Source organism: Colletotrichum graminicola, assembly GCF_000149035.1.
Source record: "Colletotrichum graminicola M1.001 genomic scaffold supercont1.2, whole genome shotgun sequence".
Classification (NCBI taxonomy): Eukaryota; Fungi; Ascomycota; class Sordariomycetes; order Glomerellales; family Glomerellaceae; genus Colletotrichum; species Colletotrichum graminicola.
Genome location: NW_007361006.1, coordinates 401,973 through 535,612, shown reverse-complemented (window position 1 = coordinate 535,612; position 133,640 = coordinate 401,973). Strand labels below are relative to the sequence as shown.

Genomic DNA, 133,640 nt, shown 5'->3' with positions numbered 1-133,640 from the left:
TGTAACCCGTCTCGATAGGGAAGAGGGCGAGGGATGGACATGTCTGAGGTGCGGGGAGCTCGTCAAAGAATGCAAGCCATGGAGCGGCGACGTTCTAGAGCCACCCAAGAAATCACCCACTGCAAAGGTAGTTGCATTTTCTGACGACGCCAAGGACGTTGAAGGTAATACTGGGACGGAGGCCGAGGCTGATGTCGAAGCTGACGTGGAAGTTGGCAATGAGTTTGTCGACGTGCCCCAGCATGAAGACCATTCTACTGATGATACTGACTACACTGGTGATTCCGAGGGTTTCGAGGAAACTATGGACCAGGATGAATGAATATGTTTCACAATACATCGTTGTACACTATTCTGGGAGTTTGAAACTAGAACGACGAGCTTTTATGCAGCATCCAGAATGCATGAATCTAGGCATACCGTAGGTGAGCGAAATCATTATCATACAGGGGAGTTCTAAGGGGTCGGCCAAATATGCGGGCGTAGTCATGACAAGGTAGTCTCCGAATGTAAAATAGCTTACGACAACGACTTTTTATATACCGAATTAGTTATATAGACATGCCAACTAATCTCTTTCAACTCATGCGGCATCCCGGATCGGGGCACGTCGGGGCACAACGTGGCCGACGCCCCCACTGCCAACACACCCCATATCCGCCCAAAGCGCGCTAGCGCCCGCTTCGCCAGGGGGTTAGATCCGCCGTGTCTGCCGAAAACTCAGGGACTGTCCTAGGCGCACGGCGGCCTTAGCGTTGTACGCCACTGAAATCCCAATTTACACTGGATGACCGTCCGGGATTACTTCATCTCATCACGAGCTTCGACACCCAAACAATCCAAACCCAGACCCGCGTCGTCCCCCGTGTGAGCAACGAAACAGCTCAAGATAAGATACGAGTCCGGCCCGGCGCATTGCGATTTGCTCATCGAGGACTTAAACGCGTCGAGCGGCTCAGCACACGAAAGCCTACGAGAGACTTCCTGGTCAGCAAAAGGATCAAAACAACGCCATCCAAATGTTGCGAAGATAGACGAACCTTGCCGGAAACTCAACTCTCTTTTTTACTTTTTCGGAGCAATGCCGAGCTTCTTTCAATTCACACAAGGCAACGAGTCCCGAACCCGCCTCACTAGCGATGCATCCCCTCTTCTTGGCCGATTCCGCGCCGTTCCTCAGCAATCCGACATCCCTGGCCGCCGCCGCCGCTCCAGCACCCTAGGCCTCCTCACGGCCAACAACCGTGGAAGTGTCCATGTGGGTTATGGAGCGCTGCTTTCCGCGTCGGGTCCTGAAAATCATGACGGCAATGGGACACAGAGCGACTGGGAAGATCTGGGTACCTGGGAAAGAACGTGGCGCAAGATCTCCGATGTTTGGGTAGAGCCGAAGCAGAGTGCTGTCAAAGGGGTCGTCGATGTTTGGTGGAGTCGATTTGGGGTGCTGGTGCTGATGCCCGCTGCTCTGGTACGTTGACAGCTGAAGACTTGGCAAAAGAAGATGGGATAAGCCCACAGCTAATGTTGAGAGGAACGCAGGCCATTGCGTGGTGTGCCGTTCCGTTCCCCAAGTACTCGTTCCCCGGCGACGACGACGATGACCGAGGTGATACCGGACCAGGGTCCGGGCTTAAGATACCCGGCCACGGCGAAGCAAGAGTGCAGATCAACTTTTGGTTCTTTCTCTTTGTCTACTACGGGTTCTACAACGTCACGGCTCTGATATGGATCACCAAGGTCTTCAACCTATACAGCCTAAACTGGTACGTCCCTCTCACCTCCTACACATGCCGCAAAATACAAACGACTTACACACACGTAGGTGGCCACAGTCCCTTGGGTTCCCTGTCACCATGTCACTCATCGCACTGGTCTCCATAGCGATCCCGATCCCCATTTACCTAAGCCCGGAAACGCGCTTCCTCACCATGCACAACACCGCGTGGATCTCATGGACCTTTATAGTCATGGCCATGCCCGTCACAACCGCCTTCTGCATCCTCCTCACATCTCAGCGCCACCTCAAGCTGCGTCAGTCGCTCTCCGAAACGCAGCGCATCTTCACATCATCTTGGTGGACAGGCGAGGCGGAAGGGAGCATTCCTCGGCGCGATAACCGCCGGCGGCCAAATCTCAGCAGCGATTCCTTCGACCCGGACAATACCCTCCAGATCGCTGCCGATCAGTCTCGGCACATTGGCGGCGTCAGAATGCGTCGCAGATGGCTTCCCGCCAGCTTTGTCCGGTTCATCTGGTTCTGCCTGGCCCTCTTTGTTGGACTTTTGGCGTACGTGATAGGAGAAGCCTACGCTGAGATATATCTGCGGACGCTCCCTCACAACAATCTAGAGACCATTGTATACGTCTACAGCTGGATAATCACTGTTCATCTGCTCGATGCCCTCACTGGCTGGCTGCTAGGTATCCGCGAGGGTGAAAGGGTTGGCAGCTACCCGCTGAGCTGGGTCTTCAAGCTGTAAGCTATCAATCTATCTTTCTTTACCCAAACCCGCGGAATTGCTTCTAACATGGCGATCCAGGTACTTCATGCTCACCTACCAAACTTACGTCCGCGCCCTCTATGCCCGCCTCCGCTCCCCGGAGCAATTCATCTACCTCCAGATCCTCTCGAGCAGCACCCTCATCATCCTTACTCCGCTTACAATGTCCCGCCTCTACCATCGCATCACAGTTGCCCTCAACTTTACTGACCAGTCGTACGCTTCGTACCAAAAGGTCTGCACTCGGAACGTATTCATCCGCTTCCTGGCCGAGAACGTCTCCATGGCCGCATTTCTCGGGGGCGTCCTCGTACTGCACTTCGGACCCAACAAGGACGTCTACCCCTACTTCGCCTTCGATACGAAGGAAAAGAGCGACGACTACGACTTCAATCTCACGTTCTGGGCCTCCTCCGTCACCTGGGCCTGTGAGCTCGTCGCGTCCGTCTGTGTTCGCGCGCTCATCCGGTGGATATTTGGCGTCGATGTCGGCATGGAGGGCAAGCTCGACCTCGTTGTCTGGCCCGAGCTGCTGCCTACCAGCGTGGCCGTTATGTTCCATGTTCTGCAAAACATGTTCTTCTCCATCATCCGACTGCAATTCCACTAACGAAACGATCAAAACAACCAAACGAACCATCGCCCGCCTGATCCGACACGCCTATTTCCCCTCGGCACATCAAGCCGACATTGCCCTATCTCGTCACCAATTCCGTCAACCTGTTTACCCCCGGCGTTATCTCAAGATCAGCATTTTGTCTTACTTATGACAGAGCACACCACCCTTTCCTCGGTGCCACACGACATACTAGACACGTTCCCGTCTTCGAGATCATCGATACGAGAGTTCTCGCAAGGCTCCTCAGTTGGATGGCGCCTTTCCTTCTTGTCCCTCTCTTCGGCTTGCTATGCTTTTGTTTTGGTTTTGGTTTTTTTTTGCGCGCGCGCACTCAATGTCTTGTGTGCGCCCTGCCGCAGAAGGCAAGAAAAACAAGGAAAGATACCCCCCTTTTTTGTTTTTGGCTCACGTTCCCCATGCTGTTAGATTAGATACCAAACGCGTTCAAAGACCTGCCCTTTTCGAATTTTTCTTTTTCTGGCATGATGTACGAAGAAACCTACCTCTTTGCTATAGAGGTAGATGATAATTACATAGAATTAATGATGACTGGGTTGGACGCAATTTAGTTGTCCTGTCACGCTTGAGACGCGACGCGCTCTGGTGATGAGACCATTGGTAAATGTACATCGTACATCACCAATACGCTAACCGCTGCGTACTATGTTCACAGCGGGACTACCTCCCAGACGAAGGAAACCAAGCATGACGACATGGCTACTTGAGTCACACATTGGTATGTCACCATAATACCAGCTATGGTCTGTCTAGACCGGTCCGGCCGCCCGCATCATGTTGTCCTACCCCCCATCCACCGTGTACCGGAACACCAGCCATGACACCTCCATTGACGCAGAAAGGCTGGTCAGGGACGGCTCGGTCAAGCTATGGTGTCCTCGAATTGGGCACCGGCATATGAGTCGCTGAGCGACCCGGTGGACTTGCGGATCGGCATCAATCGACAACCGCGGGCCGTCCTGTTCTGGCCGCAGCCTTTGGTGACATGCAAACCATGTTTGCTTCGGCGTTCACCGAACTATTTGATAAGCAGGCAGGAAAGTAGCAGCCGAAAGCAGTCAAACTCAACACCTAGAGGCCGGACCGCTCGTTGCCAACTGGCAGAAATAGGACATGGACCCGGTACTCGTCTAGCTGCATCTTCCCCAAAGTTGAGCAACATATAGTTACCCACAGCTGCATATTCCTAAGAGATTGGCCTTCTTCAACCTGCGAGCCAATGACGCCGCCGCGCCCAAGCAGTAGCGGTGTAGGACTGCTGCTCAATGTCGGTCATTAAAACTGACTCATTGCGTCGATTACATGCTAGCGGCACCGGAGGCAACGGCATCTCTGCAAGCAGAAATCATCGAGGCCTTCGGATGCCTAGAGCACCCGGCCAGAGACCTGCTCCTGGACGGGGTTATTGACGCTCCGTTTCCACCTGTACCGAATCGTTGCGAACGCTACCAAAGTACCGAAACTTAGGGTCGCTGCTGATCCTAGACACTTGCATGGCGGAAGGAGATATCCCAAGAGACTACGGATAGGCTCGGCTTGGCTCGGCCCCTCCCCCATTGCTAGCGACCGCAATCACTCCCGGGTTACGGAACAGAGCTCAATGTTTCATTGGGAGGATGGCAATTGTTTATGCGATCAGGCGAGCTTGGAGGGCCAACCCCAAAGAAAGAAAAGCTGATTGGCACGTCCGGGACAACGAGGTACTGCGGCAGGAGTCCTTGTCCGAGCCGCCCGATGGAATCACGCATTGAAACCGACCGCATGTGGGGAGAGGACCGCGTCTCGTCCTTGGCTTCAACGGGGCTCAGCGGTAAACTGGAGGAAAGCCTTCCAGGTTCTAGCAAGAAGCCTGGAACATAATCTAGGTGCGCATGTTGATTGGAACACGGCGGATGCAGGGCTTTCACTTGCCGCTTTAGTTTACCACATGGCACAGTATAGGGGAACCGGGTGGCTGTGGGAACGGCTTGACCAAGCAGTGGTGGTGCGGTGGAGACGACAACAGACCCAATTCAAAAGGGTGCAGATACCTATAATGGTTGCAACAGAGAAGGGCTTTTGAGATCCAGACCTGATCGGCCAGGCACTCTCTCTTCGCAAGCTAACCTCAAGCTTGTTCGGGAATGATGCATCTGGAAAGGCTAACGGCTAACGTGGCCGCGAGGAGTCGAGGACCCTGGCTCCAGGGTGAACTGTTGGTGGCAAGCCAAAAATAGTCCCGGTCGGTTCCAGGACAACGGTTGGACATAATCGGGTAAGATGGTCCTGAATCATTTGGACGGAATGCAAACTATGGAGTCGCCGAGAACATGCCGCCTTTGTACCTAGTGTTGCAAACGCGCACTTGCGTTGACTATCGGTCCATGGGGGGGGGTATCGATGTGTCAGCGTGGTCTAGAATGTGGTGAGCAGCCCATCCATAACGGGAGCTCGAGTTCCAATTCGATAAGGTCCCTGGCTGTGACTCAGTGCGAAGTGATGGGAGGATGACGGACCGGCGGTTCGTCTGTAGCTCTAAAGTCTACCTGCTGGGCACATGGGAAGGAGAGAGAGCAACGGTGAAAACACGAGACGTTTTGACGGGATGCACAGGGTGGCATTCCGATTTGACGGAATGGAACAGTGACTTTGGGACGCCTTCCGTGGTTGATGGCTGATCTGACGGCCGAGGCCTACGTAAGTGCAACAACTTGTGGACTGGAAGGTGGGTACCAGGTACAGAGTAGAATACGTTGACTAACAGATGTAAGCGCTCGCAGGTGTGTAGCATCGATACCCACGAACACACGCATAACCCCGAGTATCCGTACCTATTTAGCTGGAGAGCTTACACGTTTGACTGGAGAAGGGGCATTGGTGTGGGTTTGATGGTTCCGGTTTTGCCCTGTTTGACCTTTTGCCGGGTCTGGACACGGTGCCCGGCACGGAGGTGTCATGCCACCATGAGAAGGGGAACAAACGTACGAAGCCGTATCCGTAGAGGAGAAAGACGTTGAAGTGCTCGCTGTATCCGTACTTGGCAGCATCGTTGAATGCTAGCGACCGAAGAAATCACAGTCAAAAACGTTGGGTCCGCTTCGCTGTCTATGTGCATGGGCCGAATGCATCTGGAAGCCGAATAGGAGGAGGTGACATTCTAGAGATGCGAGGTGCGGGAGGGAAATTGGACGTCTCTGTTGCATTGGACCTTCTTCCCCCGTGGAAGAGGTGAGGATCAGATAGCCATGACGGGGAATATCAACGGTGATCAGCTCAGGCTTTGGATTGTTGCTTCGCTACCTAGGAAACTGAGATACGCTTCACTACCTATCTACCTAGGTACCTGGAGGTACCGTCGTTAACAACCTCGAACTTTTCACAAGGGCCACGGACAACTTGGAGTGCTTGGTATAGTGTAAGACAAAATCGGCTTGTTTCCCCCGTCTCATCAAGTTGTCGGGTCCCCCCGCAAGATGTCGCGGACATGAGACTGAGATCAACATCCGCACCACCCGCGTTGCCCGCAACAGGCCACCCTTACATAGCTGTTGTGCCATAGCGCAAGCCGTTTACAACTACGCCTGTCGACAACTCTACTCGGCCAGGCGCAGTCTGCCATGCCGTTTCCCTGTCTTATCCGTACGGGGATGGAATTAGTGTCATGGATGACACTATTGTACCACTACATGTACATGCAGGCAGGACGTGTGCTGCACAGCACCGCAGCAGCCATCGCCGCAATCCCATTCATCAATGTCGAGCAGGGAAAACGGCAAGGCCCCCGGTTCGAGCCCAGCCTGCCTCTAGGCCTAAGTAGGGAGGGCGCTTTGTGCTTGGGAGCAAAGCACGTTCACGATCAAGGTTCTTGTCTGCCTGTAGCCGAAGCCGTCACCCCCGCGGCGCTTGACGGAGCTGCACCGCCGACGCCGAGAGACTGCATCATCATGCCTTGGCCGAACTCTCAATGTACCCCGTATCCCATTAGCCTCTGTAGAGAAAGCAGGAAGAGACGGACTAATTCGGAGCTCATGGAGCGGTGACGAGTGAGTAACAAAGCGTGCTTATCGTTCTGTTCAACATTCTCCGGCTTGCTCGCGCGGTGCCGTGCTGTCTGAGGAGGGTGAGACAGAGGACAGACAGCTTGTATCCCGATGGCTCTCTCGGAGATGGTGGCATGGTGGGGTAGTGCCTCTTTGCTGCCTGGTCTATCCGGCCAAGGTGCCCTGTCTCCCGATATGGAGGGGTCGCTATTGTCGCATTGGAGGGGCAGGTTGGCTCAGACCCAGACCGACCGGGAGACATGCCACCTGCGCCGTTGCTGGCTAACCATTTGCCGTTACAGGCAGATACGATATCGCGCAACATGCAAGACGCCGGACGCGAGAGACAGGCCCGATGTCAGAAGAGAAGGAGGAAGAGTGTGCGTATGAAAAGGAAAGTGAGAAACAGGAACAACCTGATGTTGGAGAGCTTGCCTAATTTCTGTCTCCTGACACAAAACGACAGGCCAAATCAAGTTGAGCGGCAATCAAGGCGGCCACGAGAGTGTTCGGGAGACGCAAGGGAAAGGAAAGCAAAGATAATGGAAGAGCAGCATCCTATCTGAGAGAAGCCCCCGAAGCGCTTTTCCCTCCGACCTATTCCTAGCAGGTCTTGCTGAGACCGGGTCAGCCATTGCCCCTCGTCGCTGTCATTTTCGCGGCGGACCATACATGGAATCGACCTGCCCACTTCGCACCACAAGTAGTGACACCCTACCCGTATCACAACTCTCCACTCCCTAATCGATGGCGCGTGTTCATTCTCACTCAGCTCTGCAACCTACCTTATGATCCTGGACCGCATCCCTTCTGCGTGCCATATGCCAGCCTACTTTCGTGCTTTTTGCCTTGTCCCACCCTCCAGTCCGGCAAGCCGAGCTGTGCTAGCCTGCCACTCTGACTCCCACGGTCGTTCCTTACACACCTCAATCGGACCGGGACACACACACCTCCCTCCCTGAGCGTCCCCCCTCAGCCGGAGTACTGTGCAAGGAACTGGTACCTAGTAACTCCGTAGTTGTAGCAGTATACAATGCAGTCCGCACGTACCTTGAGCACCTTGTCTACCACCAACCAACCTTAGCTCGCTAGCCAGTGTCGTCGTGTCCCACACCCCTCTTCTCACTGCCTCTATCGACTCTCTGGGATTCGACCCCAAAAATTTCTTCTGCCAACTTAGATACAACTCGTAATATCACTTTTCCCAACACTCCCAGTAGACCTTCTTAACCCTCCTCCTCCCCCCTCTTCCCTCTTCACAATGTCCACCGAACAAACCCCCGTTTCAACCGACGCCTCTCAGGCACCAATCAACCCTCTGGCCGCCCATCCCATCAACCCTCAAGATGCCCAGGGACGACAGCCCGCCTCCTCCTCCGCCCCCTCCTCCGAACTCACCAGTGGGAAGGTGAGGCTCAAGGGCGCTCTGCGTCACTTTGCCGACTTCCCCATCAAGGGCATCGACTTTGTCGACATCATGCCTCTGTTCCTCGACCCCACCGTCCATCAGACTCTCGGCGAAGTCCTGGAGTTGCAGGTCAAGGAGGGTTTCCAGACCCTGCCCGACGTGATCGTCGGACTTGACGCCCGCGGTTTCCTCTTCGGTCCCGGCATGGCCCTCCGTCTCGGTACCGGCTTTGCCCCGGTTCGCAAGCAGGGCAAGCTGCCCGGCCCGTGCGTCACCGCCGAGTACCAAAAGGAGTACGGCTCCGACTTCTTCCAGATGCAGGAGGACGCGATCAAGCCTGGCCAGAAGGTTCTGATTGTTGACGACATCATTGCCACCGGTAAGCTTGAGCATCACGCAGCCCTCCAGTGCTCCTCGTCCCACTGACATCAACCAGGCGGCTCCGCGAAGGCGGCGGCAGACCTCGTCAAGAAGCTCGGTGGTGACATTATCGGCTACCTTTTCATCCTCGAGATCCCTGGCTTGAATGGCCGCGAGAAGCTCGGAGATACCAAAACCGTCATCCTCCTCGAAGACGCATAAACCGCTTTCTGTTCGGACGGCGGCCCCGTCGGCCCTATACACAAACCCGAACAACCGCATCCACTGTTGGTAAACAGGGCTCCCGTCTCTGTTCAACAACTCGGAACGACCTGGGCATGCGACAGCATATAGATGCATACCGTGAAACGACTCGGCCTCAAGTTTCCAGGGGGTGGGCTGCTTGATATTTAACTTCATTTCGGCCCCTTTCCACAAGGAAACGCTCGAAAGATGACACCGCATCGGCGTTAAGGAATATCAAAACTAAAGGTTGGATGGCATACTGATTGACAAAGGGAACAAATCCAGATGACGAGATGAAAAGGAACTTTCCAGAATTGAGTCGATGTGCGCTACGCTAGTTCTTAACAACTTAGGGCGCCCTGAAGTTTTTTTCTTAAAAATGAGAAGAAAGGTCGATTCCGGTTTACCGACACGATTGCGTGTCTGCTTCCAAATGTGACTGGTATCAAATGCAATTCTGGGCTCAAATGCTCCATGGACATGTGCCTGAGACATTGCGGCAGCCGGTTCACTGTATATGCTGTGTAAGTGTCTTGTGCCTTTGGTACCTGGTGCTGCCTGAGTACTTGATGTACTACTATTGCGGTCGTACGAATGAATTGAGGTGTTAAACGACGACGTCTTCGAGGGTATTCAAGCGTTGGGAAACCATGCTGTGAAGGCATTCTCTGCTCATGGTAGGCGGCGTTGGTTTGCGCCGCGGCATCAATGACGACCAAGGGGCCCCCTTCCTCTTGTGTCTTTTATACACTACAAACCCCACCCAGTATTTCATGTTAATCAGTGCGTGTGTTGGAATTTCTTACCGCCTGCTAACTCCGTGAGTAGTGACCTATCTCGTTATACTGGAATTTACGGAGGAGAGCCGATTGGGCAAGGGCAACTGCGAATCGTAAACCCGGGTCTGCATAGGACACCTGTCACCCGGTATGTGCAACCTTGGACAAGTCTTCACAATAAACTAAAGCGTCGAACAAAGGGGTTATATGAATGTGGAGGGGCTTCGAGGGTTTTCGAGGGAGTTCGAGGGGTAACCTAGGTACACTATATTGGCGTGATGTCACTTCTATGTGGTAATAACCCCACCCTTCCTTCATGACCGCCTTTTGAATTAATAAGCTTCGAGGAGCCATTTGAATCTCGATGTTCAGTAAGAAGGGAAATTCTTGTGTATAAAAACAGGCGGCACTTTGATATCGCGTTCGCTGAATGTATAGATATAGAGCGTTGTAAGCTACTTATCAAAACTCCAGCAGAGCGAGACCCCCCACGCGATTCTCAAGATGTCCCTTAAAATCTTCCAGTGAGTGCTGTTTCCAACCTGAAGACAAGAGTTCATAACTGACGGGAACTTCAGTACGGGTGTCACCGGTATGCAAGGGCAACCTCGTATCCGTCTCTCTCCAAGCCAAAGCTTACCTTGCTTGCCAAACAGGTTACATCGGCGGCGATGCCTTCTACGCCCTTTACGAGAAGCATCCAGAGTACGAGTACTCCCTCCTCGTGCGTAACGAGGAGCGTGCCGATCCCGTGAGGCAGACGTACCCCAAGGTCCGTCTGGTGATCGGGTCCCTGGACGACGCGGACGTAATCGAAAAGGAAGCCGCGGCTGCCGATGTTGTTGTCCGTACGTTTGCAACCTTGGGCGTTTCTGTGCCGCTCGCGGAAAGCAGGATTGCGTTAGATACCTGGGGCCTCGCAAGAGCATTTGACAGCTAACCCGCCGAAATCGCCTAGACACCGCCGATTCCGCGGACGATGAGCCCTCGGCGAAAGCCATCGCGAAAGGCCTGGCCGCGGGCCACTCGCCTGACAAACCCGGCTACTGGATTCACGTATCAGGTACCGGCATGCTGCAATGGGTCAGTCCTTTGCCCTATTCCAAAAAGAAAGCACCGCCTAACACCCCATATGTCCAGTACGACGACAAGCACAAGCGCTACGGCGAGGCCCCCCTCCCGGAACAGGAATACCACGATATCCGCGACATTGACCGTATCCTCAACTTCCCAGACGAGGCCCTTCACCGCAACGTCGACAAGATTGTGCTCGCCGCGAACTCCCCTGCCGTGCGTATCGCCGTCGTCGCCCCGCCTACCATCTACGGCTCCGGCCGCGGCCCGATAAACCGGCGCTCGATCCAGGTGCCGGCGCTCGCGCAGGCCACCCTCGAGAAGGGCTTCGCGCCCATCATCTCACCGGGCAAGACGGAGTGGGACAACGTCCACGTGCACGACCTCGCGCGGTTCTTCGTGACACTCGTCGAGGCCACCCAGGACGGGTCCAAGAACGCCGACCCGGAGATCTTTGGGCCTCGGGCGTACTACTTCGTCGAGAGCGGCACGCACGTCTGGAGCGAGATCGCTAAGCAGATCGCCGAGGAGGCCCACAGACAGGGGTATCTGCCCGCGCCGCTGACCAAGGAGGTGACCATGAAGGAGGCGCTGCAGTGCGACGGGGTCTCCAACAATAGCTGGGGGCTGAACTCGAAGAGCAAGGCGGAGCGAGCGCGCAAGTACTTTGGGTGGGATGCCAAGGAGAAGAGTCTGCAGGAGGACATCCCCGAGCTCGTGTCTTTGGAGGCAAAGAGATTGAACATGGAGCCGCACAAGAAGTAGTAGGAGGTTTTCATTAACCCCAGCTAACGAGGATACTTTGTGTTATGAATTCGAGTACCATGAAAAGATTGTAATCAGCGAGACTCGTTGGCAGCTTCGTCCTCGTGACAAGTCCTATGAATCTGGGTTCCAACCGTCCGTCAGCTCCACGCGTCGATTGTTGATGTTTACGCCGCCTCTTCGTGATCAATCGCAAAGATGACCGTCATCTCAACCTCGTTGCTCCAACCAGGGTGCAGACCCATTTCCTGCCAAGCCTTCTCAACGTCAATCTCGACGACAGAGTCGTTGCCCTTGCTGATGGACACAGTGTGGACGGGGATCACTTGGTTCTGGATGGTGACGAGGAAGTCGTCCTCGATCGTCAGCTCCGGCAGCTTGGAAATGTAGACACCTGTTATTGGAGACCGTGTTAGCGCAATGCCTTTGGTCAAGAGACGAGAGTTGTTCATACCCAGGACGCCGAGCGCCTTTAGGCGAGTCTTGAGCTCGACCTTTCCATCATGTCGCAGCATGAAATCGCTGTTGAGTATGGCAGCCGCGCCTGTCATCTTGCCCACCAGGCCCAGGTTAGCGGTCCAGACCTTGCCCTTCACCTCGCTGTCAAAGCTGGAGAGCGGGTAGGCGGTAAGAATGTCGTATCCGCGGACATCCAGGGACACTGTCAGAGCGGATGCAGGGGAGCCAGGAGAGACGGGCGGGCTGACTTTTCCAGTAGAATGGGCTCGGACGACGTAGCGCATAGAGCGCAAAACTCCGGGGAAGGAGGTGAGGGGGATGATCTCCGTCAGAGGTCGGGCCGAGATATTGAACACGCCGAGGATCGGGGTACCCGTGACGGCGGCGCCGTGGTAGCTTCCGACCTTGAGCAGCCCATCATCGTCGTATCCCGTGTAAGGATCTATGGTCTTCCCCACCACGCTGGGCCGGAAGATGACAGTCTTGCCGCGGATCGTTGGGCCCGTCATCTGATTAATCAGGTCCAGGTTGTGCTGCCCGGGAACGTCGGTGATGTAGATCGGTCCTCCGCTGACGCAGCGCGCCGCGGCGTGGAAGCCTGAGTAGTCATGCACGGTCTGGAACATGTCCCAATCGGGCAGGATGTTGAGGTGCTGCGTGAACAAGCTGTTGTGCGCGTTGGTCCAGACGTGCCAGGGGTGCGAGGCGGGGATCTCGGGGAAGAAGTCATCCGAGTTGCGGCAGAGAATGGCGGGCCGGTTGCGCGGCATCTGGTTGTAGAACATGATATGCGGCGTCTGCGACATGCATGATATAGTCTTGATGCTGAAGTGCCGCAGCGAGGCTATCGTCCACGCGTCGAGGTAGGCATCAATCAGTTCGCGACGGGCGCTCGCCGAGACCCATGTATCGGTCATGAACTGGGCGTCGGTCTTAACGCCGTCTATACCGCAGTCGAGCAAGAACTTATAAAAGTCGTTGTAGAACTTGTCCACGTCCTCCTTGGCCACGACTGTCATCTTGCCTCCGAGGGGCAGGTTCCGTCTCTCGGCGTCTTCTCGGACAACATCTATGGTTTTGTACTGTTGTGCAATCTTACCGTCAGGCGAGATACCCGCCCAGTAGCCTGGTACTGTCAGTTGTGCCTGTTCTTTGAGTTGGAGTCTGAAAGCAAACCTAATAGAGCATGCCATACGGCAATGTGTTGAATGTGAGGATGGTTCTGCCGGATGTGCGATACTGTGGCTTTCAAACCCTTGGGGAATGCCTTTGGTTCAGCCTCGAACTCGACCCAGCCATGCTGGAACTGGCCATGTCCTTTGTAGTCGATGCTTTGCCAGTTGTCGTCAATAATGAGGCTCGTGACCTTGATGTTGTTCTCTGCAAGTTTGTCAACAGCATCAAACACCTTTTCGTCGGTAAGGCGCTGTCCGAGAGCATTCCAAGTGCCTGGTTATTCGCATAAGCCAAGGTAGGCCTGCGGTGGCCGAGAGAAGGTACGGAAAACCATGCGACTTACAGTAACCCAGACCATCATACCAGTTCTCCATCCATTCTGGTTTCACGCCTTCCTTAAGAGCCTTCATCTCCGCCAATAGCTCGTTGCTTTCCTTCTTCACTTGGAGAATATAGTTTCGAGCTTGGTACATGACCGCAGCGTTTGCACTCTCAAAGTTGTCGCCTATCGCGGCTAGAATGATGGCTGGTTCCGAGTTTGTGCCATCATTACGAGCCTGTATGCTGTAAGTGTGTGGGGTGGGCACTGGTCAAGCGATTCGTCACGTACATGGACAGTAAGCTGCCCGGACTCATTGTTGCGGAACACAGAGAGAACGTTGTTGACGCCACTGACAGCCAGGAAGACCAAATGCTTGCCCCTAGTGCTTAAGAAGGCACAGAGCACGCCGTCTTTATCCAGCCGGAATGAATCCCTTCCATGCCGAGGAGCCAGCCAAGGTGTCCAGATACGAATGAGGGCAAACCATCTGTAATTATTAGTATGAATAAGACATAACGCAGATGGAAACATATGAGTAGTAGGTGTCCGTTCAGTGTCAACTAGCATGTACGTATGACGGCAGTGGCTTACCTTAGGAAGCCTCCCCACGGCATACCCACTGGTATATCGGCGAGCTTCGACTCGTCCCCCTCAACACCCTCTACGGCCGCCTTCAGAGACCATAGCCGAGTTCCAGGTGCCTGGCTCATTAAGGACTTCACCTCCCAAGCGGGACTCAGACCCGGGACAAGGTCGTCGAAGCGTTCGGAAATACTCTCAAGGGCAGGCTTCTCATTCAGAACCACCATTGCATCACCGACTCCAAGCTCGTCACGAGTCCACCTCCATGGTTCACTGTCGCTATGTCGAAACTTAAGGGTGAATTGGAACGACTTGTTGAACGCAACTGAGGCAGAGTAGAAAAACCGCTGAATATGATCTGGGACCGTCTGCAAGGTCGTCGGGGTATTTCCGTCGGGGACACGGGAAAGAATAGTCTCGGCCCACTCAGCCCCGTCACTGGAGTGCCAGAGAGCTACCTCCCAAAGCTCACATGCACGTGAGGCAGGTATCTCAAGAACTGCTGTCACCGTGAGACGTCCGTTTGGGACCTCGGTGTATTGACCCAATGGGGGATAGCTTTGAATGATGGCCTTCATTATGTCGACGATGGGTTCGGGAGCTGGCTTCTGCTTTGAGATGAAGACAGCTTGGAAGATGTCGGCAAAGTTGTAGTTGTCTGATGGCATCTTGATGTCATAAGCGTCCACGATACGACTTCCAAATGTTAAGGAATAGAGATACGAGACTGTGTAATTATTAGACCAGAGCAGTGAGGGGTTCCTGATCAATGGCTAAAGTTGGAACACAGTGATATGCTCGGATCATGCAGAAGATCGGAGACATCTGCAGTCGAAGTCAAATAGCAGTCCTGTGACCTGCTGCTGCACTAACAGCTCGACACCGTCCGCACCTATGGACGTTTCGGTTGCATACGGTATGGGACTCGACGCAACAGCGGCTGTCGACTGGGCACGGGCAGGATCCGCTTAATTGGCCAATTGGCATCATCAGCCAGGATGGAAGCAGGATGATTCATCGATGCTGGGGTGACTGGCCCTCGAGTGGCCCACGGGGATTGCAAGTGCAGAAAAAGGTAAACGAAAGGGAGGGAAGCCCCAAAGGCTAGTACTTGTTGCCACTTCAAGGTTGCTTGATTGCAATGCCAACAATCAACAATTGGGTGTACGGAAGAAATCAATGATTGAATGATAAATTGCATAGCTTAAGGATCTGGAGTGGTGCCAGGTGCCGGGGCCGCAGATTAGTTACATACAGACTCTGATTGGCTCTAGTGCTGGGCCGGGGCATTCCGGAAGCCGGCTTGACGCCTCAATTCCAAGGCACACACAGCCTTTCGAAAGAGCGAAAGCTTTCTGAGCCGAAACCTCATCGGAAGATTTCATCAAACACCTCATCCTAACTCCCTATCCTCCACAACTCCGCCATGGCGTCCCGGAGACTAGCTTTGAACCTCTCGCAGGGGCTGCGAAGCCGGGCTGCTCTTTCCAGAGCGAGCCCAATCACCCGGGGCTTCGCCACGCCTTCCAACTCCCCCTTCGGCAAGACTCAGACAACGACGTTGAAGAATGGACTGACGGTACGCAATTCCATCCACTCACCTACTCCTTGCGGCTCAATTGGCCTTAAAAACCCATCGCGACGCGAATCTGACCTCCAATTCCTAGGTTGCTACCGACTACTCGCCGTTCGCCCAGACCTCGACCGTTGGCGTGTGGATTGATGCTGGCTCAAGGGCTGAGACCGACGAGACCAATGGCACCGCCCACTTCCTCGAGCACCTTGCCTTCAAGGTAGGCCTCGACGCGACGACAACGGGATGACGGACTTGTCGTTGACCGGACTTTTTAGGGCACCACAAACCGGACGCAGCAGCAGCTCGAACTCGAGATCGAGAACATGGGTGGTCACCTGAACGCCTACACCTCGGTTCGTTCCCGTCGACCGGAATCATTGAAATTTCCTCCCATTAACATTTTCACAGCGCGAAAACACCGTCTACTTTGCCAAGGCTTTCAACGCCGATGTTCCCCAGACCGTCGACATCCTTGCCGATATCCTTCAGAACTCCAAGCTCGAGGAGTCTGCCATCGAGCGCGAGCGCGATGTCATCCTCCGCGAGTCCGAGGAGGTCGAGAAGCAAATGGAGGAAGTTGTCTTCGACCACCTTCACGCCACCGCCTTCCAGCACCAACCCCTTGGCCGCACCATCCTTGGTCCCCGCGAGAACATCCGTGACATCACCCGTACCGAGCTCACCAACTACATCAAGAACAACTACACTGCCGACCGCATGGTTCTCGTTGGCGCTGGTGGCATCCCCCACGAGAAGCTCGTCGAGCTCGCCGAGAAGAACTTCAGCGGCCTGCCCACCACTGGACCCAACACCCAGGCCTACCAGCTGTCCAAGCAGAAGGCCGACTTCATCGGTTCCGATGTCCGTGTCCGCGACGACAACATCCCCACCGCCAACATTGCCATCGCTGTTGAGGGTGTCAGCTGGAACGACGACGACTACTACACTGCCCTTGTTGCCCAGGCTATTGTCGGCAACTACGACAAGGCCCTTGGCAACGCTCCCCACCAGGGCAGCAAGCTCAGCGGCTTCGTCCACAAGCATGACATCGCCAACAGCTTCATGAGCTTCTCCACCAGCTACAGCGACACCGGGTAAGCCTCGAATCAACCCGCATCAGGGACGTTTGCTAACATGAACTAATAGTCTCTGGGGTATCTACCTCGTCACCGACAAGCACGACCGCATCGACGACCTGGTTTACTTCGCTCAGCGCGAGTGGATGCGTCTGTCCCGCAACGTTAGTGAGGCCGAGACCGAGCGTGCCAAGGCTCAGCTGAAGGCATCCATCCTCCTTTCTCTTGATGGCACCACTGCCATCGCCGAGGACATCGGCCGCCAGCTTATCACCACCGGCCGCCGCGCCAGCCCCGGCGAGATCGAGCGCACCATCGATGCCATCACCGAGAAGGATGTTATGGACTTTGCCAGCAGGAAGCTTTGGGACCAGGATATCGCCATCTCTGCTGTTGGAAGCATTGAGGGTCTCTTCGACTACTCCAGGCTCAGGGCCACTATGAAGCCCAAGTACTAAACGGGGATGTTGGTGATTTCGGCGAGGTTAGGGTATAGAGTGTATGAGATACCGTTACAGGCATAGTGTATCATAAAGACTTCCCTTGTTCATATGTCTGTGACAACCGCAAGCTTGGTACCTGACGACCTAATTTTACTTTGTACTTCTGGAAGCAAGCAGTGCGGAACCATTCGTCTGCTGTGTTACGCAACAACATGCCAAATCTTTCGAGGCGCTGGGCGACAACCATGTAAGACTTGGGTTTCTCGACACTTTTATATTCCAGGCACACAGAGATACACATGCTATAAGGAGAATAACGGGGACAATGGTGCCCAGATAACCCCATACGACAATGTATATATACACTTAACAGCTATAGCTGCATGGCTTAGACAATACAGCCTTTGCCGCAGGCTTTTGTAAACAGGTTCTCTTCGCAGTTCTGGCAAGTCGTACACATGTCCATCATTAGGAGCAGTCTAACACCATTCACAATTGCTCCCTCAGGACTTCCAGCAGTGATTACTGGAAGAACCATCGCCTTCTCGCCCAAATAAAATCGGCGGGAGGCACCCCCCTGAAGCACCACTATTATGCTCCGTTTCCAGGATCGAGAAAACACACATCGCCACTCGAATGCGCAAGTCGCAAACGATGGTCCTAGCCGAACTGTTCCTCTGTCTTATGACCTGAGTTTTGCAGGAACTAATTGAGCACAAATGATACGTATGTACTCCGTAAGGAGACGTCAGATGAGCTCTAACCTTAGGTTTGAGAGGAAGAGGTTCACACTGGCAGGGTCGAGTCAGAGTTGGAGTTGGGGCAGAAACATAACGTAAGTAGGCAAGCGAGCTTTCAGCAAGACAAAAGTTCATTTTCCCACTACATGTTCAATAACATTTTTGGGGCATAAATACATAAATTCATGAGCCCCTCCCTTGCCTTGGCCCCCAATCAATCGACTTTGTTCTCATTTTTACCCCTTTGTGTGGCATGCCTTCGTAATCGAAGTCTTACCTGCGGTTCATATGGTCGATGCGGATCTCCACGGCTCTGCGGTGGGCCTCGAGTTGCTCCGTCTTGGCGAGCTGCATGACGGCTTCGCCGACGTTGCGCAGGCCCTCGGCCGTCAGGTTGGAGCTGGTGATGTGCTTGACGAAGGATGCGAGGTTGACTCCCGAATACTGCTTGGCGTATCCGTACGTAGCTGTGGTGTCGGTCAGAATTTATTCAACTATGTGGGAGGAGGGTGGGGGGCTGGGCAAGTTCAATTTTGTGAACGTACGCAAAGAGTGATTGACACCGGCAGAGTAGTCACCGACACTTTCGGGCGTCCACTCGCCGATGAAGACAGACCCGGCGTTCATGACCTTCTCCGTCACCTTTTCGGCGTCCTTGACCTGCAGTATCAAGTGTTCAGGAGCATAATCGTTGCTGATGCGCATGGCCTCGTCAACGGTCTTGACCTGGATGGTGACGGAGTGGGCGATGGCGCCGCGGACAATGTCAACACGGGGCAGAGCCATAGCCTGGCTGTGTAGCTCGTCCTCGATGGCCTGCAGCTGCTGCTCGGTGAGGTCAATGGCGATAAGCACGACCTGGCTGTCGACACCGTGCTCCGCTTGGGACAACAGGTCCGAGGCGACGAAAGCTGGGTTGGCGTCCTTGTCAGCGATGACGAGGACCTCGGAAGGGCCCGCAGGCATATCAATGCTGACGCCGGCGTTGGTGTCGTTGCTGACGAACATCTTGGCCGCCGTGACGAACTGGTTACCAGGCCCGAGGATCTTGTCGACCTTTGTCACGCTCTCCGTGCCGTAGGCCATGGCGGCGACAGCCTGGGCGCCGCCGGCAAGGACAATGCTCTCAGCGCCGACCTTGTGAGCGACGTAGACGATCTCCGGGGTGAGGCTGCCGTCCGCACGGGGCGGCGAGGCGATGACAATCTTCTGACAACCAGCAACCATGGCGGGAACACCGAGCATGAGGGCCGTGGAGGGGAGGACGGCGGTGCCACCGGGCACGTAGAGGCCTACGCGCTCAATGGGGCGGGAGAAACGGCTGCAGACGACACCGGGCATGGTTTCGACCTGCAAAGGCTTGTCCTCCTTCTGGGCGGCGTGAAACTTGCGGATGTTCTCGAAGGAGATGTCAATGGCCTTGATCGACTCAGGGGACAGCTGCATGGCCTCCTTGGGGAAGGGGGCCTTGAGGACAGGGGAAGTCAGAGACGTGGCCTTCTCGAACTTGTGGGTGTAGGACAGGACGGCCTTATCGCCTCCGTCCCGAACCTCGTCAATGATGGGCTTGACGATGTTTAGGATAGCATCGGGTGATTTTTGTGATGGACGCTTCAGCACCTCGCCGATCTCGGCAGCGGACGACTTGGTCAAGTCGTAGCGGCGCATCGTGATCCTGTCAGACTCATCGTCCTTTGGTGCGGGCGCCGGTGCCGCTGCCGCTGCAGGGGAAGTTGCTGAAGAAGGCTTGATACCCTCCTTCTCAGCCCACTTGCCTTTAGCATCTCCCGTTCTCCTCTTCACCTTAAACGACTTGGCATCCAAATTCCTCTCAATATCAGCAAGGCTGACGCCCGCGCTAACAGCCTTGGTAAGCGCAAAGTAAATCAGGTCGGCCGCCTCAAAGGCAACCTCTTGAGGGGTCTTGGCATCGCAAAGCTCTTCCGCCTCCTCCATGATCTTCGCCCGCAGGAGCTTCTCATCGGAAAAGAGACGAGCGGTGTAGGATCCTGCGGGCGCGGACTTCTTGCGTGACTGGAGCGTCTGCTCAAGTCTAGGGATGCCGCTGAGGTCACCGAAGCAGCCGTGCTGGTCCAGGTGGCAGAAGCCACCCTTCTGCCTGACGACAAATTTGAGCGTGTCATTATCGCAGTCCAGCGCGATACGGACGAGTTCTTGAGTATCTCCGGACGTGGCACCCTTGACCCAGAGGCCGCGCTTGCGGCTCTGGTAGACCCCAGTGCGGGTCCTCAGAGCCTCGCCAACGCTCTCGGCGCTGCTGTAGGCAAGGCCCAGCGCGGTGCCGGACTCGTCGCAGACGACAGTGGGAATGAGGCCGTCCGGCCTGTCCGATTTCCAAAATGATGAAATGAGCTTGGACAGTGACAGCTTCTTGGGCTCCTCTTTACTGGCCGTCAAGCCATCAGACGGCAGTACGGGGATGGCACAGCACTGCTTGGCAATGTCGACAAAGTGGTCGAGATTGCTCTCGGGCACGGGCTTGATGAACAAGTTGGGCAGCTTCTCGACCTTACAGCGCTCAATGAAGGAGCCCAGGTCGCATGTGGCCGAGTCAAAGTCCTTGACGAGGACGGCGTGCTTGGAGGCAGGCTTAGTTGTGACGTCGGCCGTGGAGAGGACGGAGCCCACACGGGAGCCGAACTCTTCGTACTGGGCAAGGTTCTCTGGGGAGACGAAGACCATACGGGCACCTGCGTCGAGCAGAGAGACAACATCGTCGCGCGACGAGATGCGGGTGACGTCGAAGTATCCGCGGAACTCTGCGTTGTGCTGCTTCAGGAAGTTGTGGAACTTTTCCAGGGTCTGGTCGTTGGCCTCAAAGAAGGGGGCCCCGAGGATCGAGACCTGCTCCCGGTCAAGGCCGTCCAGCTTGGACAAGCCGGGCGGAACAGCCACGCTGATGAGAAAGGGGAAAGGTAGTGTCGTTTCCATGGCCGCTTGTGTTGTGAACTGGTCTGTATGAGTGTATGAGTGAATGAGTGAGTTGAGGGATATCTTCTCCTTTCTTCCCTTGTTCTCTCTCACATACACGATAAATAGAATGTGCTAATTGGTATATATGGGAGAAGATACGAGACAATCCTATGAGGGAAGCAGGCTGTCTTAGGAGCCAATTGAAGAAAGTAGAATGTCACTTCTTTATCGAGATAAACAGCCCCTTGTGAGTCAAGTGTCAGGGAAGGAGAGCACCGCCACTCAAAAGTATGAAAAAAATCTACATAGTGTGACACCACCACTTTACCATGTCCTGCATCGGCGGGTGGTGAGGTGGGGCAAAGCAAACGTTGCCCCTCCATGCAGGTTTTGGAGGGCATCCAATCCACGCCTTGCCTATTTGCCCGCCCGAGACCCTTGTTCCATATGTAATTAAGCTGTGGTCCAAGCGTCGATAGAGCCCCGGACCGGATCAATACGACTGCCGTACAGAATCGCGAGACTTGAAGGAGGAAATGGCTAACGCGCCTCGTGGGTTGGTAGCTCTTTCCGCGACCCGATCACGAATACTCAGATACCCACTGCGACAAAAGGTGCTGCTTTCCGCCTTTCTCACGAACTACCTTTGCTACTAGGCTGGGTAATCTCCATTAGCGCCAATTCTCGGTTCCTTGCACCTGGCCTAGCTGGCACTTGTCGCATCGGCCATCGTCCTTCGACCATCGTGCTTCAACCATCTCCAAACCAGTCGCAACGAGGAGATGCTATCCACCCACCAAATTGATACACGATAATTCCTCTACTGCACTGAGTGCTGTCGAAGCAGCCTAGCCTACCGCTACGATGGCTTCGCAGACCTCGGATCCGCAAATAAACGGCGTGCCTTCCTCCTCGGCCGGCGCCTCTACCTCCCAGGCAGTCCCCAACACCCAAGTGACCGCCGCGGCGTCGGTAATAGGCTCGCAACCCCCGTCCCAGTCACAGCCGACCCAATCCTCATCTACCCAACAAGCATCACAACAAGCACAGCAAAACAGCTCACAGCAGCAGTCAACACCCCTCAACCCCAACGCCTCGGCCCCGCGGCCACGCGATGCCCGCATGATCGAACTTCTCCTCACTTCCCAGGGCGTCACATCCTACGAGTCGCGCGTACCCCTGCTCCTCCTCGACTTCGCCTACCGCCACACCTCGAGCATCCTCTCCGATGCCATATACCTGTCGGCGGACCCCTACACCTCGCAGGCCGGCTCCAAGGCGTCCGCCTCGGGCTCGGGCGCTGGCGCGATCCCTGGCGCCGGGGGCGATGCGGCCGTCAGCGCAAACGCCGTGAAGCTCGCCATCGCCGCGCGGTTAGGCTACCAGTTCCGCGGGGGCGGTGGCGCGGGCGGCGTGTCCAAGGACTGGCTGCAAGAGCTCGCGCGCGAGCGCAACAAGACGGCGCTGCCCAAGGTCGCCCAGAATGAGTGGGGTCTCCGGCTGCCCAGCGAGCGCTTCGTGCTGAGCGGTGTTAGCTGGGGGCTTAAGGATGTGTGGGAGGAGGCGGGCATTGATGAGGACGAGAACGAGGACAGCGAGGACGGCGCCGGCGCGGCTGGTGGCGACAGTGCCATGGAGGGCGTGGAGGCGACGAACGCGACGGCCGATGAGGACATTGGCGGCGACGGCGTTGAAGGCGGCACGATGGAGGACGTGTTCGGCAAGGACGTTGACGAGGACGCAGAGATGGAGGGCACGTCTTAGAAGGGCGGTGCTACGTCCATGTACCGTTCGGGGCCCATGGTCCAGCAAAAGTGGTGGTAGTAAGGTGGGTAGAGGCCTTCTAGCTGTGCTTGAGCTGGACAATGTATCATCTGCGGCCATCCAAGAACAAGTGGGGAAAGGGAAAGGGAAAGGAAGGCCGTTCCGGAGTTTTTTATTCAGGGAGGTTCACGGGAACGAACGCTTTGGTCTTCTCTAGTTTAGCTGATGAGCCGTAAGACCTACAGAGCCATCGATTCAGCCACACCTCTACAAACTTCGCAATGAAGTACAATCGGAAATACCATTGGGATGTTTCGGAAGTACAGGAGCCTAACAAGATTGACAGTTGAGTCATGTAGTATCTCTATTACAAGGCCACTACAATATGAAGCACCAATTCCAAACGCCTGTCGCTATGTAACGTAACATTTCTTGTTGGCCACCCCCCCCCCCCTCTTTGAAATAAAAGCAGCCGCCATTGATGCTCGTATGCCATCAACCACCTCTATAGCCCCCGGTACAACAAGAGAAGCGCACGGACACGGAATATTAGTTCGAACCTGCTTGAGCATTAGGATTGTAAACCGCAGCCTGTCCCTCCTTTTAGCACACTACTTCTGCACACCTTTTGCAAGGGTGAGATGATTTACCCCAGTGATGAGTTCAGCCCCGACGTCTTCTACGAGCACACTCTGCGCAGGTGCGGAAGACTGGATTTCCTTGCCGCTGGGCTGAGGAGTCCGCTCGCGTTGGGTTCGCACGTCGAGGTCGGCACCGTTGTACTCGTCGTCTTCGTCGTCTTCCTCTTCGGCGTCCTCGTCGTCGGCGTCATCATCCTCCACGATGGAGGCTGCAAGTGGATCCTCGCCATCGATGCTGCCACTGAGAATGCTTTCACGTTCGTCACCGTAGCCATCAACCGAGTCTCGCGAAATATAGCTCTGGCCCATCTCGTCTCCGATCTCTTCATCGTCGTCCATGTCTTCCTCAAGGTCGGCCTGTTCACCATCGTCATCTGTGTCGCTGGCAGAAAATTCGTCCAAATCCAACGGAGTGTCTCTCCAGTACGTGAAGTCTGTATACTCCTCTCCGCCACCCTTGACCAAAGTGCTCACGGGCGGGAAGAAGTGGTCGACAACCTCGTTGATGTTGATGTAACTCAACTTGAGCTTATTTAAGCTGAGCAGGTCAAGAGAGACCTCTGCGTTGGAGTTGATGGTAAAGATGCGGTTCCTTGGAACATCTACCGTCCTGTACGAAATCTGGTCCGTCAGGCGGTTCCCAAATCCGGCATAGAACGGTGTCCGATCCGGCCCGTACAAATGCCGGATGTCGCGGAGGGTGGCCATCTTGAATACGTGAGGTTTCCTGAGGTAAACCTCGCGACGAAGGGCAGCCATGGTTCTGTCTGGGGACAAAATTGTAGGTCCTCGCGGCAGCCGATACTGCCCTTGCTGAATGCCAGCCAAGTATGCCCGTGTGGTGTCGGACTGCCCCACTGATCGACTGGTCAGGTACATGATGTTGTACCCGTTTGCGACGATGTCGCTGTAAAGTTTGGCTACACCTGCGTGCGTCCAATCACGGCCAATCATGTTCAGAACGTGGCCCAGGGCATCCGACTTGGTGATGGTGCCGTCAATGTCAGAAATAACCACGGGGGTCTCGTGTTTCCACAAGTACATGTTGGCCTGGCACGTCGCCCTGTTTACGGTGAAACTCATGGTGTTTTCTCCAGGCTTGAGGCACAATGCTTTCAGCTGATCACTAGTGAGCCGCAGCGTCTTGGCGTAGTTCAGGTTCGGGTCTCCGGCCGTCGACTGGGGAGGGGTTCTGGGAGGAGTCTGCAGGCCAGAAGCTCCAGCATCCGACTCGGTCCGCCTGTGAATCGGCGAGGGCGCAGTGGTCGTAATATCACTGCCGTCGCTCTGGTACCCAGGATCCGATGCAGCATCCGCCGCGATGATAGTATTGGGGCGGTAGCCCGCCTCCATCGTCTTCTTCTTGGCCGCCTCCTTGGCTTCTTCACTGCTGTAAATCCAGATGTTTCCATGCTCATCCATACCAAAAAGCGAGCCGATGTCGTAAGGACCCTCGAGCTCCTCGGACAGGATCTTTCGGGCGAGGATCTCGGCGCGGAACACATCCTCCTCGTTGCTTTTGAATCCAGTCATGTCCAACATCAAGTCGCCGCTTTCTGTGACATGGCTAGGAATGTTGTTGGCCGAGAGCTCCTTGGAAAGCATGAGCGCCCGTTCAAGCGCTTCCTTTGGCGCAAGGGGAGGTGGACTCTGAGATCTCTCGGACGTGGCAAAATCAACCATGTCTTCACCGTAAGCACGCTCGCTTGCGCGGGCCGACTTACGAATCACATCGTCACTGTAAGGGCGCTGGGTAGCCACTCCCCAGTCTTCTGATCTCATTCGTGAGTGGGAGATGTCCGGCGAAGTTGAAAGAGGAGTGTTGAATCCTGCGATGGTTAGCGCCGTCGATCCAGACAGAGCATCCAAAGGGTGTGTTAGGAACATACCATGGGTTCCAAAAGTTGCGCTGTGGATGACTGAGGGAGGCGGACGACGGGGTTTCGCGGACTCGGAGTCCAGGTCAAGCAATTCTGGTTCACCGAGACTGGGCGAAGAAGGATTCTCCGGGTTTAAAGGAGGGCTGGATGCCGGAGAGACCAGCGGAGAGGTTTGCAGGTCTCTCGGAATGGTATCACTGGTCTCGAAAACGAAAAAGGCCTCGCCCTCCTCGCCAAGCTTCATGGAGTAGTCCTGCTTGACACCATTGACCTTGAACTCGACCTTCTTCTCGTATGGCCGAAGGAGTGAGAACTTGCCAAAGCGTACGTGGAAGGGCGAGCATGCGAGGGTTCCGTCCTCTTGTTCGACGACGATGACATCGATGGCGCCACTAAGGGTTGCCGGGTTGATCGAGTTCCATGTCGAGGAGACGGATGCGCTGAGGTTTCGAACGTATTGCATGGTGCGCGAGGGTCTCAGTCGTTTGCGACGGGCTGGAGCGCGAGAGTCTTCCGAGGGGATAGTCTGGAGTTGGGGAGAGAAACGACAGCAAAGGGCTTCCCGGGCGAGATGATGCTGCGACTTCTCGAACCCGAGGAAGGCCGGCAGTCGGGAGCTTAAGTTAAGCTGTGCGGCGACGACAAGTGCGGAGCGGAGTGTAAACTAATTGTTGGGGAGGGTCGTGTGGAATTATTATTGGGATGCAGGGTACGAGGGTGGGAGGGAGGGGTGGTGGGAATTTGCGAGGGTGAATGAGTCGAGAGAAGCCGACTGGTGAGTTCGAGAGGCGCGCGCGCAGAGCAAGGGAGCGGGACAATCAGCGCAGCAACGCATATACTTGGTGGGATTTGCTCTGAGAAAGAGAGAGAGAGAGAGAGAGAGAGAGAGAGAGAGAGAGAGAGAGAGAGAATCACGGACGGAAAGGATGGTGTAAAGGGTGTGAAGTCGGGAAGAATAGATACACTAAATCACGATCAAAATTTGGGTATCGCGGGGTCGGGGGTTCGGGGGTCCGTAGCTGGAGAGGTGGAAAAAAGAACAGCCATCAGGTTCGTTCGAGCAACCTTTTCCTCAGTAGATATGTGTGCGACGGTGGAAGGTGGATGGTACAAACATGACGAAGCTGAATACTTTTGGGGGGAAGACAAACAGCTGAGAGGAACCGCGGCGGCGGCGGCGATGAGGCATGATGGGAGCGAGGTACGTACGGGAGGGAAGTAGCACGCCTGGAGGGCCTAGCGCATATGTACAGGACAGGGGGTCAAGCATAGGTAAGTACCTACCCTTGCTTGTTGGTCGACAGCCAGCCCAACAAGCTAGCTAGGTACTTACGGCAAGCCAAGGTTGTCCATGACCCGGTACCTACTACAACGTAAACGCTGTACGGGATCATGTGAAGGTGGACATCCGTTTCGGCCCCAGCAAAAACTAGCCCGCCCAAGAGGACAAGAGCCGCCCAAGAGAAAAAAAAAGAGCAGCCCCAGGTCCCCCAATGGAAATAAAAAAGAAGGGGGGGAAAGCCCCCCTGGGCCGCATCAGAGACGCCCTGCCCGCATCTACCATACTTGTCCGGCCCATAGCCGTAAGAAGAGAAAAACACGCTAGAAGGGCCAATGCCGACATTAGGGGGCCACGGCCCAAAGGTTCTGAGCTGGCCTGGCATCTGTGGCAAGAGAAAAGGCTCCCTAGCGGGCTTTACATGCGTTAGACGCTTTTTTGGAATGCAGAAGAAATGGGAAAGTTTCACAGACACTTTTCCCCCCTAATTTAACATTTTGTCTTATTCTGTGCCTTAAGCCGCTGTCCGTGCCTTTTGATTCCTCCGATGGAATTTCAATCCATCAATTGGGTTCAGCCTTGGGAGCCCAGAGGAACCTCAATCATAGCCAAGTACCTAGTCTGTTGTCATATTGTCGTATTTCGTCCCATTTATAGAACCCCCACCTATCGGCTTTCACGCAACTCAACCGAACTCGGTCTCCCCAGCCTCTTTTGTTGCGCTGCTGCCTGTCATTGTTACGACCTCTGTAGTGACTGATACATGATACGCATTGAGAAAGGGGTGTATTCTGCACATGGTAAATACGATACCCCACAGCTCAATACCCTCCTAAAGTGTCCAGTCGGCTGACTCGTTTTGTGTCATTGAAGGTACTCGTGACACCGCATGACTCCTGGTGCAGCGCGGACCTGCTGCCGTTTGTCGTCACTGCTGCTTCCCCTCCCCTAGAAAAAACAAAAACAAAGCACTTATCTGTACTCCGTATAGTCGATCGCCTTCTGAGTGCTGATGTCATTGCCAAACCTTACCCCTCCGTCTCTTGTAGCCAACTGAATATCAGGCCCTTTACATCAGATCTCGCAACAGCCTGTACACTGTCCCCACCCATGCTTTCTATTATGAAATCTCGATCTGCTAGGCGCCAGCTCTGGAATCCATCTCCGTGCCGAGGCGTTTGTTCCAGTTCTTCACCGATGAAGACTGTACTACGCTACCTGCCTGCAACTGCCGAGGGGCCGAGGTCGTCAGTGCAAACAAATAGGAGCACGAATCACAAACCATGCTGAAGAACGGGCCCAACGCTTTTTTCTTCGGCCGTACGGAGTACTGCGTATGCTTCTGTTCTGCACATCCTATCCTTGTGGAGGCCCCATATAAACCAGGAGTGGACTGAGAGGAAATAAAGAACTATTGGAATCGAGAACTAGGTACGGATATAACAGCAAGCCATCGCTGGCTGCCATGTTCGTCCAGTCCCAAGTTGGACAGTCCCGCCGGGCCGACCTGTCCAGGTACAACTGCACAATGCACCATCACAAGGTCGCGTCTGTACAGGGCCAACCCAGCCTTGGAGACGAGCCAAAACCCGGATACCCCTGGGCTTCAATTTGCGTTGCTTTGCAGCGGCTCTGGCAAAAAATAAAAAAAAATCAAAAAAAAATCACAATATTCCGCTCTGCAGGTGCCTCCGGGGGAGGGGAGTCATCGTTTGGACGAACGCGAGGCTATGTGGTGCAACTTCGTCTTCCCAAAGAAAAGCCCTGCTTTGCTATAAGTGGTAACTTGGTAGGTAATAATCACACCCAACAGTACTCCGTACACCTGAGCCAGATAGGCATCGCGCTTGGACGTTGCGCCTTCTTTCGCATGTGATAGAACTGGTCATGTAACCATTGCTTTTGTTTATGGGTCTGAACCGTTTCAAGCTTCAAGGCTTGCTTTCCATCACCGAATCCATCTCCTGGATGGCAATCTCGAACTCATTGCTCTCTATCAAACGCCCATTGTCCGTGTCATTAAGCTTTATACATCTACTCAATCTCCAAAACAGCAGGGGCCTTAACTTCCTTGCCGCTAAACTTTTCCAATCCCTCACCGCCCTATGGCATCTGTTAGCACCAGACCTGCAGACCTGATAAGGACAAACAACTTACGTAGCTGAAGAGGGGAGAAACCTCGACGCCGACCTCGGTGGTCTCGCCGGTGACGGTGGCGCCGGCAGCCTCGAGCCAGCGCTTGCCCTGGAGCATGATGTCGCGCTTGCTGGTGTCGGGGTCATCCTCACCCGTGCCGCGTGCGTTCTTGAGCGGCGAGAATTCATCTTCACGCCTCACCTCCATGGAAGCAAACTTGCTGAGCTCCAACATGGGGAAGACGTCAAAGACGAACTGCTCCAGCTTGATGCCGTTTGGCTTTTCAGGCTTGACCGTCTCGCCAGACTTGAGATCGGCATAGGGAATCTTCTTGCGCGCAATGTGGTGGGGCAGCTTGTGCGCCCATTGGGGGATGCTCTCGAGAAAACGGAACGAGTAGTAGTGGTTGACAATGTTGGCGGCGCGAAACTTGAGGATGCCGGGCTGCTTGGGGTCTTGGGCTTCGGCAGTTTCTTTGTCAATCTCGGAGTACTCAACGACGTCGGGCTTGCCGTTCTTGAGCAGAATCAGACCAACCGACTCGGTAGCATTACGCTTGCGCACGACCTTGGTAGTGATGTCGACGTTCTTGGAGGCAGAGAAGCCGATGAAGACGGGGTCGGCGACCTTGACTAGGCAGTTGTCGACGCAATAGGCGTGGATGTGCTCGATGCCCCTCTTGCGCATGTCGCCCATCACGTCCGAGACGACAAGCGCCTGGTAGATACCTCCGTTTCCGTCCGGGGCAACGGCGACCTTGGCCTTGGACTCGAGCAGAATCTTGCCGTCGTTGGAGATACAGGGCAGAACGCCCTGCTCGAAGATAAAGACATTGGTCTTGTCAAGACCAAAGTAGTTGTTCTCCTGGAAGTACTTCTCCGTGGGACCACGAGTGGGACCGGATGTCATGACGTACCAAGGGACGACAGCACTGCTGTTGCCGGCCTTCTTGGCCGCGAGCTCCTGTACCTTGCGAATTCGCTCGGCCTGGATCTGGAAGAGTGACTTGTGGCTGGGAAGGCCGATGTCGTAGCAGCCTTTGGGAGCGGAGCTGCCCAGTCTGGTTCCCTGACCGCCTGCCATCAGCACAACGGCCACCTTGTTCTGACCGATCAGATCAAGACCAGACTGGTACCACTTCTCAATGTCTTCAGGCTTTGAGTCAAGAATACTGGCAGTAGCAGACTCGGGCAATGGCTCGAGGCCAGACTGGGCGGAGGCGTCATCGGTCTTGGGGGGGTTCAGGGCGCGGTCAGTGATCTTGTTGATATGTTCGGGGTCGAAGCCAGACAGCTGCTGGAAGAGGGTGGATTTTTCGGAGGTAGGGAGGTCGTCGTAGAAGGTAAAGACGTGGTCCTGTCCTGCCTTGGCGTACTTTTCCCTCAGCTGGGCGAATTGCTCGGCCGAGGGTTCGGTCGCGGCGACCTTGCTGGAGTCGACGTTCAGAGCAGACTTGATGGCCTCCATGATGAATGTGTATTGGGTATCTCGGTGGATTGTGGCCTTCGATCGGTTCAGTTGGAACTATGTATGGTCAAAGCACAGTCGGAAGTGATGATGATTTGCAGATCAGAAGGAGTCTGAAGCTAAAAGAAGAGGAATAGGAGAACCAAAAGGCAGGGTGGAATTAAACACTTGAAGTCGCCAGCTGGAGAGCTACCTTACTTGTAGTCCCCGCCAAGAACCCCTCAACAGTCCAAATATAGTGCCGAAGTGGGAGCTGCTTAGTGAGTGGGCTGTCCAGCCCCCCGCCAGTTGTCAGGTCAGATCAGTGAACGATTGGACAAATCGAGCCCGGGATCGTTTTCAGGCGGTACGGAGCCCCTCATTCCAGGGCCACAAGACGCCTTCAGGGGATGATGGCTTGCTTTTGGCTGCACACCCCTCACTCTAAGTCGTTTTCAGGGGACCCTCAGTAGCCAGACACCTCAGCACATGGCCCGGAGGCAGACTCACACTCAGGTCAGGGCCTGCATCTTCGGGAAGGGTGTACGGGGATCTTCTCTCTCCGGATACGAGAAGTATCGAGGGCGGTGGATCTAAATCCTGGGCTCACGTAAGAAATCCAATGGGATGTACGGAGTAGTGATGTTTACAATATTACAGAGGTGAGCAGCCACTTCCGGACATGCGTATCGGGGCTGTGCTGCGTGGCGTTGATTGTGAAGTGCTAGGAACTGGTAAGACGCCCTTGCTTGCATATCAAACCCTTGAAGTGAGCATGGCCAGATCCAAGTTTGGACAGGCCAACCAGGCGGCTGGGGTCGCCAAGTCAAGACAAGGAGACATCAAGTGGGCGAAAGGGGTCGGTGGTCTTGAGCCTCAAATACCTACCTACCTACGTACCACAGCGCCCATGGGACTTTGGCACGCTGAACGAGAAAGAATTGGAACCAAGTGTCAACCTTGGGCTAGGTATCCGTAGGTAGGTACCAAATGGTGAGCTGCCCCGCTGCTTGCTCGCCACTGTTAGGTCCTGTAATGTCAATAATCAAATGTTATCGATTACCTTTTGGAGACGGTCTTGAACCTACGAGTCCGGCGCTTGAGAAGAGGGACAAGCAGCATCCCCGATCCAACGATCCTGTATGCTTCTTCCTGTATCTCGACCAGACCAGAATGTGCTTTGGAGTGTTGGTAAAACCCCATCTACGCAGATATGAAGCTTGCAGGGTGTTTGCCGTTGACAATTAATATTTGCTGCTTATGCGAATGCTGCGAGTCAGAAAGGATACAATTAGGTCCCTCCCTGCCAAGATCCTACTTCCTACAATTTTCTGCTCCTCAATCCAAGGATCAAACAGCAGAAAAAGACTCCGTTCTATTGTAAAAAAGAAATTGGGAGATTTTTTCAAATTTAAGAAAGGAAAACCCATTGAGCATAAGGAAATCACATCCCCGCCATCTGAGCGGGAGACGCATCTCGTGCCCCTCCCCCCCTTCAGGAGGTGCCCGGCACTGCCTGCCTTACCGCCCCTCCCTCCCATTCAAGACTGCACCCGATCACCCGCTCCCACACCGTGCACTGCACTAGCAGCGATACACGGTGCAAGGGCATTGGCGGACAGAGTGCAACTAGCCGCATTTTGGTGCACGCGTAACGGATGTGAGGTATACTCTGGCAGTTTTACAGTCGCAGTCACAGTGGCTCTTGGTTCCGAAAAGTCCACCTGCTGGCTCTTTCCCGGTCAGTGTCATGGTTGTCGACATCGCCGCCGCAGACAACACGACTGCCGAGATTTTCTTCCATCCTTTTTATTCCTTCCTTGACCGACTTCTGTTCTCTCCCACCAGACCGCCCTTGAGAGGACTAGCGAACGGTCTCCCCCTTCGCTTTCCCCCTACCCTTCCGCTTTCCCTACCTTCCTTTTCTCCGACTTTTGAGCTCGACGCGGCGATGTTATGGACCCTGTTCATGAAAATCCTCCTCATCAGCTCCCTCGTCGCCTGGTGGCTTAAGCGACCAAACAGCCGCTTCCAAAAATTCGTCCTCTTCGCCGCCACCCTCGCAACCTTTTGGGTTGTCGCTCCGCTCTACGCCTCCCTCTGCCTCGCCTGGTCTGTTCACTACACCCGAGAGGGTATTCGCTATTGGAGCCTGGATGAGTTGCTCGTGCGTCACGCCAGTATGCTGGTGACGCTCGCCGCAGTCATTTGGTGAGTTTCTCCCACGCGACCTGTTCTGCCCTCCAGTTACCTGTCGTGCCACTACCACCTTGTTCCGCGCACGCGACCTCCCCAGACCAGTCCTTTCTGACCGTTTCTAGGCTGCTTCATCGCGCTTGGCAAACCCTTTGGAAGCCGACGACCGACCTAATCAGCATCCTCGGAGTGGACGTTCCCGAGGCCCCAGACGTATCCCTGGCCGGCATCCGGCCCGACGCCGCGACCCTCAACTGGACACGTCCCACGCACAACCGACCTGTGCAGAAGTTCCTGATCCAAGTGAATGGCGTAAATGGTCAGTCTGGGCCCGCTTCGTTGGTGGTCGTGGATAGTATTTCTGATAATTCTTTACAGTGGGCGAGTCGAGGCAGGAAGAAACGGCAATTACTGTTACAGGTCTGAGGCCCAACCACTGCTACAACATACGCGTCATCGCTGTCGGACCGAACAATTTCCAAGCCGGTAGCCAGGTCATACGGTTGCGTACCTACCGATCCGACGGACGCCCAGAACTAGGCAACTCGAGGCTCCCCGACAGTTTTCAAGATCAAGACCCCAAGTCAGGACAGTTCCCGTGTCTTGAGGACAATGGCAGTCGCAGTCAAGTTCCCACCATCGAGGCGGCCCCATCTCTCGAGGGCGGGTCTGCTGCTGTGAGGGACGGGCCTTCAGGCCAGAGACGCAACACCGTTAATCGCAGACACTCCCCTTCCATAGCGAGCCAAGAACAGCCGTCAATCAAGGATCTTGGGGGCGACCAGCCCGAGGCTTCACTCAAAGACCTTGCCGATGCATTGGAGAGGACGAGGAAGGAGATTGACGAGACAGCATCCCTACACGCCTCCGAAGAAAGCGAATTCAAACAGCTCGAAGAGCGGCTCAAGAAAGAAAAGGAGGAGAAGAAAAAGATGCAAAAGGAAAAGGACGACAACACAGCGCAACTTCGGCAGAAGGTCAAGGCTACCTATGAGCAGATGCGCCAAGCCACGAAGGACAAGGCGAGGAAAGAGAACCTACTCAAGGAAAAGCAAGAGAAGCGCAAGAAGATCATCGATAATATCGACAAGTGGACCGCCGAGATCGAGAACATGCGGAAGACGCGCAAGGGTTTTGCGGCTGAGAAGGAAAGCTTGGAGCAGGACCGCGACCTCAAAATTAAGCACTTGGACGAGGACAACTCTGCATTGCAGGATGAGTATTCGCAACTTGAGACCGAATACAAAGAGAAGAAGGAACAGCTCAAGGAGCTTGAAGATGCTAGGAGAAAGCTTCCGGGCGGAGAGGAAGACGACACTTGGCGGGAGGACGACCGAAAGATGAAGAGGGATTTCGAAATGAAGCGACGGGAACTCCAGAGCCAACTCATCATGGAGAACCGAAAATCTCAACAACTGGAAGGCCATATACACGTTCTCCACGCTCAGGTCTACGCCCAGAACCAACAGAGTCTCCAGTTCTATAACCAAGCAAACTCTTCCGGTGTCGACTTCGACCAGAACCTCTCCGCACAGGTCAAACGCCGAAGCCGTACCGGAAATTCCCTTTCTAACGCCGCCATGTCATCCCCAACAGGGCCTTTTCCTGCTTCCGACTCCTTTGAGCCTCCGATTAGCTTCAGCAGCCGGACTGGTTTCTCGCATTTTCTGGAAATCTCTGGAGCCGACAATTTCGGCGCCGATCAGTTTTCGGATGCAGACTTCAGAGCTCTCACCAGTAATGCCCCGCTCAGTCCTACAGCTGCGGCTTTGTTACCGTCCGGTATCTTGGGCGATGACGACTCTGCAAGCCCCGATTCATTCTCTCGAAGAAGCCCATTCTTGCCGGATGACGAATATGACGCCCACTCGCCACAATCGTCCAAAAGGTCCAACAGTGCTCACTCAAGTCCACTTGGGCCTTCGCACAAGATTGCATTCCCGCAATTGGCGCCTGACAACGGCGACCACGCATCGTTCAATGACGTTACCTCTTCTCCCAGCGGACAGCCATCGCCGGCAGCACACCGGTTCACGAATTTGCTGTCTTCATTCCAGAGAGGCAAGGGTGCCAAAGCTGTTGATGACGGTGGACCGATACTGGGTAGCCTGAAGCACGGTCAGAGCCAGTCGTTCCCTCGGCAGGCCGACGACCCAGAGGGAACCATTCGCCGTAGAACTAGCTTCTCCTCCTTGGGTCGAAACAGGAACTCAGCGGGTCCCGAGACCATGGAAAGCAGTGCTTCCCACCTTGGACGAAGCATGTTCTCCTCGGCCCGTCGTTTAATGCTATGGAATGGTTCTTTTGTAGACCGGGATCCTAGCAGCCCCAGACCGACTTCCATGACTTCAGCAGACTTGCCCCGTCCCTCAACTGACAGCGGGTCTATATGGAACCACCCCGGCGAGAGAAATCGCTTATGGTCTCCCGACGGTCCGTGGCCTTCGCGAACTCCGTCGAGACGGCCCTCTCTTCATGGCTCTCCTGCGGCTTTGCAGACGACGCTGGCCTCTGCCGACGACGAAATTCTGGACCACGAAGCATTGAACGATCCGCAGGTCTCGCCCAGCCAGGTCGGAGTCATTGGCAGCAGACCGCCGGCTAGTAAGCAGAATTCCGACTCAAAATCCTTGTTGAGTCAACGTCTCAATCCTGCAGCACCGACCTTTTCTATTGGAGGCATTGGTGGGTTATTCCGCAGCAAAGACAAGGAAAGCGACTCTGGTAAAGAGAAGGACAAGACAAAGTCCAAGGACAAGGCCAGGGACAAAGCCAAAGATAAGGAAGCTAAGGAAAAGGGCAAAACCAGAGAGCTCTCCACGCCAAGCCTGGATCCGCCGCAAGGCTATGATACTTCTCCAACTGACTCGAGAAAGTCCCGCGATGCTTTCTCCGTCCATACCCAGACCTCTGTTACTGAGTCCCGAGAGTCCTTGACGCTTGACAGGGCCGTGTCAAGCACTTTATCCGACTCTAACGCCAAGGATCAAGAAAACGCTTACCGCAAGCTCTTCAGGAAAGGAAGCTCCAGCAAATTCAGTCTGTCATCTCGGCTAAGCAAAGACTCTGGCTTGTTTAAGAAGGGGCCAGGGAGCACCACCAACTCGGACAAGAATTTGTCAGCCGATCGATCTAGTTTCGGCGACATTGATGATTACGGCGAGGAAGGCTTGTTTGGTCGAAGTTACGAAAGCTTCACAAGCAGCCCGTCTCTCGGCCCATCCAAGTCTAAGGAGACTAAGGAAAGCAGAATGACTAACTGGAGCAACAAATTTTCCATGAAGAAGAAGGGCAAAGACAATAAGGAGAGCGTCGAGCTGCACCGAGCAACTCATGAGGCCGAAGCTGAGGGAGACAAGAACGACGCGTAGTTCAGTGACGATGTCAAGGTCAAATGCCATCACCTATGTAGTGCTTCCCCCCCAACTATAAGAAGAAAATCAATTCACAAGGGCGTTCACCATTTTCATGTCTCTAGCTCTTTGCATTATCCACGTGTGTTTGTGTATCGATCTGATTCTTCCAATAATTAGGTATGCATCTTGAATGAAGTTTCTGTTCATACCGCATTTGTCGTATTGGATACGTATATAATCCACTCGCATCGGGTAGGCGGTAAGATTCAATGCGCCGGCAGAAAGTCTCAATTGGCAAGCTTCGTCCGAAAGCACGGGTCACACTCGCGACGGAGCGAGAGAAAGAGAGAGACAGACGGGTAGCTGTAGATTTACCCACCCAGATAGAACCACCCGCGCAAACCTCCCTTCTCGCAAGAAGCGACGGCCGAAACGACGGCACAGGACGAGTCTGTCGATATTGAACAAAGGAGGGGCGACATTGCCAACACGTCACATCAATTGCCGATCCGAACGAGAAGGCAGCATCCTCCCGGGGGGACCGCAACGCCCCGAAACCTCCTACCTCTGAGTCCCCCGAGTCCCCCGATTGATGGCCACAATGGCGGCTCAGGATCCAACTGGCGGCGCTGCACAGGGCCTGCCGATGCCCTCGCGCAACCCGCTCCCCCTCTCCGCCTCGCAGGAAGCGCAGATCAGAGACATTTACCACGCCCGCGTGCGCAATGCCTGCGCCCCCGAGATCAAGGGTGCGTTCGTCCCTTCCACAATTCCCCATCTCCTCGGGCCGCCCGCCGCTTTGCCTCGTACATATAACACGGATACCGACGCCTGTGAGAAGGGTTCTCCTCGCATCCCCCCCTCCTTTTGGCGGCTCCATGAGGAATCTTGGCGGCGACCCTCCCCCGCCTTGCCTAGGTGGCCTTGACGAGCAAGCTGACAAATTGACCCCGGACAGCCTTCGCAGACTGCGCCTTGAACCGCACCTTCACCGTCTCCTTTGTCTGCCGCACGCAGCTGCGGGCCATGAACGGGTGCATGAAGGCCCACGCGACGCCCCAGGAGCACGACGCCGCGCGCGAGGAGTGGTTCGCCAAGCGCCTCGAGCGGCAAAAGGAGCGCGAGCGCAAGGCCGTCAAGAAGGCGCAGCAAGAGGACTTCATCCGCGAGTGGTGGGGCCTGCCCGAGAAGGACGCCGAGACGAGGAGGAAAGAGGAGGAGAAGATGCGCATGGCCGAGCGGGTCGGCGGATACGCCGCCCGGGACCGGCAGAGGTTGGAGGAGCAGCAGCGGCAGCAGCAGCAGGCAGAGGCGGCGGCGGCTGCCTTGGCAGGGAAGAGATAAGAGTAGTGATTGATGGTGCGGCGGAGGGGCCCCAGTTTGTTCTTCTGCCAACAGCCTGGGATGGGTAGCGAAAAGGAGAACCGTGGGGGTCAGATGCATATATATGTTGGGCGTTCTGGGTTTACGGTTTAGGACACCCTGCTCCATGGCGCGAACATTCGGCTTGTACAAACACAATATTTTCACACACACCATGTAGACTAGGTATAACAGACCCCAAAAAGGGACCCGAAGCTGGGAGACAGACGGCGGGCCAATATCAAAAAGAGTACACCAACAAGGCCTATCTGCGGCCAGCAAGCTTCTATCTATGACAAGGCGCATCATCCTCTATACGCCTGCACATGGTCTATACTTTTTTTTCCAACTCAACATCTCATTCCCAGAAGCCACTTCTCATCTCGGATGTGTCTTTTTTCTCCCTCTTCCTCACGCACGTAACGTTCCCCTTCTTCCCTTAAACGCCAGGTTTCTCAACTTCACAGAAAGCAAAGATATGGCCGAACAAGGGCCCACTAGACCTCTCTCTTCTGAAGCTCGGCAGGGAGCGTGGTAGCGACCTTGTCCTTGAAGAGCTTCTCAGCGCGGGCCCAGACGGGGTCGTTGCGCCAGTCCTTGAGGTTCAGGAGGGTGGGCAGCAGATCGTTGCTGAAGGCCTCGCTAGACTCGCGGGGCAGCAACGAAGGCAGATGATCAATGGAGATGACGCTCAGGGGCGGGTTCTCAAAGCCCTCGACTGGGACAGTGGGCTTGTCGAACGTGGTGGCCACTGTGTAGATGGGGACTAGGGTTTGCCGGCGTTAGCACAAGACTGGACCTGAATCCTGAGGACTAGCACTTACTGGGGTTGTGGGGGTTGGTGGTGTCGGCAGAAACGTCGCACACGACGGAAAGCTTCCTACCAGGGGCCTGAAGAGACTCCATGTTGACGAAGGCTAAAGTAGTCAATGTTAGCCAATGCCTTGAGAACTCCATGTTTGAGCTGCGTCGCCATCGTGAGCCTTTGAAAGCAAACTAGGGAGTATGATATTCTCCTGGGTCACTAGGAACCGTCCAGCATATTCGACAAAACGAAAATGAAATGGTACATACGAGGAATAGGTTGGCTGTATGAGGCAATGAGATTAGCATTGTTACACTAGGAATCTCCTTTTCGAGTTTGCTGTCAGATAAATGCATACCTCAAGTAGATACAGTTCACTAAGATGTCAGATTCTGCGATCTCGCTATACGGGCCAGGCTTGGCCTGAGTCTCTTGGATATCCTGTGTCTTTGTTAGCCTGTGAAACGAATGATGGTGCGAGCCACAATCAAGGCTTACCCAGCGGATGATATCGGTGACACCAGCCCTGGTGCACATGTCAACGGCGCCAGAACCGCAGCGGCCGAGGGCACCGATCACGATCACTCGTGGCTTCTTGCCGCCGTTCTTTGCTACGCCCTCGTCCAATGCCTTCTTGACGTCCGTAATGAGAGCATCCTCGTTAGGGTACGACTCGACGGAGGGGAATGGCTGTCCCGGGTGGGTAAGCTGCCAGGCCCAGTTCTCGAGGGCAAGGGCGGCTCCAGAGAAGCCAGCGTGGTACCCGAAGGCGGCGACGCGGCGCCCTGTCTCGTTGGTCAGGAACTCAAGGTCGAGAAGGGTACCACCGCCGCGGGGGAAGCGACCCAGAGTCTTCTCAAAACCGGCTTGTCCCTGGATATTTTTTATTAGTGGTTCCTTGGGCTGACTGTTTCAGAAGAAACTACCTTGTAGACGTGGAGGAAAGTGACGTGAACGTGCTTGAGGGGAAACTCCTTCTCCTCGAGCTCCTTCAGGCCGACAATGATATGATCGGCAGGAGCCTTCTCCCAGGATCCTTCCTCAACGAGGTTTGCGCCAACGGCCTCGAATTCGGCATCGTCGAAGATGCGGACGGGGCTGCGCTCGACGTTGACGGTATAGCCGGCCTCGACCAGAGCCTTGGTGGTGGTGGGGGTGAGCGCAGAGCGGTGCTCAAGGGGCTTGGTCTCGGACCGGAGGTGAAGGACGGTGCTGGCCATTGTTGCGATTTCAATTGACTTGAAGTAGTATGAAAAAGCGCAGTGTTAAAAGATGTTTGTTGAAGGAAGGGGAAGCTGCTAGGTTTGGGTTAGAACAGGACGTGGGGCAATGACTCAAAACATCCCACCTTGTGACTCCTCCAGGGACTTGCTATTATTTCACCGCTTATCGGAGCGCGGGGAAGAGTGACATGGGATGGCAGTGGACCTAAATAAGAAGAATAAAAATAAAATAAAAAAAACCTTCTCGCTGAAATTTACTCACCAACACCTCTGCTCCTATAGAACAACGGTTCTTTTCTCCCCCTTCTTTATACCGCCAAGGCCCTGATTAAACCACTCAGGCGTCCTTCGGATGACACCATGCAGGTACCAAACCTGCAGCCATCGAACGGTGGTCCTTACGTAGTAGACGGGCTCTACCTATTTGGTTTGGTACTATCGTAAGGGACCAATTATCTACCTATGCCGATATCGCTCTTTAGACATCTTGCTCTCAACGCGTCCGCATACACAGTCAAATCCTTATCTTGTACTCCTTAAAACAGATTTCGAAATCTGCGTTGACGGTACAAATTCAAAACCCCTGCCCCCAAGGTCATAAGCGCGAACAATGGTACAGTCATCGCCATCTTCTAGAATATGAGGATACGTATCAGCGAAGGCCTCCAGCAGCTGCACCCTCAGTGACGGTTCTGGATCCCAGTTGTCTGGCTCCTTTGTGCCGCCAATGACGGCGCCACCATCGAAGTTTCTTGGAACGCAGGGTGTCCAAGAGCCGTCGGCATCCTGTCGCGTCACCGTCGCCAGGCTCAATTTGGCCGTTGGCCATGGCACACATCTGCCTGAGAGATCTGTCAGACCGGTTAACGACACAGAAAATAATGTCGAGCCATACCAGAGGCTCACTTACCTCGTGGTCTGGACGATTTCTTATGGCCAAACCCGAGACCGGAGCAGTTGATGATGGCCAGCACATTTGGCAGCCCCTTGATTGTGAAAACTTCGTGCAGGTCACTGATCTCCTTGCGGGATACTTTCCCGCCATTCCACAAGAACTGGGAAGGGGAAACAAGCAGTAGATCATGGGATTTACACACCATGTACAATATTCGCAACCCACACTTCACCTCGTCATCTGGAAACTCGCTCGAAACTCGACCAAACCCAGTCACTTCGCATTTTCTTCAGTAAAAGCTCTGTATTGCGCCAGGGGTCCTCCAGATATTCAATGCCAGGCATGAAGGTGATGTAAGCCTCAGTATTGCTCTTCCTCAACGACTCCATGCCAGAACGTCCTGAGAACCCATTTTGTGATCACGTTCTCCAGCTTCGCACATGGTATTATTACCCAGCGATTGTAAGCTCCACCCCGTTAGGATGAACATCAATGGCCTTGAAGAGGTCTTGGGAAATCTCTGGCGACAATTCCTATTCGGTGGCCGTCTTACTAGAGTCTCAAAGCAGTGATTCGTTCAATCACGCCAGCGCCGCGCTTGCCAGTGGGTTCTCACTCTCACAACGGGGTAGGGGAGGTTTAACTCACTGATCGCCACAATTTCTGACATTTTTGTCAACAAAGGTATGCGCAAATGCCATGGCGTTAGCTTAAGCCATAACAGACTATTTAGGGTTACAGACAGGTGAGCTTCATGGGTTCGAAGTCCAGGTAAGTTGAGTCAACTCGATGACTAGGAAATAGCCAATGGTTGATATTCTCGGACGCCCATCTCCATCTCCAGTTACCAAATCGACTTCGCCGACTATCAGAAGAGCTCCTGGCCATGTATTCCCGAAAACGCTGGCAGTGCCCCAGTAGTTTTGTAAGGAAGCCGACCAAAGCGGTACTCAAGTCCGAGCGGTGCCGTCCTAACTAACACCGACATATACACACCAACCAGGCAAGTTGCCAGCCAGCACAGCTTCCCGTCCCAACATTGATCTCCAGGTACACATGTCAGTTCTCGTCTCGGCACCTGAAAGAAGCCAAATCAAATGCGATCTCTGCCAAATCAACAAGCCCTCATTTTTCTCTTCCTGACTGCCAATGCAGATTAAAGTACGTATTCAAGCCATTCCTTTTTAAGGTCACACAGGTAAATATCCGTAAATAAAACAAAAAAGAAGTGCAGACCTTGTTAAGCTAAAGATAGACTGCCGCGACAGAAAAAGAAAAGAAAAACATATTTCTTTCATCCTTCTTTCTTTCCTTTTTCCTTATTCTTCCTGGTGTACAGAGCATGCAGCATGTACTCTGAGCTCTTGTACGCGATGGACGACCGCTCATCTCTCCAAGGTCAAAGGCGGAACACGCATAAATCTCAAACAACCCAGCAAGCCATCCCATTTTCCCACGTTACATTTCGCTCCGCTGCCCGAAGTGCTGCACAGTCGGCATCTCTCAAAGATTGCTCACAGCGGTCAGAATCCAGGAGTTCAATTTGGCGGTTCTGGCCAATGGCGCGAGTCTCACGTCGAACCAACCCCGCGCGGCTGGTCTCTTACCACCCTGGTCTCGGCGCCTACGATGCAGTGTGATGGTTGGACTGATTGGCCCAGCCCGCATCTTGCATTCTATTTTGGTATGGCACTTCGACCACACTCCCTTCCATCCCCTCCATCCCCTACATCCTTCTGTCGCTCTCGCCACTCATCATGGCCTATCTAATGAGCCAGCGCTTACTAGGCCTGCCTGTGTGTGACCTGCCATTGAACCAGCGTAGCGCTTTTGATTCAATGGGCAGGAGAGTATATACTCTCTCTTGGTATCGTAAACGGTCGTATGTTTACGTGCCTTTCTCTCTCTTTCACCTAGTTCACTCGACTAGAACTGCAATAGCAGGAAAAAAGGACTTGTTTATTCTTAGGTTCCGTAGTTGGGATCATGCATCGGTAGCAGCTGGATTACTTCTTCGTTCATCAGGCAATACCCCTTACCTGCGGAGGAGATTGGACATTGCCAACACAGGGGGCAGAATCCAACACTCGACTTGGAACTCAGCGTAGTCCAGCAAGTATGTCAGCTCCGCCACCCTCTGGAGGGTACTCACTCTTCCCGAATCCCAACTCGAAGCCTCCAACGGTGCGAAGGCCAGCATCTCGAACTCGAAGATCAGAATCCCAGGAGCGGACCCGGGCTGTGTCTCCTGAGAGTATCCTCGCAATTGATCAAACTTCTCCGCCGCGTCATGGCAGACAGACACCGCAGCAGAGAGTCCAGTCGCCAGTTGAGCGATCAGAAACTCCCCAAAGCATCCACCGGGCCCAAGCTAGCGAGCAGGAAACTACGCCATGTAGACGCGAGGGGCCAGCGCAGCCTCCAGCAAGGGCAGCACCCATCCAACGGCCTCCTCCCGTCGCCGACGTACCACCTCGAACAGACACTGCCTTCTCCCAGGCACAGACTCTGGTGCGAAGTAGTAGTACTCGTTCTCGGAGCTCGATAGCAAAGCTTCCACTGACAGAGGAGCCGTCATCGTGTTCCCAAGAGCAGCCTACCCTGCGGTCCATTTTCCCCCGGTATAACCCCGACGTTCCGCTCAACCAGCAAGACTACTTCCCTACACAGACCAGTCCGACTCACATCCCGCGAGCCGTAATCAACCGGACGACATGGTATCCAGACCCTGAGGGTGATAGCCAGAGCAACCATCACAGAAGTCCTGTACGAAGTCCGCTGAGCGGCGACGCAGCGCAACGATGGCCAAGGCGAAATATCGAGCCCCCTGTCATTCCCAGTGTCTCAACGAACGAGCACATGAAAAGCCTATGGAAGGTATCCAACGGCTGGAAGGCGCCGCCTTCGGAAGGCAGGGTGTACTGTATGAAGTTTTCCCAGGAAAAGGATGCGCCTGTCTACACCTTGTCCTCTTCATCCCAACCGTTTTACAGCCTCCGACTCGATCCCACCTCTGCCTCAGCATATGTCACCCTCAGCCGCCACGACCCTGCCAAGATCTACAAGGCCCCTAATCCCACGACAAGCTCGTCAGCAAGTAGCATCCTCTCCGGCGTGGTCGGTCACAAAGATCACGGCAAGGGCGCCGAGAACAAGCACTGGCAGGAAGTCCTCACGACGACACTCGAAGAGGAGTCCCGCAAGCACCCACCCAACGATGGCCTCGTTGCCCTCCTTTATCCCCTCGCGGCTGCTAAGATGGCGCTGGACAAGCCGGACGACATGAACGCCGTCATGATGGCCGAGACGGAGTGTGCCCGCCTCGTCTGGGACGAAGACTCGGGGTCGCATTTCCTCGTCCATCCGGCCCTTGCGACGCCCTTTTGCGTCACCATCGAGCGCTCGCCCGCCTGGAGCCGCGTCGAGTACACACTCGAGCACCACGAGTCGCCGCAGCACCTCGCCAAGTTAACACGTGACGGCACCGGCGCCGGCCATCTTGAGGTCGACACGGCCATCGCCGCCAAGATTGACAGTTTCTTCCTCGTCGACGTCGCCGTTACGGCGCTATTGCTTGTCGCGGCGGCGGACGAGAAGAATACCAAGGTCGAGACGTTTGAGCCGCCGCCTGCACCGCGAGAGCCTGTGGGCTGGGAGCGACGGCTGAGCAAGAGGGAGGAGAAGAAGCGAGCGGCGGCGGCGGCACGGAGGGGCAAAATGGAGGAGTTTGAAATTGACATTGAGAGTCAGGACAGCAGCTTTGCGAAGCTGGAGCAGGCTGGTAAGGAGGCGCGCGACGGGTTGCCGTGGCCACTGAGGGTGCTCTTCAAGCTCGTAACGGGTCTATTCAAATGCCTCGTATGGTGCTTGACGCTGGGCTTCAAGGCGCTTGCTGGCATCGTCAAAGGACTGGCGAGATGTGTGGGTGTGAAGTCAGAATGAAGAAAAGGTGTAAGTCCGGGGTTGAGCATGATGGAAATGAGATACCACTTTGTCGAGGCATGAATCTTCTGGGGGTTTCGTTCTCTGTCTGGTTAGGGGGCGTTGGAATAATGGGCATTTCCTTATGAGAGACCTCGTCCAGGGCTATGGACAGGAGCGATGATATTCCTTTTTTTGTAAATCTAGATCTTTACTCCGGGGTGTGCCTGGGTATCGCATGACGACGTTTCTGAGCATAGGCTATCTTCCCCCCCCAACAATAACCGCTCAGATGTTAGGACTGAAATGAAGAAATGAAAAACCAAAAACACCGAAAAAACGCAACCAACTTTTTTGTTCGCCGACCCACCAACCTTTGGAGATATAACACAATTACTTTATCGCTTGCGCGCCCGGACCATAATTTTTTTGCCCTTCTTCGTGGTGCCGCCCGAGGTCGCCGTCTTGGCCATCTTAGCACGCTGTATCTCGAGGCCCTCCTCCGCCTTGGCAAGGACCTTGAGTTTCTTTTTCGCATTTTGTAGCTGTAGCCGTAACCGTTGGAGTGCCTTCTCCTTCTGTGCCTGGACATCGTCGTCGGCGTCCTTGTTGTCGTCATCGTCGAAACCCTCAAACTCGTCCTCGTCGTCCTCTTCTCCGTCAAGGTCCATCGCCTCCTCCTGTGCGGCGTCCGCCTTAGCCTCCGCGCCGTCCAAAAACACAATCTTCCTCGGCGCCGCGGGTCTCGTGTCGATTTCGTCGTCGCTGTGGTCCGCATCGTCGTCGTTGTGGCTCGCGGCTTCGATGCCGCCGACAAGCACGATCTGTTCCTCGAGGCGCTTCACCTCTTTGGAGATGACGTTGCGCATGGTGCGCACGTAGCCGACGTCCTGTGTCTTTAGAAGCCGCACCGTTTCCATGTCCATGGCTTTGTTGCCGCGGTCGCCGGCGACTGTGCCGGACCACTTCCTGCCGTCTTTGACGCGCGAGCCCATAGAGTTGCGGCTGAGCATGCCGAAGTAGAATTCATCCTCGTTGCGTTCCGCGGCCTTTTGGCGCAGGGACTTGATTTGCGCCTTCTTCTTGTTGTAGTCTTTGGCACGGAGGGAGTAGTCCTGTAGAGCGAGCCGTTAGCAACTAGCTCGAGAATGCAGAAGAGTAGAGCCTGCTTGACGAACCTTGTGTTTCTCGAGGAGGCCAAACCGCTGGCGCTCCAAAGGCTGAGCACGCTCCCTATGGGAACGCCTCTGTACGGCGTTGCGCATCGATGACATCGTTTTTTCTTTCTTTGTTTGGGCCTATGGGAAGGGTCTTTCTTCGTGACGGCAAATAGAACCTTCCTCGAAAAAGCGAAGGACTGTGTTGGCGATCCTGGGCCTAGGAAGTGGGATGCGGCAGAAATTTGAAAAAGTTTTGGCGGTCAGAGAAAGCTACAGCCACACGAGTGTGGCTTGCGCTTGTACGTGTGTGTACGGACTACCATCTCGGTCACTCCCCACTTGCCCCGGACCCACCGTTCGGTCCACTTCCCACCCACGTTGTCGGCCGACAGCAAGTTCAGCCAGCCTTCCCACGTCAACGGTCTTTGAAACATGTCAGGTGCCGTGAAACGACACCCTCTCTTGACTGCTCGTGCAGTCAATCCAGTCTAGTTCAATCGCACAGAGCTTTACATGACGGCGTTTGCCATGATCAGTTGGGCATGGTGGTTCCATCCAGCCTCATGACCTATCACCTACCCACTCAACAATGGTCTCTTAATAATGCCCTTCCATCTTCATCGTTGCATCCTCGACCATCTCCCATCTAGCGTGGCAGTGACAACACGGCATTCCCCTGTATACGCATGTGGCTTTGGAAGCACCGTCACCTAGCCCCCCAAGGGGTCCAATCGCGAGGTCGGTCCATCGATGCCAACAGTCCGGGAGATTCTCCCCCTCCTTGCACGGACAGTCCCAGGACGAGCGACAGCAGAATCATGGGTAACCCTCGTGTTTCACGGAAGGGACGCACCAGAGGCGGCAGACCTTCGAGACATCCGACGCCGCAAGGGGCACAAGAAAGACTGCAATTCCACGGACTTTGTGGTCGAGATCCGATGACGAGAGAGTGCTTCCTACAAGACTGGCAGGCCTGTCCTATTCTCTCCCTCCCAGCCCTTGTCCTCCATATGCCACCCCGCCTGCACCCCGATTCGTTGTTCGTCCACAATGGTAGCGAGATTCCAGCTACGAAAGTATTCCCCGCCGACATATCGGGTGCTCGTTTTGGTCGTCGTCTTTGTTGTGTTATCGGTCCTGCTATTGCGGGACGAGCCGGTACAGCTTGATGATAATGATGATGATGACGACAGTGTTGATTATCCCATCCTTCAAGCTACCAAGAGCAGCTATGACTGGTCCACGCATCCGCTGAAGCATCCAGTCCCTCTGGTCGAGATGGCACGACTTCCCAATGGAGCGCCTCTCGACCTCCCCAAGATCCAGTTCGAGTTCGCCACAGACCGACCGGACGGCCTAGTGAGGAGGGATCTCGGCACAAGCAGGTCCCGTCGCCATGAGGTGCACAAAGCTTTCATGAAGAGCTGGCAGTCATACACTCGGCACGCCTGGGGATACGACGAACTGCAACCTTTGTCTTTAAGGGGCAAAAACCGCTATAACGGCTGGGGCGTCACATTGGTTGATTCGCTCGATACACTCTGGTTAATGGGATTGTACGATGATTTCAACAGAGCAGTTGTGTACGTCAGCACAATTGACTGGAACAACGCGACGGAGTCGAGATGTAACGTCTTTGAGACGAACATTCGGTACCTTGGAGGGCTTCTGTCGGCATACGACCTCAGCAATGAACAGGTGCTTCTCGACAAGGCCATTGAGCTCGCCAATATGCTGTATGCCGCCTTTGATACTCCAAACCGGTTCCCTCCGTACACATTCAGCTTTGCAGAGCTCAAGGCTGGGAGGGTCTTGCCCGATCCCTACCAAAGCTCTGCTGCTATTGGAAGCATGTCGTTGGAATTCACAAGATTGGCTCAGTTAACTGGGGACTTCAAGTTTTACGACGCTATCGAGCGAATCAGGCTGGCCTTTGACCGCATGCAAGAGGAAACGATGCTGCCGGGCATGTGGCCGAATTATATTAACGTCCGCGACGGTTTCCAGGCTCCCGACAACAACATTTTCAAGCTAGGTGGAGATGACAATTCGCTCTATGAATACCTCCCGAAGATGCACGTCCTGCTTGGCGGACTAGACACCTCGTATGAGAAAATGTACAGGGGTGCCGCAAAGGCAGCCAAAGCTCACCTCCTATACCGACCGATGACACCACAGAAGGACGACATCCTACTGCTCGGCACGGCCATCGTCAACGAGAAGCTGCTCAAAATCGATCAAATTCCGGATGTCGAACAAATATCGTGCTCCGCCGGTGGCATGTTTGCCATGGCTGGCAGACTCTTCGACATACCTCATGATGTCGAGGTTGGCGACAAACTTGCGCGCGGGTGTGCTTGGGCATATAAATCCTTCAAGAGCGGCCTCATGCCGGAGAAGGCTCAGGTCACCAAGTGCGATACCGTGGAGGGTTGCGAATGGGACGAGCAGAAATGGGCCGCGCAGAGCAGCCAACGTGCACCCCGTGGGTTCTGGCGCGTCGACGACGCTCGCTACAACCTGCGGCCCGAGGGCATAGAGAGCCTCTTTATCTTGTACCGCATCACCGGGAAGGAAGACCTCCTTGACATGGCGTGGGACATGTTCCAAGCCATTCAGATGGCGACGCAGACGGATGACGCTCACGCAGTAGTCGTCGACGTGACGTATGTGAAGTCACGGCACGATGATACGATGGAGAGCTTCTTCTTTGCCAAGACGTTGAAGTACTTTTATTTGATTTTTTCGGATCCCCAGTTGATCAGCCTGGACGAATGGGTCTTCAACACAGAAGCCCATCCTTTCAAACGGCCTACAGCATCCTGAAAGTACCCGACGGCGTGTTACGAGTTTCTATAACAAAAAAGAAAAACTTGGTACTACACTAATGCGCGACACTCGAACCGGCAAAGGCACCGGTCACACGTCGCTGGCATATGCGTAAATATATGCAGATTTCGCTCCAGGCCTATGGGATGGAAGAGGCATCTACGAGCCTCTGATACCAATAGTCCACATATGACAAACAATGTCTATCATTCAGGAGTTCAGGGGTTCCAGTCTTACATCTTCTCAATTGCGGAAAGCGTCGATACTTTTGACGTGAAACACACAGTCAAGCCCAATTTTTGCTACTCGGGAAGATGACGATTCTGGTGCGCCATAGAATGATTTGGTTGTTACTTATGAGCTTTGGCTGGGCGCAACGGCTTGAACAGCACGTGAAATTCTTCGTAGGTTTGTCGCTCAGAGACACTTGTCTTATGGCCCGCCAGACGGTATGGCAGAATGGACATTCCCCGTGTGGGAAACTTACAACTGACTGCAGCAAGTCAGTTTCACAGAATGAAGAGTTAGTTCATAATAATTCCTGCTGAACAATGCACTATCTCGAAATCTTGAGTGGCTACTCACCCTGATGCTGGTCTGTAATATAAGTATATAAAAGGTACAGCAACTCTTGGTTGTTCGTCAGATGGAGTTCCGCGCTAGAGGAGAATGTCTTCTATTATGCATTATCCAACTATCAAATCACTTAATAGCCTTCCTCTTTCATACCATGCCTTCACACAGTCATTCTCTGGAACGGATTACATATGCCCGATTTGCTCAAACCAACACGTCAATTTGGTACGAACCCTCTTGCGCGTTGACTTCTCCCCCAGCAACTTGGAGATTCCAAAGTCCGGGTCTCGGTGAAGCAACAGATACAAAGACTGGCCCTTCACATACCACACTTTGTCTGTAACTGTACTCCGAAAAACCTTACGCTACAACACAAACAGTGCAGGCTGTCAGCTCGACCAAGAGAGACGAAAGCAGAAACAGGGGCCACCTCATAATATTTCGCACGCCCTCTGGATGCGTTGCCCCTCATGTCGAGGGGGTTGGGTATGTACCAAGTCGCTCAACTATCCTCTAAATCACATCAAATCCTCTTCAACGTCTTCTTCGCCCACTTCCTCTCCATTTTGTTTGAAAACCACCTTCTCTGTGAGCGACAGCGTCTGTCTCACGGGCAAGCCGACCACGTTGTCAAAGTTGCCCTCAATCTTTTCAACGAGCAACATCCCACCGATGCCCTGCACCGCGTATCCGCCCGCCTTGTCAGCGCCCTCTCTCGTCTTGACGTATGCCTCAATGACATCGTCCGGCAGTCCATCGTTCTCCTGCACAAAGTACACTTTGGTCTCTTCAGTATGGTTCCCAATCTCGTAGCCCGGCGACCGCGCGTCCTCTCTCGGCGCGATCACGCACACGGATGTCAGCACGCGGTGCACGCGGGTATCCCTTAGGTGGCGCAGCATTTTGATGTGCTCGGCCTCGCTACGCGGCTTCTCCAGCACGCGACCGTCGCGGGTTACGATGACAGTGTCGGCGGCGATAACGACGTCGGGGTCCGGGATCGAGGCAAGGTGCGTCTGCAGAGCCGTCTCGTACACGTCGAGGCACTTTTGCCGCGCCGTCTCGGAGACATACTCGTAAGGTCCGTATGCCGACTTGTCGAGGTTCTCGGGTTTTGTCGAGGGGGTAATTTCAAGGTTCGTCAGGCCGACCTGCGCAAGGAGGGCGCGCCGCCGCGGCGAGGCAGAGGCGAGGACCACGCGCTTAGACTTGAGGTAAGAGATGATAGGGAGATTGAGTGGTAGCGGCGTCCGCGGGCCGGGACCACCAGCGGCAGCGGAAGGCGCACGTGGTCGGCTCAGGTGCTCCGTGGCCTTGATGTATGCGGGTGGGGTATCGAGGGTAGTCTTCGTGTCGGCCATTTTCGGTGTATGCGAAGCCACAGGACAGGCGGGCCCGCGGAATGGGAGAGGCTTCGAGAGAGGAGGGGAATTTGGGAAAGATGGAGTTGTCTTCAGCTTGTCTTCCGTTCCGAGAGTTCGTTCGGATCAGATGGGAATATGACCGAGAGCACTTATCGGAAAAGAGAGGAAATTTGGCGGGTTGTGGGCCGGCACCCATAGAATTCCTGGATGAGCAATCACAATGCCGATGAGGTCACAACCAGCTGGGGGACCGTGCAATACCCCACCGGATCCACAGTTCTTTATCTTATCTGTTCTTTCCTAAGGGATGTGCAAAGTAAGAGCATTGGCTGTTCAGCTGTCTGCCAGCCCTGCAGACGGAAACAAACGTGCTGCAGGAACCTTGCTATACAGGGGTGTTCTTGACCCGTTAGTGTACCTATCTACCTACCTAGGTAGGTAGTGTACGGTAGGGCATCCTGCAAGAGGGAGGATCCGGTCTTAGAAACATACCGCTTTGGTACGAAACTGCATGTGATCGTGCGAAACACCACAGCCTCCCCTTCTCAACATTGGACCAAACCACCACATTGCTACTTTTGACGTGATCCCACTGGCGACACTTTCGTCTTTGAAGAGAAACAAACTACGCAGCGCATTATGTCTTCTCCGAACAAGTCAAACTCCCCGTCAGCTGCTGCAGATGCCGAGCAGCCAGAAGAAAAGCCGCGGCTCACCGAGGCGGAAAAGAAGCAGAACCATATTGCTTCTGGTAAGTTCAGCTCTCTGTATAAAGCGGCAGAAACGGCGTGGCCATGCGTCACGCCTCTGACCGGGCATCACATTGGGCGCATCCCACAACAAGACTAACACGCGTCCACAGAACAGAAGCGACGCCAGGCCATTCGTGAGGGCTTCGACCGTCTGACAGAGCTGGTGCCCGGCTTGGAGGGCCAGGGGCGCTCCGAGGGTCTCGTTCTGAAGAAGACTGTTGAGTTTATGAAAGAGCAACTCAGACAGCGCCAGGAGTTGGTGGATCGCATCGAGAGCACCGGCGGTGAGGTCGATGAGAAGTACAAGCGGTAAGTACTCATTCAGCCCGAGGAGCCGGCCCAACCAGAAGCGTCGAGTTTTGACTGATCATCGTCTCCAGGCCACTCTATCACCAGCAGGCCAACAGCACCTCCAACAGGACCAGGTGACATGCCAAGGAGCTGACGAAGGGTTCTTTCTTTTGACTTGCGTTGGGGTTCAATTATGGAGTTAAGGTTTCGGTGGAGAGATACCTACGGCATGGGCTGAGAAACAGCACTATATTGTCAGGCGGGCTTCGGAGGACGGTTATTGGCGGTCTATTTGCATCATAGCTCTAGAACACAACGCCCCAAACGCGTTGTCACAGGGAGTAGTGTACAGTTTTACATTTTTTTATACAAGCCGCGCGTTGTCGCCTACTGGTACGTCTCAACCATTTCTTGCATCTTGAGGCGCAAACCCATGGCCGACAGGTCCTCCCGAGGCTTCTTCTTGTCGCCGTTCTCGCTGGGCCGCTCGCCCGTTTGTACCGTCACGGTTTGGTTCTCGACGTTTTTCTTTCCCACGACGGCGATGAGGCCGTACCCCTTCTCAATCGCCTCTGCTAGTTTCTTCTGCAGCGACCGTGGGCTCACGTCGATATCGACCGCAAAACCCGTCGGACGGGGTTGTACCGGCTTGTTCGGGTCCCTCACGCGGTCGTGACCCGTCAAGGTGTCTTTGATCTCGGACGCCCAACGGACCACGGGCTCCGTGTCGTTCAGGGTCAGGATAACACACTGGCGGGGGTTGAGCCAGAAGGGCCACTTGCCCTTGTACTCCTCGATCAGTAGCGCCATTAGACGCTCGACGGAGCCCAAGATGGCTCGGTGCACCATGACGGGTGTGACTGACCCGTATGTCTCGAGCTCGGCCGGGTCAGCCTTCTCCAGCGGCAACCCCTGAGCCTCCAATTTGGGCGCCGGCGCTTTGTACTCGAGATTGAACCTCTGCGGAAGCTGGAAGTCGAGCTGGATCGTACCGGCTTGATGCGACTTCCCGTGGGAATCGTGGAGCATGACATCGATCTTTGGGCCGTAGAAGGCACCGTCCCCTTCCTTGACGGTATACTTCAGCCCGGCCTGCTCCAGCGCATCGCGCAACTGCCCCTCCGCCCGCTCCCACTCGGCATCCGTGCCGATGTAGTGGTCGGCCGGCCGCGTCGACAGCGCGAAGTCGAAGTAATCCAGCCCCAGCGCGCCGTAGACCGTCTTCATGAAGTCGAGCGTCTTGAAAACTTCCTCGCGGATCTGGATCGGCCGGCAGAATATGTGGCCATCGTCCTGGTGGAACCGACGCACGCGCGTCAGGCCGCTAAGCGCCCCCGAGATCTCGTTGCGGTGCAGCGGGCTAAAGTCGGCGAAGCGGATGGGCAGGTCGCGGTAGCTCCTAGTCTTGGAGGCGAAAATGAGGCAGTGGCCCGGACAGTTCATGGGCTTGAGGCCGTAGTCGTCGTCCTCGCCCTCGGCCGTCCGGGCTGTCTCGCCGCTGCCCTCGTGCGGCGGGCTCCTGCCGTCGGCCCCGCAGCAGCCAGCTGCCTTCTCCTCGGGAGCGCGCGCACGGCTGGTGACGGTGTACATGTCGTCGGCGTAGTTTTGCAGGTGGCCCGATCGCTCCCACAGGGACTTCTTGTAGATGTTTGGTGTGATGACCTCTTCGAAGCCGTAGTGGACGTACTGCCGCCGCAGGAAGTCCACCAGGCGGTTAAAGACCCGCGTGCCGTTCGGGAGGAATATCGGCGAGCCGGGACTGTAGACGGAGGTGGTGAAGAGCTCCTGCCGAATGCCCAGCTTTCGGTGGTCGGGGAGGTCATGTTCGGCGGTGGAGGGCGTGACCGGCGCGCCGGCGGTTTTCTTGTCGGAGTACCATTGTCTCGGAAGGTGATGCGAACTCAATGAAGGACCTCGGAGGCCCGGCAGCGAGCGGAAGGCTGGTCTGACAGCCCATGCGGGAAGCATGGCGCAGATTGTTGGTAATAGGACGTCATGCCAGACCTGAAGGTCTCGAGAGCGAGCTTCGAATTTGCGATGCAGGGATCTTTAGAGCTGCCTGACAGGAGGGGCCTAGCGCCAATTGATAGCGCACGGGCTTGCCTTGCTCGTCTGGTTACCAATCAGTTCGGATGCTTCGGGCGGTGTCAGCAACATTACGGAGTCATGGACGTACCCGAGCCAACCTTAGGAACGAAAAGTCCTGTGCAATCTAGGAAAGCTGATTCTGCATGAATTCTCTTCCGATAGAACTTGTTTCTGTCATCGGTTCACTTTCCGGGGAGTTGGGAGCTTTGCGCCTGTAAATCAATATGGGATTAACTAGAAGTCGCACGGACGGAAAGTTAGGACAGCGCGAGTTTGGTTACAGGCTGCTCTACTTGAGCTTCACTCACAAGGGGGACTTCCGCAATTCCCCTTCCCAAGGGATATCCGGAAAGATTATCGAATGGGCGATTCGAAAAGATTGGCATCGGTTGCACGGATAGTCTCGGTCAACCTCATGCTGCGAATCACGAGGGACTAGAGGATACGGGATATCACGGTTTCATGTCCGAGAACACTAGGCTGCGCAGCTCCAGGCCTGGGCGTACAACAAGATCAGGGGCTGATGTGTCCCAACTTCATTCAGAAAAGGTATATTTTTAGCGCTAGGAACGAGGAAACTCAGTTCCGGTATGTAATCGTCTTCGTCCTCACCCACTCCTCCAGGCCTGTCGAGCCGAATCTGCCAAAGCCGCTGGACTTGACGCCACCATGGGGCATGCCGCTCTCGTCGTGAACAGTCATGCCGTTAATGTGGACGGCTCCTGATTCGATCTGCTTGGCGAATCGTAGACCTGTACGCAGGTCCTCTGTAAAGACAGCAGAGGTTAAACCGTACTCGGTGTCGTTGGCGATCTTTAGCGCCTCCTCTTCAGTCTCGACCTCGAAGAGCGACACGGACGGGCCGAAAGATTCGGTCTGGTAGATGTCCATATCTGTGCTGACGTTCTTGATGACGATTGGCCGCAGCCTGGTCTTAGACGTTTCCTCAGCATCGACGTTGCCCGCAACGACGGCGGCGCCCTTGCCGACGGCATCTTTGATGAGCTTCTTGTTCTTTTCGACGGCGACCGCGTTGATAAGAACGGGCGCATCGGATTTTGATGGGAAAATCTTCTCGATCGAGGCAGACAGCTTGGCCTGGAACTGCTCGCTGACCTTCTTGTGGACGATGATGCGCTCCGTGCTCATGCAAATCTGTCCCCCGTGGAGAAAAGAGCCGATTGCACATTGGTCCGCGGCTAGGTCAAGGTTGGCGTCCTCCCACACAATAGCCGGAGCCTTGCCTCCCAGCTCGAGCAACACTGGCTTCAGGTGCTCTCCCGCCTGCTTGGCGATGATGCGCCCGACGGTGGTGCTTCCGGTGAAGTTGATCTTCTTGATTTCAGGGTGAGCTATCAGAGCTGTTGTGATGGCAGCGGCGTTGGCAGGCTCGTGAGCAATCACGTTCAGCACACCCTTGGGCAGGCCGGCTTCGTGGAAGCAAGCCACCATCTCTACAAATGTCCGCGGAGAAAACTCCGACGCCTTGAGAATAGCTGCGTTGCCAGCTGCAATGGGAAATGCCACGGATCTTGCCCCCAGTATGAAAGGGGCGTTCCTGACACCAAGTTAGCTCCGGCGTCACTGGCACCAAGCATAATCTACTGACCAGGGCGCAATTGCGAGAACGACTCCGTAAGGTTCCTTCAAGACCATGGCACTGAGGTTAGGATCATTGGTGGCCGGAACAGAACCCTCCACGGTGACGAGGCGTCCGCCGACGTCCTTGATGCAGCCAATGCCCAGGCCCAGAATGAATTCGGACCACCCGGCGGCCGCGCCAGTCTCTTCCGACATGATGCGTGCCAGCTCCTCTTTGCGGCTCTCCATAATGGCGGCGGTCTTCAGAAAAATGTCTCGGCGCTGGACCAAGGTCGTCTTTTTCCAGCTCTTGAATGCCTCGGCGGCAGAGTCAACTGCCGCAAGGGCATCCTTCTCAGTTGCGCTGCCACATTTGTGGACAGTTTTCCCAGTGGCGGGGGACACGACGTCAAAAGTCTTTTCAGGGATGATCTTTCCCCCGTCAATGAAGAAGGGGACAATGTAGTCCCCTCCTGACGAGGTGCTGTTGGTTTGAGTCGACATTGACTGGATGTGATGCGGAGGACGAGTTAAGCCACTCGACCAGGAAGGGTATCACGAAGGGAAAGAAAGGATGACAGATTAAGTTTTATTGCAGCCAAAAGGAGTGACAGAAGCCAATTCTAGGTGGCAACGGGATTCTTATAGTACCGGCAGTACAATCGGCGTCATGGTACTGTCAATCGACATGGAACGCTTGCTAGCTTCAGACCCTTGCCCTTCTTGATGCCGTCCTCTCCTACCGGTATTAGTGCACAGAGCCCCCGCACTCTGAAGGTGGGGTGAGAAACTTTGGGCTGTTTAGTTGCGGATACTTCCTGACTCTTCGTGGGCTATGTCCAATCGCTTCAAATCTGGAAGAACAAGTGGACGGTATTCTGCACAACTCAGCCATCCTACGACGGATGGTGGTTTCGGGTAGCGACCCAGAGGTGGATACGTCCATGTACTGACCCGGTTGAGACCGGCCAACTGACGCCCCATTCTGGTGACGGTCGGTTCATGAAGCATACACGACACTTCAGACCCAAGGTCCAACAGTCGATAGTGCAGTTGGACCCTTGTCACAGGCGTAGGCATGATGCAGCTCCGACAATAAGGATGTGGCCCCGCGCGAGTCCTTTGTGCTCACTATATTTGGTTTGGGTGGACCTCGACTAAGAAGCAGTTAGGCCGGAAGGTGCCGGAAGGTGACCAAAGCTTCCCAACGCAAGCAGAATGAATCGCGATGCTGGGGTTTCAGATGCCGGTGGCAGCTAAAGAGAGCGCGCACACTCTGGTTGCGAGAGTAGAGATAGAAACACCAAGCTTGACCCCACTGGAGCATCGCCTCTCAACCATCGTATGATATATCGTTGGGATTCTGTACTTCCAATTCTCAACAGCCGTGATGCCGCAGGGTCTACGTTTACCGCGTGGCAATCCCTCACATTATCACGATCCGGTTTCGACTCTGTCTCTTGGTAGTCAAGACTTGCCGCTCCATTTCTTGAAGACAGCTGGATCAACGAATGGCTGGGGTACAGCCGTGGAGTCTACGTGGAGTACTTCGACTGCGACAACAGTCAGTTTCGAAGCGCGTGTGGTGTCCGAAACATACGGTCTCACCTGGCTTGGTTCGCGACCCCGGCATAGCAAACTGGACGTCACGGACACCTTTGGGATTTTCGGTATAGGAGCCGTTGCCTCGGTATAGAGGCGGCAATGCGAGATCGACCTTCACTGGTAGCTTGGGGGCTTCTTTTGTTTCTTGTTTTGCCATGGCCGAAATCGTACAGTGACGTGAGCAACGAGGTAATTAGGGATTGACCAGATGCAGTGTTTTTGATGGGCTTTAGGAACGCTTCGAGTGCAGTTTCCGGGCCTGTTTTGAGATTTGCCTTCGTCTGATCGAAACAAGCCCGGCAGGGTCAGCCTTGAGCTTCCGCCACGACGAAGGGAGGAGTCGAGACGTGAGCTATTGACGACCCCTCTTCAATTGTGATTACATAGTACGGAGCGGAGTAGGTAGGTAGGTAGTCAAAGGACAGACCCATCACGCCTTTCCGTTAACAACCAGCCACTCAGGACTGGCGCTCACCCGCCCACCGACCCAATTTTGACCTACAATTCCCACTCTCGGTTTTAGGCAAAACGATGACCACTCATGCGGGTGTGTGGGAACAATTCCCCAGATGCAAAGTTAGACGTGTGTGGGTAATCATGGGAAACGAGAACGATATCGGACCAGCAGATTTCGTTAATCCCAGTTTAGTCTTGATTGTCTTTCGATCGGATCTGCTCTCTTAATACCTAAGCATTTGTACTGAGTGCAGGGGCTCACGACATATCTGTGCTCTCTCGCTTTTGACAGCTGCTGCGATCTGCCTGTTCAGAAGCATCAAATTAAGTAACAGGCCTTTCCTTATCAGGCAGCTGGCATGTGTGAACAGCTTGCTGACCCCGCCCGTTGTAGAAGACGAAAGCGGGGAGACGGAGACCAAAACAACCAATGGGAGACGAATACCACACATCGCCCCCCCCCCCCGCTGCTTCCCCTCTTAAAAAAAAGAAAAGAAAAAAAAAGTACAACGGCTGGGCTGGGCTGGGCTGGCGCAAAGAGGCCCCAGAGGTACCGTAGGTCCTCATCCATAGCAAATCTTGCCTCGCTCTTCAGGTCAAAACCAGAAAGCAAACTTCCCCGCCCTCCGCATTCGGCCACACCAGCTCCCACCTCACATCAACAATTCCAACACACACGTCGCGAGACCGGACCGCCGGCCCAGTGAGTTTCGCTCACCGTTACAGACATCTCCGATTGCCGAGTCTCTCCTGCGAGCTCCGACCGCACCTTACGCCGCGCCCGGCTCGGGAGGGGGTCCCCGAACCCGCCTCTGCTGCGTATTGTTTTGTCTCACCCCGACTGACCGTCCGTCGTGCCCTGCATGGACGATTTGGTCATCGTCGCTGCCGGCGGGGCCACGCCCGTCTCGCCCGGCAGTCCCACGAATACCCGTCATGCTCCCAACGGGCCTCCCAAAAGGAAGCACAGCACAATGGCCTTGGACAGCAGCCCTGGCAGCAATGTAGGTCACGACGACGAAAATGGCGAGCCAGATTCTAAAAAACGCCAGCCCGGCGTGAAACGCGCTTGCAACGAGTGCCGTCAACAAAAGGTGAGTCACCTTACGAATGATGTCCCATTGCAGGAGTCACTCGACTGACAAACCCTCAATCGGAACAGTTGCGATGCGACGTTGTGCAAGAGCCCTTTCAGAGTTGTTCTCGGTGTAATCGTCTCAAGCTCGACTGCAAGATTGAGTCAAACTTCAAGCGTGTCGGCAAGCGTTCGAAGCACGCCGAGATGGAGAAGGAAATCGACAGATTGCGCCGCAACATTGCACGCGCCCAAAACCAGGGCTACACCATCGACGATGACGACCACGACCTTCAGTCTCCCATCGCAACGAGCGTGTATACCCACACCCGGAACCCCTCTCTTATGGGCTCCGATGAGGCGGTATCCTCGCTGCTACACCTCAAGAGGGGCGGGTCCTACAGTTTACCGCGCTACACACACGAGCTCGAGAATGTCCGTCTGACCGAAGAGTCCGTAAATCAGCTATTCAACGAATTCTTCGCATTCTACCATCCTTTCCTGCCATTCCTCAACCCTCAACAGTCACCCGACCAGTACTTTCAACAACACGCTCTGCTGTTTTGGTCAATCATCTCGGTTGCTGCTCGTCGGTATAGCGCAGACCCCACGCTGCTGACCTCGATATCAGGGCCTTTGACAAGGTTGCTATGGTCAACCATTGGAGACGTCCCCAGCAGCTACTTTGTTGTCAAGGCTCTGTGTTTGCTGTGCACATGGCCTCTGCCAACAAGCACGACAAGCGCTGATCCGACACATATTCTGTGCGGTGTCATGATGAAGGTTGCGACGGGTATTGGCCTTCACAGGCCCAACCACAGTCAAGACTTTTCTCGGGTATCAGTCGATCTCAACAAAGAACAACTGCATGACCGCGTAACAACATGGGCTGTCTGCAACATAGTCGCCCAAAGCATCGGTACTGGCTATGGTCAACCGGCCTCGACCCTCTACGATTGGACACTTGCTGTTCGTCGGGGAGAGGACGGGCCGTTTCGGTTGACCCCCGAATTAGAGGCCAGGCTCCAGGTAGAACGTTTTTGCGATAAGGTCTCTAAGGAGATGTACAGCAATGCCAGTGATCCTCGGGGGGTCGCCGGTGACGAGCATCGAGCCATGTTGATGCGGGTGTACCGGAAGGACTTCAACGAACTCCAGGCATCCATCCTCTCGCAACAATTGGGGCCCATTGTGAATCTTCATATGCGGGCTGCCGCCCTTCACCTGCGCTTGGCTGGCTTCTTTGATTCGAGTACGACACCAGGCTACATCGACGATCTTATGGGACTCTGGAGAGCCACGACGAGTTTCCTGGACAATATCCTTGAGGTCGACAAGGTCACATCACCCGGGCAGAACTCTCCCGGACAGATCTTGCTATATGCGACAAACTACATCCAGCAGATGCTGATTGCGGCAGGATTTGCTCTGCTCAAGCTTATGCGGTCGTTTTTTGCAAAGACAATCGACTATGATCGCGGCCGCAACCTCTTCCATCAGACAATCAACGCCATCCGCGCGACAAGCGTTGTAAACAACGACCTCCAGTGGCGCTTAGCCGAGCTGATGGTGCAAATGTGGAATGGAGCCCGGCTTGACAGCAACAGCACGGCATCTTACGATAACGACGACTCTCCACTGCACATTGACGATACATTGCAATTGAAGGTGCGCTGTCGCCACAGCATGAGTCTCGTGTTCGACTCTGTCTGGCGATGGAGAGAAGAGTACCAAGCCCAAGGTAGAGGCTCGATTGACGGTAATTATGCACTCCGCTTCCACCTCCCCTTCCCATGCTCTGGCCACTGCATCCACGTCTCTCTTCGGTGTGACTGTGATGACTGACTTACGTGCCACCCGAAATAGCCATGAAACAACCTACTAATCCAGACTCAGCGAACGAGTCCTCAGCGTCATCGACCCATTTGGACAGTACTCTCATGCCGGCCACCCAAGGGCTGCAAGCGAACAGCCTGCTTTCTACCAACGGAGCTCTTACCCCAGGCCACTCTGGCGGAATCGGCAGCCAGGCACCCAGCAACAGCATGCTGAGTGGCCTCAATTACGGCGAAACCAATTACGACTTCTTTGACCCGCAGCACTGGATGTTGGATGGCCTACTGGACTTCAACTACAACTTTGTGCAGCCTCTCGAGGGCGCGTAGGACTTGACCTGACGCGAGGCAGTATCTATCAGAGCCATGACTCTTTCCAGGGAGTCCAAATTGAGGGAAGAATGCCTGCATACTGGGGGCAGGTTTCAGAACTGCGGACTGACAGCGGACAGTCTGGCTTACATTCTGCCTGAAAGGGGTGAGTGAACGCCCCTCGGCAGATGTGGCGTTGGGCCCCGTTGGGGTCCGGGGATGAGTGACCAGGTGTGCAGCTCTAGGCGATTCTCTCATACCCACCCCATGGTGGGCGATATCGACCTGTTGCGGATATCCTGTCACCCGAAGATGCTGCTTGCGCCAACCAGAGGACGAAGTTTTTCTGTCGATTTTACACCTGTTTTTGCTATTGATATCCCGGAACGGAAACCTCACAGGAAGAGAATCCTGTTCGTATACTATTTTTCCTTGCTCTGTTTCTTTACGCTGGCTTCTTAACACGGTCTCTTGACGACGGTATAATAACGCGGACATTTGACAACGAGCTACACGACATGATGAGTCGACATGGGTTGTTGCTTCGGTTTGGGCGGCCGTCTTGTCTTGTACGTATTTTTCATTTCATCCTCGGAAGGCTTCTCTGTTTCTGTTCGCGGGATCATCAAAGCATTGGCAATAGCAGGTGCAGGTTTCGTATGATCCGCGAGTATACACAGTCTCGAAGACAGCCATAGTTAGCTGCAGAGTAGTTTGAATTCACAATATCTAATTCGACGATGCCTTCTGACCGTGCTATCTATTGGTCTTGGCAAACTGTGACACTGTTTAATGACAGGTCGCCCTCCTCCTGACGCACATGAGGCGACCACGTTCCTGAATCACATCTTCTGAGACATATTTCTTTTGGCGCGAAATAGAAGGTGGAGGAGGAACGCCATGACATGCGGCCCAATACTCCCAATCAAGGCGCCTTTCGGCATCTAGACATCCCGCTGCGGCAGTATTTTATCGTCCGGAACTGATCTGCGCCATGCTGCCAAGTGGTGTTTTCGGCCGCAAGCTCGCGCCTGGATAGTGACTGGCCATGCAGCAGCATGCAGCAGCCGAGGTAAACAACGGAGCCCATCACGCGGGCACGGCTTTGCGCATACGATAGTTCACTTTGGGGAGAGGCCGGATCGGCGCGGTCTTTTCTTTTCCTTTCTTCTCTCCTCCTCTCGTTTCGGAGGACTGCCCTACTTAGGACATCGATCGCGCAATAGCTAATGACCTTCCCGAGACCGAGACGGCTCGTCGTCCTGCCTGGCACGAAAGGGGGGTAGGGGTGGGGGGGGGGGTAACATCAACCAGCCAGCGATGCCGCGCATTGGAAAGCAAATGTAGTGCCTGATCCCTCCCGTCTACAGCTCCCGTCAAGATCCCGTCTAGAGGAGGCACTGTAGGAACGCAAGAGATATGAGGTTATACAGCAACTCCCTCCTCCTCGGGGTTCTCTCGCCTCGTGCTGGACAGCCGCAGACCGCTTCTATACCAGCCTAGCGGGCGGTACTACCATGGTATTGAATCGACTTGGTCGTAGGTGCCAGTGTGTTTTCTTCTTCTTCTCATCCAGCGACGGTAGGGACGTCGACGCCTTGGGGTCTGGGTTTAGTTCAACAACCCAAGTGGGTGGCTCTTTTCCCTGGCGGGTTGTGTATCTGTACGACGTCGAGAAGTACCTCGGTTCGGTCCCATAGTCTGTTAGACACCAAGAGAATCGTTCGAGTAGGAGGAGCGAGGTCGGGATTTGAGTCGTCGCGGGAGGGGGGGAGACGGATGTCAGGGGCGGAGCAGGATGACAGTCATCCAAACGGGTCGCCGATGACGAGATCTGAGAAGATGCTCCTGCTCTGTGCCGCAACAATAAGCCGCAGTGGCGGCCGGAAGCAACCTAAGCTTCTGCAGGACTTTCTTGCTATTCTCAATCGTGGAGAAGGGGGGGCTGTGTGGATGCAGGAGCAGCGTCTCGAGAGCGGCAGAGAGGTTCTTGTGGATCGCTGCGCTTGTTTAACGCTTGTGGGTGCGAAGCTCGCGGCTTCTGTCGTCTGCCGTTGACTGTGAGATGGCGTCTCTCTCTTTCGCTACTCTTCGTGTGGTGTTCGAAAGTTGGGGGCCATTCGTCGGTTGGTTGGTTGGCCTTTTGGTTGTCTATCCCCTTGCGGAGCTTCACAGCCCCGGGCATGGATCCGTCACTCCGCCACCCGAGCTGCCCTACTTTGGGAGGGGGAAAACACATTGAAGGCTGTAAAATAGAGAGATAGCGACGGAAAGTGGGTGGAGAACCGTTCGTGTGCCTCGTGCCTGCAGATGGACTCAGATGGACGTTACTGCGGAGCTGAAGTAGCGCGGTCGCAGGTTTGGGTACCATAGGAGATGTGATGAGAGCCCGCAGCAGGAGCGAGGTTCTACTGTGCAATGCAATAACTCAGGTCCAAAGCTGCGGCCGAAAGGTTGGGGTGCGAAGTAGCTGGCACAGCAGCAAGGGTGCCGGACTCCTCGAGGAACGACCGGCTCACTAACCCAAAGAACCTCCAAGATGGATTGTAGGTTCGTCGTCAGGGAGACTCAATTTTCCAGGTTACGCAGAGAAACCTCCGCGGACTACAGAACGGCATGGGAGGCCGCTTCTTTCGACGTCCGGAATCACCGTGGAAGCGGGTACGGGGCTTTGCAGGCACTTGGCCGCGTTTTCGGGCCTCTGTTGTGGCCTCCCACGTCGAGGGCCAGTCACAACCAACGACACGGTCAATGAGATATAATACATGGGAAATAAATGGAAAGAACGCCTTGCAAGGCTTTGTTCTCTCTCAATGTCATCACCGCCCCAGAGAATCAACTTGGGCAATAGAACTGGACATTTTCGTCCGGCGGAGCCCCCAAGAGCATCAGGAGTGGGCCAGACAGGAGATCCGGTTTGTCGACACCGGCCATGTCCATCATGTTCATTCAGTGAGCCGCTTCTCCAGTGGTAATCCGTCAATCTTGTTCGTCTAGATTAGAGTGCTGATTATCCGCATAGAGGCCTAACATGGGCTCGCACGCACACCAACGGCGGCTTTTGAAACACTCAGGGGATATCCTTACGGCCCTTGGCGGCGCCTTTCCCGTCCACGGTTCAAGTGAGAATAGAGCACGACAAAGGGCACAGTGTTTGGGACTTGAACTGAGGCGCCTGACTTGTCCATACGACATCATCCCGCGGATGGGTCAGGTGGCGCTGTTGCCTTTTTTCCTCCCCCCCGAGTCTTCAGAAGAGCTAGGAAGAGATATTTTCTTTCTCCCAGTGATGGTTTTCCGCTGTTCCAGATGTGGTATGAAGAAAAAGGGTTCTTACGGGCGCAACCGGCAAGTGGGCTTGACGCCCGCCTTTGTCCGCCCAGACTAGGCCAGTCATGGTAACTTCTTCCACTCAGGACCACCATGGTCTTGGGTATTCCCACCCCCCTCTCCAGAACTCGAACAATGGCTATCCATGACGGTTGCAGAGGCTTGTCACGGCGCAGAATGGAGCTGCCGCCCATGATTCGTGGATTTCAGGGATGGCGACAGCAGCTCAACGGGGGCCACCAGCACTGAAGATGGATAGTTTGCTTCGCTATGGCGTAGCTTCATTGGTCGAGAAGTGGACAGAATCCACGAAGAGGTGTCGGCTCCCAGGAAGTATCTGGTTGTCTCAAAACCCCTCGTCAGTGTGAGAGGTCTGAACGGGCCAAGTGATGGGAGGATGGGAGGGTAGGCCTATCTGACCGTCCGACAATCGGCTGCACCTTCTTCCTGAAAGAGCTGCCTTGATCGGCTCTAGTTAGTAGTCTTAGGTCAGAGAAAGTTGCCCAATGCCGAGGGCTGTGTGGTTTCCCATCATACAGTACATGCTTCTCGTTGGAGGACATCCCCCGAAGGCAAATGGCTCGTCAAAGACGAACGTGGGGCACCGCGCCACCCGCATGAGGGTAGGGGAACACATGGAGGGGGTGAAGGGCATATTATCCTGTATCTCCTTGTACCCCCGAACTGTCTTGTTCATGTCTCAGGGGTAGCCGGCCAGTCCGGGCCGTTAGACTTCATTGATTGCGAAGGCGGGTGGAGTCTCGGGGTTGCACGGGGCAGCGACGGCAAGCGTCAGGCCCATTTCCTACTGACAATCTCAGACGGAAAACGCGCAATGCTTGTTGCGGCACGATCGCCGGCAGTCTGAGCGGGCTTCGCTACCTGGAGTTTGTCTTTCGTCCAGGGCTTCGATGACATGTCATACCTTGGCAGGCAGTCAAGAGTGTTCTATCTGGACGCTGGCGCCCGGCTGACTGTCCGGTGTGAAGGTGGCTACTAATCGGCTACTTTGGCGCGACCTTGTCGTCAGAAGATTTCGGACTGTTTCTCGGTAGCTAGAGTCGAACGAGCTGCGCCGCCGGAGCCCAGCAGAGAATGCTGTGCTGTGGATACTTTCGTCATGGCACTTCCAGTAAGATTTTCAACGTGAGACAGTTGCTTGATCATGACCCGACAGACTGGAAGCGCTCAACGTGCATGCAAAAGGTGCAATGCGACGCACAAGGCAGTGCCTCAAGAGAAGTCGAGGCAACGTTGGCTCGAGACTGACTAGATCGTGATAGGAGAGGTCAGTAACCGCGCCTGGAGCCTGTGACAGACGCAATCAGCAGCATGATGAGGTGATTATGGCCAATGGCGGCGACAGAATATGCGACCTGGGCGCTAAGATTGCAGAATACTCGATTCCGGGGCTGCGGTTGTCTCCTTGTCAGGCTGTTTTCTGGCCGGCAAAGTTTTCTGGGTCTGTCGACGACCCTGGACGAGACCACCAACGGAGAGCCTTGGGCCTCGTGAGACGGCCGAGCCTGAGTCTAGCAGCCAGGTTGGCCCCTACCTACTGCCGGTTCAGGTTCCATCACTTGGTCGCCTCAACGGCCGGCCAGCAATACCGAAAGGGGCACAGCAAGACTTAACCGGTACAGAGGGGCTTTTTGCTGTGGCACAGACTCTGGGCTTACAAGGCAAAGCCTCAGACCATAACTCAGCCCTCTGTACCGGCACATATCCGTAAAAAGGGTGATCTGCAAGGTACCATCGGCTTAAAGCCATGAGGAAAGGGCCGGCGCGCTAGGGCGAGATGACGTTAACTCGTCTGCCCTCGAAGCAAGCGTAGCATCAGCAGGGACTTGGCTCATCAAGGATGCGTCATGGCCCGGCACCCGCATCTAGGAAGATGGGATCGAGAAAGGAGGAGAAGGCGACGGCGGCATCGGCGGCCAGGAGCAACAAAGTTGGGGGACATTTCTGCAGCAGGGCGGGTGGCGTGGAAGACTGCGCAAGCCCAAGCGCGGCGCGTGAGTCCTGGCAGGGTGGGTGGGCGTAAGACATCGCGGTTAAAAACTGGAAAAAAGCGTGCGCTGTTGGTAGTTTGCTGTTGGTGATGAACGGTTGGCGGTTTGCTAGATGTGAGAAAGCTCCCTTCTGGAGGTGACAGCTGCGCCGTGAATGGCAGGCACCGCTTAAGCTTCACGTTCGAGTAAACAGACGCGCGCTAACTCCGAATACCAGGATCGGTCTCTGACCAGTGAGGTGTGCGCAAGCAAGTGGAGATGGGGTGGAGTGAGCAGACAGCGAAGCGAGTGGGGCGTGGAAGGGGGTGGGAAAGAATGGGAGGGAAAGGGGGGTAAGGTTACGCTCTGCGGCCTTAGGCTCCACTCAACCCCCCATCGCCCTGACAAAAAGGCTTTGAGGCGGTCCAATGATAGCCACGCATGGCCCTCGGATCCACTAGTTTCAACGCTAGGTTAGGGTGAACCAGACTGTCGGGTCCGCGCTAGTAGGAATATCCCTGATGAGAAAAAAAGATGAGAACTGAGCGTATTGGCTCTGTGACCGTCTCTCCCCCTCTCCTCTCTCTCTTTGCAGTAGTTTGTCGCGTTCCTCTCCTTCTCTCTTTCTTTGCACTGGCTACTTTACGTAGAGTCTCATTGTCCTGGTTCCCTCAATCGGGGCGCATGCCCAAGGGCCTCTAAGCTGCGTATGTCGTTGCCAATCAGCCCATTTCTTCCCTCTTGACGAGGCGTGCTCCAAGAAGGGAAGGGGGGAGGCGTATGAACTGGTCTGGCCTGTGGGGACGTGCTGCCGGCCGTTTATTCAGACTCTGTATTCGTGCTAAGCCCCCTCATCTCGGCTTCCACTTTTATCTTTCAGGTGTTCATAATACAGGTGATTCACACAAGAAAAGGTTTTGGGCCGGTAGGCTAGATCATGCAGCGGGCCTCTCGCGGGAGTGAAATAGAGTGCAGATTGTAGCGGGCAGCCGCACCTTATGGGCCCTTCAGATCAAACGGCTCCCGCCTATACTGCCCTTTCACTTATATATGCCCCTCTTCAGTTTGAAGGACCTTGGGCAGTCCTAGTCTTAGTAAACAAGTGAATACAGTTCCTAATCCCTAACGAAAGCACACAGCGTCATAGGTAGGTCGCCCGACATAAGTGCTCGGCCCGTCGGTCGACGGCAGCTTCAGCTCATGACGGACTTCCACAGGAGAGGAGGCGAGACGTGGAAATGACATGGAGACGCGATGTTATGGGAGGAGGCGAAACGATGCGGATGTCACCTCCGAACAGGGAGTGTGTGGTGTGTCTGGATGCTGCCGCAAAATCTGCACAGGCAAAGGGTACACGCCCCCCCGACCCGCCCTCCACCTCGCCTTGGCTAATTATTTTTTCCCCAAAGAGCCTTGACCTGGTATGAGGGCATAACTCGTTGCCAGGCTGGGAGGAACCAGGTTGTCAAGAGGATGTCAACTTTTGGCGACGACAACCTAGTTCTCGGGTAGCTGGTAAAGGAATTCCAGTTTGTAGAGCCCAGTCCAGTCCAATCTTCCATGTTAATAGAACACTTCCTAGGAATGCACATCAGCCGTCTTATGGCCTAAGGACTCGCTCGACTCCTCTTTGTCCGAAGACTTGTAGGAGCATCACCCACACACTCATACACACACTATGTATACCACACACATCAGTGCTTCGGGCAGACCCCACCGTCCCTGCCCCCCCCCCCCCCCCCCCCTCCAAGATACACAATTGGTTCTGTGCACTGGCTATTCTGTTCCGCGATCCTTGGCGCAGGCCAGCGCACGAGGATTCGCTGGGGCAATGCAAACATCGCCAAATATACACTTTGGCCACCACGAGTATTCAGGCCCACCGAAAGAAAGACCAGTAGTCGGGCCAGCTGGACACCTATGAGAAAGCAACTTACGTAGCAATAGTCGAGGTAAGCCGGGCAGTAGCGGCTCATGACTAAGGTAGAGTCGAGATAGCACACGGGGAGAAGTGTCCTCAAGAATGCACGTTTCCATAAACTCAAAGCCGTGGACGCAGAGTATGTCGCCAAGGTCGTGAATGTGCCGGATAGCCAAACAGAGAGCTGTGATGATGACGGGGCACTTTCCTGGATGGGACTGGAATGAATGTGAGGCCAGTTCAGCGCGGAAGCGGGCCCGGCTTGTAGAGTTAATCATCCATGCGTGCCTCTGAGAAGACATGAGTCGAGGTACGTACCCTCAAAACCAGTGCACCCCACTTGGGCACCTACCCCGGCTCGCCGACCCCGTCGCGGCCGCCGTTAAAGCCAATCACAGAGATTCGAGGCAATGACACTCGGTCGTTTCCCTTCCCTTCTGGTGACCCCCGAGTCCCCGACCTCCACGCTCTTCTGCCACCCCCGACCTTGATCCTGTCTGTACCTGGGTGCCGATACGCTAACCTACCTACCTAAACCACCTTGCATACTACACGTTAGGTATTCGACAAGGACACTGCCGTTCGCTACCCATCATCGCTGCTGCTGCTGCCGCCTCGGTCTCTGCTCTGTTCTACTGTGCTGCCCTCTATGGCTCCGTACTCCATCCCCCGTCCGTCTTATTCTCATGACAAATTCTATGCCTGAGACTGATATTCGCCATATCGCGGGCTGCGGGTAATATCGACCTCTTCGCATGTACATATTGTGCGTACACAATGCTACCCACGCATTGCTTTCCAAGCTCCTCCTCCTTCCCCCACCACTAGCTTACTTGCTTCATTTACGGGGTAGTCTACTCCTGACGGACTTGAGAGAAATCGCCCAGAGGATCTCTTTCCTGGTTAGTGTCCAGGATCGGGTCTGATTTCTCTTTCCTCACCCTCTGCCCTCTCGACCAGGGGAACCTGTGCGATTGCCATCGCAGGACAACCCCATCAGAGGCGATCCATGCCCGTCTTGGCATCATTCGGCTCCGTTACGTGCGTAAGTACGTCCGTAAAGCACAATTCATGCGGAGTTGATAGCACCCAATTCTCACTGTGATCATCTGCTCTGTTACAGCTACCCGCTTTGACTGCAGTTATTCCAGCACACAACCACCCACCCATCTCCTCGGATACGGGCGTCCAAGCAGCATTGCTTTTGATGACAAGGCTCCCCAATGACCCGGTCCTTTCCTTTGGATCTTGGGCTCTAATGCCTGATCCGAGGTCATTAGCCGGTCCAGTCATCCTAAATACACGGGCACGCGTCTCTTGACGGGAAGGGAAAGGCGTTTAACCCACAGCTAAGCATTTCACAGTCTTTCTGTCTTCGCTTATCTTTTTGGCGCATGTACCAGGTGGCCAGGTGTCTTGTGGTCGCAATTCGGGTAATCGCAAGTCAACCTTGTCTTCTTTTGAGGGGACTGTCCTCGGGATTCTTCACATCCGTCACTTGGCCTGTATCAACCAGTCATAGTCTTTCTTTCACCAATAATTCACTTGCTCTGCCACACCTCACCACTGCTAATCAACCCAAGCAGGATACAGCTGCTCGAGATAGAAACGGTTATGCTAAGAGTCGGGCTCAGACTAGGTCATGTCTGCTGTGCCGAGCCTCGCCCGTCAATTGTTCTGTTTCCTTGTCCACCCATATTGCACCTTTCAATCGTTTAGGCGCTCCGGAGCGGCGTAACGGAGGCAGTAAACGAGGTTGATGAGTGTGTGAGGGAGGTAGTCGTGTTTGGTAGTCTGGAACATACCCACACGGCTGAGCAGCATCTGCTACTAATGCGACGCTGCATTACCTAGGTAGGTAGACAGTTCTAGTTCTGCTGGACAGTAACCGGTAAGTGACCTCTCAGAATCTTTTCGCTTCATCCCCTGTTCCTCTTTCCCCGTCCATTGAGTTGTGGAGCCAGGTACGCGCCTCATGCTCTTTCCCACACACACACACGCAAGCTCTCTCTCTCTCCCTTCTGCCTTCCGTCTATCTGGACGGCCTCCCCTCCTCTCTCACTCCCCCCCCCAATTCCCGCACACGCCCCCCCTCCCTCACCCCTCCCAGCACTTTCGGCTGCACATCGACCCGCATCTACAGCGTTGCACTAACCGTTCGTGACAGCGCCGGGCGGCTATCGCCTGCTACTGCGAGGAACTGCCCACACCCTTGCCCTCGCGTGCTATCTGCCTCTCCGCCTCTCGCACATACACCTGCTGTCTCCCCCTCTCCAGGCCTGTGTGTGCTACTGAGATAGGTACCAGAATATGTTGTACCTCACGTACCTACTCCCCGGCCACCTTTCGTACCCTGGCGATGGTCCCCGCTGCCTTCAACCCTCGAGAGTGGCACTTGGTCAAGCCCTTCTCGACTGACAGGCTCCCCTTGCTGGAAAAAAAAAGGACAAACCTCTGATCGACATCATGGCTGTCCACATCGCTCGTCATTAATAGGCCGCGGCCGTCTCCCATCCTCACGAGGCTCTCTTCCCATCCCCTCCACTTTACAAGTCGCATCGGAAAAGGCTGACTCGGGGTTTGCATTCTCTGCTCTATATTACTCTGGCCCCTCCCCCCCCCTTCTGCCCATATCTTCAGCCGGACAAGACAAACCCTCCCCCACACTAAATCACATCGCAAACCTAGATGCGCCTACAAGACTCGCAAGAGCTCCTTCATCGTCCCCAACGTTTCTCTCAGGATACCACTACCGGACACCTTGAGCCCACTTCCTCCTTCAACTGTCAAGACCTCTCCGTCGCCATTCACTTGACAATGGCAAACCAAAACCACATCGGTCAGGCATCGGTTCATTCCGACGGACTGTCAGACCACATGGCTAGCAGCCGATCTTCCACAATCCAGCCCCACACCACGGTCTATCCAGAGCTCGAAAGCCCTCCGTACACTGTAAGTCAACGAGTGTGTCCCTTGGCCACCTCTTTATTTGAGCCTAACAATTCCAAGGTTACAACCTTTGACCAGCAGCATCAGATTAACGAGACACATCTGTTGACGCCCGTCTCCGGCATCGGCTCGCCCTGTTTCCAGCAAAGTGCCAACTTGTCCCAGTATCCCTCCGCGATGACACCGATGCAGCCGCAAGCGAGCCCTTGTGGCCCTTCAAGGATGCCCTGGCACAACTCCATCAACATGAGCGCGGCCCAGAGTCAGGTTGGCTCTCCCATGCCGCTTAACCCGCCAACTTCAGAGAGCCATTTCGAGATGAGCTACATCCCGGCAGAACAAGACGATATGCCCACGCCACCCACAGACTACTACTGGGGTAGCTACTCGGTTTCCGCCCCGTCGGAGCCGGAACAAGGGTCTATGTCGCCTCAGATGTACATGTCCCCTCATACGCATCACGTTATACAACCTCAACCGATGATGGGCCAGATGCCCCCGGAGCTGCCGATGCCACAGCATGCTCCTCCTTCTGTCCACGCGCCATACTTCCCCCAGCAAAACCACAACCCTTGGGTAGAACAACCCGACATCACCGATTTCAAGACTACGGCTGCCAGGAGGCGCCAATTTGGATACTCCCTCCCAAGCACGCAGATTGCTCGCCAGGAGCCCAATGTGCAAGCATCTGGGTCTTCGAGGCAAAGTCGTCCCCAGCCTGTAGGCCGGGTGCCGAGGCAAGCTCGTGTGAGGAATCGGGCCATACCACCCTCAACAGACTCTACAGCGGCCGTTGACATTGCTCAGGTGCAGCTGGGCGGGCCCATTCCTGATCTTCCGGACGATTTCGTCATCAAGGAGAACTGTGACGCGCAGCACCGGTTTCTCTACCAGAGGCAGCGGGATATGATAGTCGCGGGCAGGAAGGGGGACGGCATGTGGGATACAATAAGGGCGGAGTTCAACGAAAGGTTTCAGGACGAGTCTAGCATTCCTCGCCTGCAAATGCTGCTGAAAAGAGGCAGATACAGGGACCAAGTGATGTCACCGAGAGATGTGAGTTTGCCCCTTTTCCCCACCGACATGATCAAAGCACCATGCTGATCAAAGAACAGGAACATATTGCATTCAAGGCCTTTGGGTTTGTCTACAAACAGTTTTACCACATCGTCGCACGTAAATTCAAGGAATTAGGCGGCGGCCGGACAACCCCGTGGGGCCAGACTGCTCTTGAGTGCTTCGCAGTCGACAAGGGCTTGGTAGCTGAGTCCTTCGCACCCGTGCCGAATACTCCCCAGAGTGGTCCCCGGGTGAAGACGCGCAGGTTGAGAAAGATCAGCAGCCGGCTCCAGTCCGATGCCTACTCCAACGCCATCCTCCAGGAGACAGAGAACAACGGCGGCGGGGTTTTGGAGCAGAACCCACGATTGTATGACCAGGTCATGGATGAAATCGTCGACTACAGGGGCGAAGAAAGCGAGGACGAGGACAAGGATGAGACTATGCTTGGAAATGACCATCAGACCCGCTCGAAGGGAAAGAGTCGTCAAAGGGGGGTCAATCTCGAAGACTCTCAGGGAGCGGATGACACAGCTGGCAACCGTGCCAGCACCCGCACGGCTGCCCAGCCTAGGAGGGCACCGGCAAGGCCCAGGGCGAGGGGACGCTTCGCACCAAGATCCAGAGCTTCTTGAGATTTGCTACAAGAATATGCACAGCATGCGAGGTACAACGGCCTTTCAATTCTCATTACCATTGGTTGCGATTTAGGGTTACAAGGTTTGGTTACAATTTTCGAGCCCAATTGACTCAGGGATGGCGCATACATGGTAGATTGTTTATTGGTCTTTATTCTCCATGATCTCTTCTGTTTTCCTTCTTCTTCTTTTTTGCTTCTTTGTTTTTCTAAGGGGAAGATACCACTCTTTTGGGGTTCGCAGGGGGGCTCTACTGGATTACACATATCGTTACCTATATATCTCTACACTCATGTTTGAACTTCTCTGTACCAGATATCATCTTGTGAAATATGCTACAAATCATCCATCACATATACAAGAGCATACCATATCCATCTCCTCACATGCATCTTGTCACTTGATCGTCTGCACTGTCTGTTTGAATGTCCAAGATCCTTGTTGCACTAGCGAGAGTGTTGTCTCTATCCACCAGTTCACAAGTGGTGACCGCGAAAGCACTGCAGTTCTGCCTACGAGACCTCCGGACATGCCGAGTAGAAGGTGCTTGTACTCACCCATCTACAGGCAGCGTTCCCAAGTTTTCGGGACCAAGGCAGCATTCGCACTCGTCGACGCGCCGAATGTAACGTCACTAACAGTCTCATGACGACAAGGCAGCACAAGGCCATGAAGACCAAAAGAGGGATCGCTTCTGTTGACGCAAAGTCAATAGGATGTGCCAAGAGACTGAGACAGAGACCCGCTGCCCTGCACGCCCCCCTCTTCTCTTCCGCTACTACGCTGCAACGAAAGGGACGACGATGGCGAGCACGAGCTCCATACTGGACAATACTGGCCTGGCCCTCTTCAACGAGAACAATGGCGGATCATCTTCTGTAAGCCCTGCGCTGCCACAACGACTTGGATACGACAAGACGACATCCACAGCCAGACCGTGTCTGCGGCCCTTCTGGACCGGATACGACGTGCGGCTTATCCGCAGCCCAGGCACTTGAAACTAGTACCCTTTCTGCTCAAATTAGCGGGCACATGGAAAGGATAAGCCAGGACAAGGGCTGAGAGGTACTATGTAGTCCTGAGAAGGAAAGAAAGAAGGCAGAAAATGAATAGACGAAAAGGTCCATATTGGAAGGGGAAACAGAGGGGGGGGTAGATAAGCAGCAGCCGGGAAAAGGGCATTATCTTGTCAAGAGCCACACCCTCAGCACACAAATTCGACAGGGCAGGCAAAAACCTAAAAGACAAGGACAAGCAGGGCAGCGGGAGATAATACGAATAGGTTGATGGGGGAGCTGCCTCTTGTTTCCCCGGGGCATCCCCGTATGGTGCCCACGCGTTACCTTGGCTTCCTTCTTACCCACCCCCCCCCCCCCCCCCCCCCCACCCAACCCTAGCGAGAAGAAGAGAACACGCCCCAAGGAACCCGGTCTTCCAGTGGGGCGTAGTTGTGGGGTTCCAGGTCGACGGCCCCGCAAACCGCCTTCCGCACACTGTTGATTATCGCTCCCCGCCAAGATAGGTCTCGGCTTCCCACGGTAACTCTCGCACGCTGCTGCCACCTTGCCCACGTGAGGTGGAAAGTCTGCGAGGAAACTCCGGGGCACCACAATGGCTGGTTTCTGGAGGGCGAGAAGCAGCACAGAGGCGACGACGACGACGAGGACGAAGAAGACAAATAGACCATGCGCACTCCGAAGGATACATCCTTTGGAGCAAATCATGGCCGGCTGGGTGGTGGTAGGCGCCGCCACCTCCTCTAGGCAATGCGGATACGACCATCCCCAAAATGACGACATGAAGAGCCGCTTTCTTGCTGGAAAATGAAAATTACTACAGAGCAAGGAAAGATCGAGCTACGACTGCGCTGCCGCGTTCGAGCCCAGCATGAGGCTCATCTCGCTGGGCCAACGGCGTCGACATGGTGCCCAAAGTTCTGTAAGCCCGCTGATCCGAACCCTCGTCTCACCTCGCTTGCCTCTTTCCCAGTCTCGCAGTGAGTATGAGCCGATTCTCCCACCTCTGGCGGGCGAATGTCACTCTACGCATTGTCATATAATTCCAATCGCATTGAACGTGCATTTCATCGCTTCACCCGGAGAGGTGGGGGGGAGGGGAGGTAGATCGGAAGGAGATTCGCTTTCCCCTCCATCCGCTTCCGTCCACCATGTCCTTCAGGGGGCGGCCTTGACCTTGACCGGTGTGGTGACCGGGCTTGACCGTGGACCAGTGGTTAATCCCCCCCTGTTTCCCAGGTTCCGGGAAGAGAGGACTCGCCGAGCGCAAGTAAGAGGGCGAGAGGCACAGCCAGGGTCGGGGCCGGGGGGCTGGCAGACGGGGGAGAGCAGCGTGTGACAAAAAGGATGTGATGAACCCCTGCTTCGCAAACGGCTGCTCACAAAAACAGCACAATGAACCCCGAAAAGGCTGTCTGCCGGACCAGCTGGTACGTGCACAACCCGACGTCCCTCCCGGCCTCGGACCTGCCCTACCCTGCCCACGAACGCCTGACGAAATACGGAGAGAGAGAGAAAGCAGGAGAGAAGAGGAAGAGGGATAAGAACAAGAGGACCTGTTCAGATGTAGCACCCTGTTCGACCGTGCTGCTGCTATATCACAGATCCAGAGAGACCGGAGCGACAATGGTTTTTGGGGGCGGGGAGGCATGGGAGAAGCATAAGTAGCACACGTAGTGCATACGTAGTAGGGACTCGAAACAATGGGGAGAGACGGGGGGAGGAAAGAGATGGCGAAAGGCGTGCTCTCTCTTTCGCGAGGACCAGATGTTCCGCCAGCAGCCCCCCCCAAAGAGCTCCAGGGAATCTCTACTGACCTGGTCTGCAGCGACACCTCATCAATGGTCCCGGAAACTCGGTAAATGAACTGTGGATGGCGCGCGATAAAAAAGAAAGCGTTCATTTTGTCAGTATTTGCTCTACCCGCATGAGACGAAGAGGGAATACGGGGAGAGGGGGGGAGTGTGGCAAAAGCTGCCCTGGTCAGTCAAAAGGTCCCCGAGGTCAAACTCGACGCCGGAGTATTTCCCGCTTTGCTGCGCTCTCTTGCGTAATTTCTCCCAGGCTGATTTGGAAGCTTTCTGTCGGATCCTGGCGTTCGATTCCTTTGACTGATAGACAACGACTGCGGTCCCCCCCGTCTAAAGAACCCTAAAGAGATGATGATGATGCCCGCGCGCCCGCGCGAGAGGGGGGGGGGGGGGGGGCCGAGACCCCCTCCCCTGCTCGCTTGGGCTACAGACCATGAGGTACCCGACGATGTTGATCGTCGACTGAGCTGCCACAGTCGAAGCGAGGTAGCCCTCTGTTGCAGCTTGTCCCTCGCCCAGCCAGGCCAATCTTGTCCGGTGCACACGTCAATGTCATTATCCACTTTTGTGTTTGCGCTCCTTCTCTCCCTCCCTCTCTCTTAGTGGTCTTTCCAGACTATGGCCTTGTTTGTCACCTTCCGCCACTGTCGGCGGCCGCCCTTTCGTGAGGTACCGTAGTATTCCCGTGCCCAGGAAGTGTAGGTATGCGGGCCCCTTGGTTCGACCCGTGCGTCCCGTTCCCGTAGGCGCAAGACCTCATAGGTTGGTTGCATTTTCCGAATGGCAAAACCCCGGATTTGGCGCATCATCGACTTGCTTGCGCCTGTTCGAATCGCCATTGATTCTGAACCTGGTTCCAACGGCGGCGAAGCGCGAGGCGCCTGTGAGCTAGGCCGGGAATGCGATCATGCCACCGTCCATCACGTCTGTCATACAACGCACCCGGAAGGGGATGCCAGATCATCGCCAGGCCAGCAAAGCAGTGGCCGGTAATTCACATCTGCAGCGGCTGAGCCACTACTCATGCGAGAGCCAGCCAGTAACACTGCGATCCGTCCTCTCGGGACGAATCAAGATTGCAGGATGGAACCGCCTGCCGGGTATAACTTCTCCCTTGCAGACTGAGCCCATTCAGAAAGCAAGCAAAGCAAGCAAGCTAGCGAGCTAGTCAAGTCGGTCGGGGTGGACCATCGCGCCAGCAGCGCCAGGAAGACTGTCGTCTCCCACCCCCTCCCCACCCCTCCCTCTCTCTGCTTTTCCCACCAGTAGACGCTCACTTTCCTACATGCTGCCAATACAACGAAAGGAAACATGCTCTTTGCCGCAGAGCTTCTGCACCGTCTGTCTCAACATTCCCTTCCTTTGCAGGCCCCGACCCAGAGTATCGGGCTCAAAGTCGGTGAAGACAAGTATGCTCTTGTTCCGCAAAGGCATCCAAGTCGTCGTCCTTCTCCTGCCGTATTTGGAACACTCGAAACAGCACTGGTGCCGAAATGACTGGCTCGCCGTCCCCTCGCCATTGGTATCGCACGATGGCCTACGCCCTCAGGCAAGGGTGTGGGAGAGGCAGTGCGCCCGCAGCCGAGCTATCTGCCCCTCGGTACCCACGGCACGCTCCGCCGCTGTGATGAAGACGGTTTCCCAGTCTTCCTAGAACATTTCCTAAGCGCAAGAAGTTCTGGTTCTGCACCACCGACCAAGGGATCAGGACCTCTAGCTCCAAGGCTTTGGGGTTCTGCCCAGCACAGCCGGCAGCCTTGACAAACGCACCTCGCGCTGGGTGTGCCTCCAGAATCACAAGTGCGGAACGACAATTTGTGTACGCGAAGGACGATCCTAAAGTGCGGGCGTTACAGCAAAGTGATGGCAGCTCGTGGTCATCGCCAGGGGTTCTCTCGCTTCAAGTTCGGGTTCGGGCAATATTGCTTCAGTCGCGTATCAGAGCTGGCGCCAAGCTGGTTGTTCTTCGTTCCCTGGCAACTGAGAGCGCTCCTGTAGCCAAGGGTAGTCTTGTAAACCGGCGCTGTCGACTGAATGCTCGGTTCGCAACGTTGCAATCCTCGGGGTCGCCATAGAGCAGGTTGATGATGCTTCATTGTTCGGAAAGTCACTGCGAGTGGTCGAATTCCGAGTGCTGAGCATCAGTGTATGGGTGCGGATCCGAACGTATGAAGCTGAAGTCGTGGCCCCCAGAACTGGCCTGGCAGTGTGCCAGGCAGTGCGCGGCCAGTTTGGGCGGCCATTTCTGGTTTAATCATAGACACCCCGGGGTGATACCCCACCGTGACTCAAGCGACAAACATGGACGTCACATGGATTCCAAGAGAGAGGTATTGAGGTGGTCCGATGTATGCCGAAGACCATTTCCCTCTGATGCTGCCTAGAGACTGGAGGGTTTGATCGAAACGACTCGGCAATGTGGAGGCGGCTGCCTTGGACCTTGCTGCAGGTCGACCCATCATCACGCCCAGGGCCATGAAGTCAGTGTACTTTGTGTAGATGTACCTTTTGACCCTGCTCGAGAGCCCGTGGATCAACAAAGTGTAGCATCGTCGACGGCTGTTTGCGCTTATGCGACGCGTCTAGGGCTTGTGGCCGTAAGCGCTTGGAGACATCATGGCTTTTGATGAGGTTGGTTACGAAGGATTTTGGCGCTGTGGAGTGGGAAGGGAAGCTTCGATTAGCGCGCCCGAGCGCACTGGCCGCACTTTGTTCTAAAGTTCAAGACGATAATAAGACTGGGCGATAAAGAAGATAAGCAACTAAGGTGGGCTTGAGAATGTCTTGGTAATATCTGCGTCCTTGTCACACACGGCTTTAGTACCAGATTTCCATCGCCGTTGAAATTTTTGTATTTAATGAATCTCTTTCTATGCTTTCTTTCATTAACCCGAACGCTTTCTTTTTTCTTTTTTTATCTTCAAACTGTTGCCTCCCCGTGGATAATCCATCTCACTGAGGGCGGCCAGATAATCATGACGTGACTGCAGAGGAGCAGCAAACAAGTGGCCAATTTCAAGAATCGCATCCCCTTCTTGACCTCGAAGCTTCCCTCTAGGTTTTGGGTACAGGTACTAGACAGGCGTGGAATCTGCCTGACGACCTGCAATCACTATGCGCCTAGGCCTGGAGGAGAGATCAATCCACAACATGGTGGCTGCCATTCTCTCCTTCGAATAATGTTACCTAGCAACGGCTACTGTTCACCATCTGAGTTCGCGGTGCGAACTGCCTCCCTTATTCAACGAAGACCCGTATTTGATTGAATCGATAAAAGATATGCATCTGATGTATATTAATCGTTTCCATCTAGAAGTATACGATGCCTACGGCGACAGCCTCAAGACGCTTTCGTCCCGTCTCAGGAAGTTTAGGTGCAGCGTGCAAAGGGCCGCCTCTTGGCTGAGTCAGCAGCTCCACCAATCGGGGGAAGATGACAGACATCGCATCCCACTTCAGGATTCATGTCAGGGAGGCACGAGACCTACCAAAGGGAAACCATAACTCCCGATCAACGCTCCTTTTTTTATTCTTCTACTGTCAGTTCGTTACTGGTGATTTTATGTTTCTGCCTTGAATCATCGCCTGTCGAATGGTTCACCCTTCCATGACGACCGCTGTCCTTAGTCGCGCATAAATCGAGAGGCATCTGCCGCTGGCAGCCCGCTGATTGATGGGAACCCTGCCTAGCGCCGAGATTCCGAGTAGATAGCATCATCATGCTATCACAACTTCTTGTTTTGGCTCATCTGTGTCTGTTATGGCCTCTGGCCGTGTCCGCGATTAGCCCTGCCCGCCTCGCCGAACTGCGCAATGCAACCACACAGGTCTTCCACCATGGCTGGGACAACTACATGCGCATCGCATTCCCGGAAGACGAGGTATGTTTTCGCAAGGCCTTCTGAGCATGTCATTATCGAACTGACTTTCGTTTGTAGCTGCGCCCAATCTCCTGCACCCCATTGACGCGCGATCCCGCGAACCCCGCAAACTACGACCTCAACGATGTCCTTGGGAACTACTCTCTCACCCTCATTGACAGCCTTTCGACTTTGGCGATCCTTGCAGGGACTCCATCCGATCATAATACTGCCGTATGGGCTTTGCAGGAGTTCCAGCAGAGCGTGTCAGCTTTCGTCGAATACTATGGAGATGGTAGACGAGGCCCTTCCGGGCAAGGCCGAAGAGCACGGGGATTCGACCTTGACAGCAAAGTACAGGTCTTTGAGACGGTCATCAGAGGGGTAGGCGGTCTGCTGAGCGCACATTTGTTCGCTGTGGGAGAGCTGCCGATACCGGGCTACAACCCAGGTCAAGTCTCGAATCAGGACGAGGACGAGGACCCGCTGGAACTGCGCCCAATATCTTGGCCGAACGGTTTCAAGTATGATGGTCAACTTCTCAGGCTAGCGTTGGACCTCGCGGAGAGACTTCTGCCTGCCTTCTACACGAAGACCGGCCTACCATATCCGAGAGTTAACCTTCGACACGGCATTCCGTTCTATGTAAATTCTCCGCTACACAAAGTCTCCCGCGATGACCCGGACTCGCCTCGAAATACGAACGAGAAAACGGATACATGCAGTGCTGGCGCAGGGAGTCTTGTATTGGAGTTTACCGTCCTCAGCCGACTTACCGGAGATCCGAGGTTTGAGCAGCTGGCTAAGAGGGCGTTTTGGGCAGTCTGGAAAGCCAAAAGCGAAATTGGCCTCATCGGGAATGCCATCGACCCTGAAAAAGGTGAATGGGTCAGCTTCGACTCTGGCATAGGTGCTGGCGTCGACAGCTTCTTCGAATATGCTCTGAAAAGCCATATTCTGCTGTCGGGCCATGAACTCCCCAACGTTACAATATCAGAGCCGCCCACAGACCGACAGTGGCTCGATCCTAACACTTTGCACGATACACCATTGACGCCGGAGGAGAACTCTGCGGGGGCTTTTCTGGAGGCGTGGCACCACGCACATGCAGCAATCAAGCGTCATTTGTACAACGATGCGCATCATCCGTATTACATGACGGGCCACCGGACCCGTGGGTACGCCTTCACGAGCTGGATCGACAGCCTTGCAGCATTCTATCCTGGTTTGCTTGCCATGGCTGGCGAGGTCGAGGAGGCTGAGGAAGCCAACTTGCTATACACCGCCCTCTGGACCCGCTATGGTGCTCTGCCTGAGCGATGGTCTGTCCGCGATCGACAGGTTGATTCCGGCATTGGCTGGTGGCCCGGTCGGCCCGAGTTCATCGAGTCAACCTATTATTTGTATCGTGCTACGAATGACCCCTGGTACGTGCATGTTGGGGAGATGGTCCTAAGCGACATCAAGAGACTGTGTTACACAAAGTGCGGTTGGTCCGGGCTCCAGAACGTCGACACAGGGGAGAAGGCCGACCGCATGCAAAGCTTTTTCCTGGGAGAAACCACCAAGTACCTGTACTTGCTTTTCGACCCAGACCATCCTCTAAACAAGCTTGACGCTGCTTATGTCTTCACGACCGAAGCGCATCCTCTAATCATTCCTCGACGAAGGACGAAGCCGAAAAGAAAGCAGAAATCCAACCGGCAGGCCAGGAGCGTCGACGTCTACTACGACGAGAACTTCACAAACACTTGCCCTGCACCAACAAAGCAAGTCCCCCTAACAGGATCTGTTCTGGCCGCACGACCAGACGTCTTCCACGCGGCAAGCTTCGTCAACCTCCACACCATATCCAACCCGCGGAGTGGGGTGGAGCTTGTTCCTGCCGGCAAGGGAAGTAACGGCTCGATCTCCAGATACAAGGCAAATCACACATTCTTTCCTTGGACGTTGCCACGATCTCTCATTCCCGACAACGGTACTTGCGCAGCATTGCCATTCAAGCCCACGCTCATCATCGAATTCCCTTCTACTGTACAACAGGGCAGTGTTGGCAGTGCTTTCAACAACCTCTTTGCGAACACTGCAGCCTTTAAAACACCGGTGGGCGTCAGAATATCTGCCCTGAGCGGACTGAAGGTCTACTTCGTCCAGGAGGATACGTTTGACTCTGCATACGACCATACCTGGCGAGTTACGCAAGTGAACCACCTGCCTCTGGGGCGGGATGAACCAGTCCACATTGACGCAGATCTCCTGAAAGGCATCTCCGACCCTCTCTTCAACCGCGTCCGTTATAACGGATTCATTGAGCTCATTATGATGCACGGAGAGCCAGAAGAGCATAATGCCAGCGCTCCGGTCCCTGCTGAGGGGCTGGAAGTCGATATTGGCGATTTCGACAACCAGGTTCAGCTCACCGAAGAGGCCAGGCCTGAACTGGCGGATGACCAAGCTGCGGACAAGGGCATGAACACGGCCTACAGGTCCATGCTCAAGTCCATGATCCGCGCTGTCACATCGGTCTTTGATCCCGCCAACACGCCGGCGCCTCTTCCAGCAGGAACCCAGGCGAAATTTCATGTTGAGAGTTACATGGGGGCTTTGGCCGTGGGCAAGGGAGCTGTCCCGCTACCTGATGTCCCTGATGCGTCCATCCCCGCCGACGATGCCGCTCCGACCCTTCAGTGGCAGACGGTCTACCGTGCAGGGTTTGGCTGCGATGGCAGATTGCCGGACGAGGCACCCCGCCATCACCAAGTCATCGTCATGCGCCGCGGGGGCTGCTCTTTTAGCGAGAAGATAGCCAACATACCCTCATACACGCCCTCAGCGCGCTCCCTACAGCTCGTCATTATCGTGGATGAGGACGAGCTCGAGAACGACTATGTCTTCAGTGCCCCGGACATGTGGGAGTATGAAATGATCAAGCCTCATCTGGACGTGGAACAGATTACGCCGGCGGGACTGCGGCGGCCGCACCCCATTGCCATGGTGATGATCCGCGGCGGCGGTCCCGAGGCGTACGAGAAATTCGGAAACGCGCTGGGTGTGGGCGTCCGCAGAAAGTATTTTATCGAGACACAAGGACGGAGGGTGGACAATATCATTGTCTTGTGAAAGAAGTTGAAGAAGGGCAGTGTTGAGTGCTGGGGCGACGGTTGTTTCTCGTCAAAGGTTCATCCAATTTCCGGGCGCATAGCGTAACAGAGTATATATGGGTTTGGAACCAGGGTGCATGATGGATACCACTTGAGGAGTTTAAGAACCGCGTCTTCCCTTGGTATAGAATTGCAATCTCGTATTGTGGTCTCCGTGGTCAACTGCGAACTGCCAGTTCAATTATAGAAAGATATAATCAGTGACGTGGTGATCGCTCTCCTTGTTCGCGAGAAATCGCCGTCATCTGGGGGCAATTTTCGGGTCCTTGAACCACAACAATTCGGTTGACGTCCCGACTACGAAAGAAGTCACGGAAGTATCCGTAGAAGTACCCAGGTATGTACCTAGCTGCATTTCCAAGTCTATGTTTTGTGGGTCCCCGATGTCAACGCAGGACCCTGAATCAACTGCGTAACGAGACCTTCCCCTGACTAGGTAGGTAGGTAGGTAGGTAGTTAAACCTAGGTGCGGTGGCAACTTTAGCTGGTGGCGGAAAAGATATCCAGCCCAGATATCTCACCTAGTAAACTCAATTTTCAGTTCGCCTCAAACCCACAAACCAATACCCCGTCCCAAGACCGTTGGCTGCTTCACTGTCTGGAGCCTAGGTACCCTACGCTGTCGGGACGGCAGTCCAACTTGGGTCTTTAACCCCCCACCAAAGTCGCCCCCCGGAGAGTGAATCCCGAGTTGGGACTCAGAGTCATGGAGTCCCCGTTCTTTGACCGAGAGCCCAGGCCCCAGGCCGCAAGCTTTCGAGGGCGCCTGCAGCTGCAGGACTACATGTTCAGTGCGGCGACGACGTCCGCGCCACCTGGCGGGGGAGCAGCCGGAACACCCGCGACAGCCGCAAGTCCAGGTCTCCCATCCCCATCCCCGACGCCGCTTCGCCGCAGTCCCCGGAAGTCAACCGCACTCGGGCCCGTCCCGTCTCCGAACCGCGTTAGCAAGCACCGCAACGCCTCCGGCAGGAACAACAGCAACAGCACCGCCGCCGCCACCGCCATCAAATCCGCGGCATCAACGCCGGAGCCCTCCCAGAAGACGCCTCCGCCCCCGGCCTCCGGCGTCCTCTCGCCCAAACCCGAGCCCCCGGACTCGGACTCCATTGACCTCGCCCTCGTCCCAGCAAACATCACCCCGCCCGCCGGGAACGCCAAGCCGAAACGCAGGCGGAAAGCGGCAGGCTACGCCCCGCCCTCGACCTACGCCCACCTCCCGCACCTGACGGACATCCTTGCCCCTGGCCTCCTAATCCTCTTCGTGGGCCTGAACCCAGGCCTCCGCACCGCCGCCCTCGGCCACGCTTACGCCCACCCCTCCAACCTCTTCTGGAAGCTCCTCCACTCGTCGGGCATCACCCCGCGCCTGTGCGCGCCCACCGAGGACCGCGATCTGCCGCGGCTCTACGGCCTGGGGAATACTAACATCGTCGCCCGCCCGAGCCGCAACGGCGCGGAGCTGTCCAAGGCGGAGATGGACGAGGGCGTGGATGTGCTGGAGGACAAGGTCCGGGGGTGCCGGCCCGAGGTGGTCTGCATCGTCGGCAAGGGCATCTGGGAGAGCATCTGGCGGGTGCGGCGGGGGAGGGGAATCCGGAAGGAGGAGTTCCGGTACGGGTGGCAGGACGAGAGGGAGGACATGGGTGTCGTCGTCGCAGCGAAAGGGGGAGATGCGGCCGCCGACGGTGCGTCGCCGACGGCTTGGGCCGGGGCCAGGGTGTTTGTGGCGACGAGCACGAGCGGGCTGGCCGCTACGCTTCGTCTGGCGGAGAAGGAGAGGATTTGGAGGGAGCTGGGGGAGTGGTGTGAGAGGAGGCGGGCTGAGAGAGGTGCAGAGGCGTCGTGAGTATTACGCAGAGTGCTGTTATCATTGTATGAAAGAAGCGTGGGTTGAGCAATTGTCCAAGAGCTTGCAACCATAATATGACAAATCATCATCGCCACAACTATTGCACGGTATTGAGAAATCCATAGGGGCATTAATAGTATCTGTTTCTGTTTACCTTTTAGGCATTGTTCCAAACTTCCGTTTCCTTAGAGTAGCAATTCCTACTCTATTCAAGAGCACAAACCACAGTGAGTGAGCTTCAGTGGGGTATCGTTGCTCATAGCCAAAAAGGCGAAAAAATGGTATTGCCAATCCATATGTGCGTTCCAACCGTTATAATGTACACCGTCATCGTTTAGCATTTTCATAGGTGAGGGGGGAGTTACGCAGCGAACACGGTCGCCAGCACAACCGCAGCAACAGGCCAGAAACCAAGCGTCTCCACAGCGGTCCGGAAGGCGGCGGAACCAACCTCGTCGGTGCCGCCGGACGCGGTCGTGCCGCTGGGCAGGGTGCCATTGATTAGGATAGTCTCGGTGCCGTTGACCTCGCCGATGTTAACAACGGACTTGTTCAGGCCGTCGTAGCTTCCGTTGCCGAGCAACGAGTTCATGTAATCGGTGGCGTTGTTTTCTTCGCAACCGCAGGGCAGGTCTTCGGCGCAACCGCACAGAACGGCTTTCGTCTGATTCTCGCGCGCGGTCTCGTTGTAGTAGCGGTAAGGGTGGCTGTAAGGATACATGTATGCGCCGGCAAGCCAGAGACCCGGCCAGAAGGCCAGAGCACCGCCTACCAAGACGAAGGGCAAAATGCTGCCTCTCGCCGCACCCGCCCTGTAGGGGACTGCCGCTCCACCTCCATAATATCTGCCACCACCGTAAGCCGGCGGTGGCCCACTGCCCGACCTCGTACTTCCGCCGGCGTTGTCGCCGGCACGACCTCTCGAACTTTGGGTATTGTTAGTGAGCCTGTTGTTGGGGGAGCCGGGCTGGGGCTATCCAAGGGACCGCATACCTAGAACTGCCGCCACCAGTGCCTCCTCTCGAGCCTCCGGAACCTGAACCACCATTTCGTGAGCTTGAGCCGGACCCGGAACCGGAGCTGGAACCGCCTGTGCTAGAGCCCCCAGAGGAACCACCAGAAGAACCACCAGAAGAACCCCCGGATTTACTGCCGCCTGAGCGAGACCCACCTGATGTACCTCCTCCGCGACCGCCACCTCCTCCGCCGCCCTTGCGCTTCCACAGCTTCTCATCTGACTGGGAGTTGTCGCGCTCAGCTTTGGGGGCAAGGAAAGCAACGTCTGATCCGTGAAGCCCAGTATCGACGGCCACAGCCCACGTGGGCACGCACAGCGTCAGCGCGACGACTGCGAGGTCTAGCCTCATTTCGCTTGGCGAATGTGAGAATGTTCGATTGCTCGATAACGTATGCGGAGGATCGCTGGGGGGGAGAGGTTCCACAAATTTGAGTTGTCGATGGGAGTAGGTGACTTAAGTGTGAATAACACAGAAGTTGAGTTTTGGATGACGGGGGTTAAGATTTCCGATAGTAGGAAAAGTTTAGAAAGCTCGTCGCAAAGATGGAGCGGAGCGGGAAGGAGGGCACTTTTGTCTCTCTGTTTCAAGGAAGGGCTGGGCTAGCCAGACGTGTCATACGCCAAGAGCTGAGCTGTGCTTTGATGTGTATGTACCCCTCCAAAACAGGGATGTTCGGATTTGATCAGACAATGTGTAATCGACTGGGTGGTTGCCACCGCCTAACTAGTTTAGTGTATGACGGAGGTCCAGGAGTAACGCGAGGCCCAATTGATGTGTGTGCTGCGTCGGTGTTCGCTCGCTGTCGTGCGACTGCACAATGAAGTCACCTCTGCAGAAAGGGATCTTGGGCTGTGGGCTGTGGGCTACCGGTAAGGTGGTGCAAGTCTGTTCGGAACGCAGGTAGGGGTTTTTTCTTTTGTCTTTTAGGTGGAGAATTTGAAGGATCGCCCAGTCGATGATGCAAGCAGGGTCTTTGGCTTATTTATTGTCTGACAGTTATGTATTTCGAGAGATGGTAATGGAGAAAGTGGAATGTATGACTGTGTATGGCCTTATTGTGTACATGTGCGACACTACGGGAGAACGCCTTGTAGTACTCGCACCTTGGCTTGAGCAGGTGGAAAGAAGGGTAATGGATGAGAGAATTGAATCCTTGGGCATTGTCGAATTAAGTATGTAGTCGGTATGTTTTTCCTTCCCTTCAATACAGCCTCGTTAGGCAGCCGAGGAGGGATCCTTCGTCAATGCCCGTCTTCATCCCGAGCTAAGTTGCTTTAAGGGGATGATTATCGCTGCCCTCAAGTCATTTTGAAGGAAGAGACCGGTGCGTTGGTGGCGTCTACAAGGCAGCCAGCGGTCTGCTACCGCTTGCGGGTAGGCGTGACCAACCCGGAGAGCAATGTGGAAAAGGAGCCCCGTCACTGGTATGGTCAATCATCTAGATGAAGCAGCACTTCAATACATTGCGATTGGCGTATTCGAAGGTAAACGTACCTAGTCAGATTGACGTAACTGCTCACCACAGTCGGGCAAAGGCCGGATCAGATAGCTTTTATGGGAAGACTTCGTTACGGGTGCGCCGGGCACAGGTTTCTGCCTAATCTGATGAAGTCACCCGGGGTGAAATTCGCCCTCCTCGCTTAGGTATTCAAGCTTAATCTGTGACTTGTCCCCCGTAGGATCGCAAAGGTAGGTACACAATAATGGCCGTCCACTGTCATGTGGCTAGGGACAATGCTGAGCTGAGGCTGTGCTGAAGGTGTCATTGGCTTGTACAGGGGCTGAGACATTGTCACATTTCCACGTCTTCTCAGCGTCAGCCCAGCATCGCCGCACCAGTCAAAGCAAAGTATCTTCCGAGTCTCACCTAATAGGCCACTTAACGACTGCCCCCCCGCTATTCGTACTTGTTATCTCATGCCAATAGGTAACAAGATCTCCGTACGACCCTCTTCCCCAGATCCTGCAGCTACCTTTTCGACCGTTCGTCCCCTGGATGCCTCGCGAGTTGCCTTGTACTACTGTGACCGGGCGTTCTCCATAACGCCGCCGCCTGTTGCAACGTCTTCGGAGACTCATCAAACTACTCATCGCCCGCTTTTGTTGTTTCCGCCTTGGCAAGGTGAGGGGTCGGCCACTCTCGCCTCGCATTCTTCGCCGTCTGACTGAGGCCTATCATCACTTCCACTCTTTGATTTCAATCCATTTCGCAAGTGGTCATCATTTCTCCAGGCATGAGCGGTCCCGACAAGAGCCTGCTCGACCGCCTAAGCGCGCTAAAGGGCGGCGGCAGCCCTGGGGTGTCATTGGACCGATCATCAAAGTAAATAATACCAAAAGAACTGCTTTCTCTGTGATTTCGCGAACCATGGCTAGAATACAACTGCTAAGGTCTTTCAAAGTGCCCTGAATATCTCTGTCACAGGCATTGAGTCAGCAAAGCCGGCTTCGAGAGAAGATGCGTTGGCGGCCAGGCTGCGGTCCTTGAGGAACACACCAGAGCGCGAGGACCATCCACCTCCACAGCCGCGCACCGCAAAGGTCACGGTGGACTCACATGGCGGTCATCAGGAGACCACAGGCACCCGCGGGAAGCCCGCAGGTTTACCACCCGTTTCTTCGTCCTCCAACCGGTGGTTCCACCCAAAGGAAGCGGCGGTGGCTGCACCGCCTCAGTCATCTTCGAGATCGCCCACGCCGTCGACCGCGCCGGCCCCGACAGCGACTCACGCAAAAACGGGGGGTGACGACGTCGATCCCCTCCTACAGACAGATGATCAAACCCTTGAAGACCTGCTCAACGACGAAGACCTCCTCGATGATTCTAGCCCACAAAGTCGGTGGCGTCCCGAACCCAAGGATGAGTCCGCCAAAGTGAATGCCCTTTTGGAAGAGCTCTCGAAGACTTCAGTGGCCCAGAAGGCGCGGTATGATGGAGAACGGGCACGCGATGATCACAGTGATGATGAGTCCGATGGCGAGGATATGAGCCGCGAGGTGGAAAACTTGCTCTCCCAGGCTTTCGACGAAGTGGGGTTGAGCCCCCAGCCCGAGGAAGTGCCCGAACCGGACAGAAGTCCTGGCCATGAGAGCCAAAAGGGCCCACGGGAGGCCCATAAAGGTGACGGAGACGGCGATGCCGGGCTCTCACTTCCATCCGTACCATCAACCCTTGCAGCGCCAACGGTAGGCGGCGACGGCGACGGCGACGGTGGCCTCTTGCTGCCCTCCGTTCCCTCTGGCACGCCACAGCACGACGCTGGGTCGGACTTTGATAACGACATTGCCGTTCGCATGGCTGCCCTGAGTAGCCTGGGCTCCTCGTCGGATGGCATGGGGCTTCCCTCGGTCCCTACGTTCCAGCCAGCCGATCGTGTGGTGAAGCGGCTGACCTCCAAAACGGGCTACACCGACGAAGACGCCGAAACATGGTGTGTAGTGTGTCTAGAGGACGCTTCACTGCAGTGCCTGGGCTGTGAGGACGTCTATTGCGCGAGGTGCTGGCATGAGATGCACCTTGGCCCCGCCGCGGCCTTCGACGACCGAACGCACAAGGCCGTCCGGTTCGTCAAACCCAAGAAGGAAAGTCAAAGGAGGGTCATGCTAGGAGCGTCATGAAGGAAGAAAAACAGCTTGAGCATTCTGTGTCGTTAACTCTGTATCGCAAATCCGATCCCTCCCGCCACCGTGTGCCATGCCCGTGATTCGATGCAAATTCCACGCTATCCCAAATCCTTCTCTGCATGCCATGTGATGCTTATTGTACAATCTTCGTGTATACGTAACACTATGCCTCTGACACTACAAAACCCCTTCCTACAGGATCAAGCCTCAGAAGAGCTGGCGCCGTTGTTGCCCCCCTGCGTGCCGTAGGTATTCTTTGAGGTTGTGCGTCCCGTAATGTCCTGCCATGTAGCTCCGAATCTCCGTCCGGTGCTTGCGAGCAGGCCCTCCTCCTCATCCTCCTCGGCGTCCTCGTCAAGCGCAGACATGTTGAGCTTGGGCGTGCGGAACAGTCCAGTCACAAAGACAACAAGGAAGATACCGAGGAAGACGAACTGGGCCCAGAAGTCCAAGACGCCAAAAAAGGGCCAGGTGATGGCGATTCGATTTAGGAACTCCGCCATGACCGAAGGTGTGCAGACTTTCAGCGCATCGGGGTCCAAAGCCTCGGAGCATTGAACAATATAGTCAGGCCTGCCCTTGCAGTTGGGCGTCTCGCCAACTTCATGAGGGGCTGTGCAGAACGTCTGCGTGCCGTAAATGGAGTATTGAGGGGCCACCATGTTGGCGATAGCATAGTTGATGGCCAGGATGATGAGAGCTAGCATAACCGTTGCGACAAGTAGGGCTTGAGGCGCGGTACGTCCTCTGCGAATCTGGAAGATGCGAACCCAGAGGAATCGGATACCGACGGCGGCGATGCCCGAAATGGAACTGCTGAATAAAAACAATACGAGGAGAGCCATAAGGACGTAGTCGACCGGGAACGCCTTAGCCGACTGCGTGAAAATCCAGTTGATCGGTTGAAAGATGTTAATATGGCCCAGGATGTAGCCGCACTTCCCCTTACAGAAGGAGTTCTTCGCCTTGTCAATCCCAGTGATCAACATTGACACCCAGATCAGGACGGAAAGCAAGAGCAGCAAGATGCCACCAAGAAGTTTGATCGGCCGGAAGACGGCGCACAACTTGAGCCACACACGGTAGATAGTACTGCGGCCTTCCCCCGAAGCCTCAGCCGCCAACCTCTCTCGGCGAGTCAACGTCCGCTCCTCACGCACCAGGGCCTCGAGCTCGCGTCGGTCCTTGGAAGACATGCCCTCAGGGCGGCCAGCGTTGCGCATCTCTAGCTGGCGTTGGCGTTCCCGATTCTGCTCCAATGCCGATGCGGTGTTTTCCGTAAGTTGGGGTGCAGAGACGGAAGGTGCAGACTTGATGAAGGACATGGGAAGCAGCGCCAGTCCAGCCGCTGTGTAGATAACGTAGAGCAGAACTCCAAGAGTGACCAGCAGACCCAATGCGAAGGAGAGCGCCTTTTGCCCATTGTTCTGGGCGAGAATGCGTTTGAAGTAATCCAAGTCCCAGTGAGCGCCGTTGTGGTCTCCAGCGGCTGGAACGAAGAAGCCGACCAGAAAGAGGACCACAACAAGGACAACAAAGACCAATGTGTATTTCAGCGCGCTGATGAGGCGGCTGCCGAATGACCGACCTTCCTCGACCTCAATCTCATCGTATTCCTCGTGCCAGAAGTAGGCGAATGGAATAATCAAGAGACACAGCAGGGCGTCAAAGCTGTACAGAGAATAGTATACGATGCGCAAAGTCTGGAGAATATCGTAGACCCGCTGTTCGGTAGCCCAGTCCTTCTTCACGCCAAGGGAGGCGTGTGTTGTCGACGAAATAAGAGCGATATCGACGGGAAGAAGGAGAACCGTTGCCAGAAGGGCTGTGAGACTGACGATGGCGACGGTACTGACGATGGCAGACCGCTCGCGGGGTGTTTGCCAGGTGAAGGTGGTGATGATAGCAGCTAGTAGACAGAGGACAACAGCTACAGCGTACGCCACCCAGATGAGGCTGGTTTGAAGGAGGCCTGCGTTGGCCATGGTGAGTTGCGGGTTTGCAGTGCCTGCGCAGTGAATCGCAATTCTTTAGCTGTAGTCTTTCTTCTGTTGTTGTTTTTGCGAAGAATTAATTGACCTGGAAGGGAGCTGTGGGAGGCGTCATTATTTGTTTCACTCCTTGATTCTCCTGCGCCGGATGAGCTTTAGCTTCGCATGCCTGAGGTCTATAGAGGTTGCACCGGGTGACGTAACTTGCGTCGAATAAGGCAGTTTGCTGATAGCTCTTGCTAGCGCCATAGGCTAAGGGAGTCTAAGAAGCCCCAGCTGTGTGTGCGCTGCAGCGCCCGAGTGCTCGTTGACGAGTCCTGAACGTCAGCACCAAGCTTGCCTTAGGTAAGAGCTAATGGTCTCCGGGGTGAGAGCATCGGCGGCTCTATTGTTCCGGAGAACCAGTTTCTACCAATCAGAAAACGCGACACGCTCAATGGGCTTTCTCCCGTTTCTAGAGCTCCTTGTAGATGGAAGGAGCTCTTGATTTTGCGATAGTCCTCCACGCTCCTACAACCACGATTTGAACCTTCAAACCAATGATAGCAGGCGGTCCATGGGCAATTGCCTGAGTCTGTCAAGATGCAGTGCTATACAGAGCTGACGCCACCGACCGGCGTGCAGTACAGTCTTAGCCTGCCATTTCTCTCAGCGCAAAGCAACAACCTGGTCGTCGCAAAGGGCTCTCTGCTGCAGATCTTCACGACAAAGACAATCTCTTCCGAGGTCGACACTTCGCAGACTCGGGAAAAACAGACCTCCAGGGCCGAAAACCCATACGACCGCCGATTGAATGACGATGACGGCCTCGAGTCTTCCTTTTTGGGCGGCGACGGCATGCTGGTTCGCGCCGATCGCGCCGTCAACACCAAGCTCGTGCTCGTTGCCGAATACCCAATCTTTGGTGTCGTAACGGGCCTCGCAAGAATTAAAATCCAACACTCGAAATCAGGAGGCGAGGCTCTCCTCATTGCTACAAGAGTTGCTAGACTGAGCCTGGTTCAGTGGAATTCCGAGAAACACGCACTCGAGGACATCTCTATTCACTACTACGAGAAAGAAGAATTGCAAGGCTCTCCTTTCGACGGCCCGCTGGCCAACTACCGAACACATCTTGCCGCCGATCCTGGCTCGCGATGCGCGGCCCTCAGTTTTGGCCCCAGATACATCGCCTTTCTCCCCTTCAAGCAAGCCGATGAGGACATAGATATGGATGACTGGGATGAAGATGTGGATGGGCCTCGGCCGGCAAAAGAGCCGCCAACAACAGCAGCCACAAATGGAACTAGCAACATAGCAGATGTACCATACTCAACATCATACGTCCTCCCTCTACCCCAGCTTGATCCCAGTCTCCTTCATCCTGTGTACCTCGCCTTCTTGCATGAGTACAGAGAGCCTACTTTTGGTATCATCTCCTCGACGCAACGGCGCTCCAACACCCTACCTCGAAAGGACCACTTCTCGTACAAGGTCTTCACTCTCGACCTGCAACAGAGGGCTTCAACCGCCATTCTCTCCGTCAACAACCTCCCGCAGGACCTCTTCAAGGTTGTCGCTTTACCAGGCCCCGTGGGAGGGGCCCTTCTAGTTGGCACAAACGAATTAATACACATCGACCAGTCCGGAAAGCCCAATGGCGTAGCTGTTAATGCTTTCACGAAGGAGACGACGAATTTTCCTCTTGCCGACCAATCCGATCTGGACCTGAGGCTCGAGCATTGCCACATCGAGCTTATGTCCGCCGAGAACGGGGAGTTGCTCATGGTGCTGAGCGACGGTCGCCTAGCCATCATCACCTTCAAAATCGATGGGCGCACGGTCTCAGGAGTCAGCGTCAAGCCGGTGGCAGCAGAAGTTGGCGGCAATATTGTGCAATGCAGCGTTTCAACCATTTCCAAGCTTAGTAGGAACGTCTTCTTTGTTGGAAGCACAGGCAGTGACTCTCTTGTTCTTGGCTGGACGCGGAAACAAGCTCAAAACGCACGGAGAAAAACCCGATTGGTGGACGACTCATTCGAATACGACCTCGAGGACGAAGATATGGATGACGGCGACGACGACGATCTCTACGGCGAGACGACAACAACGATGATTCAGCCTGGAGCGACGGCCAACGGAGTTTCCAAGGGAGGGGATCTGACGTTCCGTGTTCATGACTCTTTGCTGAGCATTGCTCCGGTCAAGGACATGACCTCGGGTAAACAAGCTTTCAACCCAGATAGTGAAGAAGCAAACAATTCGGTTGGTGTCGTGGCCGACCTCCAGCTCGCATGTGTCGTGGGCAGAGGCAATGCTGGGGCCGTCGCCATCCTGAACCAGAACATCCAGCCCAAGGTGATCGGCAAGTTCGAGTTTCCAGAGGCGAGAGGCTTCTGGACCATGTGCGTCCAGAAACCTGTTCCGAAGTCCCTGCAGGGAGACAAGGGGGCCAATGCAGCCGTTGGCAGCGAATTTGATGCCTCGTCTATATATGACAAATTCATGATTGTTTCCAAGGTTGATCTAGACGGCTATGAGACGTCAGACGTTTATGCTCTTACAGGCGCCGGGTTTGAAGCGTTGACAGGGACGGAATTCGACCCAGCTGCGGGCTTCACTGTCGAGGCTGGCACGATGGGAAAGCATATGCGCATTATCCAGGTTCTCAAGTCTGAAGTGCGCTGCTATGATGGAGGTTTGTTTCCTTGATCCCGTTTTCTTCTTGTTGTCGTTTTGAGCACCATCGCTGACTTTTAACAAGATTTGGGGCTCAGCCAGATTCTGCCAATGCTCGACGAAGAGACGGGTGCTGAGCCGAGGGTCGTCAGTGCCAGCATCGCTGACCCCTACCTTCTTCTGGTTCGAGATGATTCGAGCATCATGGTGGCCCAAATAGACAACAACTGCGAGCTGGAAGAGGTTGAAAAGCAGGACGATGCCATTCTGTCAACAAAGTGGCTTGCGGGATGTCTGTATGCGGACACGACAGGCCGGTTTGCCCCAGTTCAAACCGACAAGGGTACGCCAGAAGGCCAGAACATCTTTATGTTTTTGCTCAGCGCCGCGGGCGCTCTATATGTAAGCCAACCGTTTTCTCGACCGATATATATGCTTACTTGCCTTTTTCCAGATATATGCACTTCCGGATCTATCTAAGCCTGTCTACGTTGCAGCAGGCTTGACTTACGTCCCCCCTCTTCTCTCCGCCGACTACGCCGTCAGACGAGGCACCGTTCAGGAGACGTTGACTGAGCTCTTGGTGGCCGATCTCGGGGACACTACTACTACTTCACCATACCTCATCGTAAGTCCAATGCTCCAAGACACCTCACCAAACCTGCTAACGTTGTGCCTTAAAGCTTCGTCATGCGAATGACGACCTTACAATTTACGAACCCATCCGCCTTGAATCACAAGACAAGACTGTGGGGCTCTCAAAGACTCTACACTTCCAAAAGATCACAAACCCAGCCCTCGCAAAGAGTCCTGTTGAAGTTGCCGACGATGAAGCTAACGAGCAGCCGCGCTTTGTCCCACTCAGGCCCTGCCCCAACATCAACGGGTACAGCACCGTCTTCTTACCCGGCGCCTCACCATCTTTCATCATCAAGTCCTCCAAAAGCAGCCCGAAGGTTATTGGCTTGCAGGGTATTGGTGTTCGTGGCATGAGCTCATTCCACACCGAGGGCTGTGAGCGCGGCTTCATCTACGCCGACTCGGAGGGCCAGACCCGCGTCACTCAGCTGCCCGCCGACACCAACTTTACCGAGCTAGGTGTCGCGGTGCGCAAGATTCCCATTGGTGATAACGTCGGCCTGATCGCCTACCACCCGCCCATGGAGACGTACGCTGTCGCATGCAGCGTCTTGGAGCGCTTCGAGCTGCCAAAGGACGATGACTACCATAAGGAATGGGCCAAGGAGGCGACCACCAGTTACCCCCAGACCGAGCGAGGCATCATCAAGCTGATGAGCCCGACGACCTGGTCCGTCATCGACACCGTCGAGCTCGAGCCCCACGAGGTTGCCATGTGCATGAAGACACTCCACCTGGAAGTGTCCGAGGAGACCAAGGAGCGCCGCATGCTCATCACCATCGGCACTGCAATCAACCGCGGCGAGGACCTGCCCATCCGCGGCCGCATCCTCGTCTACGACGTTGTCCCCGTTGTGCCGCAGCCGGGTCGTCCCGAGACGAACAAGAAGCTCAAGCTTGTCGCCAAGGAAGAAATTCCCCGTGGCGCCGTCACTGGCCTCTGCGAGGTGGGCTCGCAGGGTCTCATGCTCGTCGCCCAGGGCCAGAAGTGCATGGTCCGCGGCCTCAAGGAAGACGGCACCCTTCTGCCCGTCGCCTTTATGGACATGAACTGTTACGTCACTGCTGTGCGTGAGGTACGCGGCACGGGCTACTGCCTCATGACTGACGCTTTCAAGGGCGTATGGTTTGTGGGGTACGCCGAGGAGCCCTATAAGATGATGCTGTTCGGCAAGAGCACCGGCAAGTTCGAGGTCCTGACGGCTGACTTCATCATCGCTGGGGATGAGCTACACATCGTCGTGTGCGACAAGGACGGCGTGATCCACGTGATGCAATTCGATCCCGAACGTAGGCTGATACCCGACCCCTGGTGCCTTCTTTATATAATCCATTGGCCTGCTAACATTCTCCAGATCCCAAATCGCTCCAGGGCCATCTCCTCCTGAACCGCGCTTCCTTCTCCGCGGCACCGAATCACCCTACCACTACACTCTCCCTCCCGCGAACTCCCGCCTCCACGGCCACAACGTCGGCAACTAAAAACCCGCCCACGACCCTCCTCCTCGCCTCCCCGACGGGCGCTCTTGCGTCCCTTACGCCCCTCTCGGAGCAGGCATACCGCCGCCTGACATCCCTCGCCAACAGCATCGCCGGCGCCCTCCCGCACGCGGCAGCCACGAATCCCAAGGCCCACCGTCTGCAGCCCCTCGATGCGCGCACCCCTGGCGTTGATACGAGCGCGGGGCGTAGCATCGTCGACGGCGCCCTGCTCGCGCGCTGGAACGAGCTCGGCGCCGGTCGCAGGTCTGAGGTTGCCGGCAAGGGTGGCTACGGCGACGTCCTCGAGGTTCGAGGCGAGTTGGAGGGCGTCCTTGGGTGGAACGGCATGGCGTTTTTCTAGAGATCGTGCCCGGCTCTTGGGCCGTCGAGAAGAATATACTAGTGACAGATGGATGGGAAATTTGAATCGAGAAGAGGAGCTGACTGTTTCGCTGATTCTGTGGATGCCTTTCGGCGAGACAACATCGGGTATGCTGATTTGCCAGGGGCTCCCATCAGGCGGAGCCGGATTCAGCTAGGTAGATTGAGCAAAACGAGGCGTTTATGAGCATGAACCATTCCGTGGTGTCTGCCAGCGTTTCCCCAGCGATCTACGTGAATTTTCACAAACTGGCCGAGCCACTGTTGTAAAACGGAGAAAATATCTCGCAGCTTCTGGATCTATTTGTAAGACTATGGAATCTCTTCCTCCTATCCTTGGGAACGCCTGGATTAAAGGTCCACTGCTCCTGATTCTCCGCGGAATAATACTGGAAACTCGATTCGAGTATCACCTCTCTTCCAAAACCAAACTCCGTGCCACGTTCTGTTTGAGCAATACATGTCTTTTCGTTTGACTGCTCTCTTTACTACTAGTACTCTTGCCAGAAGATAATGTAATTCAACTATTGCACCGATTGTTACGCATGTCGTGCAGGCGCCGTTGAAACATCATGCCATGGGCTCCCTTACGTTTCATGAAGGTATCGCGCAGCTTCGCGATGGCAACTATCACTCAGGCCGCGCCATGGTTCTTCCGCCGGATGCTGCCAAATCGGCGCTTCAGGCCTTCGCTCAGACGCTTTCCGGTGCTGTTCTGGCGACGGACATCGGCGCTATTCGATTGTCCATTACGGAACTCGGAAGGCCCGGGTCTGCCGTCGGCGGCATTGCTGAGACTACGTTGGCGAATCATCAACCCGTTCTCCTTACGCGACTGGGCATTGATGCCGGAACGCATCTCAAACTCTGCGGGGCTGTTGCCCAGAGACGCCTTGCGCAACCGCTTCTTCTCCTTGAGGTCTCTCTCGTAAGTATAGGAAGGCTCTCCCTTTCCCTTGAGATCATCAGGGTGGTACGGCTGTTGAGGATTAGCATGGAGCTTTGGCTGTTGTTGAGTTGGATTAACTCACAATTCCATCCCATCTTTTGTAGGCACCTCCCTTTGCATCAGGCTCGCGCATCAGATCAGCACCTTCTTCGTAGTTCATAACATTACCACTCATATCAGTACCACCTGAAGGAATGAGCCCGGTTCCTTGCAAAGGCACATGCTTAGTCAGAGAATCCTCAATGTACTCGCGAGGTGTGGCTTTCAGGGCCTCCATGTTGGACTCTCTCACGGCCTCAACGGGGGCGTACATCCTGTTGCGGTTACGGGATGCCAGTGTAGCATCGTAGGGACCGCCATGATGGTAAACGCCGCCGATGTTGTCGAGAGAATCAATGGTGTCCGTCATTGGCCCGTTTTTTCGCGTCCGCAGGTGGGGTGCGCGGTCTGCAGCACGCTGCTCACGCTTGATGATGTCGAGTGGTCGATGAGACATGTCGCCGGGAAATCTTTGATTCAACGAACCCGAGCGACGAAGACCACTGGGGGCGGGTTGGGTGTTTACGCTTTTGCTGCGTTGGATAGAGGAGTCTGGGTGAAATCCGGTATCCTCGGCAAGGGAGCGAGCGCGAGCACTGAAACTCCGCGTGACACTTGTGCTTGGTGGGAAGCGGTTTCTTGGAGATGAGGGGCTTGGAAGTCCGTTACTGCGGACGCTGCTACCACGGCCCAGGGGTCGATGTTGGGAAGAGGGCGATGCCGGTGATGCAGGCTCTCTGGACGGCGGCAGGGAAGCGTGTCTGTAAGTGGGTGAAAACGGGTTGGATGAGTGAAAGCTGGAACGAGTTGGGCTTGCCGAGGCAGGCGGGGTGGGATATGATGAGGTTCGGCTGTGGCTGGTATGGCTTCTGTTGCTGCTCTTGACTGGTTCTTTGCCCTTCTGCTGCTTCTTTTTCTGGGAGAAAGTCCGGAGTAGTGGATCGGGGTTTATGAAGGAACTTCCAGGACCTGTTTCCTGGCTGGGTTCGGGCGCTGTGAGAGGGTCGAGCAGATATGCTTTGGCCTAGATTGATTGTGTTAATTGATGGATTCAATGCGAGCGCAGTTCGAATCTGGGTGAGGGCCGAGTAATGAGGGGATGGATTATTCTATGAGCGACGAGAGGACGCGCATGCTTATGATGTGGAGAGGCCCGTATTGTTTACGTCGTCAATGGCTTAGCTGCAGTACGAATGGAAAGGCAGAGCTTGGAACTGTTCTTGGAAATCCAACCAGCTGGATGGCAATGACGCAAGAAGGGACTTTGAGCCGCTTCCGCGGCTTGGTGGCTTGAACCGTGCAGTGCAGGGGGAGCGATCTGTACCTTACCAGGCAGCTCACTCGAGCTGGCAGGGGTAGCATGGATTGGCTTGGATCGAATTACGAGGCCGGTCGGGCTGGGGCCGTTGGATGCTCTAGAGACCTAGTGCAACCCAATAGCTGAGAAGAATGGACGAGACGGGACGATCGGCTTCGACCGTGCTTGAAAACGCCCAGACTAGGCGGCCTGTTGGGCCTCGACTCGCTTAGGGGCCCGGCAGTGACGGAATATGGAAGGTCGGAGACAGGCTCAACGGGTCGCGATAAGGTGGCAGGTGTGACGGTTACGGAACCGGATATATGGAGAAGGTGAAGTAACAGAACAACGTGGGCGATGACGGAGATGACTGAGCATAATAATAACAGCAACCGGGCATTTGCTGCCCGCGCCGAGAGAGACGGGATGAGATAAGGTGGCATGGAAACCGGCCCAAAGACTTACCCACTGTTTGTCGGACCCATCCATGGCTGTTGACGTCGATGCGGCAGCACCACTAGATGGAGAATAGGTGGTGCAAGATGGTTTGTCGGCGGGGAGGGGAACGTTGTTAAACTGGATACGTCTTTGGCAGCTGACTGGATTGGTTGTCGGAGGCTGTGTCTCGTGAATTCCAGTACCCTTGGTTACTATGTAGGTAGTAATCGATGCGAGGTTGTAAGCCTTTTCGATGGAGTTGGTTCCCGGTCAGAGAATTAAGCAAAGCGCAGCGTAATGTAGACGGACGCAAGGTAGTCAGGTGATAGGAAACGCGACACACCAACGACAAGCGGAATGATGTGTGGAAACAGAGGCAATGCAGGAGGAAGACGAGAGTTGGGAAGAAGAGACGAGAAATGCGGAACAACAGAAAAGCAGGTGGCAGGGCCCTTTTGATGGCTTTCAAATCTGTAGCTTCGTCCATTGCTCTGTATGGTGGGATGAGTGAGGTGCCCGACGACAGGCACAGCTACCTAGTCCAGGCCCTTCCTAGACTCTTCAGACCCCGTCCTTGTCAAGCAAACCAAGCGCATGCTGTGATGGGGGATGGGTGCAATGCGAAAAGGGAAGAGATTACTGCACGCAACGCATAGGCTTCTGGGAACATGCCAGGATAGGAAGGGACCATCACGGGACCCGCGGTGACAGGGGCGGCCAAGCTTTCCATTGGTGATGTGTCTGTCTGTCTGGTGGTGTGGTGTGGTGTACTGTGTAGGTACTCATTTTCCCTCTTTGGTTTCTTTTCTTTCTCTCAGTACTCCGTATTCCATGGCGCAAAGACAAGGACCTCGAGTTGGGGAAGAGGGGTTTGGAATGGACCCGAGGGAGGGGAGAGCAGGGGACGCAAGTGGAGTGGAAGGGTAGGAGGAAGGAAGAAAGGGCCGGACTAGACGGGAGAAGGAAGAAAGGACCGGACTGGACTGGATAGGGACGCATGACCTAGGTGGTGTGAAGGAGGACCGTGGTCGACAACGGCAGGAACCCTACCTTACCTACCCTAACCACAGCTACGTACCTAGTAGTGTGTCATACCACCTAGGTAGGTATAAGATACCTTCCATGGAGGGCATTTGCTGTGTCTATCCGTACCTAGGTATGCCATCACCCGGAAAGAAAGCACGCAGGGAGATGGGGCTGCAAGCTGCCCCTCGTCCGATCCCCGAGTATATGTGCTGCCATCCTCATCCTGTTGGCTACCTGACCTCATGTGACGTAACGGTTTATCTGTTCCCAAGGGACTCCTGCTCTATTTTCCAAACCTTCGGTGATAGATAGTACTCCCGCTGTCCCTACCTGAGCGAGCGTCTTGACGATATTTTCTTTTCCATGTCCAACACGAGACCAACCTCTCGACACTCGTCTTTCAACTTCTTGGGTGAACCCTCACGTGCGATGGATGCCCTCCCCGTCAGCGGCCCCGCCGAGACGGACGCGATTCCTGCAGGGTCCTACCACTGCGTACACTACCGGTACCTGCTATGTACGTATGTACAGCAACCCCGATGACGGACCACAAGAGCGGACAAGAAACGAAACAATTGCCCGCTGTATTGACTTAAACCAGCCACGAACGGCTGAAAACCAGACACGCGGGCATTTTGGACCAGCCATTCAGCGCCCAACCGGTCTTGTCTGTCTTCGTGTTGGCTCATGGGTCTCAACGTCATACGGTCCATACCTAGATTGGAGGAAAAGAAAGAGAGAGAAAGAAACCATGTGTGTAGCCAGGGGAGAACTGATAGCCCTCGAACCAGAACACCACCTTGACCAGTCGCAAGACAATATAGAAGTGATGCAGCAGCAATAAGCAATAAATACATACTAGATAAGGTACGCAAGCGTGCCGGCACTTGGGTACAACAGGCTTTTAGCGAGCTGTGACTCGTCCACGTATGCGCCAGCTCCGCTTTTTGTTCTCTTTTTTGTCTCTGTTTTTTTCACAAACTTTGGCAGCATGGACCCGGGGCCTCTGGTGCCGCATTCACGGGGACTACGGGAAAGGGATCGCCCCACGTCCCATCACCCCTCTCCTCAGCGCAATGCCTGTCCCCGGCACCTGGCCGAAAACAAGTCGCCCGACCAGGTACACACTGTACACACGGCCACTCACCGCCGGTCAGTACGAGTCAGAGTCATGAGCTTAGAATAATCACTCCTGCCAGTGTTTCCTTGCGGTGGATGAGAGGAGATGAGCAATACTTCTCTCATTTACACCAACTGATACGAAAGTTCGGTACATTGAGTGACGCTGGGTCAGTCGGTCAGTAGTCACCGAGATGCCGGAACGTCTGGTGTTCTTTTCATTCTACTGAGACAGAGGGGCGCAGCTCTTCTCTTGTTGTGAGACGGCGCGCAAGTGGCCAGCGGGCAGGCAGGCTGCGTGCCTCGATGGACCTCGATCGAGATCCTGCTGGGAAGCTTCGCGCAAAGGCGCCTCCCCCAAGCATCTGTGCGGCTGATACACGTCCCGTCGACTTTCATCTTGCATCAACTGCCCTACATCATTTTGGACGTCTCGCCCATTGACAGCTGTTGAGCGCTTCTAGGCGATCAGGCGTCGTACGGGCTTTCAAAATCCGTACGATTGAGCATGTGGTTTGAGCAACCGGGTTGCCCGAAGCCTACTGGTCAGATACTCGCCGTGCAGACACAAAGGTCGCAGCGGATCTTCCCCTGCCGAGGCTACAAACATACCTTCCTAGGTATCTTAACCAACACCCCTGGCACCTAGCAATGGCTCTAGTGGACTACCACTCCTCCGACTCGGCTTCTGAGGCCGGCTCACCCCCGACCAAGCGTCGCAAAGGATCGAGTAGCAAGACACACGGGCCTGTGCAAGACGGCGACACTGCCGGCGCCGGTGCCGGCAAAGGCCAAACCAGCAAGACCGAGTCCGGCCGGACCAACGCCACGGGCGAAACCAACAGCATCTCGGGCTTGCCTCCTCTTCCGGACCAGTTCCATGATCTGTACGCCTCCACTGTCCGAACCAGCACCGCTGATGACCCCAATCTGCATCAAGGCCGCAAGAGGACCATTCCTCACATTGCTGGCAATTGGCCGTCTCACGTCTATATTGAGTGTGGGTTCCCGAGGCATCATGCCGTTTGATGCATATCGTCTGACTTACTGCAGGGCACCCGGACGCGGATCAGCACTCCCTTCTCACTAGCCTTCTAGACCAGATCAAGCCGCTTCTCGGCTCGCAGAAGATGTACCCGCTACTCACCTCCGACCTGAACGCCCCTCTGCCCCTCCACATCTCCCTCTCACGCCCACTGTCCCTGACCACGGCCCAGAAGGGTCCCTTCCTCTCGTCCCTAACATCCTCACTCTCCTCCGCCACGGGAGACTTCGCTCTCTCTCCACGGGGCGTCGGCTTCTTCAAGTCGCCCGATTCCGATCGGGCCTTCCTCATACTCCGCGTCGCGGACCCCGCCGCGTCGCGAGACAGCGCCAGCACCAGCGGCAAGAACCCGCATCTCCGGACGTTGTTGACGAGGTGCAACGCCGTCGCCCTGCGCTTCAATCATCCGGCCCTGTACCAGGTCCACGCGACCGAGCTTGTCGACGACGCGTTCCACGTGAGCATCGGCTGGACGTTCGGGCTGCCGCCGGAGGACGCGTGCCTGCAGACGTATGCCCTGCTGAAGCAACCAGAGTTCCGACTCATTCGGCAGTGGAGAATCGAGGTGGCGGGAGTCAAAGTCAAGATTGGGAACGTTGTCACAAACGTGCCCTTGAAAACCCCGTCAAAGGGTGGGAAGAAGAGCACCACTGAGGATGGGTTATACGACTGAGGGCTTGCCATAGTACTACGTCAATAGAATCCCCACGGACTGCTGATCTAGGTATGCAGCATCAGGCAAAGGAAACGGTTGTAATCATAATGAGAGGACGCTCGGGCCATCATCTGGGCACTGATATTATTGAATATGTATCCGTACAGCATAGTCACGATGCCGACTTGCATATGATACAAACAACAGCAAAAACCAAGAAACGCCGTCTGCATCGCCCCTCCCAGCCGCCATGCAAAGTAATATAATGTCATGCAATGCTACTATGTGATAGCCAAAGCCAAGCAACGATGGGCTGTTGAACTAATTCAGAGTTCATCCAGGTTGGGTCGTTCGAAGCTCCAGTTCCGCTCAATCAAGGGCAGGCCCACGAAGAACTGGTAAAATCGGACAAGCTCGATAGCCACTACGTTGACGCTGTCATGGCGTGTTAACCCTACAAGCTGCACGACAAGAACTAGCTGAATGACGAAACTTACAAGGTTTTGGGGAATGCGAGCCAGCGGCTGATGACGAACTTGAAGGCCTTGATTACGCGCCCAACTTCTAGTTCAAGCTCTTCCATGAAGGTTTCTTCGTGTCTCGGCGCTTTTTCGCTGTGCTCGTCTTGCGGGTTCTCCTGCTTCTTCTCGGGCTCTGTCTCGGGCGACGTTACCACGTGGTGCGGCTTCTTCGCCCGATCGGGGATGCCTTCAGGGATAAATTCGGGAAATTCGGGAGCAGCGGCAGACGCAGCGGCGAGGGCCTCCTCAGAGTCGACCATGGCGCGAAACTTGTTGATAGCATTGATGGAGCTGCTGATACGGGCGTAGGTGTTGAAGAGGGCAACGAGCTCGGTGCGCTTTAGCACGGGGATGTCCTCGCTAGCGTTGTCGAACTCGAAGAGGACCTTGAGCGCAGTGCCGTAGCCGGCGGTCTGCAGCTTTCCCCAGAGGCGGCACTTGTCACAGCCAACGCAGTCCATGACACGGCTGACGTTACGGAAGCGGTTTCGAAAGTCTTCCTTGAGCGATGGGCCCTCCCCATTCTTGAACATGAGACTCTCGTCGAAGATCTGGGGCACGCTGGCTGCAGCCTCCGTCACCTCGAGGACTTTGGCCCGCGTCGCGGCGTCCTGGTCCATGTCGCCCGAACAGAAGGTGTAGTCACGGCCCTGGAGGTAGGGCCCCAGCTTGGCGACAGCGCGGGTGACGAGGGCGTAATTGAAGTACAGGTTGCTGATGCGCTCCGGATGGGTGTGCAGCCGGGCCCGGTAGCAGGCCACGTTGGGCTGCCACTGGCCGGTGGTCTGGTTAAGGAAGTCCCAGCAGAGGTGGGTGCTGATACTTGCATGCATGCCCGAGATGACGCGATAGAAGACGCGCTTCTCGAGGCACTCGTCCTCAACCTCGAGACCGGTCTGAGCCACGAACGGGGCGTTGGGCTGTGTCTCGCGCATCTGCTCGAGTGCCTGCTGTCGCCCGACCGACTCGAGAACCTGACGCAAGTCTTGAGCAGCGGGGCCCTTGTGAGTGGCCTGTGACTGCCCCAGGGATGCTGAGTGTGGGAAAGAGCTCTTCTGGAAGCAGTTCTCGCGGTAAATGGCGTCCCAGACCTGGGCGGCGCCGAAGCCACCGTACCCGGTGAAACGCTCGGGATTACGGAGAAGGCTCACGTAGTCTCCCTTAGAGCTCGCGCTCTCGTCTTCGGGCACGCAATAGTCTCGCTCGTCGCATTCGTCGTCATATTCCACTACGCAGCTCTCGCCGACCCCCTCGCCCAGCTTTCCCTGCAGGGGGCGCTCGGGACGTTCGTGTTGCACCATCCTTGGGGGATGTTTCGCCAGCGGACCCTCCAGCTTTCCCAACTCGCTTGCTCTCCATACCTTGGGAATGTCTTCCTCATTGTCGAGTGTCTCGACAGCGCAGGCAATGTTGCCGCACATGCCATTTTCGTCGTTCCAGAAGGGGCATTTCGTGTGGAAAAGATTTAGTCGGTAGTGTGAGAAGAAGTCTGTCGATCTAGTGAGGTCATCGACGAGGGGCTTGACCTTTGTGTTCAGCTTGTCGAGGGTCCAGTAAGAGGCGCATGCGTCGGACACGATAGCCTTGGGGGAGATCTGGTATGGCGAGTTAGATAAGGAGGTCCGGCATTCGGATACCGCAGCGCAGGTTCCTGAAGGAGAGGAGAGAAAGAGAACGGAAACGGCGGCATACCGCACAATCATCTTGGGCGCTCTCGCATTGGACTGGAGAGCCCCAGAGCGCAAATACTGAGAGGAAAAATAGTCTGCTTGCAGACTTCATGATAGTCGAGGAAAGGCTTCTTGGCGGGGTGTGGGCCGACCGTTGATTTTAATATGCGGCAGAATCGGAAGAACAGATTGTCGCAAAGATGGGCTTGCCAGCTCTGACGCGGAGGAGGACAGGTGAAGTTGACAAGTTTCTGAAATGCTCGGCTGAAACGCCCCGAGTGTCCGGGCTCTGCAACGCGGATCCGAGCCTTTCTTATCAAAAGTGCGTGTAATTAATTGCTGCGTCGAATGTTCACGCAGGGTGTGGTAAGGTTCGGCGATGTTCGTTTCGGAGAAACGGCCGGGGGAGGCGTTGTAGGTTAATTTGAAGGCGCAGTCCCCTCGTCTCGGGTCTTACACTCAAGGTGCCAGTTGATGAAAGTGGGTGGCGTCAGTCTCTCTAGGACCACCCGTCACAGATATATATCCCAAGGTCTGGTATCCGTAAAACTGGGAAGGTAGGTAGGGAAAGAGCGGTATTGGTGAGGTAAGCAGAGCAGAGAAATGACGGAACAGAGGAGAGAGTGACAGCTTGTTTAAAGAGGGGGATCGATGGCCCGCCCCTTTGGACGTTTCCTTGCTCCACGGAAGCTCCCAAAGTGGCATGCGAATCTGTCCTTAACACCCCGTGTTCAGTACTACATAGTAAGCGGAATAGATAAATATGGAAGCATTAACGGAACCCCCCGGGCTGGCTGATTAACATGCAGCTGAGGGACTGACCTTCCGAATATCATGCTACTTTATCTGGCGAGAATTGGCTGATCAACACATCAGATGTACCCTGGCACGACCAGGCCCAGCGAGAGTGTACATTCGTCTCCCACATGAGCTGACCCCCATTCAGTAGTGCTGCCTTACATACGTGAGGGGCGAACGGCTAATAAAGGGACACACAGGGCGAGGGCGTTTTGATGAAAGGTGTCCTTCTTTTGGTGGAAAATCAGCAGATGCACGAGCCAATTGGAACCACACTGACGCCCAAATAAGATCTGGCCGTTCCAGATCGCCTCTGGGATGCCGCCGCCGCTGTCCAGCTCGTTCCGGCTTGGTGCATTCCGCCGACTTGCCCATTGCAGACCTCGGGGCCTCTGTCATACGCCTAATCTACGCCTGTTCCCTGTATTCCCTGTCACTTTGCACATGTCCCTACACCGGACGCCAAACCACAGACAGAAAAGAAACTAAAATCGTGTCCGTTCATCGGACCGCGACTTTGTTAGCAAAGTGACGTGTCGCGTTGCCGCCGCCATGCGATTTGTTAGTGCTCGGGCCAACAGCTGCAATGAAGAGGTGACAATACCTTCCACGTGCCATAATTTTTAATGCGTCGATACCCGAGATTGATGTGACTTCTGCCCGAGCATTTTCGCGTGCCTGAGCATTCGTATTGTTGTGTCTCGCGTCAAGTCAAGTCGAGGAACACACTACATGACATGCCTGTAGAGACGAGTACTGACCTTTCCTAGAGGTCACCTTGCGAGTATTTGTGACTCTTGTAGCACGACATTAGCTTCATGTTTCTATCCCCTGATTCCTAACCTCTGACCATTACACTGTCGTCCGTCGAGCTATGCAGGTACTAGCCAACAGCGACTATCCGCACAACCAACACGCTGTCCCTTCTTTTTCCCCCGCCCCAGAGGTAGCGTGCGCTCATCGATAGCCTGTTCCGGCCTCGTAGTTGTCGAGGCTCATCAGCAACGGCGGCGGCGGCGGCGTGGCATAGAAGACGGCCGTCGGCGCTGTATAATAGACCCCGCCAAGACCTCTCAACTTTCGAGATATATAACAGACAGCAAACAGTCCAACACTAGCAGATCTCCGACGACTCAAACCGCCCAAATAAATGCAACAACCTTGGTGGTATGCGCCGTCTTTATTCCATTTGCCGTGGTCTGCAGAGGCGAGGTATTATCCTCTCTCGGCCTCTTCTCCTGCTTTTCTAAAGAGAAAAATATCCATCATCATTGGCCGTCATTCGTGTCGTCGAGAGTATCGTCCAGGCAGCAGCCTGCTGAGCGGTGAGCGGTGAGCGGGGATGTGTACTGCGTTTGCAGGATAACGAGGCTTTTCTCTTCGCAGTGCGGATCACTGGGGAGGCTGGTAGTTGAGAGGGCGCCTATTGCGGTTTGCTATTAGCGATGGGCGACCGTGAATTTGTTGCAGGGGGTAGACTGACTTGAACAGTAGGATGTGCGGCTCCGGCTCATGCACTTCGTAGTGTTCCCAACCCAAACTCTGGGTGCAACGTTAGCGCCTCCGATGGCCTAGGGGCCGCAGCAATACCGTACCTGAGTGATGCCGAGTGCTCGCCATTCCTCTTCCCATAGCAGCTTCAAGGTTCCGTGGGAAGAATCGTGGTAGTCTTTTGGAATGGCTTTAAGCATGGCCTTGGGCAGTTGTACGTGACGGTACTCGTACTCGCTGTCAGAGTATCTGGACGAGGCAAACAAGTTAGTCCATTGTTTGCTCCCCCATTGGGCTGCATTGATGCGGGAGCAGTGAACAGGCATACCGCGCCGAGTAGTGAATGGAGTCAATGAACTCGTCCAACCGGGCCCGTTCCGAGTCGGACAAAGGCCGCGGAACCTTGTTGCGACGGCTCATGTCGATATCCATGGCGGAAGCCGATCTCTGAGTTTGTCTTATCTGCCTTGGGGCCTGTGGGATAGATGGCGGCGTCGAGTCTCGGTTCCTTACCGCAAAGGCAACCGGCAGGTGGCTCAATTAGGGCGGAGAGGTCGAGCGATGGACGTGACTGTCGGGAGCTGGCGATGTATTCTCTGATGCGGAATGAGTCTGAAGGCGCGAAGGGTCCAGTTCTCTGGGAGGTCAGGCGACCACACTCAGTCGAAAGAGGCAAAGAATAAGAAAGAAAAGAGGTAAACAACGAGGCAGGCGGGGTAGGCAGGAATTGGCGCTGAAACAACAGGCTCAGCTGCACCCTGATTCGGTGGGGGAATAAAGTCGCGAAGGAGCTTTGATGCCAGGAAATAGGATGTCCAAGGGAAGCTGGCGTGCAAGAGCGAGGGGTTGTTATTCAAAGGGTGGAAAAATATAGGTAGGTAGGTATGGAGCGGTAGTAAACAAAGTAGGATCTCAGTCAGTAATTCGATCACGCCCCAGCGCTGCCATCATATTCTGGCCCCCAGAATCCGAGGCGTTTTTGCCGGCAACTTCCGCTTTCACTGTTCGTACACTAGTATCCGTACATACGCTGCATTGCACTGCAATTCAGAGGCAGCCCCTCAGTGCATTAACCCACCACACGAAAAACACACCGAGAGCGGTGGAACTTTTCTGCCAAAATTTTACTATCCCCCCCCCTACACCCCTGCCATCTCAATTTACCCACCCTTGTTGCCTTGAAGGCGGAAGACCTGACCAAGCACCATCACATACGCCATCTGGTACCTGCTTGAAGAACTGTCCGACAGCTGGCATTAGAAGGTGGTTGCTGCCTCACCAAAAGAGTATGGACCTGAGGCACTCACATACCTTGGTATGTACGCACCCTCCTTCGTCCCTTTCTTCCTAAGTATCAACCAACCCGGACCTTTCCACTCCGACGTCAGTCGGTGCAACAGCCAGCCTAACCCATAACCATCCCCCCCCAAATCCAGCGCATCTTTCGCCCATCCCCGTTGAAAAAAATCCCCTCTTGGTAGGATTAAAAAAAAAGGACACCACCATCGCGCAACAATAACCCGCGCACCCAATTTTTCCCACAACCAACGCCTGAGCTTTTTGTAGATTCCAAAGCTACCCCCATCCCGGTTCAACGTGGGGAGAGCTGCAATACTCCCCGGGGCCCTACCTTAGCTCCTTGCGCGCTATCCGCTTCAGCTTGCAGCCCTGTTGCAAACAACCTTGCGCCGCGCCACCCAATCCTCCCGACCCCATCTCCAAACCGACGCGTCTTCGCAAACCCGTCGCAATTGCAGCATCGCCATCGCAATTCCACCCAGAGTCGCATACTGCCAACAGCCATTGCACGCGCAATCATTTCCAGTAGTTCTTTGCTACTCACTTGATCAACTGCGCATGCGCATGCAACAATTCTCCCCAAGTTTTCCATGGATAACAAGCGCAGGTCGTCGGCCATGAATGGCGCGACGGATGCTCAAGAGCCAAATGCAAAGAAGCAGAAGCTCGCTGCAGTAAGTCTTCGTCGATTTGCCCCCAACCACGCACTTCTTGCCCTGTCGACGGAAGTCTTGATTCATTCGTACTACGCGTCCTGGCTCGCAATTCTGCATGACCTTTGCAAGCCATGGAGCTCCCCCTCCCATCATCACACCCCAACTTTCCTTTTGCCAAGTGGAAGATTGTTTAGATAGCACCTTCTCCCTCTCAGTCCTCATCCTTCTTGTCCTCATGCCTACGCAGAGTGTAGCCTGCGTTGCTTCCACGGAGCCAAGCTGACGAATCGACCCCCTCACAGAAGTACAATCTTAAGGAGCACGAGACTGTCGAGTCCACCACCGAGTATGGCCATTTCTTCCTCGATCAGATCCGCCGGACTGCGGACAAGAAGTGAGCATCCTCTTACGGTCATCCTCCCAATGGGTTCAAAGCAGATTGCTAAACTTCAATTCGCTCTAGTGGACGCAAAGTATCCGGCTATTTCGAGACGCTGCCGGATAGGGATAGTAATCCCGACTATTACAAGAAGACGAAAATGCCCATCTCCCTAACTATGATCGAGAAGAAACTCGACAGCGGCGATTTCCCCACCCTTACAGAACTGGAAAGCTACTGCAAGCGCATGGTTTCAAATGCTAAGGAGTTCTACCCTCGCGGGAGTCAGCTCTTCGAAGATGCAGAGAGAGTCCGGAAAGCTTTGAGTAACTTCATGACCAAATACAACCCTGCATACGCGAGAGGTGGATATACGGCCGTCCCAACCCCCCTGCCTGTAGAGGGCGCTGCCAATGACACAGATGACGATGAGAATCACGCTCCCCAGCCTGCAAGTAGCCGGCGCAAGTCTCAAATTGCCATCAAGTCATCCGAACAGGACGACCCTGATGGAGATGAGGATGCAGATGAGGACGAGGAAGAGGATGGAGAGGAAGATGACGCCGAGGGCGAAGAAGATGATGACGAAGGTAGCCAGACCTCCAAGCCCGCGACCATTCTCATCCGCCGCAGAGGTCCGGGTAGGCCGTCCAAGGGCGCGACGCCGCGCAAGGCAAATACACGAAATGTCACGCCCAGCCGCCAGGATTGCGAGTACGAGGACGTCCCCTACAAGGGCCTCACTTTCCAGGCTGCCCAGGAGAAGATCGTAGAGGAGATGCTGCGCAAGAAAGACGATGGGTATGTGTTCACCGTTCCGTCGCCATGGGCTTCACTAACGTTGCATCTAGTGGTCAAGAGCCTTACTTTGAGCCTTTTGTTAAACTTCCTCCTCGTATCCTGAAAGACTACTACAGGATTGTGAAAGAGCCAATCTCTCTCAAGAAACTTCAGAAGACTGTAAAGGGTGTCAGGGGTCGCAACGAGGCAACGGGCACCAGCGAATTCAAGAATTGGGCCGCTTTCGAGGAGACTTCTAGCTTGCTCTGGAAGAACGCCTTCTTTTACAATGAGGAGGGAAGTGAGATTTACGAGTTGGCACAGGAGCTCGAGGTATGTGTTGATTTGACAACAGCGGTTTGTTTCAGGTGCTGATCGTTGTACAGGAGTTCTTCAAGGATGAGTTGAAGAAGGCTAAGGCGGTCGTTCAAGAGCCTGCGCAGCCAAAGATCAAGCTCAAGGTCCAGCAACCGGCATCCGAGCAACCTGCGACCTCCAAGAAGATTACGATTCACGTCGGTGGCAAGAGCGACTCGGGAGAGTCTCCTGCACCTCCAGCTTCCCATTCGGCTGGTTCATATGTCGGCGACCAGACACCAATCGCCAATGGTGCCACGCGCCAGGGTGGGCTTCCAGCTATTCCGGCTGGGATGGACAGACTCCGCAGCGTCTCCGTCGCTTCCCCAAGTCCCTCCGTGGTCAACAACATCAAACGAGAGGACGCCGCCCGCCCTTCCCCGGCAGGGACACCCGGTCACGCTGGTACGCCTTCTGCCTTTCCGCCACCTACTGGTGGTCAAGCTACGAGCCTATCCAGCGCGATTTTTCAGCCTATCGGGGTTGCGCAGCCCCAGCCGCAGACGAATGGTATACCGCATCAGCCGAAGCCTCTATGGGACCAGGCAAGACGTGCCCCGGGCAAAGGTACGTTCCACATGAAGCAGAGCCCGCGATGTAGCTGACAAGGCCCGCAGGAGCTGCAGATGCACTTATCACCAGCCTCAAAATCCAGACGCACCCAATGATCAATGCCGAGCGCCGTTTCGAGATAACTCTTTTGCCTCTGGAAAAAGAGGCACAACAGTCCGTGACGGTCCACATGCCGCCCGGTCAGTTGAGAGTCCAGATCGTTCTGGTCGTTCCATCGTCCTTGGAGAAAGAGGGACGTCAGTGGAAACTGTTCGTGTTGGTTAACCGTCAGATCGCTCACCAGGCTCATCCTGTTCCCGGACAGGTACTGCCCCTCGGCGCTAGAATCTTTGAGGCTCAGCTTCAGGCTGGAGCTGTCAATAACATTGAAGTATCCGTTGCGGCCGCTCTGCCTAAGGGTCAAAAGTTGCCTAGCGGTGCAGATTTCGAGGTGGAGCAGATGACGGTGCTTGCTCACGTGGCTAAGAACTAGGAGCCTTTCGCCACTACTAATCAGTCTGCCACAATTCACAACTTGCCAAATATTAGTGAAGCTGATGGGAGTTGGTCAGGCGCCCAAGTCGTTGACGAAGCGCACTGGGGGGACAATCAGGTCAACGGTGATACGTCCGGCTTGGCTGTAGGTGATCCTCCAGCGACCTTGCAAGATGTTTGGGACCAAGCTGAATTCAGAAGAGCGCTCCAGTCACGGCCGATGCACCCATTTAACCAGTCGCATATGTATTTCACGAATGAGGGGATCCTAACTATCTACCCGCCAATCGACCCACACCTGGTCCCACCGACCTATATCGACGAGGAATTACTAGTCGCTTCCAATCAGCCAACTGCGGTAACGGAGCTTTCCAAAGAATATCAGTCTCCCTCGGTCGACTTTCCGTCTGCCGACTACTGGGAACCCTTGACTCAACCGAGACATCGCTTGCGTTCTCATCCAGAACATCTGCAAGTTCGACATGGAAACAGCTTGCCTCAGTTCAGTCCACCACCCCAAGTCGTGCTTTTCAATGATTTCCAGTTTCCAGGGTATGAGCAGATGAACCTACACAACACGGCCTCACTGCTCGTCCGAGATATTCTTATGTCTTCCGAGATTCGATTGCGGGTTAAGGCTGCTCAACAACGGGTTCGACTTACCGAGCAGAGCGGATCAAACACAGGCGTGTGGTCTGGCTTCCTAGCGGCACCGCAGCATTACCATTCGCAACAGCATGGGTGTGAAGATTTGCAGCCGCAGGTAGCCGGTATGAGCAACATGGCGCTTCTAGGTGATCAGCCGCGCGAACCGATCCAGTTCGCGGAAATGGGCAAGCATTACAGGTCTCAGTCCGGCCAGCGCATGCAATCACAGAGTCGTCTTCACTGTGGACTCAAAAAGCCCTTTTCAGCAACACGGCAAGGGTACCGAGAATAATAATTCTCACGGAATACACAATGCGGCAGAGAGACAGGGTTACGTTTAGACGGGTGCTGTGTTGCTGTTTAGACGGGTGCTATGTTGCTGAATGTTGGGCCTCTCAGCGGCTTTGAGCCGTTCGGCCGGGTAGTCTCTGTCTTGACAACCCAGCTGAAGGAATCTGAAGACAATGAGGCGAAGGATGATTGCAAATACAGTGGCTGAGAGGGATTCCGATGCGTTTGCAGTGCGCATACCGCAGGTCTTTACACCTGCTTGCAACATCGTGATATCACCTGAGCAGGAGGATGTGGCGGAGACACGAAGGAGTCGTCAGTCATAATTAAGTTCTCGTCTATATGTCCATTTAGGCTCCGTGCGCCATCAGGATCCTATCTAGGTATACAATTTTGTATCTGTGCATGAGATGGCGTTGAGGCCAACAGGGTATAGCCGCAGGATTCATGTTGTTGAGTCAACCGACCAGTATATAGAAAAGAAATGAACCATCGGAAGAAGTCGATATTTTTATCGGTGATGCTGTAACAGCCTCTACCACAAACAGCATACACAGGGTTACAAGCCGCCTAGTGATTGGAACACATTGGGGTTTGTCTCTTTGTGTTGGAAAAAAAAAAGGCGACGTCTTCTTTTTGGTCTCTTAGCGATGTGAAAAAGACGCGGGTTAGCGTTGGTTATCCGTGCTTGCATGACGTCGTCTGGGTATCCATCATTGAAATGTGGACCCTTTGGGGATGGAGCAACGTCTACCCCAGCAACCGGAATACAAATGTGTTGAAAAGGGCGTTGGTAATGCAGCTAGGTACGCCTGTCGGATTTATTTTTTTCTTGCTGGCTGGGGTCCCAATGAAGCGCGGTGAGTCGCATCACTAGTATCAGCTGGGCTGACGTGTGGGAGATGTTGGCCTTCACACTTTCAACTACCTACTCCGTCTGCTCGGAGGTCGTCTGAGATGGCCAGCAGAGCCAGGGTACCGGCTCAACTCTACCGAACCTCTTCCCAAGTTTCCATCTGCGGGATAAATCAATGTAACATTTCTCGTCGGGTAAGGGTTCAGGCAACAGGATACAAGTATAACATGACAGTGCAAGTACACGGCCCGTTGCTACAGGACGCCGGCGACGCTTCGCTAATTGATTAACACTGTGTTTCCAAGGACCTTGTCGACAGAGGTAGACCAAACAGACATCATGGGATGGGCGAAAGGCGGTGTCTTTCAATATGGGCCTGCATTGCTGCAAGACCATCAGCAAGCGGCAGGAATCAAGATGGGCCGATACGGCAGCGTGCACGGTCCGGAATCTGGGCAAGCTGCAGCATGTGGAATTACCGCATATAGGTACGGATAGTCTAGCATTTGATGTATGGGGGGATCGATCTTCCAATAACGGGGGGCTGATTGGCTGGTGCGATACATGGAGACATGTCTAACCAATAATGGTTGTCTAACGCGGCCCACTTCAGGTGGCATCGAGCGGGGTACAGAGGTACCTACAGACATGACACTTGCCCTGGAAATAGTGTAGGTACCGGTAGTCAATGGCACACGCTGCGCAGGTGCGGCAGCTTGGCCAGGGATGTGCCTTGAGCGGGGCTAAAGAGTGGGAAAATTTCTTTTCTTCGCACAGCGACTGGTTGCTCTTGGGAGCAGCGAACGCCGTCCTCGGTCATCACAGGCCATCCCGCCCAATCCACACCTTGTTGCGTACCGCCTCGCCTCGCTTCGCCCGGCGTGCTATTTTTTTCTCCTTTTTACTTTCCCGTCTCTCCTTGTATATCTAGGTCGATCTTCCACCCTTTGAGTCACCTTTTTGACTTTGTGACTCAACGGGCCTTCTGAAATTCAATTATAATTTTCTGGTGCCAACCAACGTTTGAATACGCACTCTCCAAGGAACGAACTCGCCTACACAGCATCTCGTACATGATCATATAAAATGTGCCCTACTCCTGACGTACCGGCCTCCAATGGCCACGCAAACGGCTCTAATGGCGCTGCCAATGGCGCTGCCAATGGAGACAAGGCTGGTGCGTATCGCAAGCTTGTGTGCGATTCTGGTGTCGACGAGACTGACTCTTTGGCGTCCAGATCACCCCGGTTACACTGCTATTCCCGTAAGAACCAATTGCCTCCGAAAACCGCTTCGACGGTGACGAATTTTTCTGACACTCGACGGCATAGACCAAGCAGAAGCACAGCAACCCCTACCAGCCGGTTGGCGATTTCCTGAGCAACGTTGACCGATACAAGATCAGTATGTAAAGCCATTCAGCTTTTCTGAGTCACCTACTGACGTGTGACGTGCAGTCGAGTCTACTCTGAGAGAGGGCGAGCAGTTTGCCAACGCTTTCTTCGACACCGAGACTAAGATTAAGATCGCCAAGGCCCTCGACGACTTCGGTGTTGACTACATCGAGCTCACATCGCCCGCTGCCTCTGAGCAGTCCCGTAAGGACTGCGAGGCCATCTGCAAGCTTGGTCTCAAGGCCAAGATTCTCACGCACGTCCGCTGCCACGTACGAAGCCTCTTGAACGCGCTAGCATGGGCGAAAACTAACTGGGGCAGATGGATGATGCACGCCTCGCTGTCGAGACCGGTGTTGACGGCGTCGATGTCGTTATTGGCACCTCCTCCTACCTCCGCGAGCACTCCCACGGCAAGGACATGACATACATCATCAACACCGCCATTGAGGTCATCGAGTTCGTCAAGTCCAAGGGTCTCGAGATCCGCTTTTCATCCGAAGACTCCTTCCGTTCCGACCTCGTCGATCTGCTTTCCGTTTATAGCGCCGTCGACAAGGTTGGCGTGCACAGAGTCGGTATTGCCGACACCGTCGGCTGCGCCAGCCCCAGACAGGTCTACGACCTTGTCCGCACCCTGAGAGGCGTCGTCAGCTGCGACATCGAGACTCATGTAAGTCACGTCTACATTCGGGCGACGAGGAAGTCTGCTAAAACATGACATAGTTTCACAACGATACTGGATGCGCCATTGCCAACGCCTACTGCGCTCTCGAGGCCGGTGCTACCCACAGTGAGTTATTTATTGAGTAATCTACGAACCTTGTTGCTGACGGCCGTGTTCCCAGTCGACACCTCTGTCATCGGCATCGGTGAGCGCAACGGTATCACCCCTCTTGGAGGTCTCATGGCTCGCATGATCGTCGCCGCCCCCGAGTATACCAAGTCTAAGTACAAGTTGCACAAGCTCAAGGAGCTGGAAGATCTTGTTGCCGAGGCTGTTGAGATCAACATCCCCTTCAACAACTACATCACTGGCTTCTGCGCCTTCACTCACAAGGCCGGTATCCACGCCAAGGCTATCCTTAACAACCCTAGCACATATGGTACGTCGCTTCAATACTGAACGCTGTGTTGTCAAAGAGGGGGATCTAATGTGACTTACAGAGATCATCAACCCTGCCGACTTCGGCATGAGCAGATACGTCCACTTCGCCTCAAGGTTGACGGGATGGAACGCTATCAAGAGCCGTGTTGAGCAGCTTGGCTTGACCATGACCGACGCTCAGATCAAAGTCGTCACTCAGAAGATCAAGGCTCTAGCAGACGTCAGGCCGATTGCCATCGACGATGCAGACTCGATTATTCGTACCTTCCACTTGAACATCACGGAGGGTGAAGAGAAGCCGCTGCTGCCGAACATGACTGCCGAGGAGCAGGCCAAGTTTGAGAAGGCGGAGAGGGAACTTGCTGGCGAGCCGGAGAAGCGTGCCTTGGACCAAGCCGCTGAGGAGCCCGCTGCTAAGAAGGTCAAGGCGTAAATAATGTTTTCAGGATGTGTATTGGGACACCAAAGTAAAAGTCGGGGCATCTGCTTGTACAACCATAGAGGGAAGAGCTACAAAAGTGTTTAGTTCAGATACCTCATCAACGAAGAAACGTTCAAACTTGATTTGGCGTTAGTTATTCATATCTGCTGTCTCCAGGGCATGGTTAAGGTCTGTTTTCTTTTCGCGCTGGGTTGCGAGGATATATGCACTTATGTTAAGCAATGGTGATAAGACGACTCAGACAAGACCTAGGTCTTCGGTGATTCGAGTTCCCATTGAGACACTGTACAAGTCAATCCACTTGGCCGCGGAGTAATCTGATTGTATCTGGTCCTCACTTTTCAGCGTTGGCGGGGTTGGGTGAGTGACTGAGTAAAGATAAGATAAGCACAAAAGAAAAATCCAGTCCACCGACCACTTTTTGCTCAGGGACCCTGTCGCAAACAATCCTCCCTCCACCCGACCGTCACCCAGCAAGAAGAGGAGCCAAAACGATCTTCGGCCATGACACTTCTATGCACGCGCTCATGACATTTCAGAGCCGACAGACCATCGCTTCATAGACTTCGAGAATTGCTGTTTCTCCACGAAGACACCGAAACAAAAAGTCGATCGAAACGAGCCTTGACGCAATAACCCTCCCAAGATGGACGCGCACGCCCTCCTCTCGGCGCAAGGATGGCGCGGCAAAGGACACTCACTTCATGCCACGGACGACTCTATCGGGCTTGCGAAGCCGCTCCTACTGAACCGCAAGGACAACACGAAAGGCCTGGGCACCAAGGCACACTTCACGAGCGACACGTGGTGGATGAATGCGTTCGACGAGCAGCTTCAGGGCTTGGACACCTCAAAGAAAGGCCAGGTGATGCAAACAGTGACGCAGGGCCGTTTGAACCAGATCGAAAAGGTTTCCGGCGGGAAGTGGATGCTGTACGCGAGTTTTGTACGAGGCGGGTTCCTGGAGGGGACGATTCAAGAGCACGAGAGAAAGGCTTTGGAGGAGCATAGCGGCGCCTCTACACCCGAAAGCGAGGAGACCACGACAAGCTCGGAAAGCGAGGCGGAAGCAAGTCCGAAGAAGAACAAGGAGAAGAAGGAAAGGGGTGAGACGAAGGAAGAGAGAAGGGCGAGAAGGGCCGCGAAGAGGGCAAGGAAAGCGGCCAGGGAGGCGAGGAGGCAAGCTAGAGGTGCAAAGAAGGCATCGAAGGCTTCTTCGGGGGACCGGGACCGCAAAGAGTCCAAGGAGGAGAGGAGGGCGAGAAGGCAGGCGAAGAAGGCCAAGAGGGAGGCGAGGAAAGCGAAGAAGGGGGGTTCTGGATGAGAGATAGCGTCTTGATCTTTCGACATATTGGCCGGTTACAGATACCCACCGGCTTGGACCTGAGGTGGGCCGATATCGTGCCGACCTTTCACCAGCATCCCACGGCTAAGAAAACGGCCGTGCATTCGGGTCCTCGAGGGTCTTAAAATCACGGGCGAGGACGACAGAGCATCATCATCAGCAGTAGACTTTTTCTACGGCGCAAGGACTTTGAAAGCATTGGCGAAGGACTTTGAAAGCATTGGCGAAGGCGCCATGTTAGCGGCTCTTGGGAACATGCGGTTTAGAGCCGAGGTATAGATAAACGCTCAGGGCATGGCGTCGGCTTCAGGCCTGCTAGCCATAACAACAGACACGTTTACGCCATGCGGCAGTTTCAACCTGATTCTCCTCACACGCATTCAACCTGGATGAGTCCAACATCCCCATCTTAACTGGCCCCCGATGCGGCGGTGCCTCCCCTCGGGCCCTGCGCAGGATACCAAGCTAAGTGGTGAGCCTTTCGACATTCGAACAGACCGGGTCTTCATTCATGTGGTGGCCCTGGACTACACATCGTGACGGCTTCGGCTCAAGGTTCCTTGGGCGTCTTTCCAGGCTTGTTGGAAAGGAGCCACGGCCGCCGGTCCCAAAAGTCGTCCTTGATGATATCAAGGTGCTCGATGACGACCCTGGCCTTGCTCCTCTTCTTCTTGTCCTTTTCCTCTTGGGTCTTGCTCTGCTGCTCCGGCTCGGCCATGGCGTCGGCGGCCTCGGCGGCGTTGTGTGTGCCCGGCTCGACTAGTTCGTACTGTTGCGCGGTCAGGGGGGATTTCGTGGGTTGGCTATGAGCCACAGGGGAAGGAAGGGAGGTGATATGAGGGCTAAGATGAAGAGGAGGGATATGGAAGGGAGACGTGAGGGGAGACCCACATCACGAAAGATGACGCTGCCTTTCTTGTACATTTCCGGCTCGTTGTTGTAGTTCATCTTGAACTTTGAGAAGAGGATCTCATTCTTATCTCCGGAGACAGTGCCCTGCAAAAGAGTAAGTAAGATAAGGTTCCGACTGGGTCCCAGAGCGAAATGGTCTTACGGCCAGAAGCTTCTCCGCCTCTCTGTTGTCAAGACCACCTAGCTGGATTAGAGCCCAGAAGGTTGTATTGTAGAGGTTGTTAATGTGACCTTGGCTTGTCAGCTAATGACCGCGCATTAAAGCGAGTGGGCAGGCCGCAGCCTCGGGTACGTACAATCAACTTGCCGCCAGCTCATGTAGTCCCTTAGGTTCGTTACCGTGGGATAGCATACCGCTCGGCCGTCAAAGCTGGGGAGAGGCGGCGAAAGCGGGGTGTCGGTGAAGTATGATGACCACAGGTGGATGTAGTTGGCCGTAAACGTTGACACTACCGTGCTCACGATTTTACTGGGCCATGTCAGTCGCGAGAACCGGAAGATTGCACAACCTAAAAGAGAGTCTTACCTCGCTCGTCTCTCGAACAGCGTACATGACTTATGGAACACGAAGCTGTACTCGTCGCTCACACCATACGCGATGGTGATGTCCGGGAGCTCCGTCACGACCACTCTTGCAGCGGCGTTCATGAGGTCGAGCGCCCTCTTATCGTTTGGCTTCTCGAATGCATATTTGGCGCAGAGTCTACAATACGGTCAGTCAAGTGCGCGTTGGCATCCAAATTAGAAGGCGCCTTTACTTTGTGAAACCTCTCCCATCTATGCGGACAACAATCCAAGTATTTGGTAGTAGAAAGTCAGGTTGTTCAAAGTTTTTGACGTATTCGAATCTGTAGTAGAGTTAGAAAATGGTAGATGCTCGTGACAGAAGTTCAGAATCGTACTTGGAGTTGGCCATAATGAAATACTATGAGACTGGCTTCCTTCTCAGTATAAAGCAGGGAGGCAGATGCGGGTGACTCTCAGACAGAATTCGCCTATTAGGCGGGATGGTGGGGGAGGGGTAAAACTACCCGTGTCTTGGTTAGCATTCGTGGCCGGTGCTGAACCCAGCCTGCTTGTGGGCTTTCTGGTTTGTGGAACTGTGCACCTGGGCTGGGTCAACGTGGTTTATCCAGGCGTCCTATGTAGAAGGTAAGAAAAGAAATGCGCGTGCATTCGACCTGATTTATACTGTGTAATATTCCAAACAACCTCCAACTCCCCTTCCACCCCAGTTGGCCCAGCGGCTTGAAGCTGTTACCTGAACGCCTAAAACTCCGGGCACAACCCCTGTAGAACCTCAGCCTTGCAGACCAAAAGAAAGTCTGTCCCGCATGCACGGCTGACATTCCGCGAACCTTGAGCTTGCGTTCTGTTCTGCGCAAACAAAACCAACCAGCCCACCCGATCCGCGGGCCAGGTTTTCTTCTATCCAAAGTCGAGTCACCGGTTCGGAAACACCAGCGACCATGAACTTCCTTCTCAGTAACGAGGAGAACGAGGCCATCGCCGCCGTCGAAGCCATCAATGCCATCAACAACACTAATACGATCCGGTCGGGCCACTCAACATGCTTGCGCTTCAACCGATCAGGCGACCTCCTGGCCTCTGGTAGAGTCGATGGCACAGTGGTCATCTGGGACATTGAAACCATGGGCGTGGCAAGGAAGATGCGTGGCCACCATAGGAGCATCACGTCTCTGAGCTGGTCAAGATGCGGCCGCTACCTATTGTCGGCGTGTCAAGGGTGGAAGGCCGTTTTGTGGGATTTAAAAGACGGCAGGCGGTACCGTGAAGTCCGCTTTCGAGCTCCGGCGTACATCGCGGAGCTCAACCCATTCAACCAGTGAGCCAATGATGTCCTTTGCGTCAAGCGACGAAGGCCTCACTAACGCGTCAAGTCACCAGTTTGTCGCCTCAATATTCGAGGAGCAGCCGATTCTCGTCGATGTATCAGACGTCACCGATGTCAAGTACCCCTTGAGCTCGGTGCCGAAACGACCCGACATAGACGGAGAGCCCACCGAGAAGCAGCTGAAGGACGACGCGAAGCAGATGACAACCTCCACCATTTATACCTCTACGGGCGAGCATATTTTGGCGGGAACAAATAAGGGATGGATTAACGTCATCGATGTCAAGACCAGAAAGACGATATACTCGGAGAAGCCTTGCAGCGGCGTCATTACAACGTTGCGTCTGAACAACTCTGGAAGAGTGCTTCTGATCAATGCGCAGGATCGTATCGTCCGAACATTTCACCTCCCGAACCTTGCGGCCGAAGACCTCGACCTCGACACGGTACACTTTACGGAGGAACACAAGTTTTCAGATCAAGTCAACAGGCTGTCATGGAACCATGTTACGTTCAGCTCGGCCTCTGAGTACGTTGCCGCGTCAACGTACAACAACCACGAGATATACGTTTGGGACAGAGGCATCGGCAGCACAGGGCTCATCAGAATCCTGGACGGCCCCAAAGAAGAGCAGGGGGTTGTGGAATGGCATCCTGAGCGACCTTTCATCGCAACGTGCGGCCTCGAGACCGGGAGGATATACATATGGTCCGTCATACCCGAACAGAAATGGTCCAGGCTTGCGCCCGACTTTGCTCAGGTCGAGGAGAACCAGGAGTACGAGGAGATGGAGGACGAGTTCGATATCTACGGCCAGGAGGAGTTGCAGAAGAGGCGGTTGGACGCGGAGGACGAGGATGTTGATGTTGTTACCTCGACTATCGTGAATGGGCACTCTGGCGGAACAGGGGATTTTCGCATGCCCATCCTCTTTGATCTTGGGGAGAGCGATAGCGAGGAGGAGTTCATTGCTGTGTCGACCGGGACCATGCGGAGAAGAAGTCCGGGTGTGGACGGAGAGATACCCGACAGCGAAGTCGTAGAGGATAAAATGCCTTCGAGAAAGGGACGGTCGGGTAGGGGGGGCAGAAGACGATAGACCAAATTCCAATACCCTTGTTGTTTTTTTGCAATGAGCTCGCAATTGCGCTTCGTTTGGTTTGGTTTGGGGGAGTTCCCAAGACGCGTGACATGGCGTTGTGGTGTGCGGGGACCCGTCAAGGATTTAGCGCGACAGCCCACGGAGTTTACAGTGAATGTGATGTATGTAGTGTAAAGGACTCGAGAGCTTCCCAAGCTGCTTGGTACCTTTCCGAGTTCTACTTGGTACACACAACGCAATAGGTAGTCAAAGGTAACGAGCCTCAGTGCCTAGGTAATTACCTACTTGTTGGTATTTTTTGCCCTGTCGCATAAGTCATGGGAGAAGTCTCCCCCTACTCATGAGCTGAGATGCGGTCCGTGACATTTCCTCCTTTGGTATCCGTACCTCGAAACGAAAGGAGTTCAGCGGTGAGTGGACAGCGGCGTGCGCAATCCCCCTTCCTCCTGGGCGGGTATGCGAGGATACGACATAAGAAAGGTACTTGAGATCAGCATTGATTTTGGTGTGTTTCATTGGATTATGGGTACCTCGACCTGGAGCACGCGTGGCCTGAGGAAGGTAAAGGAGGGTGGTTGCCGAATTCGGCTAGCGTATTCTTTCAGGCTGCACCAGCCGCCCCAAGGCAAGATTTGTTTCTGACCTCGCTCCTCACTTTCGCCTCCACGGTCTTCACATCTACAACTTCGTCAACCCACGCATCGCCCATCACCACGCGCGTCGGAAATCGCGCCCCTGGACCGCACACTCATTTTCGTCTCGATATACGACTAGTTACGACCGCGATTTTCATCGCCTTTCGATTTATCGACGCTCTGAAGGTGGCGGCGATTGGGAGGATCAGTGGAACCTTCTCCTGGGCCGCTGGCCGGGGACTGGCGTGGTCAAGAGCGCCATCGTAGGACGACCTTCCCCGACATTTTGCATCTCGAAAAGCGTTTCGCGCAATAGATTCTTGCTCTCCGACTTTTCTGCGCCTTGTTTGCGACGCCCCAACTTCACGTAACGATTATCGGCGGGTGCTACCCTTTTTCTCGACCTCCTACCTTGTGAACACCCTTCGACACTTTCCTTATCACACGACCCCGAAACATCGTCAACATGGCGAACCTTTATTTTACGCACTCGAGTGCGCCGATCAAGACGGTTGAGGAGATTCAGTTCGGCCTCATGGCTCCCGAGGAGATCAAGAACATGAGCGTCTGCCACTGTGTATACCCCGAGACCATGGACGAGACGCGGACCAAGCCTCGTGATGGCGGTCTGAATGACCCTCTTCTCGGTTCTATCGATCGGCAGTTCAAGTGCAAGACCTGCTCTCAGGCGATGGGCGAATGCCCGGGCCATTTCGGCCACATCGAGCTGGCCAAGCCTGTCTACCATCCTGGCTTCATCAAGAAAGTCAAGAAGGTTCTGGAGATTGTCTGCCATAATTGCAGCAAGGTCTTGGCCGATAGAGTCAGTCTACTCTACGATGTTTGACAGCCGCCTTGACTCGATTGTGCTAACCTAGCTTTTCAGAGCGACCCTGAATTTCTCCAAGCAGTGAACACGAGAGACCCCAAGGTTCGCTTCAACCGCGTTTGGAACATTTGCAAGAAGAAGACTCGATGCGAAAACGAGGTCAAGGAACAGAAGCCCGACGATGGAGAGTATGGCCTGAACATGAAACAGGCTCCCGTTAACCATGGCGGTTGTGGCAACATTCAGCCTAGGGTGCGACACAAGGCCTTGCAGCTGATTGCAAAGTTCGAGGCCCAAGGCGAAGATGGTGTTAAGAAGAAGGAAGAGCCTCCCATCACTCCGGAGATGGCCCACAATATCCTGCGTCGCATCAGCGACGATGATTTGAGAGACATGGGACTCAACCTAGAGTACGCCCGCCCAGAGTGGATGATCGTCACTGTTCTTCCTGTTCCGCCTCCGCCTGTGCGTCCCAGTATTTCCATGGACGGTACTGGCCAAGGACTGAGAAACGAAGATGATTTAACCTACAAGCTTGGCGATATCATCCGAGCCAACAGCAACGTCAAACAAGCTATTCGTGAAGGCTCGCCTGCTCATATCGCGCAAGACTTCGAGCAGTTGCTGCAGTACCACGTCGCCACTTACATGGACAACGACATTGCCGGGCAGCCTCGCGCCCTACAGAAGAGTGGACGTCCCGTCAAGGCCATTCGCGCACGTCTTAAGGGCAAGGAGGGCCGTCTTCGTGGCAACCTGATGGGAAAGCGTGTCGACTTCTCGGCGCGCACTGTTATCACTGGCGATGCCAACCTTTCTCTCGATGAAGTCGGCGTGCCCCGAAGTATCGCAAGAACCTTAACCTATCCAGAGACGGTTACTCCGTACAACATTGGAAGACTCCATGAGCTTGTACAGAACGGTCCCAACGAGCATCCAGGTGCCAAGTACGTCATCCGTACCGATGGTACGAGAATTGACCTTCGTCACCACCGCCGCGCTGGTCAAATTTCGCTCGAGTACGGCTGGAAGGTCGAGCGTCATTTGATTACTGGCGATTATATCATTTTCAACCGTCAACCGTCTCTTCACAAGGAGTCTATGATGGGTCACAGAGTCCGCGTCATGCCTTACTCGACTTTCCGTCTCAACCTGTCCGTCACCTCGCCATACAACGCCGATTTCGACGGTGACGAGATGAATCTTCACGTCCCCCAAAGTGAAGAGACGAGGGCTGAGGTCAAGGAGCTTTGCCTGGTCCCCATCAACATTGTTTCCCCTCAGAGAAACGGTCCTTTGATGGGTATTGTGCAAGATACTCTTGCCGGTGCCTACAAGCTCTGTCGTCGTGATGTATTTCTCTCCAAAGAGCAGGTCATGAACATCATGCTCTGGGTTCCCAACTGGGACGGCATCATTCCTCCGCCCGCCATTGTTCGGCCTAGACCAAGGTGGACGGGCAAACAGATAATGAGCTTGGCAGTTCCTAATATTGTCAGCTTGCACAGCGCTCCGGATTCGAAGGAGGATAACCCCCTTAAGGACGAGGGTCTCCTCATTCAGTCTGGACAGATCATGTACGGTCTGCTTTCCAAGAAGAACATTGGTGCTGCTAGTGGCGGTATCGTTCACATCGTCTATAACGAGCACGGTCCTGAGGCGGCTATGAAGTTCCTTAACGGGGTTCAGCAAGTCGTCAACTACTGGCTTCTGCACAACGGTTTCAGTATCGGTATCGGTGACACGATCCCCGACAAGGTCACCATTGAGAAGGTCCAGGTCCACATTGACGAGCACAAGGCCGAGGTTGAGGAGTACACAAGGCAAGCTACCGCTAACGAACTGGAGCCTCTGCCCGGTATGAACATCCGTGAGACCTTCGAGAGCAAGGTTTCTAAGGCTCTCAACACAGCCCGTGACAAGGCTGGTACCACCACCCAGAAGAGTTTGAAGGACTTGAACAACGCTGTCACTATGGCCTCGTCGGGTTCCAAGGGTTCGTCCATCAACATTTCCCAGATGACTGCTCTCGTTGGACAGCAGATTGTCGAGGGTAAGCGTATCCCCTTCGGCTTCAAGTATCGCACTCTCCCGCATTTCACCAAAGACGACTACTCTCCTGAGGCTCGCGGCTTCGTCGAGAATTCATACCTTCGTGGTCTTACGCCCAGTGAATTCTTCTTCCATGCCATGGCTGGTAGAGAGGGTTTGATTGATACTGCTGTCAAGACTGCCGAGACTGGTTACATCCAGCGCCGTCTCGTCAAGGCGCTTGAGGACGTCAGCGCTAAATACGACGGCACCGTCAGAAACTCTCTCGGTGATATTCTACAGTTCCTGTACGGTGAGGATGGTCTGGATGCCATCTACATCGAGAAGCAACGTATGGATCACCTCAATATGTCGGACAAGAAGTTCATTGACCGTTTCCGGCTGGATGTCATGGATGAGAACAGACCCGAAGAGCTCGAGTGGCTCGAGTACGGCAATGAAATAGCGGGCGACCCGTCGGTTCAGCAGCTCTTGGACGAGGAATTCGACGCTCTCCTCGCCGATCGCAAGCAAGTTCGCCAGATCAACTTCAAGAGGAAGGATGATGAAACAATGCAGCTTCCGTTGAACATTGTTCGTCTTATGGAAACCTCCAAGAAGCTTTTCGCTGTGGAGGATTTCCAGAGAAGCGATTTGCGGCCGCAAGACGTTATCCCGGCCGTTCAGGCAATGCTCAAACGTATGACTATCGTCCGCGGCAATGATGAAATCTCCAAGGAAGCCGACTACAGTGCCACGATCCTCTTCAAGGCCCAAATTCGCTCACGACTTGCTTTCAAGCGCATTGCCTGCCATCAACGGCTCAACAAGATGGCCTTTGAGCACGTCCTGGGAGAGTTGGAGGCCCGTTGGGACCGTGCCTTCGTCAGCCCTGGTGAAATGGTGGGCGTTATTGCAGCTCAGTCCATTGGTGAGCCCGCTACGCAGATGACGCTGAACACTTTCCATTTCGCTGGTGTTTCTTCTAAGAACGTCACGCTTGGTGTCCCTCGTCTCAAGGAAATTCTCAACTTGGCCCAGAACATCAAGACTCCTTCCATGGTCGTTTACTTGAGCGGCGAGGACAACGCGAGTCAAGAAGCCGCCAAGGCTCTCCGCAGCACCGTTGAGCACACAACGTTGCGCTCAGTGACCGCAGTCACTGAAATCTACTACGATCCCGAGATTACTTCGACAAACATCCCTGATGATCTTGACATGGTCGAGTCTTACTACCTCATTCCCGACGAGTCTCATGACAAAACGGAAGACCAGTCCAGATGGTTGCTACGTCTTACCTTGGACCGCCAGAAGCTTCTCGACAAGGAGCTTACCGTCGAGGACGTTGCTAGGCGCATCAAGGAGGAGTATCCCAACGACTTGGCTGTCATTTTCAGTGACAACAACGCTGAAGAGCAAATCATTCGCATTCGCCCTATGCACGCCGGTAACGACAACAAGGACGAAGATGGCGAGAAGAAGATCGAAGATGACGTCATGCTCAAGAGACTCGAGACCCATCTGCTCGATACTCTGTCCCTCCGTGGCGTGAAGGGTATCGAAAGAGCTTTCTTGAACAAGGAGACCAAGCTTATTGAGACTGAGGACGGAGCACTGTTGGCTGCCAAGGCTGACGAGCGCTGCTCAGAGTGGTACTTGGACACTTCCGGAACTGCTCTCCGCCAGGTCTTGGCGGTAGACGGTGTCGATTCGAACCGTACCTACACCAACCACTTGTGGCAGGTCGTTGAAGTATTCGGTATTGAGGCGGCAAGAGCGGCTCTGGTCCGAGAGTTGACTCAGGTGCTTGCCTTTGACGGTTCCTATGTCAACCACAGACATCTTGCTCTCCTTTGCGATGTCATGACGTACCGGGGTACCATCTCTGCCGTCACTCGTCATGGTATCAACCGTGCCGATACTGGTGCTCTCATGCGTTGCTCTTTCGAAGAAACTGTCGAGATTCTCCTAGAGGCTGCAGCCGTGGGCGAATTGGACGACTGCCGCGGCATTTCCGAGAACGTCATGCTTGGCCAGATGGCACCCATGGGTACTGGTCACTTCGATGTCCTCCTCGATCCCAAAATGCTCGAGACTGTTATCAGCGATAACTCGCGTATGGGTCTCATGCCTGGCATGCCAGTCAAGGGCGGCGAGGCTGGCGGCGCTGCCACGCCGTACGACTCTGGGTCACCCATGGCTGACTCTGGGTACATGTCTCTCAGCTCTCCCGCCGCCGGTAACTTCTCTCCCATTGTTGGTGCTGGCTCCGATTCTCCAACTGGCTTCGGCACTGAGTACGGCGGCAGTGGTTTCGGTGGCATCGGCTCCGTCAACCCGTACTCGAGTGCCAGCCCGGGACGGCCGACCAGCCCCTTCAGCACGTCACCAACATCGCCTTTCAGCAGTGGATACGGCGGGTACTCGCCTTCGTCGCCCAACGCTGGTTACTCCCCGACATCGCCGCTCATGGACGGTGCCGCTGGCCGCTACGGAGCCACTTCGCCGCAGTTTAGCCCTTCATCGCCGTCGTTCTCACCGACATCGCCTATGCTGCGGCCCACCAGCCCTGCGAGCCCCAACTACAGTCCAACGTCGCCAAGCTACTCGCCGGCATCTCCCTCTTCGCCCAGGCACTACTCCCCGACGTCGCCAGCTCAGTATGCTTCACCCACCTCCCCGAGCTACTCGCCGGCCAGTCCGAACTACAGCCCGGCATCCCCTAACCTCCACGGGGCTGGTCCCACGTCGCCGTCGTACTCGCCCGCGTCACCGACGTGGTCTCCAACTTCTCCGGCTCAGTACTCCCCCACAAGCCCGAGCTTCCAACAGACTGCGGGAGCGCAGCAGTCGCCGACCAGCCCCAGCTACTCGCCAACAGTAAGTCTTCCGAGTGTTCGCCGATTTGATCCAAAGTCTAACCTGCTGCAGTCGCCATCCTGGTCTCCCCGAACTCCCGGACCAGGCGGTTCTGGCAACTAGTGGTGCGTCGACTCACGATGATGCATCCAAGCGCGTCCTCGTTTCGCCACTATTTCTCACTTTTCCTAATACGCCGACTAATGATTATACGGCTTAACCGGTTCTGTTTTGATTGGAATATCGCATCTCATCACAGACGCAGGCTGTCACTGAGATTTCATCTTTACTTTTTCTTGCTCGTGTGGAGGCCATGGTATACGCATCATAGAAGTGCTCGCAGAGACAACACAGCACACAACAAGATTGCTAAACGCCGCAAACATATGGCTTTAGAGGCTTGGGCACTGGGGAAGCAGGGCGGACAGCAACATACCCTCACACTAACACACAAAACTAACATCACTATCAAAAAAGTTTCACTCAAAAGAAGCAAAAAAAGCTTGCGGTGGTTTCTGTAAAAAGCTGACTTTTGTACAATAAGGCGATTGAGGCGAAGGGGTGGACGGTCCGGAAGGAGAAGAAGCAGGGGAGGTCATGGGTGTTGTCCGGCCTCTGGACACGGTTTTGATGTGTAAAGGGAAAATGGCAACGAGACAGGAACCCATACCAGCACCCTCTTTATTTGAGATGAGGATGAAGAAGCAAAGCACAGATTGGAATTTTTCTCGCAATGAAACGGAGAGTTGATCCCCCCCAATCGTCTATATCCGATTGGCCGCCTCTGAAATGGATTAGACTGTTTTGCCGCCACTCTAGGCCGTGGTCGTGACTTTTTGCCGGTTGTGAAGACATACCTGCTGCTACCGTCGTCTGTCTGCCTGTTGATGTCCCGGTCTTTGGACCTGCCGCCGCCGCCGCCGCTGCTGCTGCTGCTGCTGCCTTGACCTGGATCCCCATCTCGATGAAACCTTGCATGCCGACTGCGTACGCTTGGCAGAGTCATAAAGTCGGTGCCTGCAATGCAGATATGTGTCCGTAGACCGAGGGAGGGCGGATGTGACGCTGGAGAGAGATGAGCCTTGGGCACCGCGACCTTGGCCATCAATCACTTCACTTCGCCTAGATACCGGGTGATACCCTCCTGCTTGTTGTCCAATTCCACGGGTCAGACAACGGCTCTGCCAAATCTGCTCGAGCAAAGGGCCCACGTCACAAGGTAATCGCATTTGCCCGGGGACTCTAAAAAGGAAGGAAAAAAACGCCAAGACGCAACAACGGTGGGGAGGGCAACGCGCGCTTGGCATGAAAGTGAAGAAGGGGGGGGGGGGGGGGGGGGAGGGTCTAGGAAGCTGGCGGCGCAGACGACAGCGGCGCCACCCGCACTTTGGGCGGGCATCAAGTCGATATCTGCTTCTTTTCTTTTCTTTTCTTTTTGCTCATTTGTCGTCTTGCATCCCCTACTTTGTTGTCTCTTCATATGCAAGCAATTTACGGTCTTGTTGTGAGGCCTTGTTGCTCCTTCCTCCGGCGCGGACAGGCGGCCAGGCAAGGCAGCCAAGTGGATGTGGCCCATTCTGGACCAAGATGGGGGAAGGGGAGTGGTCCGTCAGGTGAGGAGCAAGTGGTGCAAAGGCGGAGACGGAAATTGGCCCTTTCTAGACATTGGGGAGGGATACAACATCTGCAAGATGGATGGATTGTGGTCCATGGGTATGTATCATGGGTATGCCCGAGAGACGCGTCTTCCTGGACTCCTCTTCCGGAAGGGCCCCTCTTCTTTTTCACTCTCCATCTCGTGAACCCTAGTCTCATCACATCGGCCACAACTCAAATAGGATGGGTCGTCGCCGCAATAGGTACGACAATTTGATTCTGGCATCTGCATGGCTAGCATCGCAGTTGTGTCGACGAAATGGAAAAGCAAAAAGCCCATGCAGGTTCCTTGGGTGGGCAAAATGTGTGATGATGAGGGCCATGACGGTAAGCGAATGGGCGCTCGCTTGTAAGGCCGCGCCAACAAGCCATCGAGGGACCACTGTCTGATTCGCGCGTTGCCTCGCGCTGGGCGTGTGAAGACGCCAAAGCGCGCCTCTTGGAAGTGGTTGGTCCCAACATGCGCACATGCATGGACGTGCGGCACTGCTTGTCCTAGTGCGGGTTCAAGGGAGAAATGAGATGCCATAACCAGGTACGTGGGGCGTTGGCTCGACGAGATGTGAAGTATAGTGGATAAAAGCCCTGCTGGACTGGTTGCTTAAACCGGCCGGCCAGACCACCAACCACAGCCGTGGCCGATGGACAGACACAGCCGATCCTGCGTCATTTCCTCGCCGGAGTTTCCTCCTCACCTTTCTTGATTTGACCTAACGATGAACACTTTCAGCTAAGGCGCCTTTGCCGACCACTGCCTAGAAACGATTGTGGGCTCGGTAAACCAGGTACAGCCTATTGTTATGCGCGTTGGTCTCGGGTCTTACAAGGACCCGGTCAGCGGGCCAAGGAAGCCGGAGCCGGCGAGCAGGGGCCCCAACAGAAAAGCTGGTCCAGTAGACGTGCAAAGAAAACAGGCCTTTGCCTTTGCGAGGGTAACAACGGCTCGAAAGAGAGGACTTGGATAGGCAGAAAAGGGCATTGAGCGTCGCGGATCCACTATGAGGCGGTCTTTGCGCGCTGTCAAACCAACAGGGGGGCAAGCTGTTGTCGAGACCGGACGAAGCGCCAAACGCTCGAACCGTGGGCCGCAAAGACCGACCATGTACACTACAAGGGCAGACCCTACCCCTGATATAGTACGGGACAAAGAGGCGAGAAGAGAGGTTCGCGAATGGGGGCGGAGGATTGCCGCGCAGCCTGGGGTTTCTTTCAAATATCCGCACCCTTTCTTGCCGTTCTCATCCTTCCACCATCGGGGCATGGGCCCATGAGAAGGAGGCAGACGAGATATGCTTGGGGCGGGGATCAACGGCACACCGTGCCACCCTCGCTGTTCGCTCAACCGCCAGCAGCCGGGTAGCGGACTAAAATCCGCTTCCCATCGCTGATTTGGGCTCTGTCTGGCGAAAGAAGAGCGGTGCTGGGGTTCGGCTTGCTTAACTTTTTGACAGCAAGGATTGCAAGAGACATGGAAGGGGGAGGGTAGGTATAGCGGCTTCGCGGGCTCTCCTTCTGCAGGTCGACGGCGTGGTTCAGCCATGACGGTGATTAGCAGAAGATGCAGACCAAAGTGTAGTGCTGCGGCACAATGAAGGAGGTTTGTGATCTTTTTCGACGTCAATGATTGGTGTTATGCAGGATTGAAGCGATGTGCATAGCCGCCGGCCGACCAGACAGTCATGGACCTGTCAACATGCTTGCTTTGCGACCCCCAAAGCACATGGGGGGGGTGGGGGTGAGGAATAGGGTGTGCCGGTGGCGGCCGACGATCCGCAATGAGCGGAAAGAACGCTGGCCAAGCCGTTGAAGATGGACACAGCCCCTGGCTGCTCAGTCTGCCTGTAGCCGTGGTAGTGTGTCACTGAGGCATGGGACAGGGCATAGGTGACGGTGTTTGTGCTCATGCTTCGTAGGCACGCCGGCTGGTCTGGCAGGCCGAAGACGTCAGTGAAGAATGTGTTCGGACGGAAAATCGCTGTGAAACAATGGCACAAACATATCGGTTGCTATTCTTACGGCTTGGTTATTTCGGGGTTGTTGGGCAAACTTTGCGGCTGTCTCATCCCGTCTGCGTAGAGCTCTAAGATGTCCAAACCCTAGGCACCTTTGTGTGTGTGCCGGCCGCGGGATGGTCAGTGCGAGGCGGACGGGTCAGGGTTCCCGTCGTGGCTGCCGCTCATCAGATATCGTCTGTCTGTTCGTCTGTCCCTCCCCCCTCTCTTTTCCGCTGGCTTAGCAACCTGTGAAGTGATCCGCTTTTTGGCACAGAGATCCGAGCTGGCGAAGGATGCGGATCGGGAAACCCGTTCGCATCACGGTCATACGTTTCCGTATCGCAGGCAGCCGTCCCGCCCCCAATTTACCGAGCTTGCTTGGGTTCCTGGTCAAAGTTCAAATGCCAGTAAAATGTGTGTCGGGTAAGAAGCAGTGCTTGCATGGCGGGGAGGGAAGATACCGAAATTCAACGTCGACATGGCGACTCTGTGCCAATACGACGTGGGAATAAGACCATTTGACACACATGAAGGTGTTCTCTTGGTGATATGAGTGATTATACAAGGCCATGGACAGCAAAGAACCTAGGCTTTACGAACGACCATGCGGCAGGTCCGGAACTGCGTAGGCAGCATGGCGACGTCTCCGGACGAAAGGAGACAGTCGTATGCTTGCTTGTGCGTGTACGCGCGCAGGCGGGCAGGCGGGCGCAAGACTACATGTAATAGAGTGAGTGTGTATTGTTTTCGTATGTTTTCGCCCAGTTGACGTCCGGTTGAAGTGTGCGGCACGTTGTCAGTTAGACAAGCAGGCGCGGATGCTTACCTAGGTAGGTATGATGCGGTGTCGTACGGTATCCGTATGGTGGCACTAGAAAACAAGCATAAAGTAGAGTTCGTGCATGCGTGACTTAGGTACATTCCTACCTTAAAGACCCCAGTCTCTCTGGCGTATGGGACATGCCATTATCTTGTCGTTGAGATGAGAGAGACGCGGCAAGGCAAGGCACGCACGGACGGGGGGATGGGTCGTCGTCGGCTGCCCGCCACACGTCGTTCGTCTTGTCTTGCATCTCCCCTCGTCCGTCCTGCCTCTCTGGACTCCTCTCTCTGGCACTAAGAAATGACGGGGTCCGGGTCGCAGGTGTACGGTAAGAAGGAAGGGAACAAGGTGGAAAGGTCGTCCAGACTAGCCCGAGATGAGCCTTCCAAAAACCGGGTCACTGTACTCCTAACGCCAGGTACCTGGAGCGATGGCATGGCAGGGGCTGGGGGGGGGGGTCAAGTTGAACAAACACAAGGACGCTCTCTTGTCCCTGGTCACCGGTGGGAGGTGGACTTGATTTCATCTGAGCTTTGGCCCATTCCTGCCCTTTTCCCCTACCGAGATTCGAAAGAAGACCAGGTCAGGGGGGTAGCTCCCTTGGGTTCCCTTTCAGGTAAGGCGGGGGGTGAGCCAAGGTGAGGATGGTCACGGTGGGCGTCCGTCGTCGGAACGAGGGAAAGATGGGCCAGGCAAAGGGAAGGAAGGGGGGAGGAGGTGCGATGTCGTTGCCGCTTTTCCGTACATGTTGTTGCAATTTCCGACTTACACACCCCGCATACAGCAGCACAACATAACGCAAAATACAACAGCACAGCGAGCAATAGAGCTAGGTAGAGAGAGCAGGAGCAGGGGGCTACGGTGCCGTCGGCCTGTCAATCTCCCGGCCCACATGACAGACTAGGGCCGGCAGGGGTGTGTACGCACGTACCTTACCTTAGTAGAGCTCCCCTGGAATCGTGTCCTGTCCCCGCAAGCTATTGCTCCTGCTCGCGTCATCTCCATCGTTCGTCCCATCTTCCTCATCGTCCTCCTATCTATTCTTCTTGCCGTGCCCTTCCCTTCCCTTCCCTTCCCTGACATGACCTTGTCTCGTCTCGTTTCGTCTCGTCTCATCTTGCCTTTTGAGGGAGTGGGGAGGTTTCTCTCACCAAAAGTACCCACGCAGCCGACCGTCATCTTCTTTAGGGTAGCTCTCTTGATGACATGGACTCAAAGGACGGGTTACCTCCGGCGAGCGTGTCCTATCCCGTCGTGTCCTGCCCTGCCCTGCCCTGTCGTACCCGGGATCATGGGCATAACAAAACGAGAGGGAGAGAAAGTCGGACCAGAGCGCGCGTGCCAGCTTCGTCAATGTTGCGATGGCCCGTGACTGCCTTTGGCCTGTCTTCCTAAACTGCCCGCTGATCCTAGTCCTTCTCATATCGCATTGGTCGTCGGCCTGCCCAGTTGGTCTTTCTGCAGGGTTTCGTTGGACGTACACTACTACAAATGCACAAGTAAGTGCATATACACACACACACACACACATGCGCAGACAACTCTTGCTGTCACCATGACCTGAGGTGGGTGCGAGAGAAAGGAAGCAGGAGACTTCCCATCCGATCCCATCCGCGTCTCTTGGTCCGCAAGGATGTTCTTAGTCCCCGCCGTTACGCTAACGTAGCGTAATCTACCTAGGTAGGTAAACTACTGTGCCTATCGTAGCATCGGTCGAAAAGGTTAGTGGCATAGTGTGGCTCGTTCTCTTGCCTTGTCCGCCCTACGAAGACAGAGATGTGACATCTGACAGGTGCATGACAGTTCTAGCCTAGCTTTCATCTTCGGTTGGCTTAAGTTGTCGCCCGTCTCGAGCGGCTCTTGTCCTCTTCCCTCTTCATCGCGTACATTCAATATTGGTTCCTGAAAGTTGTTGTCAAACTAGGAAAAGAAGGGGGGGGGAACGGTAAGAAAAACGAAAGGCGAGCAACCCCCTCTTCCTGTAAA

At 54.9% G+C, this 133,640-nt stretch overlaps 40 protein-coding genes across 40 annotated transcripts in view; 23 read left to right on the top strand and 17 right to left on the bottom strand.

The window, feature by feature from the left end:
- The window catches only part of GLRG_00623 (Pex2/Pex12 amino terminal region), a gene marked incomplete at both ends in the record, with an annotated part of 1,419 nt that extends 1,097 nt beyond the window's left edge, over positions 1–322 (top strand). Inside the window, one exon of the mRNA XM_008091308.1 lies at positions 1–322. This exon is cut by the window's left edge and continues 1,097 nt beyond it. Within this exon, the coding sequence (XP_008089499.1) occupies positions 1–322 (322 nt within the window).
- Positions 323–1,081: 759 nt separating this feature from the next.
- GLRG_00622 (uncharacterized protein) lies at positions 1,082–3,111 on the top strand (the record flags this gene model as incomplete). Its single annotated transcript, XM_008091307.1, has 4 exons — positions 1,082–1,468; positions 1,540–1,763; positions 1,823–2,476; positions 2,541–3,111. The coding sequence occupies 4 exons, from the start codon at positions 1,082–1,084 to the stop codon at positions 3,109–3,111; spliced, it is 1,836 nt and encodes a 611-aa protein (XP_008089498.1).
- A 5,307-nt stretch (positions 3,112–8,418) lies between these two features.
- On the top strand, positions 8,419–9,147 carry GLRG_00621 (adenine phosphoribosyltransferase; the record flags this gene model as incomplete). Its single annotated transcript, XM_008091306.1, has 2 exons — positions 8,419–8,944; positions 9,002–9,147. The coding sequence occupies 2 exons, from the start codon at positions 8,419–8,421 to the stop codon at positions 9,145–9,147; spliced, it is 672 nt and encodes a 223-aa protein (XP_008089497.1).
- A 1,307-nt stretch (positions 9,148–10,454) lies between these two features.
- Positions 10,455–11,789, top strand: GLRG_00620 (uncharacterized protein; the record flags this gene model as incomplete). The annotated part of the gene is made up of 5 exons (XM_008091305.1): positions 10,455–10,474; positions 10,529–10,542; positions 10,607–10,798; positions 10,909–11,033; positions 11,091–11,789. The coding sequence occupies 5 exons, from the start codon at positions 10,455–10,457 to the stop codon at positions 11,787–11,789; spliced, it is 1,050 nt and encodes a 349-aa protein (XP_008089496.1).
- A 167-nt stretch (positions 11,790–11,956) lies between these two features.
- On the bottom strand, positions 11,957–14,996 carry GLRG_00619 (raffinose synthase Sip1; the record flags this gene model as incomplete). Its single annotated transcript, XM_008091304.1, has 6 exons — positions 11,957–12,183; positions 12,244–13,374; positions 13,425–13,697; positions 13,768–13,981; positions 14,035–14,233; positions 14,338–14,996. The coding sequence occupies 6 exons, from the start codon at positions 14,994–14,996 to the stop codon at positions 11,957–11,959; spliced, it is 2,703 nt and encodes a 900-aa protein (XP_008089495.1).
- Positions 14,997–15,754: 758 nt separating this feature from the next.
- Positions 15,755–17,438, top strand: GLRG_00618 (insulinase; the record flags this gene model as incomplete). Its single annotated transcript, XM_008091303.1, has 5 exons — positions 15,755–15,907; positions 15,996–16,121; positions 16,180–16,257; positions 16,313–16,998; positions 17,051–17,438. The coding sequence occupies 5 exons, from the start codon at positions 15,755–15,757 to the stop codon at positions 17,436–17,438; spliced, it is 1,431 nt and encodes a 476-aa protein (XP_008089494.1).
- Positions 17,439–18,436: 998 nt separating this feature from the next.
- Positions 18,437–21,115, bottom strand: GLRG_00617 (histidinol dehydrogenase; the record flags this gene model as incomplete). Its single annotated transcript, XM_008091302.1, has 2 exons — positions 18,437–18,630; positions 18,709–21,115. The coding sequence occupies 2 exons, from the start codon at positions 21,113–21,115 to the stop codon at positions 18,437–18,439; spliced, it is 2,601 nt and encodes an 866-aa protein (XP_008089493.1).
- Positions 21,116–21,961: 846 nt separating this feature from the next.
- Positions 21,962–22,861, top strand: GLRG_00616 (transcription initiation factor IID; the record flags this gene model as incomplete). The annotated part of the gene is made up of 1 exon (XM_008091301.1): positions 21,962–22,861. The coding sequence occupies one exon, from the start codon at positions 21,962–21,964 to the stop codon at positions 22,859–22,861; it is 900 nt and encodes a 299-aa protein (XP_008089492.1).
- A 611-nt stretch (positions 22,862–23,472) lies between these two features.
- On the bottom strand, positions 23,473–25,845 carry GLRG_00615 (uncharacterized protein; the record flags this gene model as incomplete). Its single annotated transcript, XM_008091300.1, has 2 exons — positions 23,473–25,331; positions 25,392–25,845. The coding sequence occupies 2 exons, from the start codon at positions 25,843–25,845 to the stop codon at positions 23,473–23,475; spliced, it is 2,313 nt and encodes a 770-aa protein (XP_008089491.1).
- A 2,850-nt stretch (positions 25,846–28,695) lies between these two features.
- GLRG_00614 (UTP-glucose-1-phosphate uridylyltransferase) lies at positions 28,696–30,264 on the bottom strand (the record flags this gene model as incomplete). The annotated part of the gene is made up of 2 exons (XM_008091299.1): positions 28,696–28,764; positions 28,819–30,264. The coding sequence occupies 2 exons, from the start codon at positions 30,262–30,264 to the stop codon at positions 28,696–28,698; spliced, it is 1,515 nt and encodes a 504-aa protein (XP_008089490.1).
- A 1,930-nt stretch (positions 30,265–32,194) lies between these two features.
- Positions 32,195–35,810, top strand: GLRG_00613 (fibronectin type III domain-containing protein; the record flags this gene model as incomplete). Its single annotated transcript, XM_008091298.1, has 3 exons — positions 32,195–32,454; positions 32,565–32,758; positions 32,818–35,810. The coding sequence occupies 3 exons, from the start codon at positions 32,195–32,197 to the stop codon at positions 35,808–35,810; spliced, it is 3,447 nt and encodes a 1,148-aa protein (XP_008089489.1).
- Positions 35,811–36,396: 586 nt separating this feature from the next.
- GLRG_00612 (uncharacterized protein) lies at positions 36,397–37,139 on the top strand (the record flags this gene model as incomplete). The annotated part of the gene is made up of 2 exons (XM_008091297.1): positions 36,397–36,544; positions 36,754–37,139. The coding sequence occupies 2 exons, from the start codon at positions 36,397–36,399 to the stop codon at positions 37,137–37,139; spliced, it is 534 nt and encodes a 177-aa protein (XP_008089488.1).
- A 515-nt stretch (positions 37,140–37,654) lies between these two features.
- On the bottom strand, positions 37,655–39,182 carry GLRG_00611 (alanine dehydrogenase/PNT domain-containing protein; the record flags this gene model as incomplete). Its single annotated transcript, XM_008091296.1, has 6 exons — positions 37,655–37,923; positions 37,982–38,074; positions 38,232–38,245; positions 38,321–38,403; positions 38,461–38,835; positions 38,889–39,182. The coding sequence occupies 6 exons, from the start codon at positions 39,180–39,182 to the stop codon at positions 37,655–37,657; spliced, it is 1,128 nt and encodes a 375-aa protein (XP_008089487.1).
- A 525-nt stretch (positions 39,183–39,707) lies between these two features.
- Positions 39,708–40,469, bottom strand: GLRG_00610 (FAD dependent oxidoreductase superfamily protein; the record flags this gene model as incomplete). Its single annotated transcript, XM_008091295.1, has 3 exons — positions 39,708–40,027; positions 40,096–40,240; positions 40,350–40,469. The coding sequence occupies 3 exons, from the start codon at positions 40,467–40,469 to the stop codon at positions 39,708–39,710; spliced, it is 585 nt and encodes a 194-aa protein (XP_008089486.1).
- Positions 40,470–42,198: 1,729 nt separating this feature from the next.
- GLRG_00609 (uncharacterized protein) lies at positions 42,199–44,022 on the top strand (the record flags this gene model as incomplete). Its single annotated transcript, XM_008091294.1, has 1 exon — positions 42,199–44,022. One exon carries the CDS (start codon positions 42,199–42,201, stop codon positions 44,020–44,022), a length of 1,824 nt encoding a protein of 607 aa, XP_008089485.1.
- A 377-nt stretch (positions 44,023–44,399) lies between these two features.
- GLRG_00608 (uncharacterized protein) lies at positions 44,400–45,275 on the bottom strand (the record flags this gene model as incomplete). The annotated part of the gene is made up of 2 exons (XM_008091293.1): positions 44,400–45,116; positions 45,180–45,275. 2 exons carry the CDS (start codon positions 45,273–45,275, stop codon positions 44,400–44,402), a joined length of 813 nt encoding a protein of 270 aa, XP_008089484.1.
- Positions 45,276–46,211: 936 nt separating this feature from the next.
- GLRG_00607 (glycosyl hydrolase family 47) lies at positions 46,212–47,987 on the top strand (the record flags this gene model as incomplete). Its single annotated transcript, XM_008091292.1, has 1 exon — positions 46,212–47,987. The coding sequence occupies one exon, from the start codon at positions 46,212–46,214 to the stop codon at positions 47,985–47,987; it is 1,776 nt and encodes a 591-aa protein (XP_008089483.1).
- Positions 47,988–49,084: 1,097 nt separating this feature from the next.
- Positions 49,085–49,927, bottom strand: GLRG_00606 (uncharacterized protein; the record flags this gene model as incomplete). Its single annotated transcript, XM_008091291.1, has 1 exon — positions 49,085–49,927. The coding sequence occupies one exon, from the start codon at positions 49,925–49,927 to the stop codon at positions 49,085–49,087; it is 843 nt and encodes a 280-aa protein (XP_008089482.1).
- Positions 49,928–50,569: 642 nt separating this feature from the next.
- On the top strand, positions 50,570–51,111 carry GLRG_00605 (helix-loop-helix DNA-binding domain-containing protein; the record flags this gene model as incomplete). Its single annotated transcript, XM_008091290.1, has 3 exons — positions 50,570–50,681; positions 50,793–50,991; positions 51,063–51,111. The coding sequence occupies 3 exons, from the start codon at positions 50,570–50,572 to the stop codon at positions 51,109–51,111; spliced, it is 360 nt and encodes a 119-aa protein (XP_008089481.1).
- A 249-nt stretch (positions 51,112–51,360) lies between these two features.
- GLRG_00604 (threonyl-tRNA synthetase) lies at positions 51,361–52,941 on the bottom strand (the record flags this gene model as incomplete). The annotated part of the gene is made up of 1 exon (XM_008091289.1): positions 51,361–52,941. One exon carries the CDS (start codon positions 52,939–52,941, stop codon positions 51,361–51,363), a length of 1,581 nt encoding a protein of 526 aa, XP_008089480.1.
- A 699-nt stretch (positions 52,942–53,640) lies between these two features.
- Positions 53,641–55,146, bottom strand: GLRG_00603 (aldehyde dehydrogenase; the record flags this gene model as incomplete). Its single annotated transcript, XM_008091288.1, has 2 exons — positions 53,641–54,619; positions 54,671–55,146. 2 exons carry the CDS (start codon positions 55,144–55,146, stop codon positions 53,641–53,643), a joined length of 1,455 nt encoding a protein of 484 aa, XP_008089479.1.
- Positions 55,147–56,109: 963 nt separating this feature from the next.
- On the bottom strand, positions 56,110–56,404 carry GLRG_00602 (uncharacterized protein; the record flags this gene model as incomplete). Its single annotated transcript, XM_008091287.1, has 2 exons — positions 56,110–56,141; positions 56,251–56,404. The coding sequence occupies 2 exons, from the start codon at positions 56,402–56,404 to the stop codon at positions 56,110–56,112; spliced, it is 186 nt and encodes a 61-aa protein (XP_008089478.1).
- Positions 56,405–57,566: 1,162 nt separating this feature from the next.
- On the top strand, positions 57,567–59,943 carry GLRG_00601 (uncharacterized protein; the record flags this gene model as incomplete). The annotated part of the gene is made up of 3 exons (XM_008091286.1): positions 57,567–57,797; positions 57,866–59,537; positions 59,675–59,943. The coding sequence occupies 3 exons, from the start codon at positions 57,567–57,569 to the stop codon at positions 59,941–59,943; spliced, it is 2,172 nt and encodes a 723-aa protein (XP_008089477.1).
- A 9,912-nt stretch (positions 59,944–69,855) lies between these two features.
- On the top strand, positions 69,856–71,810 carry GLRG_00600 (uncharacterized protein; the record flags this gene model as incomplete). The annotated part of the gene is made up of 3 exons (XM_008091285.1): positions 69,856–70,119; positions 70,177–71,172; positions 71,232–71,810. The coding sequence occupies 3 exons, from the start codon at positions 69,856–69,858 to the stop codon at positions 71,808–71,810; spliced, it is 1,839 nt and encodes a 612-aa protein (XP_008089476.1).
- A 6,549-nt stretch (positions 71,811–78,359) lies between these two features.
- Positions 78,360–81,620, top strand: GLRG_00599 (glycosyl hydrolase family 47; the record flags this gene model as incomplete). The annotated part of the gene is made up of 2 exons (XM_008091284.1): positions 78,360–78,521; positions 78,579–81,620. 2 exons carry the CDS (start codon positions 78,360–78,362, stop codon positions 81,618–81,620), a joined length of 3,204 nt encoding a protein of 1,067 aa, XP_008089475.1.
- Positions 81,621–82,367: 747 nt separating this feature from the next.
- On the top strand, positions 82,368–83,510 carry GLRG_00598 (mismatch-specific thymine-DNA glycosylate; the record flags this gene model as incomplete). Its single annotated transcript, XM_008091283.1, has 1 exon — positions 82,368–83,510. The coding sequence occupies one exon, from the start codon at positions 82,368–82,370 to the stop codon at positions 83,508–83,510; it is 1,143 nt and encodes a 380-aa protein (XP_008089474.1).
- A 364-nt stretch (positions 83,511–83,874) lies between these two features.
- GLRG_00597 (uncharacterized protein) lies at positions 83,875–84,880 on the bottom strand (the record flags this gene model as incomplete). The annotated part of the gene is made up of 2 exons (XM_008091282.1): positions 83,875–84,439; positions 84,507–84,880. The coding sequence occupies 2 exons, from the start codon at positions 84,878–84,880 to the stop codon at positions 83,875–83,877; spliced, it is 939 nt and encodes a 312-aa protein (XP_008089473.1).
- A 1,886-nt stretch (positions 84,881–86,766) lies between these two features.
- On the top strand, positions 86,767–88,150 carry GLRG_00596 (uncharacterized protein; the record flags this gene model as incomplete). Its single annotated transcript, XM_008091281.1, has 2 exons — positions 86,767–86,855; positions 86,935–88,150. The coding sequence occupies 2 exons, from the start codon at positions 86,767–86,769 to the stop codon at positions 88,148–88,150; spliced, it is 1,305 nt and encodes a 434-aa protein (XP_008089472.1).
- Positions 88,151–88,356: 206 nt separating this feature from the next.
- GLRG_00595 (LMBR1 domain containing 1) lies at positions 88,357–90,141 on the bottom strand (the record flags this gene model as incomplete). Its single annotated transcript, XM_008091280.1, has 1 exon — positions 88,357–90,141. One exon carries the CDS (start codon positions 90,139–90,141, stop codon positions 88,357–88,359), a length of 1,785 nt encoding a protein of 594 aa, XP_008089471.1.
- Positions 90,142–90,729: 588 nt separating this feature from the next.
- Positions 90,730–95,287, top strand: GLRG_00594 (CPSF A subunit region; the record flags this gene model as incomplete). The annotated part of the gene is made up of 5 exons (XM_008091279.1): positions 90,730–92,824; positions 92,891–93,207; positions 93,260–93,433; positions 93,489–94,734; positions 94,800–95,287. The coding sequence occupies 5 exons, from the start codon at positions 90,730–90,732 to the stop codon at positions 95,285–95,287; spliced, it is 4,320 nt and encodes a 1,439-aa protein (XP_008089470.1).
- A 654-nt stretch (positions 95,288–95,941) lies between these two features.
- Positions 95,942–96,752, bottom strand: GLRG_00593 (uncharacterized protein; the record flags this gene model as incomplete). The annotated part of the gene is made up of 2 exons (XM_008091278.1): positions 95,942–96,286; positions 96,339–96,752. 2 exons carry the CDS (start codon positions 96,750–96,752, stop codon positions 95,942–95,944), a joined length of 759 nt encoding a protein of 252 aa, XP_008089469.1.
- A 4,074-nt stretch (positions 96,753–100,826) lies between these two features.
- On the top strand, positions 100,827–101,893 carry GLRG_00592 (uncharacterized protein; the record flags this gene model as incomplete). Its single annotated transcript, XM_008091277.1, has 2 exons — positions 100,827–101,175; positions 101,229–101,893. The coding sequence occupies 2 exons, from the start codon at positions 100,827–100,829 to the stop codon at positions 101,891–101,893; spliced, it is 1,014 nt and encodes a 337-aa protein (XP_008089468.1).
- A 308-nt stretch (positions 101,894–102,201) lies between these two features.
- Positions 102,202–104,178, bottom strand: GLRG_00591 (endoplasmic Reticulum Oxidoreductin 1; the record flags this gene model as incomplete). Its single annotated transcript, XM_008091276.1, has 3 exons — positions 102,202–102,310; positions 102,373–103,991; positions 104,089–104,178. The coding sequence occupies 3 exons, from the start codon at positions 104,176–104,178 to the stop codon at positions 102,202–102,204; spliced, it is 1,818 nt and encodes a 605-aa protein (XP_008089467.1).
- A 2,078-nt stretch (positions 104,179–106,256) lies between these two features.
- On the bottom strand, positions 106,257–106,787 carry GLRG_00590 (cyclin-dependent kinase regulatory subunit; the record flags this gene model as incomplete). Its single annotated transcript, XM_008091275.1, has 4 exons — positions 106,257–106,287; positions 106,348–106,406; positions 106,460–106,604; positions 106,684–106,787. The coding sequence occupies 4 exons, from the start codon at positions 106,785–106,787 to the stop codon at positions 106,257–106,259; spliced, it is 339 nt and encodes a 112-aa protein (XP_008089466.1).
- A 1,457-nt stretch (positions 106,788–108,244) lies between these two features.
- On the top strand, positions 108,245–110,871 carry GLRG_00589 (uncharacterized protein; the record flags this gene model as incomplete). Its single annotated transcript, XM_008091274.1, has 6 exons — positions 108,245–108,328; positions 108,613–108,704; positions 108,774–109,490; positions 109,541–109,802; positions 109,856–110,393; positions 110,444–110,871. 6 exons carry the CDS (start codon positions 108,245–108,247, stop codon positions 110,869–110,871), a joined length of 2,121 nt encoding a protein of 706 aa, XP_008089465.1.
- A 2,883-nt stretch (positions 110,872–113,754) lies between these two features.
- GLRG_00588 (homocitrate synthase) lies at positions 113,755–115,603 on the top strand (the record flags this gene model as incomplete). The annotated part of the gene is made up of 8 exons (XM_008091273.1): positions 113,755–113,845; positions 113,907–113,932; positions 114,000–114,072; positions 114,126–114,334; positions 114,385–114,735; positions 114,789–114,855; positions 114,911–115,168; positions 115,230–115,603. 8 exons carry the CDS (start codon positions 113,755–113,757, stop codon positions 115,601–115,603), a joined length of 1,449 nt encoding a protein of 482 aa, XP_008089464.1.
- A 655-nt stretch (positions 115,604–116,258) lies between these two features.
- On the top strand, positions 116,259–116,936 carry GLRG_00587 (uncharacterized protein; the record flags this gene model as incomplete). Its single annotated transcript, XM_008091272.1, has 1 exon — positions 116,259–116,936. The coding sequence occupies one exon, from the start codon at positions 116,259–116,261 to the stop codon at positions 116,934–116,936; it is 678 nt and encodes a 225-aa protein (XP_008089463.1).
- A 571-nt stretch (positions 116,937–117,507) lies between these two features.
- On the bottom strand, positions 117,508–118,785 carry GLRG_00586 (tRNAHis guanylyltransferase; the record flags this gene model as incomplete). The annotated part of the gene is made up of 7 exons (XM_008091271.1): positions 117,508–117,726; positions 117,849–117,953; positions 118,012–118,100; positions 118,166–118,338; positions 118,396–118,572; positions 118,628–118,717; positions 118,772–118,785. The coding sequence occupies 7 exons, from the start codon at positions 118,783–118,785 to the stop codon at positions 117,508–117,510; spliced, it is 867 nt and encodes a 288-aa protein (XP_008089462.1).
- A 553-nt stretch (positions 118,786–119,338) lies between these two features.
- On the top strand, positions 119,339–120,824 carry GLRG_00585 (WD domain-containing protein; the record flags this gene model as incomplete). Its single annotated transcript, XM_008091270.1, has 2 exons — positions 119,339–119,715; positions 119,771–120,824. 2 exons carry the CDS (start codon positions 119,339–119,341, stop codon positions 120,822–120,824), a joined length of 1,431 nt encoding a protein of 476 aa, XP_008089461.1.
- Positions 120,825–121,928: 1,104 nt separating this feature from the next.
- On the top strand, positions 121,929–127,304 carry GLRG_00584 (DNA-directed RNA polymerase II subunit RPB1; the record flags this gene model as incomplete). Its single annotated transcript, XM_008091269.1, has 3 exons — positions 121,929–122,285; positions 122,349–127,202; positions 127,254–127,304. 3 exons carry the CDS (start codon positions 121,929–121,931, stop codon positions 127,302–127,304), a joined length of 5,262 nt encoding a protein of 1,753 aa, XP_008089460.1.
- Between the last annotated feature and the right edge of the window lie 6,336 nt (positions 127,305–133,640).